The sequence below is a fragment of the Calypte anna genome, chromosome 5A, assembly GCF_003957555.1.
Source record: "Calypte anna isolate BGI_N300 chromosome 5A, bCalAnn1_v1.p, whole genome shotgun sequence".
NCBI classification, from domain to species: domain Eukaryota; kingdom Metazoa; phylum Chordata; class Aves; order Apodiformes; family Trochilidae; genus Calypte; species Calypte anna.
This window is the reverse complement of record NC_044251.1, coordinates 28,141,986-28,286,164: the sequence shown is the minus strand read 5'-3', so window position 1 is coordinate 28,286,164 and position 144,179 is coordinate 28,141,986. Positions and strand designations below refer to the sequence as shown.

At 38.4% G+C, this 144,179-nt stretch overlaps 4 protein-coding genes across 16 annotated transcripts; 3 read left to right on the top strand and 1 right to left on the bottom strand.

Moving 5' to 3' along the window:
- The first annotated feature begins 15,005 nt into the window (after window positions 1–15,005).
- On the top strand, window positions 15,006–23,425 carry LOC103527366 (alpha-1-antiproteinase F). Of its 9 annotated transcripts, none has more exons than XM_030451697.1 (7): window positions 15,006–15,048; window positions 15,134–15,256; window positions 16,293–16,334; window positions 19,162–19,827; window positions 20,791–21,061; window positions 22,556–22,703; window positions 23,177–23,425. In XM_030451697.1, exons 4-7 carry the CDS (start codon window positions 19,176–19,178, stop codon window positions 23,369–23,371), a joined length of 1,266 nt encoding a protein of 421 aa, XP_030307557.1. In that variant the 5' UTR covers window positions 15,006–15,048; window positions 15,134–15,256; window positions 16,293–16,334; window positions 19,162–19,175; the 3' UTR covers window positions 23,372–23,425. The 9 variants fall into 9 exon arrangements, with proteins under 9 accessions (XP_030307557.1, XP_030307554.1, XP_030307553.1 ...); XM_030451694.1 differs by having other exon boundaries at window positions 16,293–16,362; XM_030451693.1 differs by having other exon boundaries at window positions 15,134–15,310.
- A 15,845-nt stretch (window positions 23,426–39,270) lies between these two features.
- Window positions 39,271–48,658, top strand: SERPINA10 (serpin family A member 10). The gene is made up of 5 exons (XM_008492983.2): window positions 39,271–39,372; window positions 43,919–44,659; window positions 46,193–46,466; window positions 47,206–47,353; window positions 48,441–48,658. Exons 2-5 carry the CDS (start codon window positions 43,951–43,953, stop codon window positions 48,630–48,632), a joined length of 1,323 nt encoding a protein of 440 aa, XP_008491205.2. The 5' UTR covers window positions 39,271–39,372; window positions 43,919–43,950; the 3' UTR covers window positions 48,633–48,658.
- Window positions 48,659–52,012: 3,354 nt separating this feature from the next.
- PPP4R4 (protein phosphatase 4 regulatory subunit 4) lies at window positions 52,013–109,539 on the bottom strand. Its single transcript, XM_030452003.1, has 25 exons — window positions 109,401–109,539; window positions 108,844–108,917; window positions 88,182–88,284; window positions 81,780–81,927; window positions 81,053–81,126; window positions 79,391–79,497; window positions 77,117–77,224; window positions 73,182–73,303; window positions 71,811–71,933; window positions 69,168–69,337; window positions 68,150–68,269; window positions 67,705–67,782; window positions 66,759–66,842; window positions 65,665–65,847; window positions 64,797–64,902; window positions 63,891–64,038; window positions 61,313–61,457; window positions 60,360–60,401; window positions 60,194–60,268; window positions 57,995–58,070; window positions 57,413–57,490; window positions 56,960–57,053; window positions 56,440–56,510; window positions 55,580–55,718; window positions 52,013–52,200 (listed from the first exon to the last, which is right to left on the bottom strand). Exons 1-25 carry the CDS (start codon window positions 109,515–109,517, stop codon window positions 52,176–52,178), a joined length of 2,610 nt encoding a protein of 869 aa, XP_030307863.1. The 5' UTR covers window positions 109,518–109,539; the 3' UTR covers window positions 52,013–52,175.
- A 159-nt stretch (window positions 109,540–109,698) lies between these two features.
- On the top strand, window positions 109,699–131,229 carry DDX24 (DEAD-box helicase 24). 5 transcript variants are annotated; one of them, XM_030452396.1, is made up of 11 exons: window positions 109,699–109,816; window positions 110,455–110,595; window positions 116,150–116,682; window positions 117,038–117,746; window positions 120,399–120,776; window positions 122,476–122,629; window positions 123,026–123,541; window positions 125,615–125,690; window positions 126,267–126,455; window positions 128,363–128,492; window positions 130,185–131,229. In XM_030452396.1, the coding sequence occupies exons 4-11, from the start codon at window positions 117,044–117,046 to the stop codon at window positions 130,427–130,429; spliced, it is 2,391 nt and encodes a 796-aa protein (XP_030308256.1). In that variant the 5' UTR covers window positions 109,699–109,816; window positions 110,455–110,595; window positions 116,150–116,682; window positions 117,038–117,043; the 3' UTR covers window positions 130,430–131,229. The 5 variants fall into 5 exon arrangements, with proteins under 5 accessions (XP_030308256.1, XP_030308254.1, XP_030308255.1 ...); XM_030452394.1 differs by having other exon boundaries at window positions 117,026–117,746; XM_030452395.1 differs by lacking the exon at window positions 110,455–110,595 and having other exon boundaries at window positions 117,026–117,746.
- The last annotated feature ends 12,950 nt before the right edge of the window (window positions 131,230–144,179 follow it).

The window sequence follows — 144,179 nt, the reverse complement described above, 5'->3', positions numbered from 1 at the left end:
TTTAATTTCATTCATATTCTGAATACTTGTTACTAATAATTTCAGATAATAATTGCTTCAAAGGCAATGAAAGACATCCCTGTCCAGTGTCAATAATTTTCCAGTCTGGAATAAAGCTCACTTAAAGCACCATCTTTCAATTCTGAAATCCTTATGGCCCACCACCCTTGATTTCAAGAGACAAAAACCAAAACAAAACAACCCCACCATGCTCTGCTCATTCTTCCTCTCCATTGTGTTACTAAAATTGCATTTGCTCATTTCCTTTCCATGGAAAAGATCCACCAGCTACTGCCTATCACTCCCCCTCATCTTCCTCCCTGCTGACAGGTGCAGCAGCATGGGGAACAGGAGGGCACAGCATCCACTGCAGGTATCCATCCACTGAAGTGCTCTACACAATGTCTGTAACTCAGTCCCCGCCCTTCAGGATTTGCTTTACACATAGGCAGAAACATAAAACAATACTGGATGGGTAAATAGCATCACTGATAGACATCCATGTTGTTAGTTGTACTGATAAATGCCTGGTAAGTTTTCATTTTTGTTTGTCTATTGTGTTGCCAGGTAAGAAGGCATCAGAGGTCCAATATGCTTTTACTCCAAGAGTAAGGCAGCACTACAGTCCTGCTCATCCTTCTTTCACTCTCTTGCCCACAACTCACCAACTGCAGAAACATTACCAGCTGCTCATTGCCAGGCAGGATTTGGGACCTTTACCACTCCATTACATTTCAGGTCTAAGGACAAAAGAGGCTATAAACTGTGCTTTAGACACCTACAGATGACACATTGCAGGTCATTATCTCTTGGGCTATTTGTGGTTTCTTTTTGGTTTTCTTCCACATCTAATTTACTAGAAATTTCCCTTCTCAATCCTGACCTTTTTCCTTCACTGTTTTTGCAAATGTGAATGGAATTTATTGAGAAAATAACATCACTTATCACCTTGCTAGATCACCTTCATCTGCTTATACCACCTGAGTCCAAAAGAAGCAGGGCCTCCTAGGACTGACTAAGGTGATAGATTTCCATCTCAGACTTGGGACCAGCTGCTATTCAGTCACCAGAAGCAGAACCCATCTGCTGCTGAAGTCAGTGTGGTTGGAACTGGAGCCTTTCCTCTTGAGAGCAGGTTGGTGCCTGCCCACAGTCCTCCACACCCTTTCATAATCCTCACCGATCTCATCCCTGGCTCTGCCCCTGAGTGAACAGAACACCATGCCAGGGTGGTGCTAGCAGTTTCAAATTTGCCCTTTGAACAAAAACCATCATCAGAAAGCCACTTTCTTGTTTCTCAGGAAACAAGGTGAAAGGTTCTCCAGGTCAACAGCATGTTTTTTCTGACCCCAGATGAAAACTGTGCATTAATGAACTGGGAAAGAATCAAACAAAATTTGAAGGAAGCTTTTTAAAACACTTGTCCAGTTCAGAAACTGTCAAAACTAAGTGCTTTTAATTTTTCATCTAGAATGTATTTGAGGAGAAACTACTCAGTAGACTCAGCAAAAGCTTCAGGAGCTGCTCTGGGCAGTTCAACATATGTTTGGCTGAAGACAAATTTTCACAGGAAGATTTCATCTTGTTAGAGGCTTCTGCCTCTTTATCATGAAGCTGACCTCCCTCTACATAAAAACTCCCTTGGCTTTTGTGAAAAAAGAAACACAGGCAATATCTACATTATTTGCTGTTCCTCGAGAATGGTTGTCTTTGGTCTGGTTAATGTTTGCAATATAATCTGAGTTTATATCAGTATTCAACAGCTGAAGGAATATGAAGAACAGGACAGACCCAAAGATCTCTGATGCACTGACCTTGTCACTCTGCATTGGAAATAATTGACTAGAGCAGGAATAAATGTCTCCAACAAATAACCAGATTTAGAAACAGCTACTGAGCAGCAGATCTTCCACAAACTGAAACATTCAGGGGCACAAAGGACCACTGCTAATGATGCCCAGCTGTTTCTTTTAGCTTGCCATCTCTGGTAACCTGTGTGACCACCATCTCCCAACATCTGGGTGAGTTTCTGAGGTGTCATTAAGGGTAGACAGCATAAATTCAGGAGGCCAAATAAAACCACATAACTCATCTCAGTATAAGCAAAACAAGTTTAAAAATGCAAGTAGACATGAAAATGCATTTTTACAGAATAAGAGGTGTTTCCCTCTTCAAAAGATATGGGATCTTCTAATATCAGTGCACTTGGGACACTCTTTGGCTAGATTGTGCTGGATCTCTCTCTACATGCCCAGGTTACTCATGATGATAGTAGACACCAGCTGGGCCTGTTTGCTACATGTCCATGATCACCACCTTGTAAATAGTAGCAAACAAAATGCAATCAATGCCAGTTAAAACCAGAGCTAAATCAATGCAGAATTTGCACAACTGTCTGTTTAGGTATTAGGAAATACAGAAGTTAATGTGACACTGACAAACCTATCTCAAGACCCCCTCTGCAGCTATCTTTACACTTATTTTTGGGAAGACACCTTGTTTTTACCTTCAAAAAATCCTGCATGTTGCTTATTTCATGTCTATGAATATCTGGGTATGGAAGTTAAACTGAATTCTCAGAGTGGAGTATTTTCCAGCTTGTATCCATACAACTTTAAGTCAAAACTTTAGAGTAATCCTGGAAAGATGAAAGTCATGGGTTTTACAGGCAGCTGATAGTGGCAGAGGAATACATAGATGGAGGGATGAGCTGAACAGAAATGTAGGGAGGTTTTTTTCCCACGGTGTAGGAAGGCAGATAGCCAAAAGCAGAAATTACATGGGTTAATTCCTTTTATCCCACAATAGGACCAGAAGAAATATGGGAAATCCCCAGTTTCAATATAACTGGGGGATGAAGTGATTTAGAGAACTTCTGCGAAGAATGACTTGGGACTAATGGTGGATGAAAAGCTGGACATGAGCCAGCAATGTGCACTCACAGCTCAGAAGACCAACTGCATCCTGGGCTGCACCAAAAGAAAGGCAACTACTGCTTGATGAAGGAGATTCTGCATTTCTGATCCTCTCTGGTGAGGATCCCACCTATAGTAATGCATCCAGTCCTGGTGTCCTCTGCAGAGGAAAGACATGAATCTGTTGGAGTAGGTCCAGAGGAGGGCCATAAAAATAATCAGAGGCCTGGAGCACCTATCCTATGGGGAAAGGCTGAGAGTTGGGGTTGTTCATACTGGAGAAGAAAAGGCTCTGGGGCTCTGGATCTTAGAGCAGCCTTTCAGTACTTAAATGAGGTTGACACGAAAGAAGGAAATGTTTAGTAGGGCCTGTCAGGTAAAGATTTTAAACTAAGAGAGGGGAGATTCAGACTAGATATATGAAGGCTGTTACAATAAGGGTAGTGAAATACTGGAACAGGTTGCCCAGAGGTTGCTCCATACCTGGAAACATTCAAGGTCAGGTTGGACAGAGCTCTGAGCAACCTGATCTAGTTGAAAATGTCCTTGCTCATGGCAAGGGAGTTTGGAGTAGATGACCTTTAAAGGTCCATTCCAAGCCAAACTATTCGATGATTCTATGAATCTATGAAAGCAACATTATGTTGGTAGCAAAACTACTTGCTGTCCCAGCCTGCCTGACCCACAGAAAAGTGCAAGTTCAAGAATTCTGGAGTTTGTAATGCTCTTTGGTTTCTTGGATCCTTCACTGCTACTGTCCCTCCTGCTCAGTATCTTGGGTGGGGATGATCATCACTAAGATACAGACCAGCCTGACAATGCACACTGTGCAAGTCAAACAACCATATTTTCTGAAACATTTTTTTTCTCTGCATCAGCACTTTCATTGCTTTTGCAGTGTTAGTGTTGGGTAAGAGATCTGCCAAGCTGAGTTGAACACCTAAAGGTTTTTTCTTTAATTTGCCAGACAGATGAGGAAAAAGAGATAGGCAAAAGTTTGTGTCAACCCATTGAGATGCTAAATTATTCATAAAACATTCTCATAAAATTAAACATGGGAAATGTCATGTTCACAGGCTGCTACAGATGTGAAAAATGTTTATGAAACAGATGCTTTCTCTAGTGACCTGCAACACTCCACAAAAACTGAGCAGCAGATCAGTAACTACAGAAAAGCAGACAGCATGTGAAGAAATCATTGATGAAGCCGAGAGTTTTGATCCCATAGATAAAACAGTAATTTCTGTCAACGTTTTTCACAATTGCAGGAATCACAGTGCAAGAATAGCAGGTGCAGTCCTGCCAGGTCTCACTCACTGATGTCACCAGTTCTCCCAGGCTTGTGCCCAACAACCTCCATGGTGCCAGGGAGGTCCTGGGAGCCCTGTTTGCCCACTCATCAGCATGTTCTGTGAGCAAGGACTCCAGATCAAGGACATCTGGGAGAAAAGCACTGTCTTTTGAGAACTTGTGGCCCCTTCTGACCCTGTACTAGGAGTCTGTTATGTAGAGCCAATAAAATGCCAGAGCTCTATAAACCATGAAGTGTGGTGTCACAGGAACTCCAGAGACATCAGCCTGCTGCTTTTCAGAGAGATGAAGCATACAGGTTTTAGCTGCAACGTGGTGAATACTGACAAGCATTTAGGAACACAAGTGCAGTTACTCTTTCTGTAAGAAGTGTGGATCTACAGCCCATTTCTAAGGAAGCATATAAAAATTAGATATCTTGGCCAATTTTGTTCTATCATTTTCACCAGCAATACTGTTAGGGATACTTCTAAAAGACTTTAATTTGCAAACATACACGTACAAATATGATGGGTATACAGCTCTGAGCTCTCTGGATGCTTGAAGTACCACTAATCCAACTAAAAGTTGGGGAATGGACTAGATGATCTCCAGAAGTTGTTTCCAACCCTAACATTCTGTGATTCTCTACAAGCTTTGGAAAAGCCTTAAGAGTGTCAATTTTTTACCACTAACTTTAGTCTCGACTCCAAAAGTTTTCACATTTGCCTAAAGACACTTGAAGCTGGAAAGTTTTTCCTAGAGAAAAGCATCTGGAGTTCTAGTGGCTGATCACCTATTTCAAAGCAATTTGGTGCAAACAATGCTGCAAGCAACTTGTAAAGACATAAGTATACTACTTTAAAATTGTGGAGAAATTCACTGAAGAGCTATCAAATAGTACATGGTTATTTCATTGCTAGATACTTGCACAACAAGAGCCATCAGTGCATTATCACCAGGGTCTTCCCAAAAGAATTCATAGTTCATGGTCACCATGGATACTTTAGACCTGCATTTTATACATCTGATAGAATTAGAATTATATTGTTATATACTATATCTGTTGTTGTATGCATTATTTAACATGTACTACAAATACCTCCAAATATTCCAGTTGTACTTCATGTCAAAACAAATACAAATGGCAAAATATTATTAAAATAACCAAAAAAGATCACTACAAACTGTAGCTGCTACATCTTTTTTAGAATGCCCCAGTATTTCTGATTCTTCAGAAAATAAGCTACAGTGGAGAAGTCCCAATAGGAAAACAGCATTCAAGCTTGTGTAATCCTCCCAAGTACAATAGTGCAATCTCCAAATATAGTCCAGATGCCAATAAAAATAGCAAGGGAAAAGTGAAAAAGATTTAAGGTGAGGCCATCTTTTGAGCAAAACAAATATAATGACACCAAAATTTTTAATGGCTCTGGCTATAAGATGGAAGAGATTTCACTCAAGAAAATTGAAACCAAATGTTTTCTCTGTTATCAGCTGGCAGCATGTTTCTGCATCCATTTTACCAAGTGCAGTGCATCCCGTGAGCTGTGGTGCTCAGGATGAGCTCTTGCACCCTTTGGAGTCTGCTGCCAGGGCAAAGCATCTTCCCTTGGCCCTTCCTGAGGACAGGTTATCACTGATCATCAGGATGCAAAGCAGACAAACTGAAATATGGATGGGGAGTAAAGGCTCCCCAGGGAGCCATGAACATCTCACACTGAAATGACAACTTTCTTGGTCTTTGCAAAGCAAAACTCAATTTCCTATTCTGGGAAAGACTAAATGGCTTTTTTTCAGTCCACACTGGTGATAAAAAATATTCATTTCCTGACTCTTCTTTTGGTTTTCATTCTAGAGAGAAAGTGTGAAAAGATGATATTCTGTTCTCTTTAGAGATTAAGACAAACATCTAAACACTGAAAACATAAACTTTCCTATTTCCTGGCACATTCTCTGCAATTATCTTCCTTGGGAAATGTCAGAAGGTTTTTCACCCACTTGATAAAGCACAAATGAAGACAGGACACAGAGGATAAACTGCCAGAAGAAATTCTTAGCCATGGGGAAAAGCAATTTCACAAGCAATCCTTCAGCTGCCCCTTTTTTTTGTGGATATTTTAGATGGGATTAAAGCAGAGCATTATGCTCCACAGCTTAGTTTTCCCTTGAGTGGATGACTTAGCAATTAACAAAACACTCCCAGTCAGAAACATGGGATGCCTTTAGGGCAGGACTAACAGGCTCTGTGGACAGAGCCCTGGAGCTAGATAGGGGCATGCCTTCCTGAAATTTGCAGCTTGTCTGCTTAGAGAGACATCTGGTCCAAAAAGAAACTCCCTAACACAAGTCTAGTGGACATGGTGGGTCCTCAGCATCGACAGGTTTGCTGCCCAGCTGTGAAAGAGTTCTATGTCCGTGCCATCCTTACTAAAGAGAATTGGTCAAATAAGACTAAATTGTCTGGCAAAAACAGTTTTGAAAATATGTGTTTCCTCTTGCTGAATTCTATAGATCATTCAGTCCATGTCCTTCCCTGAGAGATTTCTTATTTACTGCTTCTGTACTGAGAAAAATCTTATACATCACAGGGAAATGGAATAGATACTAATATTCAGCCATCAATCATTGTTGATAGAGCAGTCATGTTGGCTGATGCAAAAAAGTTCCTTTTCAATCTGTCACAAGTGAGGCCCCCAGGGTTTGGTATTGGGTTCAAAGATGCTTAATATCTTTGTAATTGATTAAATGATGGATGCCTTGATAAATTTTGGGAGTGGTGTCAAACTGAGTGGGGAGGAGAATACTCAAATGCTTTAATCTGTATTGCAGGTTTCTTTTTTGAGCAGTGACAAATGTTTGGGTAGCCAAGAATGTCCAGCTGTCATGGATAAAGGGACCTGCTCAGGAAAATTAATGGAACCAAGTGAGGAAATCAAGTACTGTTCCCCGGGGCTCATTATTTAGACTCAATCTCTTTCATATCTTTATCAATTATTTGGGTGAGGGGATTAAGGGCATCCTGTTGGGTGGGAGTGTTGATTTACTTGAGGGCAGAAAGGCTCTGTGAGGGATCTGGACAGGGTAGATCAATAGGCTGAAGTCAGTTCTGTGAGGTTCAATAAGGCCAAGTGCCAGGTCCTGCACTTGGGTCACAGCAACCCCTTGCAATCCTTCAGGCCTAGGGAAGAGTGGCTTGAAATCTGCCCAGCAAAAAGAACCTGGGGGTGTTGGTTTACAGCCAGCTGAATATGAGCCAGCAGTGTGCCCAGGTGGCCCAGATGGTCAACAGTACTCTGTCTGGTGGCCAGCAGAACTAGGGAAGTAATTGTCCCCCATGTTCAGTTTTGAGCCCATCACTACAGGAAGGACATTGAGGGGTAGGACTATGTCCAGAGAAGGGCAACAAAGCTGGTGAAGGGTCTGGATAACAAGGGGAAACCTTATCACTCTCTACAACTGCCTGAGACTGGTGGCAAGGTGGGTGTTGATTTCTTTTCCCAAGTAATAAGTGACAGAATGAGATTAAATGGCCTCAAATTGTGTCAGGAGAGGTGTAGATTGCCTATTAGGAAAAATTCTATACTGAAAGGGTTGTCAGGCACTGATCAGGCTGCCCAGGGATTAAGTGGAGTCCCTGGGCAGCCATGACGGTGTTTAAAAAACACATAGATGTGGCTTTTAGGGACATGGGTTAGGGATAGACTTGGCAGTGCTAGGTTAATGGTTGGAACTGATGTCCTTAAAGGTTCTTTTCCAACCAAAACAATTGTATGATACTAATCATTAAAGCATCTCATTGGTAACAGTGAAACTGTGCTATTCCATGCAGTTAAGCAATGCCTGGACATACCTCTTTGTACATCCCAGACACACTTTGGGAAAGGTCTGCCTTCATACAAGATTTCATCAGCCCAGTCCCAGGCACCTCCTTCTTATTTTGATGAAAAATCAGTTAATAATGCATGATTCCTAGCAAAGAACCTTCATACACTCAAGAGTTGACTATGATTTCTCTCTCTGTGCCTGCTTGGTGTAAGCAAAACACCAGCTCCCCGTCCAGCCCTAAATTCAATCTCAAAAAGACAGTTCCTGCTCTCCTCTGCCCAGGTGTTAACACTACCAGAATTGACCATAATGTGTTCTACAAAACAGATATGGATTTTTCTTGATGCCTGCGAGTGATTCCTACTCAAGCAGAGGTTTGGGAAAGCACAGAGAAAAAGTGTGTATGTGGGGGTCACCCACACATTTCACCCTCTATTTGTGGCTTCCCCCACCTCCTCACCCCAGTTACAGACATTCTGTAGCCCCTCTGAGGTTTCCAGATCCCTCCAAGCCCCTACAAAGGGGGAGATAAGACTGTGTTCTTCTAAGGGAAAACAAGACAACCTTAAAAAATTTTTAAAAAGCAATAAATTTTCAGAGAACTGGAAAAGGTTGAAGAGTATTTTTCTTAAAAAAAAAAAAAAAAAAAAAAAAAAAGTGAAGATAAGAGTTAGAAAATTATAAGCTGCTCAGTCCAACTACAGTTCTTGGAAAAGTATTTTAAATATTAGTAAAGCACGTAGAAAGGAACAAGATGATAAATAGAAAGAAAAGAGCAGGATGACAAAATGGATGACAAAATGAAAATGATTTTGTCAAAACCAAACCACATCAGAACAATATAATCTCCTCCAATAGCAGAGTAACAAGCCTTGCCCTTAGGAAATAGTTGAGCTAAAGTACAGCTTAGCTAAGCAGTTCGGGTTTAGTAAGGCATTATTGTCTTCCATGACATATTTTATATAAGGTACAGAAATAGGCACTACAAGATGGGTGCAAGATTGGAAACCATTCACAAAGGTTGCAGTGATCCAGCATTAAGAAGAAACTGGGATTTTTCAAGATGTGTTCTAGGTGTGGATTGATTCAATGTTTTCCTTATCACTGGTATAAAGAGAGCAGGTTTGACAGAATAGGGAGGCAGAGGTAGAGCAGGATGTGGCAGCTGGGTACAGGAACAGGGGGCTCCAGTTTTGCCTCTGCAGAAATCAATGTCAAATCTGTGTCAGCAGAGCAGGACTCCAGTAGCCCTATCTCTGACCTGAGAGCACAGAACAGCCACTTCAGCCCTGGCATTTCCTACTGCAGGAATTTGCAGTTAATGTGTCCTGTCAAGGTTCCTGGATGTGGGAGCCCGTACGATAACCAAAAATTTTATAGCCTGTAGTATCCCATACTACCTGTTTCTGAGGTGTCTAAGTACATAATGATCACTACAGGTGGGGGATGGGACAAACAAAAATTATATTTTGGGTTATATTCTGGGAGAAGAAAAGAAAATGCAAATGCTGGAGCAATCAGCCTAACACACAGGTAACAGTAGACTTAAGAGGTTTAAAATCAAGCTAAATAAAAAGCTGATTTTCAGTCTTCTGGGTATTTCTGTAAGTGGCCAGTCTCCAATTTCCTAGCCATTTTCGGAGACATCTAAAGGCATCTTGTCTGAGGTTATATGTTTTTTAAGAAAGGATTTGAAAGATTAAACTCTTCCCACAGCACATGTGCAGAAGTTGTCACCCCCTGGGCAGCTTCCAAGGTTTAAATCTCTTATGGATCATCTGTCTCACAGCACAGGGCAAGAGATGTGCAGGCATTTTAAAACTGCAACAACCTGAGCTATTCTTTGGTGAAGGAACCAACTATTATAAAAATAGAGATCTAACACTGAGTATGTTCAGACCATGTAATTTTAAAGCATAGAGGCAACAGCTTCACTGAATCTTCCTCTTCCCTACAGTTCTCCAGAGGGAACAATTGCAGAATCACAGAAAATAAAATTCACCCAGATAAAAGGTAGAGAATTGTCAATATTTGTTCTCAGACACACTCACATATAGTGTTTATTCACAGCACAAGAAAGCAGATAAGTCTACTCAAATAATAAAAAAATATAAATGTACAAAACAAATTAGCAAGCATTTGAGTATTTTCCAAAATCTGCTTTCCTGTGCTAAAGGATTTTGTCAGTAATCAGAGACAGTTCCTCCACTGCAATCATGTAAGTTACAGTCACAGAATGTTAGGGGTTGGATGGGACCTCTGGAGATCATCTAGTCCAACGCCCCTAACAGAGCAAGTCCACCTAGAGCAGGTTGCATAGCATTGTATCCAGGAGGATTTTGAATGTCTCCAGAGATGGAGACTTCACTCTGGGCAGCCTACTCCAGTGCTCTGCTGTCCCTCAAAGTAAAGAAGTTCTTGCCCATGTTTAGATGGAAATTCCTATGTTCAATTTTGTGTTCATTACCTTTTTTCTGTCATTGGGCAGTACAGAAAAAAGACTGATCCTGTCCCAGAGGCACATAGACTGAAAAGAGAATATGCTATTGCATTTCAAGAGATTGAGCAAGCACCAGATCTTTGGAGATGCTTGATCATGTCCTGAGGCTAGACAGCAAGGAATCAGACCTGTTGAGACACCTGCACTCACACTTCTTGAATCTCTAAGGAAGCAAATGGAGTTAAATCTGCTTGAACTGCTTGAATACCCACTAAGGACACATCTGAAAACTTATCACCTTAACACATATATTTAAAGGAAAATGACAGCATCAAGTGTTGCTTTTGCAGCAACTCCTGATTTTGAAATAGCCCAGTCAAGTTTGCCAGTTCCAACGTTTTTCTTCTCCACTCCCACACAAGCTTTTAAAAACCTATCTTTAGCAGCTCTTAATTACAGGCAAGCCTGGAGAAATCAAGACAGCTACATGGATCCCCACTGAGATGACAAGCAATGCTGGAAACTTTCAAAGTCTCTGAGGAGAAAAGCACAATCCTGTGCCTTGCTACAGACGTGAGCCCAGACAGCATCCTGGAGGGCTGCAAGCTGCTTGCACGGCTGTGGCTGCTGGGAGCACTGCAGATGGTCCTCCAGATTTGTTTGTTCCCAGTCTGCATATTGTGTGGTTGCCCTCTGGCAGAGCCTGTGTCTGGGCATCTGGAAGGGTTGCTGTCTGCTCACCTTGTGCTGGCACTGCTGGGGCATGACAGAAGGCAAGGGAGATTACATCTTTCTGGGGGGCTGAATGTTTCAGGGAAAAGCCTCTAGAGTCATGAAGTGAGAAGCAGGGGGAGGTTTCTTTGCTGGGTGAGGTAAAAACTTTCAGGGAGAGTGGAGACAGGTACTCACTCCCGAGAGCATAGTTTAATGGTGATTTTTAGGAGAAATGTAGAATAATTTAGGTTGGAAGGAAGCTCTGGAGGTCATTCAATCCCACCACCTGTTCACAGCAGTACTAGGCTGGAATCTCGCTCAGGTTGCTCAGGGCCATTTCTAACCAGGTTTTGGACAGCAATTTCACAGACTTACGAGGTTGTCTGCCCTTGTGCTCCACTTTCCTGTGACCATTACTTCCCTTATATCTCATGTGCATCTACCTTGCTGCAGCTTTTATCCCCAGCCTTGCCCATTACCTCCATTTACTCTCTAATGTAACCCATTATGTAGGTGTGGACAGCAGGTATGGCCTTCACCTTCACTTCTCCAGTCCAAAAAGACTCAGGTCTCCCAGTATCTCTCCACTTGTCCTGGGCTACAACCCCTCTGACCATCCTGGAGAGATGGAAGGGAAAAATGCAGGAAGTTGAGACACCTCTAGTGGTGGCATCCTGCACTTAATTCAGGTTAAAGCAGTGAAACCACAGACAAAGAGGAAAAAATGGACTCAGAGCCAAATGTTGGAAATGATGGAGTCTCCTTGGAACCCAGAAGTTCTTTACTGCATTGCAGAAAGAAACTGATGGTAGCATGAAAGCAAGCATAGGGATTCACTGTAGTGGCTTGTGGGACATCATTATGTGTGCATTCCCTTATCAGGACTGGAATGAACATCTGAATGAGACACTCCCCCTTGGAGTATTTCCAGACTTACTGTGTGGGGCTGACTAGAGACAAGACCCATGTAGAACATGAAATCAAGAAAGAAGCAACTGACATGTGAAGGTATAGCACATCTTCACTTGGAAGGACTGGAGCAGACATTTGACAAAATTGTACCTGACCCATATTGGTGTTGTGGGTGACTTGTTCCAGCAGGTCATTGCTGAACTGTTTATGTAACCACGAGTGCATTTCCCCTTGAAACACAGCAAGAATCAGAGCTCCAGAAATTAAACATGGCCTGGCAGCAGAGCAAAAGATAAGACTTTCACCAGCTCCATTCTGACATTTAATCTCAGCACTATCATAAGGGGAAATCGCGTGATCTCTGTATCTCAGAGGGCAACAATCAGAGCAACATCCCATCATGTTTTAAAATAGCTTTTAGGGTAATTAGTTAAATACTTAAAAAAGAAGAAAGTGTTTATCTGCAAGAGAAGCAAGCATACAGTTCTTCTAATTTAAATAACTAATTATTTTTGGACTATAGCCAGATTATTTCCAAGGAAATTAATGCTGGATGACTCTTGTTAATGTTGGCAGTGTACTGAAAATGAAATAGTATTGCTACGATTGCAATAATAATAACAACAATTTTTGAACACCCAAAGTAACTTGGGTTCAAAGTAGTAAGAAACCTAATGTTCCAGATCAAGAGGAGCAAATCAAAGGATTCCTAACAGCATTTTTGCTAACAAGCCATCTTTTAAAATATCATAGAAGTGCTTACTAAGCCTGAGGACTCCACACAAAAAAAGAGAGCTGCAGCTTCAGATGCAACATTTTCTGCTGTCAAATATTGAAACAGACTCTGCAAATTTCAGGATAACTTCCATGATTGGATGAGGGAAAAGAAAAAGCTGCATTCCTATAGAATTACCAGCAGTTAAGGGACAATTTCAGTTGCAAGATAAAATTGCTCTCAAATGAAGTCATGTTAGTCAATTATTTTTTCCTTCCCTTTTCTCAGTAACTATACTCATAGTTGCACTTTTCTTCTTTAATAGTGCATATATGGTGCATATATGATTCATCTTCAGTCTGTAGGGATTCTAGTTAAAGCTCTGTAACTTCAGAGGCTTTCGTTTGTTATTTGAAAGAGAACCAGGATGCACGTGCCCAGATGCTGTTTTACCAGCTGGTAAACAATTCAAACACATGTTCTAACAGCCTGGATCAAAACTCAATCAGAACCTCTGGAGGAAAAAGAAGGGACAAGTGAGAAAAGAAAGGATTTGCAACAGCTCTGACAGCCCTGTGTGCAGGCAAACTTCCATGTTGCACCTGCAGATAGTTTCACATGTGCAAGGAGATATGACGAAAAGAGGAAAATTAATTCTTCTATTTGTCCTAACCACTGAAGAATGGCCCAGAGAAAAAGACCACCAAAACAGTTACCCCATTATTTTATACCTTCTTCTTTTTGAAAGATTCTCCCCTTAAAATACACTGCAAGAAAAGACATTTCACTGCAAGAAAGATGTTGAGGTGCTGGAGTGTGTCCAAAGAAAAGCAATTAGTTTGGTGAAGGGTCTAGAGCACAAGTCTTATGAGGAGGAGCTGAAGGAACTGGGGTTGTTCAGTCTGAAGGAAAGGAGACTCTACAACTACATGGAAAAATGGTTGTAAGGAGGTGAGAGTTGCTCTCTTTTCCCAAGTAAAAAGTGGTAGGACGAGAAGAAACAGCCTCAAGCTGTGCCAGGGGTGGTTAAAGAAAACTTTCTTAAAAGAAAGGATTATCAACCACTAGAACAGGCTGCCCAGGAATGTGGCTTAGTCACCATCCCTGAAGGAAATTAAGGACATGGCTTAGTGGTGGACTTGGCAGTTTTAGGTTAATGCTTGGACTCAATGAGCTAGAAGATCTTGTCCAACCTAAATGATTCTATGGAGTATAGCACCTCCTCTCCTGCAAACCCCTGCCTTCCAAGGGGATGCTCTTCCTAGATAGAAAGCATTCATTTGATCTATGAGATTTTTCCAGTCCCTCAGATACAGCCATGCACAGCCTGCAGTTGCCCCTCCATGGATGTTGCAGGAGCACAGCCTTCTGCAGCACTTCATCTTTAAGGAGGGATGATGAAACCACAGGTGGCCTGACCACATGTGTTCACCTCTGTGTGTCCCAGCCTGCTTTCCTTGCCTGCATTTTGGCAGTGCCTGCACCTTCTGCCAGGTCATGGAACACAGAACTGTCCTTCAATCCATTGCTATTTTAGAAATCAGGTGACACCAATCTGGTAGGGGTGTGCTGGGCAACATGAGTGCCCATCTCTGCCATCGTGTCACCATCCCAATAGGAACTGTCAGCCACTAAAAACAATAATACTGCTTTGATTTTCAGTTTACTAGTGATGCTCTAAGAAACTAGTCCTTATTAAGGGCAATGTAGATAATTGGAAATAGTGGATGATTTAAAAGAAATATGCAAAATAAAAGCTATTAAAAGCCTTGTTTAGAGAAAGAAAAGTATCTCAGTGCAAAATACTAAAATGAGATCTGGCTGCAGCAGATCTGGCTCCTGTCTAATGTTACGTATATGTTTAATTTTACTCATTTCAGTACTTCTACTGTGTGGATTAATCCAGTTTGCTGAAGTTATTGACTCTCACGAAGTATTTGCTAGAGTGAGGGGCTGGATACTCAGCAAGAGGATCTGCAGAAATGCATGAGGACTCTGATGACTGTTGTAAGCAAAGGCAGGGTTTGCCCATGCATATACAGCAAAAATCAAGCGTCCCCTCCAAAAAATTGTCTGCACTGTTTACTCTGCACCCTTCCTAAAGTAATAACACTTGTCTGCCCTGGTTAATGTTTTCTAGAGGACATCTTGCTTTCATAATGCTATTTAACAGTATAAATAAGAGAGGGAGCTGCAGGGTAGTTCTAGTGAAGAGAGCATAATCCTTGGAAGCTGTAAGTTGTGACTTTTTTCATTTCCTACAGAGAATTCAAAAGCATATCCTCTTGTTGCATGCAATTGATTTTAAGTCTTTCCTAGGGTTGTATCTTATATCGAAATGTGATGCTTCATTCCTGAGTATGTGCAGTAACTCAGGTTCAACAGCAAAATGCTGGTGGTTGCCTGGTAGATGAGTGAGAGCTCACGTTCACCTCTTTCCAGGTAAAAGGAGGCCTAGAAGTGGGTGATGCCACTCTTGGAGGGTGTGCTTCCCAGGTGAGCTTTCCAATGCTAAGCTGTCTTACAGATGAAGAGGACACTGGGAACAGCTCTGTGAACAGTGAGCTATGTTTCTAAAGGATAGTGTGAACTTGGATTCCATGTTTCTGCAGGAAAATTAATTCCTTTTAATTAAATAGTCACAGTGGTTGGATTCTCTGCAGAATCCAGGCCCTTGGCTTGTGCTTGCAACCTTCTCAGGGGCCTCAAGCACAAAGGCATCTAAACTCTGAACCACAAGAGAAGTAAATGTAAGTAGATCTGTCTGGAAAAGCCCCTGAGCATGCCCAGGCACATCCAATGAGGTACACAGAATGCTTTCTGGCCAGCCAGGAAAATATATGGGACTTTGTGGTGCTCCTGTGAGTAAGCAGTTCTGAATAATAGGTTTCTGAGGTCATTTTCTCCCACAGAGATATGACCAGTCAAGTCTTTCTTTTCTGAGTTTTTTGTGTGCTTGGATGATTTTTTTTTTAATGTGGCTCTGAGTAGCTTAGTTGAGCAGACAGTACTGGTGGGGGTGGGGCCATGTCTTGGTGATGTGACTGGTGCCCTCACAGACAATCTTTCAGGGAACAGGTTTTTCAGATTTCCTCATTTAGAAGCAATCAGGAGAGAAGCAGCACCATCTGCTGAGCAAACAGCTTTTCTACTTCATGCCTGCATATCTCTTGAGCAGTGCAAAATTTCATGTTGTCTGAAATGAGATTATCAGTGAGAACCCTTTATGGGAGTAGCATAAGATGAATATTCATCTCCTGGGCTATTACATGGGACACAAAAGCAGACAAGTGTCTTCAGAATTGTCCCTCTAAATCACAGGGATAAAAATCAACCCTAAGTGGAAAAATTATCTATATCCACAAAGAAGCAAGATGTTCCAGTCAAAAAACTTAGTCCAGATCACTTTGAGGTCTCCTGATGGATTTCATTCTACGGTAACTCCAGCTAATACTAGTTTTCTCTGTTTTCTTTCTAGGATATATGATCCTAAATAACTACTGTCATTCTGGGTTGCATGGTAAGGAAGATTGTGTGATAGGAAAGAGTTAATACATACAACAGGTGTTATCCCCAAGTCTATTACAAGTAAATTGCTTAAAGGAAGATTGTCTTCTAGGTGTTGGCACCTTCCTCTGCTATTGTCCGATTGAAACTCTTTGTGATATAAACCTTCCCTTGAAACCCACCAGTATATTGTCATTGCATAACAGACAACAGAAGAAAAGAGGTAATGGGGTAGATTGGTTTTCTTCCAGGACTCAAAAAGTCAGTGTGGACTTGGAATTTAAGACCTTTTTTATTTCACTCCCATGTTTATGGAAATACTTTTTCTGGAGATTATACTAAAAAAGGGAAAGTTCTTAAAAAAATAAACCCCCTAAGATAGGGAAGTCCCTAAGGGCTTTTTAGAGTAAGTTATCAATTCTTTGCTTTTTAATATATTGTTAGCAAGTATGCTTCCTTGGGAAAATCCCTCATTCATAAAGAACAGATGAGAATCTCTATCTTCTGCTTCATACCAAAAGGGTCTCTTTTGTCAATTTATCACTGGTTAATCATTTGCTGACTTACAAGCCACAAAAATATCAAATGGAATAGTAAAGATCAAGTATAAAGTAACAGTCCCCAGTCATATTCTACAGGCTTACAGCATGCAAATACTATATGAGTACCTTGAGGTTTCAAAGAAGGGCCCAATAGAAGGGATCACTTGTATTTTCAAGGCTTATGAAACAACAACAAAACAACGTTACAAACCGCAGCTGAGGAGTCTTTTATAATCTTATGATTTTAAAATCAGCTATTATCAAGATTTTTGTGAGGGCTGACTCATGAATCTTGACTATTTGTTATGGAACTGTACTGAGTAACAGATGGATGATTCAGATTCGGATTGTATTTAATTATCTGTTAACTCAGAGCTGTAATAAAATGAAATTAGTATCATGATAGTACATAAATTAACCACAGATTGCAAGTATGCCATAACTACATAGAGCAAAATATCAAGACAGGAAAAAAAAAACTTCAGAAAACTGTAACCAATATCTTAAAGAACCCTTAGAGCATAACCATGCTATATGCATTAGCCATAATTTTGATGCCAGGTCATTTAAATTCCCTGTCTAGCTTGCATTCCAAATAAATAAAAATCAGCAGTTTAATGTGCATATAGAAAAATTCATCTATCTTCTGTGCTCTGTTATAAATATTAAATATGATGAGATAGGGAACAGGTGGTGATTTATGTTTAAAATGAAATGTTTCATTCTCTTGTATTCATGTTATTCTTAATAACTTATGGCTGCAGCTGAGTAAATAGTTCACTGTGAATAATTTATCCAGAGGCAGCTTTTGAATTGGCTTGCTGGATATGTGGAAATAGATTAGGTTTAGCTCTGATGCTTTTGTTGGGGAGCTGATTTCTTTTCAAAGTCTGAATAATACATTGGCTCACTGATAGCAGTTTAAAATATTGAGAACTGGAACTCTTATGTTTAGTTACAACTGGCTAGATGTACTGAGAAGCATCATCTCAATGTCAAAATCAGAGGCCAAACTATAATTTAAAACTACTGTGCACAGCAATTGAAAATATAGTTCCCAAAACTTTTATGGTTCTCCCAGTTGTCAGTAACGTGGTAGGTATTATTACAAAGAGGACTGTTTGGGGTTTTTTTAAAATATATCAAACATGTAAATGTTTGAATATTTGGTTGTAGCTCATAAGTATTTTGTTGTTATGTAGAGCTAACTGTAGCTGGATATTTAACCACAAATACAAATTGCTCCCTCTGGTGTTATAGAGAAAGCAGGGGTGTGAGCATAGCACTTACTGACAACAGTTTTTCAAGTTGAATCATGCCAAAGCAGAAAGGTGCAATTGGTTTAATATGCCTGTCCTTGCACAAGTTTTAGCAAATCTGGCTCATTATCTCCCCAAATCCTTTGCAACTCTCTCACTGTTTCTTTGGCCTAGATTCCTCCTCAGAAATGAGGCCCACTGGGATGTTTATATACACATTTCCAAGGTCCCTTCGTAAAAGCTCATACAGTGCAGGGTGTCAGCTCTGCAAAGGAATGTAGCTACCGCAGCCAAGTCTGAGAGATTGATAAATGTATTGCCCTTTGACCAGTAAAGCATCTGATAAAAATAAGGCCTTGGTTTTGTTAATGATGTTGACTCCTGCTGTGCTGTAAGTGAACCCACTCCAGTGGTTTGGTTTGTCTATTGAGAGACAACACATCACTTCTGGTTCTTATTTAGAGTGTTACATCATTTTTATTCTGAAAGAAAGAATCTATTTCTTAGAGACATAGGGCCCTATATTCAGTTTGCTGCTGGAAAACAGCCACCACCCCTTGTCCTCTCTTGAAATAAGGTCCCTTATCAAACTGACCAAAAGTTTAAAGATCTGTAGCTCCAGATTGTTGCCCACTTGCACAAATCTCATCTATCTCCCTTCATTCACTCTAGACTTATTTTATTAAGTGTTTTCCAAGAATTATCTTAGACCATTAGTGTCAAAAGCACAATGGTATCACGGCCCTCCAGTGATTAGCTATGGTGTGTTTTCTGCTGGAATATGCTCTATTCTCTGGCCTGCCGAGGGTGCTATGTATTCAGCTTATCCACACTGAATTTCTTCCTTGCAGGAATTTAGGGTGAAGGTGGCAGAAAGAGTTGGAGGTGGGAGAATTCAAAAGAATCTGGCAGGAGCTGGAGAAGATAGAAACTGAGGACAGAAGAAAGAGATAAGATTTCTTATTCAGTGAGAAAGACAGAATAATTTCTTCTACTTAATTTACATACCTTAATAATAGCTTTTCCTTTTTTTCCATAGGATTTTAATGCAAGATGATGAAGATCACGTTTTACATAAGTTTGCTACTGGCTAGACTTCATGCTGTTGCTCATGGTCAGCTCCCAGACAGCCACCACAATGGATATGATCCAAATGAACCTAAACATCATATGTATCATGCAGGTGAAGCAATTGCTTGCCTCAAACTAGTGCCAAACAATGCTGACTTTGCATTTCAATTTTTTAAAGAGGTTGCACTGGAGGCACCTAATAAGAACATTTTCTTCTCTCCTGTAAGCATCTCCACTGCATTTGCAATGCTGGCCCTGGGGGCTAGATCAACCACCAAGATTCAGATCCTGGAAGGACTCACCTTCAACCTTACAGAGATTCAGGAGAAAGAAATACATGAAGGTTTCCACAACCTCATCCACATGCTGAACCATCCTGAGGGTGGGGTCCAGCTCAACCTGGGAAATGCCATCTTTCTAACAGAGAACTTGAAACTTCTAAAAAAATTTTTAGATGATGCCAAAGATCTCTATCAGCTGGAGACTTTTACCACTGACTTTAACAATCCCACAGAGGCTAAGAAGAATATCAATGCTTATATAGAGAGGAAAACATATGGGAAAATTTCTAATTTGGTCAAGGACATAGATCCACAGGCTGTAATGCTTCTGGCTAGCTTTGTTTTCTTCAAAGGTAAGTTCTCTGGGATTCACATTCATGTTATTCATTCTTATCAACAGATCTAATGTCAACTACCTCATTTGAAAATTGCTCTGGGGAAAATTTCAAAGTCCAGAGGAAGCCCTAATGGCATACTGGAAGTGGTAGAAAGGTGGCAGGACCCCATGTGGCATGAGGAGGCAGCCAGGGCCCATGCAAATTTTGTTCTCTTTGTGGAAGCCACAGGAGCTCTGCTTCAAGCTTCAGCCTCCCTTGCAGCCCGAGCTCAGTTTTGTGTGTTTAGCTGTAACTCTGATTGTTCTTATTTTCAGTGAAGGTACTGAGGCACATGCATAACCTAATGCTTCTAATGCCTCTCTTCAAACATGCATGATTCAATGGCCTAGTTTACTGCATAGTCCTCTTCTTTTCATATCACTGTTTTTTATGGATATAGATAAACATATCTATCAATGGAAGAAGCTAATGACTAAAAGGGGAGGACATTTTATGGAAGAAAGGGGATACACGGGACATTTCTGATGTGGAATAAATAATGTGCTTTTGAGCCTGACATAACAGCATTGAGATGTGAGATCCTACTTTATCTATAAATTTGGGCTTGTGATTAAATAAAAAATGGAAATGAAATGCATAAAGTATATGAGTACAAAGGTGTTGTTAGGTAAGCCCTTAAATGACAACTTACAGGAAGGCCACTTGGGTCACCTGGGCAGAAAAGTAGTTGTAGGCACAATGAAAAAGCCTGATTAGTTCATTACTAACGTCTAAAATATGAAGTTAAATTGCAACATAATGTGCTATAGGTAAAAGATTCTTGCTTTGATGTGTTACACATTTGAAAATGCTATGTTTGAAAATTCTGAATTTAACAAATGGAACAATAGGTTAAATATTATTACTAGTTATACAAAATTTATGATGGGATGGGACACGACATGGGATATTCAGTTGCATTTTCCTTCTCTGTGTCAGGTGACTGGGAAAGACCTTTTAATCCAGAGTATACCAAATCAAGGGAGTTCTTTGTGGATGCTGAAACTACTGTGGAAGTCCCTATGATGCACCAAATGGGCAGATTCGACTTCTATTTTGATGAGGAGAGGTCATGCACTGTGGTACGGCTTCATTATAACGGGAGTGCTACTGCATTTCTGGTTCTGCCTACAGAAGGGAAAATGAATCAGTTAGAGCAGACTCTGGTCAAGGAAACCGTCCAGGAATGGTCAGAACATCTATTTCAGAGGTAAACTTCTGCCAGTAAGCTGCAGCAGCACATAGATTTATAGTCTTTTTTTTTTCTTTTTTGGAAATGCAAACACTATGAACTTGCTGATTCTGGGAACTGAGTGGGTTATTTTTGGCTTGTGTGCCCTAGCTGTAAAAATCTTGCAGCTGGTTGGTATTAAACTACTCTCTTTTTGATGCCCGAGTTACTTGCTTCTCCCCTCACCAGAGAAGAGACTACCCTCCTCCTCCGAGTCCCAAACAGCCTAGACTGACATTTCTAAAACAGTCCATTGGCTGAGTGGGAAGGTGACAATTCTAAGGCAAATTTCCTATACTGATATTTCAGCTAATGTGTTTTGCCTCTCATATGTCACTGACATACTGTGACTCAGGCATATGTCTCAACCTTAAGTAAACCCTAAGCTGAAGAGTTTGTAGTAACGCATACAAACATAATATGTCCTACACAAATATCTTCTTTACCACTGCAGCACATACTGGTTGCTAGGACAGTCTAGTGATTAATTGTGGGTGTCCTGATTCTCTGGCATTTTGGTTTTGAAACTATAAAAATCTAATGAGGTTCTGCTAACTCTTACCATTGACGCCAACATCATCCAACACATTTTACAACTGTGTTTGTCTGGGAGGGAAGAGATCTTAGCACCAGTAGATGAGTAATATCAAGTTAATATGTGCCCAACTTACCATGCTCTGCCCTGATTCACAGCTAATAAGGCTGTGTAGTTCACACCCATGATTCCTAGTGCATCATTATAGAAATGCCAGCACAGTTAATTAAAACATAATGGGTAGCATACTGGATATGAGCTAATAACATAATATCTCAAATGTGAAAACCAAAAATGTATGATTCTAAGTTGCAAAATCAGGAAAATCCTTATCTAAATGAATTCTTGGTGCAAGTTCCTTCAAGTTCAACATTGGAATAAGTTACTCACAGGAGAAGCTGAGATCCAAATGGCAATTTCATTTCTACTATTATGTTGATGCAGTGTTAATAAACTTGGCCCCATCATCTTGTAGTGCATTGGGCAGCATCACATTAAGGCTGCAGCAGTGGGGTTTGGATCCCAACTGTTCTGCTATTCAACCAAAGCTGTCTCTGAGCAAGAATGCAAAAGACATGAGTTACCTAAAGGTAGCTACAGTGGCTGACTTGGAGGCTCCAAGGATCCCCAGACAGTGCATAAAGATCTTCTCATCTTCTTGAGCTACAAAGAGGTGTTCTCATTACTGTCCTCCTTTGAAGAGTGCTCTCAGATTTGCTGAAGCAAAACACCGGGTAGATGTTACTATTCTTGTTTGTATTATTTTTTAATTATAGTGCCTGTAGCACCGTGAGAAGAACCAGCAATTGAATTAGTGCTCTCAGGGTCCAGCTGTCTTGGATTTGACATTCATGGGAATTAAATAGCTTTTTTACTATCATTTATGTCAGTGAAAAGTCCTTCTCACCACCTTCTGTGTTTTTTTTTCTACTTAACAGCATGCTGTCCCTCTACTTTCCCAAATTTTCTATTTCTGGGAGCTATGAAATAAAGAACACCCTTAGAAAGATGGGAATTGTGGACGTGTTCACTGACCAGGCAGATCTCTCTGGCATCAGCAACAGTCAAGAGCTGAAGGTTTCTAAAGTAAGTCTATGGATTTTGGCCCTCTCTTTCACAAATATGCAGGAGAACTCCTCTAAAGGAGCATCCAGAAACCCCAGTAAAATAGAAGCTCTCAGCTTCCCAGCTTGCCTGCAGCTGGGCTCACCCTGGACTCAGCATGCAAGTTTACAATTTAAGTTTGGCCGTGGATGACAGTGGAGATCAGATTAGTTTGCTATATATCTGTTTATTTCAAGGCTGGTATGGGCCAAGATTTCTAGGGCAGTATCTGGAATATGAGAGGAACATCAAGCCTTATCTCTTCTTTTTTTTTTTTTTTCTTTTGTCCTCATTTGAGGCAGCCATGACTACAACACAGCTCACATCTCCCTCCACTCCTTCTACTCACTTCTCAGTGGATTCCCCATACCATGGCTGCTTTCAAAAAGGGTCTGATTAACCTCTCAGGTGGCTGTTGTCTGCCCAAAATTAATATCTGTTTTCTTTTCTCCTAGGTTGTTCATAAGGCTGCTCTGGATATTGATGAGAGAGGTACTGAAGCAGCAGCAGCAACTGCTGCTGAAATAATACCAATGTCTCTTCCTCCAACCATTGAATTCAACCGTCCCTTCCTCGTGCTGATTTTTGATAGAGATACAAACAGCACGCTCTTCATAGGAAAAATAGTTAACCCAACTATCACTAGCTAAAGTGGCATATGAATTCTGTTTGCTATTACTGATTAAACAAGATGTGAAACTGAATGATGTTATTTATTTCCATTTGTACTAGCTTAGTGTAGAGTTCTTTTTTAGCAAAAGTTTTCATTCTATGCTGTTATCAAAAACTATCAGTATTGACCATGACCCTTGCTTAAGAGGAGGCAAGGAAAATGTTTTAAATTCAGCTAGCAAAGAATGCTTTTCTTAATTTAATGAAAACCAAGGAAAGACTTAAGAGCTGCCAGGACTGAGAGAGACATTTGTATTACAGTGCAAGATTCTTGCTTAATATGTGGTTGTCAGTCAGAATAGCAGATAAAATTATTAACACTCTTGCAAACAAAGCTTAAGTGGTTGCAATTTACCATAATCATAGAATCATAGAAGGCTAAATAAGTAAAGAAGAGATGGGAAGAGTTGGATCAACAATACAGGGTCATGGAAAACTGAAGCTTCTAATGGAAACAGCACTGGGAACATGAAAAGCTGTTTTCAAAAGAGAAAGAAATCTGCTTTCTCCACCAAAGCCTTTTCTTACTTTTCATATAAATCTAGCAGCAAATCTGTATGAGTTTCTTGCAGCTAAATCAGAAAACAGGGATCAAATCTGCTCTTGAACCTGAAAACTTTCAATGACATGTTGGCAATTCCACAAACTTAGCCCATGCAAATATTTGATTTCTCACACATGTATCCATCAGTGGTCAGATGAAGGACATAGCCAGCTGGCCAGGTGTTATTTAGATGGCAATTACACAAGCATACTCTCAACCAAGATTTGTGAAAAATCTATAATGAGGGAGTAGTAGATTGTGGATATTTCAAGTGCTGTCCTTTTACAGCCAAGAAAGTAGGTAGGGAGCACCCAGGAAGCAGATTGTCTGACCCAAAAGGTGGTTACAGGCACCCAGTTAGGACATAGGGAAGCTTGAGAGCTGGCTGCTAACTGCCCCTTGGCAAAGGTACCAGAAAGAGCACAGTTACCACTTTCCTCCCTACAGCTGTGGGTTTTGGAAGGAGATGAAATGGTGTCACAGCATTAAGAATCACAAGAGGAGCAGTCAAATGGCTCAGGAAACTAACACACCCTCAGTAAGATCTTATATGCCCTCTGTGAAACTAAGAACAAATGAGATTTCATCAGTCTGGTGCAAAGCACTGCCTGCCCCTTCACAGTCAAAAGGAAAGCCCCCTTTTTGCTCTGTGTTCCTAATAAAAAACTACTGACTCTCATACCTGGTGCTTGATGGTGTTTTGGACGCAGTCTTTCCATAGACAACTGTATGAACAACTCACAAGCACTGATGGCAGGACTCCCAGTGAAAGAGATGCATGTGCACTACTCCATCTTTTTGGCTTCTTCCTGCACCATCTCCAGCTGCTTGGGTGGCTTTGTGTCCCAACATCCACACTGCAATACCTCGTGAAGGCACACTTATCTGACTCTAGAGGTTTCTTAATCCATAATTTGGGAAGGAGACTCCTTTCTTTCCTCCTCTTGGTATCTTGGTGCTTTCAGACATACATCCCACTTGGAAGCAGGATGTGGGAATTTTGTTTTCCTCCCATATTCCAGGGAAATGAGCCCACAGGGCCATAGGAGGAAAGTGCAGTGGCAAGCACGCTGCCAGAAAGAACTGGTGCTCTGAAGCTTGTACTCTACATCTCACTGCCTCTCTTATATGATCTTTCTGTGTTTGTAAAAAGCACTGTGGAAGGTTGCAGGAACAGCAAGCGAGGTAGTACCCACGTGCCAGCCATGGGAAGACAGAATGGCAGTGACAAGAGGTGTCTGCCATTCCCACGGGGGATTTCCTGCCAATGCCAAGATGGGTGTCTGGGAGCCGTCTGCCAGACTTGCTACATCAGGCTATAGCTCCTGGTGTACTGACATCATGCTGTGATTTTCCATGGCAGGATTTGCCAGAGACAGTGTTGAAGAAGCACCAGGCACCACACTTAGCACAAAAGAGCAGCAGACAGCTTGCTCCCTGCCTGTGCCATTCGTCATGTGGCCTGTTCTTGTCTCTCACCCCATTCACCGAGTCCTACTCTTCTAATCCTGCTGTCATTGCCCCAAGAAACACCAAACAGATTTTCCCTGATACACTCCCTCTTCGTGTTTCCTCTCGGCACCAGATCTTTTTCACAGCCTCCCACTCCTTCTCCTGCAGAGAGACATTTTTTGCCTCCCACCAGCCAGTGCCATGTGTTCATGCAGGAGGTGTATGCTGCTGGTTCCTCTGCAGCCCCTGCAGCACCAGCAGGTTTTGCACTCCTCCTTCCCAAGAAATGGATCTTTGCCTCCTGTAGACCAACCCAAGGGCACCCCTGGCAGAGCAGAGTGTGCTGGCAAGAAAGGCAGCAGGACTTGGGGCCACTGAGCTATTCCAATTCAGGCTGAGGGGCAGTGAGTGGATAGAAATGAGCCTGAGGTATTTCTGGGAAGCAATTAACAACCAGGATCACAAGTCACTTACACAGCTGACACAGCTCATCTAATGAGCACGGGGATTGGACTCACAGCTGCACTTGTGATGAGCAGGTTTGGTCCCTTGGCCAGGCAGAAAGCCTCATTCCATTGACTGCACCAGGGCCATGCCATCAGCTTTTGTGACAGCTCCTAGTACCATATCTTCAAGACTGCAACACCCTCCCCAGCACACACATCATTTCTGGAGGAGGCATTTGGGGGATGTTTTGCTCTTTTCTCACTGTTTTCCAAGGCTGTACATGGGGAAAGGGAACCAAAATTCCCCTCACTTCCTTCAACCTCCTTACAGTAGGTAGTTAAGGGAGAAACTTCCCATTTCTTCCATCTGTTTCAGATAGGTGTAATCTGATAGCTCTTGTTCAGCATGAAGGCAGACATGGGTCAGCATAGCCTTTAGCCTTGCAAACACAGCAGTGTTTGTAACCCAGCTACCTGCATTAAGTTAAATTAACAGCACAGGACTTAGGTCTCTGCATTTCTCAGGCTTTGCTTGGACTCAACCTGCCTACGTGGGATTTTTATTTCTTTTTTTGTAACCACAATTATCCAGCAATCAGATGCTATTAACTAATGTGTTTAATTTTTTCCTTAGTTTTACAGGATTGGTACATCATACAAATACACATACAGCTTTATATGTATGGTACAACACTTACCTATTGTTCCAAATATAGGTATTTCTATAACTAAGAAATATTAAGACCAAGTTGTTTTTCTGCATAGCATGAGATGTCTATAGCCCTAGAATAAAAAATAAAGGAGCAGAGACATATCAGGATATTAGCAGGGCACTTGAGAGTTACAAGCACAGGATGATACTAGAGACTTCAGGGCTATAAACAGTCCTCAGTTACTGGTCATCAAAGGACTGCATCCTTGAGAGGTGGGTAAAACCAGATTTGGGGATAACTAGAACAGAGATTGACTACCCAGTGTGTGTAAAACACAGCACTGATAGTAAGCTCACTCTAAGGTGCAAACCAATGAAGCAAACCAATTGCTCACACCAATGTGTGTGTGAGCAAATATAACAAAATGATGTCAGGCAGGCCCCAGATGTTGCACCCTCCAACCTCTCACTTCTCTGGGCAGAGATGCAGGATGCTGCCATCCTGCTGTCCCCTTCCCTTAGGGCTCAAAGCCATCGAAGATGCTGAGGAACCAGTGAATGGGTAAGCGTAACATCAGAGAATGGGGAAGATACTAAAAAGTTTGTGCATATTAAAATTATATATAATCTGAACTGTAAGTCTCAGCATTCTTACCAAACCAGTAATTTTGGGGTGAGACTTATAATTTTAAATATACTACTGATAAATTCTCACCTTTGCATACAAGACATGGGTTTTTGTCACTGTAATGGGATTTTGAGTCCACAAAAATTGAAAGGAATTCAGATCCCCCATTCTACTACTCAGACACAAAAAAATTGGTAAAATTGGCAGTAGGTGAGTAACCTGCACACCTGAACAGAGTCAAAGGACAGAACAGCCCAGCCCTCTTGCTTTCTTATTTCCTATATGCAATATAAAAATCCCCATACAGTGCAAGGTAATCTCTGAAATTAGTGGATCCAAAGGAGGATTATGATCAGGGGCTTGTCTTTCAAAAAGAGACAGTGCTGTAAGAAAACAGCTCTCCCCTGACAATGCTTAAGGCGGGGACTGTTGCAGGCCACAGATGTGAAGAAGCATAAGAAATATCTCACTTACCACACATAGTAATTACTGAAGGATATCCAAGATACCAAGAAAGACCCCAGGTCTGGGGAAAATGAGAGCTTTCAAGGTAGAATCACGAGCACTACCCCACAACTGTCCACATCTTCTCTTCCCTCTGCCAAGTGACACCTGAAGGGCTGACATACCACGTGCCATGATGTATCAGTGACCACAAACCTGTCCAACTTGTCTCTTTGGCAAAAGGAGAAGGCAGCAGTTGAGCAGCCTCAGGGCACGCTGAGGCTGCAGCACCAAAATCCTATTTAAGCAATAAGTTGGAGGACACCAGAACACATGGGGAAGCAGAGAATATGACACACACAGAACTCCAGACACGGGAGTGTCATCCTGGAGGTTACCAAGAAGGCAAGCGAGGGGGACAGAAGCCCATGAAATATGTAAGAGACTCACATGTGGTTGATCCAGAAATAGAATGGATGTCCTCAATGTCAGCGTTTGTAGTAGTTGGAGTGGGAGAAGGAGTATGTCATGAATTTACCCAAAAAGTGGTGTTTCAGCACAAGATAGTCTTCAGAAGTCCTTTCTCCCAGTGCGTAGGTGATGGCGTATGAAGAACTGATGTTTTGGAAGGAAAAGATACCCCCAGAAAACATCCCTTTGCAGTCAGTCAGTGAGCTCTGCCAGCTGCCAAGCACTTAAAATCTTGTGGACCAATATGGGACAAAAGGCAAGAGTTGGTGCAAGATGAGGAAGGGGCAAGAAGACAGATCTGAGTGGCAGCCAGGTCCCCATCCTGCTCCAAGGACATTTGCCTGGCCTGTCCTCCCATTGAGCCCCCTGCCAGTTGTTGGACCACAGGACTTCCAGCTCTTCCCACAGCTGGATAGCAAGACCATAAAGGAAGGTTGCCACTGGGCCAGTCATATCATGAACAGAAGAGATCTGGGTAGCCATAGAGGGCAGATGCTGACTGTCCCTACTCCCTCTGAGTACAAGGGGACAACCTCAGAAAGGAGGCTGTGACCTGCAGCCAAGGACTTTCTGGATGACCACTTTGGGTCTTCCCTCTGCTGTGCTGAAGTGGTCAGAGGAGACCTGCGGATACTGTTTCAAACTGCTTCATTAGTTTGGAAAAAGAGGAAGACAGTACAACAAGCATCTGTAAAACTTTTTTCTTTGCCTCTTTATCTTATCTGATACACTTATACTCTATTACTCAGTCACTAGGTATTTAGCAACTTGACCAAAAATGCTTTTTTTTTTTTTTTCCTATCTAGCTGTAAGATTTCGACATTATTTATCTTGCCTTATCTACAGTTAGCTATGGATGAGTAGAAGGCATCAGCATGCCTATACTCACTGACAGGTGGCAGGAGCTCACCAAGAAGAGGTGAAGTCCCAGCTAAAAAATTAGGTTTCTTTCTTCACAGCTACATGAAATAGCTATTTCAAAATTAATTTTCCCAGCAGTAAATGGCAGTGATTGTTTTTCTCTGACAGCTACACTGAAACTGCTGTGGCAAAACTCCTGTGTGCTTACTCACACATGTCAAAATTATTTCCACAGTGGCCAGCCTATAACCAGAAACACACAGCCTAGTTGCTGTTGGGACACTGATGACAACCAGCATTTTTAGGACAGCTTGTTGCAGACACGTATGAACATGGTTGTGCATATTATTAGTTCAGCAAGACCAGCTCAATAATCGGGTTGTGTCTGTGATCACTCTACAGGCAATGTGAAGATATGAATTTGAAGTGTTTGTGTTACAGCTTGATTGAGTTCTCCCCATTATTCTTGATCCCTTGGTTTGCTATGGGTTTTTTACACAGAGAAGATATTTGCCTGCTAAATGATGCAGGTGCAATATTATCAGCCTAGTTAGTGTGTTGAAATAGCTGGCTTTAAACTGAAGGAGATAACTGCTTAACTAACGTAACATGTTTGGCTACAGGTAAAAGTCTAGCATGGCTTAATATTTGTTTAATATGCAAAAGCTTTAGCAATATATACTAGAGGAATTTTTTTTTCTCATATATTCTCAAAATACATCCTGAGTTCATTAGAGAGAAAAGATCCACTTCATGAGTGGTTTGCAGTTGAAACGAGCTCAGCCTGTCATGCTGGGCAGTGAGGGTGATGCTGTCCCTTGTAGCCCACTGGCATCACTCAGGAAATTCCCAAACTGGCATATCTCATATGAATTTTTCCTCATGAAGTAGGTTTCCTCTGGCCACAGAAGAAAAAAAATCTATTTAATCCAGATTTTAGTGAAATAGAAATGCAAGCTTTGGGAAACAAAGGGCATGTTGAATCTGGCAGCTGCAGAAGAGCTCAGCCTGCCTGGTTATCACAGGAGTTGAGCTCTGCTTCTGCCCACACTAAGCCTGACTACAGGCAAGGACATTTGGGTTGGGAAATTGGGGGTATGCCTACAGTCAGTGTTGAGAACAACCCAGAGCTCAGGTGGAAGGAGCCACAGTGTTGCAGCTCCCAGCCAAGCCAGGAGTCACAGAGCAGGATGCCAGAGCCCCAGTGGCTGCCGGCTGAGAGCTCTGCCTGGCCATGCCCCTGCCCTTCCTCGGGTAGTGCAGGCAGGAACAGCAGGGGAAGGGAGAGACTTCCATGGAGCTGGAAGTCTGAAGTCAGGAGTATAAGAGTTTGCTGACACATTCAGAGGCACAATGCCCCCTGCAGAAGAAATACCAACTTCCAAAATGTCCCCTTTAAGCTGTTAAAAGCAAAGCCAGGTTTTTAGGATTTGATAAATGGAATCACAGTGTTACTGAAGAGTGAAAAATATACTCAACAGTCACCACATCTTGTTTCAGCTTAGTTCTGCCTACATCATGGTGTACTCAGTGCAAGCTACATTTACTAACACAGTGCATACCTCAATGGCACATTAGGGGTTCAAGAAGAGGTGAATACCATACCCCATTTGGATGGGGAAACGACCAAGACCATACAACAAGGTAGCACAAAATCTGGAAAATTTTGAGGCTACTGGGAGTCTGTTATGTAACCCTTTGTAACAGAGGCTTCTCCCTGGCTCAAATTCATCACTAATGAGATAACAGACTTTGCTTGCTCCTGCCTATGTCCCCACACCACTGAGCAGTGTTGGTGCTACCTGACTTGCCAGCAAGGCCTCTCTGGATGAAGAGTGCACCACTGGCACATGCTTCATTTTCAGCTCATTTTCCTAGATCTGCTCTTAGGTAACTACAATTTTCTCCTACTCATGAGCAAATCCTGGCTAAAGGACAAAGCCATGACCAATGTAATTGTATTTCTTTCTTACAGATGTATTCACACACAAATACACATGTATCCTTTTTCATTTGTTGTCTGGCAAAGAGTTTAAAATCAACTATTATGCTGGAATGAAGCACCGCACAAGGATTATGGGTAATAACATTTTCCCATCACAGTTCACAGAATCCCAGAACTGTCAGAGTTGGAAGGGACCTCTAGAGGTCACCTACTGTAACTCTCCCACTGAAGCATGATCACCCAAATCACATCACACAGGACTGCATCCAGAAGGGTTTTGAATATCTCCAGAGAAGGGGACTGTGGTTCCACCACATTATTCCCTCATGTGTAATAGCCTTCTGTCAGTTAAATTCTACTGATATGAAGATAAAATACATCCACACTAAAATTTTCCAATCTACTATTGTAATGATCTGTGGTTTATTTCTTTAGATGAAAAACATCAGTTCTCTATTTTTCATGTTCTCTTTAGTGCTTCTGATATGTCTGCTAGCAGATGTCCATCTTCTGTAGCCCATCATGTTATGCATTGCCTAGAAAGAACAATTTGATCTAGTACACAATAACAGGATTCCGAGCATCTGAGCACATTGTCACATATGGTCTGCATTACTCATATACAAGTCTAAGGAGTTGAGACTATAGGAGTTGGAGCATGTTAAAAGCAAAGACATTTGCCTATAGAGTCCAACCTGTATGGAGTACAAAGTGCATTAAAGTAGGCCCAATACTATATTCTTGCTATAGAAAGGGACTTCAAACATCTGTGTCCAAACTTAGATCTTCCAATGTGTATTATGGATACAATAAGCTATAAGCTAACTATGGTCAAGCTGAAGATATGAGTCTGGGAGTCAAGTGTGTGAACTATGATACTAAAGACTAAAGACTGTTCTTGAGCACTGTCTTGATACAGAGCCCTTAATGCCATGCTATTAGAGCAGTGTGGCTCACAAGAGCACTTGCTTTCCTATTGGTCAGAAAGAGCAAATTCTTGTTAAATATAGCCACTCGCTCAATCAAATGTAGTGGAAATACCATACTCACCCTATGTTTATCTTCTACTAAATAGAATTGTTGGCTGACAAGAAGTCTGACCACAGGACTGGCTGTATTTCAGAAGGACAATGACTGGAACTTGAAGACACCACTGCTCACCGAAGAATTGTAATTTAAACCTCCTGTCAATGTAAATGCTTCCATGCTCATTACAATGCCAAAAATAAAAATGAATAACCCCATCAAAGGCAAATTATATGATGCAGAAATCTCACATTCATTTTGTAATCAGCAGCTGACCAAGGTTACTATCATTCCCTGTGGGGTGACTTGAGTGGGATCCAAAAATTGTTTCATTATACAGGGAGGAAAATAGGTGCTTTCAATCAAACATGACTAAGAAGGAACAGTTGAAGATGCTTGATGAGGTCTTCTGGGAGGTAAGAAAGACATCTTCAATGTGTTCTGTGACTTATTCTGGCCACAGACCCTGGAAGTGGCTGAAGACTTCTCTCAAGCTGGAGACACCACTCTCTTTAAAAGAATGTATAATACAGTGTATTAAAGGCTTTTAAATGCTTCAGCTTGGCACTAAATCCTGACAGTAGGAGACTGGGAATCTTTCCAAGAAAACGCACATAAAGCAGTGCTGATAATGTAGTTCTGGCTGTAGCACAGAAAAGTAAGACTAACTACAGCTGAATCTTCACAGAGGCACTGATGCTGAAGGTGCTTTAAACTGACATCATGGTCTGTGTCCTGTGGGAAGAAAACTTCCTTTTCCCAGTGTCAGTGTCCAAAGAAACTGCATCACCAGTGCCAACCACATGGCAAATGCTGTCACTTCCCAAGTGACAGACCTTGAATGGCCACATGATTCACAGATTGATGAAATCTTGGGCCACATTTTGAGAGACTCCAAGGATGGTTACTATCTCCTTCCAGCTGTCCTATCACCCTCTAGGGGTAGGTACTTAAAAACTGCTCAACACGAACATATCACACTACTCTTTGTTATCCAGCAGTGAATATTAAGGTTTCATTTTCCTCCAACACACTGATGGGCCCAGCCTACCAAAGGAAAAATAAATATCCAAAAGCAAATCTATGCACTTTTTTTTATATATACAAAGAGTTATCTGGCCTACAGATCCAGTGAAGCCTGGCTTCTATAGCTCTTCTGGTGTGGATTCTCTGATGTCTACCACAGACAGGCTCATCAGCTGCTGCAGGCTATAAAAGTGTCTGTGTCCTAGATCAGGTCATTCACCTTCATTAAATTTGTATGAATTTTGTATTTTTCAGACTCTTAATGTTTTGTCAGGTTGGATGCAAAAAGAGAACACTTTCAAAATATATAAAATGGAATGAATAGAATGCAAGAGAGAGAGAATGAGATTGAAAAAGTATAAACTGAATTTCCTTCGAAAAAAAAAAAAAAAAAAGCTGAAAATTCACTGAGTCACAGTAGCAAAATTGGACGGCACTTTAGCCAGAAGCTATCAGGAACTAGAATAAGCAACCAAATGCTATAGTGATCTAAAGGAAACCTCTCAAAAGAACTGAAAACTTTTCATCTCATTCCTAGCAGGAGCGAGATTCATGCATTTGCTCCATTTTCCAAACCATTTTTTCTAATATAAATTTTATTCTCACTAGCAATGAATGCTCGTCCTTAAAAAGTTCCATTTCAAAGATGAGTAAGGTTGCTAAGTGACATTAGCACTTAAACCAAGGAAATGAATAATTAACACCTTACATCAGGCACTGCCCACATAATAAATGCAATATTCTTATGAAACATAAAGCAAACCATATTTGAATCCCCATACAGTTTGCAGACAGGCATTTCTGTCTATGTAAAAGGGGCTGCTGTCCATTTAAGTATTTCACTGTCTAAATGTTCTTCCTTATGGGAAAAAAACAAAGGAAATATTAGTTCCAAATTTTCAAACAATAGTGAATTTTTAGTATAATATGCCTGTTCCTTGACAGTTAGCATTATATGTATGAGCAGGTAATAGACACAAATATCCATTGCCTCTGGCCTTAAATTAGTGACTGATTAAGGATGTCTCTCTTAAGTAGCAGAGAGTAATGTATTATCTTTTTAACTCAAACTCACAAGCATCACTTTTTTGCCTTCCGACAGCCTCATGTGGTATCTGAACAAAATGTTTATGTCTTCTTCAGGACTTGTTTCTCTGCCCTTGCTTCTTCATTTTAGTTTTACTGTTTCCAGGTAGAGTCAGGTGGTGTCTTCAAAAACCTCAAGAAGGGGCTGGTCCCAAGATGAGCATGCAGAAAGGAATGAATGGAAGCACAGGGATACCGTCTTGTCTCACTGAAGAGCAGGCAGAGTAACGTGTACAAGCAGTCTGAACAGAGACACCAAGTCCTGTATGAAAGCTAAAGCTCTGCTTAAGCACTTTCTGAAAGCAAAGCCAGATAGATACTTACTTAGAAAGGAGAGTTGCTTTTGAATACTCACCACATACAGCCTACAGAAAGCCCACACCTGAAGCCATAAAAACGAGTACCAGACCTGTAGCAGGTCATTTTACTGATACACATGTTTAAAAGGAAATAACAAGTAAATAAAGCTTTATAACAAATAAAGAAAGGAGTCTGCTCTCCTCAATGCAGAGCTCTTTGCCAGCCACTCTGGGCAATGTGGATAACACTAACTAACAAACCTCAGCAAATTTCACAGATGCAAGAAGGCAACTTTTGCTAGTCTTTTGCAGAGGTCAAAGTGCAGAAATTTCTTCATTGCATCAAGTAATCTCTTCAGGCCAGACAGTCAAAGAGTGCAAGTCACAGGAACTCAATTATTGCAGGACTAAAGAGATTTGTGTGCAGACTGTGTAAACATAAGCAATAGTGGAAAAATACATTACATTCCAAGTTTAGGTTATCAGAACTTACTGATATATTTTCTGTCACTTTGAAGATGCAGTGACAAGATTTTTTCCCCTTAGACATAAGAATCCCTTAGATACTTTTTAGTTCCTACTTTTAAAGTTGATTTTTTCCAGGAATTTAAAATAGAATACCCTTGCATTTCACATCTACTGTAGAAACTTCAAGATACCCTCCCAGGAGAACAGAAATATCATCCAGTGCCGATTATTGCAGGTTATATCTCCTGCCTGCTTAAGTCCTTCCTCACAATACAAACTTAGTAAGGCACAGAGAAGGGCAGTTGTCCAAATACACAAAATTATCCTTCCCATCAGAGAAATAAAGGTTCTGATGACACCTGCTGGCTCCATGGGGACCAGGCAGACACCAGTCAGCCCCTTATGCAGCTCATTAAATCTTGTATGTATAAACACAAGCCAAATAAATTTAGTATGAAAATGTTCCTTTGCTGTGAGTCAGAGCATCACAGGAAACATGGCTGAAAATTACTTTAGGTGGTCATTTAGTCCATACCCTGGAATAAAGCAGGATTCATGCTACTTGCATCATACCTCCTGGATGAGGAGGTAACCTCCTGTTACTGAAAACAGATAGTACATCTCTGGACACACTATTACTTCAATTCATCACTTTTTAATTCCCTATACAGATTCTATAGTAAGATGTCTTATTAACAGTTAAAATTTTATATATTCAAGGACAATTGGACAGCACTTGACTGTGAACCTGAAAATATAAAGGAGGTACTTCAGGCCTGTGTTATGAAACACTACGGCTTTACTGCTTTGTACAGCTTGTACAGCAATGCACCCCTCTCATCCAAGGTGAAATGCAGGAATACATTCCTTTTGAAGATGCTTTCACTACAGGAATCCTCCCATATGAACCACTGCACAGGCCTAGTTCTCTATGAAAAGTGTTAGGCTTTTAAACAGTGTCAGCATGGAGCCATCATTGTGTTTGCATCCAGCTGATTTCAATTATAATGTGTACTTTCTGAGTGGGAGAAGCAGTTACCACCTTGATGAATCATCTTGTTGACAAACTAAGTATGTTCAGGAGATTGTGCAAAGAGCTGTTTTATTACTGTTAAGAGCATGTTAGTTTATATGTTACGAGCATTTTCACAGTGAGAATTCAGAAGAAATACAGATCCTTGCAAATAATTTTTGTGTACCTTCTGCACTACTCTTGGTACACTGGTATTTTGTTTATCTAAGAAATGTGGAAGTGGCCACATTCAGCCCACATGTTTTCCTAAATTAACACTTCTTACCTTAATTCTTCTCATCAAACTTCATCCTAGACAGTAATTATGACTGATCTCAACTAGCTCCATCAAGACAGGGGTAAATATCCTTCATCTACCCTTGAGAAACCAAATGGGCAGGCCCTAGCTGGTGACAGAAAGTTGCAGGGTCTTGAGTAAAATGTTATTTGGTTACTACCTTGGTCGAGCTAGGCAAGAAACCCAGTTCCACAAAAACTCTTACTGGGAACCTGGTGCAGATACACTTAATTAAATCACCAGTTTCCTTCCCAGAACCTGGTCTCCTGGTACTACAATCATGCCCATCACACATTATAATCTATCTCAAAGCTCAGATGTGATCAAGTTACAAACATAGCTAAAATGGGTCACAGAATGTAAAAAGGAGACATTACTTACCAAGCACTATTACTGTACCAATTTATAACTAGAAGGAACCATAGTTAGCACAGGGAACTTAAGTCCAAAGCAAACAAAATATTAAGCTGACTGATTGCTCTATGGTCACTAGAGGTTTCCTAAACCAGATGGGTGAAAGTAAGTAAAAGCAAAAACAGACAATGAAGCAGAGGTGTTGCCAGCCCTACAAGAAGAACTACAAAAGAATGGAAGGGGTTTATAACAGAAATCCTCAGAATGCTTAGAACAAGCAACTGAGCCTACCTCTGCAGTATCTGCCCCCAGGTACCCAAGAGTCACAGGGCATTTTACAAACAGCTTGATGAGCTACATAATTCCTGCCAAGTTTTGCATAGCTCCGTATGCATTAAAAAACAAAACAAATCAAAAAAACAAAAAGAAAACAACCCTCCCCCCAAAAAAAACCTGAAAGCAACCAACATTTGCCTATTAGAGAATAGCTGGATTATAGCTCAACTACTGCATACCAGTTGCCTATTGCCCAGGTTCAGCTCTGTGCTGACACAAACTCTGAGCAAGGACACCACTGGGCAGCAAGACACATGTATTGCCCTTACTTATTTTGGTCTTAGGGGTCATTTTAAGTGGGGAAAAAAAGCAATTTTGCCAGTGTGACCAAGTAAATCACTGCAAATATTTATAGTTAGGCAGAGGGTTACCCATATGCTGTTTGGTGTTTTACTCTTTACAAAGCTGTTGAATCCAAGGGGCAATTTACAGTATAAATAGCAGTTGGTAGGAGGAATATGTTACTCCCAATAGTGTGTGGAGAACACTTTCAGCAAGGTGTTACCCAGAATGATAAACTGCTATGGGTTTCATGAGAAACTAGAGAGGAAAACAGTTCCCCCAGATATCTGTACACAGCCAATGCATCTCATAGCACCCACCTTTTTCTTTTAGATAAAATAGGATTGATGTGGGTTTTGTGGCTCAGAAAAATATTTATCTGAGTGATTAAAAAAGACTTTTATCAAACCCTTCTTTTCACTACCATCTGTATGCAATACTTCAGGGTTTTGATAATAAGTATCAATATTGTTGCATCTTAACTCCATTGGGGCTACTGGTGGCAACCACAGCTGTCAGGGTCCTGGAGTGGAGGGTTGGCTGTGATTATTATTGCTGATAACAATGCTATTTTTGCTGAGCACAAAAGCTGGGTTATGGTTCTGTATGTATCAGATTTTTCTTATGTTGTCCACAACCACAGTACCACAGTCTCCAGCAGATGCTTAGATTCAGAAGCATGTTGCAGCAACACAGCTTTTTTCAGCTGTATCAGATGCAAATTTCTTCGAGAAAAAAAATTTGAAATCCAACTGAATTAACCAGAAATAAATATAGACTAGGAAGTAAGAAAAAAGTATCCAGTCATCTGGACAGAGAACTGCAGTTCTGGAGTCAAATTCACAGCAGATCTTTTTATACTTAGGGAGTAGGATACATAATTATTAATACAGCTTTAATTCAGTAATTCCATCTCATGTTCCTGTGTTCTTAAATACAACGCCTACACCTGGGGCCTTTTATGACAGGGATTAGGAAGAATATTTTAAAATAATTTAAACCAAGGAAGAATTTAGGTACGTAGAACCTGCAGTCCTTCATGTCTCTGTGGAACATCTTCAGTGCATAACTCCCACAAGTGCCCTCCAGTAACACATTTTTCCAATGTGGATACAAGCTTGGTCAGACCACGGTGGGCTACACTCAGACCTTAAGCAGTTCCTAAGCAAATCTTGTACTTTGTAAGGAAGCACTGTTGTCTTTCCTCTAGAAACAATACTCATCAGCAACAAATAAAAGCATTTTAGCATTGATTCCTGGATGTGCAAGTCCTTTAAAGGCTTTCTAAAATTCCACTTGGGCTGCAAATACTAATTTTTTTTCACTTCATTTGAAAAATAGAGAGTGGTCACCTTATCTCAATTTTTAAGGACAATTTTTTTTTCTTTTATAATCCAAATCATAATTAAATGTTCTGTTTCATGTTGTAATATTTTTAAAAGTAATCCAGGAGCATGAGGGAAAGATAAGAAGTTTCATTGTTTGGTTTTGGGTTTTTTTTTTTGGAATTAGGACAGAGATAAAAATAGTGAAGGGTTTAGATCATGCCCATACTACAGAAACTCCTAAGTAAATTATCTGTCTTAAAGAATGTGCCTCTCCCAACTAATAATTCTCAAGACCCAAAACTAACCTGTCATAACCCTCCAAAGAAGACCAACTGGAAGTTTAAAAACTTTATTCTTATTTCTCATAGTTCTGCTCAACACTTGAAAGAATATCAGCTTCCCTCATTTTGTCTTTTATATAAGAAACAGCACTCAGTGCTTACCTGTTGCTCACTTTATGCACAATGTGACTGAACAGCTGGCAGGGAAACAGGGAGTGGAGCACTGAACTCCCCTTTAAAAAGGAATGGCCAAATTGCAGGGCAAGGGAGCTGGCAACACCCTACAAATGTTCTGTACCTGCTCCCTCCCTGCTTACCTCTCTCCCTTGTGCTCCCCCTGCCATGGTGACAGGTGACCTATTTATTCTTTTAGGAAAGGAGGTATTATAGATACTGTTTCCACCACTGACTAGTTTGGAGCCTGCCTGTAAAATAATTGTCATGAGCAAGTGGATATGCAGGGCCAAATCCTGTCAGGGTGCTGAGGGATGTGAAGAGTTTACTGTTCTTGTTTCTTATCAATGATATAACATATTTACTGGAATAAAATCCACCCTCATTGTTTATGGGAAACATAACATGCAGTGTTTATAAAGCAGTTAATTTGTAACAGACAAAACCAGATTATCACTCTTTGGAAGAGCAAATATTTGTTGGAAAACTTCTATATGGGACAGACACCTTCATCTCATTTTTAAACACAGTTGATTGAGCAAAGTAACAGAGGAGCTACCTAATAGGTAAGAAAAGATTTATATGAAGCATTCAGAACATAAAGGGAAGAATTATTATATTTTTTATATGTATATGCATAATTATATTTATCAACTGTTTTCCAAATGTGCTGTTTAAAGTGAGTTTAGATCTTAACCAGCATTCTAATACATTTAATTTTTCTCTTGCTCCAATACTTTCACAAGAAAAATGCATTTGAGCAAGAAGATTCTTTAATATCTCAGAGTACTGGAAACAAGTATTTCTTAAAATGGAAAGAATGTTAACTTTGTTTTAAAACTTGTATGTTAATTAATGAACTGTCCAGTTTATGCATTAAATTCTCTAAAATTAGAAATAAGCTTCAGCCAGGTCTAAAAATAAAAGCTTGTGCTGTGCAAAAATATGACTTTTCTGTTTTTCCTAGTCCTAGAGGGCATGCTATAATTCTGTTACTCAAAGTGAATGATAAAGCAGTTGTAATGTTAACTTTAGCTTTTGCAATCTCAAATTTCCAATGTTAAGGAGTTTGTCAGGTTCTCATTTCTGTGATGTTCCTAACACCCAAATCCCTGGCATTTATGTATGCCTGAGAACTTGGGACTCAAGTGCTGTATGTTCTAGGATGTGATTGTAAACAAAGGCTTCTGCATTTGCCCTGCCCTTCAGTCTGAAACCTATTTGTGTAAGGAAGGCAGAACCCTCTCAAGACAGTTTGAAGCTTTACCCATTCAGTCCCCAACATCTGCCAGGGGGGATCTGGTGGCCCCACCTGAACCAGGTACTGTTCCAGACCTCTCAGAGGAAGATGCCATAATGCATGCCATCTGCCAAGTGCAACACTGTCAGATACTGCACAGGAATTGCACTGTCCCCAGAATAGATAGGAAGAGCTTGTGCTAGTGAGCCATGTCTAGTGAGCAATAGGCCTGATGCTCTTTTAGACAGACTGCTGCTATTGCAGAAAGCCCTTTCTCTGTGACTGGACATGATCAAAAGTACAATTTTCCAATCCCTGTCTCTATGCTAAAGCTGACTCTGTAGTGTCCAAGGAGATCTCTTTGAAGCAGGGATATCTCCCAAAGGAAAGGACCTCTTTCCTTGCCATCTGAGTAGGCACAGCACTGTGGCAGGAACATTACCTGAGTGCCTGTATCACTTCCCACAGAACTGGGCCACTATGTAAGGGACAGAATTCCTTGCAGTTACTATAGTAGCTCTGAAGAGCACAGCTTGCAGTCCCTTAGAGCAAAAGAGCAAGCACCCCAAGCCTGCAGAAGTGGCTGGTGCACTGGTTGGCCACCAAGACAGCAGCTCAAGTCAAGCCATCCCCTTCCCTGTTCAGTCTTGGAAAATCCAGACACTGGGAATCTCACTGAAAATAAAACAAGACTGAATGGGAATGAAAAATAAAGAAAAAGCTATGCACACAGTAAGCTGTGTATTTCACTCTGTTCCCTGGCTGCTGTATACTCAAGAGGAGCTGTAACATTCAGGGATTTCACTGCCTCCCTGGTAAGTCACTACAGCCCATCTGTGTTGCACCAAGTATAGAACGTGACCTATTATCTCAAAAGAAAATAGCACACCACCTGACTGCCAAAAGCACCCTGTGACTTGGCACCCAAATATCTCAGTATTCACATCAACACACCTTTACAGGACTAACTCCCACAGCCTGAATCAGGCAACTGTGAAATTCAACAAACTCTGAATAAATGGCAATCAAATAAAACCAGCTTCCCCATATGCCAAATCACAAATTATACAATGACTGTAATTTGCTCTTACAGGTCCTTAACATACAAGGAGCAGTTAACAATTGCCATGTGTTTTCTAGATTGTTGAGTCACTTACTATTTTAATGATGGGCCACATAATCCATCTTTTAACCTGATTTATCCATCTGCATGACACTGCGACACATAAGGATTCTGTGCGGGCTTGGTGGTCTTGAAAATCCTGTTTAATTTACAATAGGAAACTGTGTCTCTGAAGATTGTGCCTATTCAAGATGCATTTCAAACACTGACGTATGGCAGAGAAGTTAAGAGATTGTTCTGAGGGAAAGATGAATGATAAGCACAGCTGACTTTGCATGTGCAAATATCACTATTCTCGCTGTCTAAAGTTTGCCTGAGACCTTCTGTAAGATGTGTCTGGTTCTGTCCAAACATTTTGTGGAACAGATGAGAGACCCTGTATTAACTTTGCTCAGAAATCACAGTTTAATTATAATACTGTATTTTTAAGCACAGAACTATTGTTTCATCCTTGTGATATTTGAGATCAAATCATGCTATTTTCAGGGAGGAAATGGCACTGACAAACCTGCTTCAGTATTTAATGGGCAGTGAAATATAAAAGAACAGGAATCCGATGGCATGAGATCAGGAGAATGATCTGAATGCAGTGAAAAGCTACCTATAGCAGAAGGGTGAAAAGTAAAATGAAATTAGGAAAAGCAAGCATTCCTCGCAAGCACATTGTGGTTTCAGTCTTGGGCTCCAAAATCTTTTCAGGGTTGGTAGGTATGGGCAGTAACAGAAATTTCACATTAATTTACTAGAAAATAAGCTCTCAACAGAAGTACATTAGGAGCTGCAATATATTGGTCTGTACAGACACTGAGGTCAGAACTTCAGTCTTGTTCTCCTGCTGAGCTAGAGGCTGCTCTTCTTGATGCAGCCATGTATTAGGGTGTTAACTCTAGGGATTCAGACACAGTAGACCTAATGTCTCCTTTACCACTGCTGTGTATGCTGGATACAAGAACTGGTGTGTCTTAATTATTTATCTCAGTTTTCACAGAGCTTTGACATCCTTTTTGAGGTTGCTTTTGGCAGTGGAGTGTTGATCAGGTTCACTGGCAAAAATTTCCTGCGCCTAAATCATTCCTGTTCCTCCAGGGTCCCAGTACACTCGTTGCATTTGTAGAAATACTTCATTTATTGCTTCTAAATTTCCAGATGTTTTATAGACAGTAAAAATGAATGAGATAGAAGGGGTTTTTATGCTTGTGATTTGTGTATCTGAAGCCTAGCTCTTCAACAGTGAACATACCAAGGAAAGAGTTGACTGGGCAAGAGTCATGAGATAGATTACAGATAATATTAAAAACTGCAATGTGTCTCATTTTTTTCCCAAATGAACTTTTCTGTAAGTAAGTAAGCGAACCAAAGAGCAAGATGAAGTATAAACTCTGGGTTTTCATTTTGTACATGTCTTTCAATAATGGTTAATATCCCTGAAACAATATTTTCTTGACAAAGCACTACTGGTACCACATTCCCATTAGGATCTTTGTTTTCCTTCACATATGTGAAAATAGCTCACCTTGACCAGGTACCATTACTGGTGTAGCTCCCTATTATGCTATGGCTACTCATTTCAAGACTATGGTTTTTACTAGGTTCAATAAAAGAATGGCTGAAAGTCCCACAGGCACAGATTCTGCCTTGCCTTGGACCAATCTAGGGCAATACATATGCCAGTGGAGTTTATCCTGATTTATTCTGATAAGTTTGTCTTAAGGCAGTGTCTGCAGACTGGTTAATTCTGATTTTAATTTTCTTCTTAATCAGATAAATATATCCTTCTATAAAAATTCACCAAGGAATAAGTTACATGGAACACCTGTTTTTCAACAGTTGTAAAAGTAATTTGCAGCACAGAAATCTAGTGTTCTCTGAGTTAAATCTGAAACACTTAAAAAATATTCACATAAATAAGTTATTTTTCTTCATGGTTCATAGAAGTTAACATTTCTGGAACAAAACCTAGTGTTTGTAGTTTGATTTCTGTGTAGAATGTACAGGTATTTAAGTGTCTGTTTTAAAAAGAAAAGTTTTAATATAATGTTCTCTAACTTTCAAAGCTAGGTTGCTTTCTGGGTTGGCATTTAACATAAAGTCAGACTTTTGTGCTTCTCAGAGGGCTTTTTTTCCCCAAGGGAAATGCCACTGATACAAAAAATGTAAGATAACAAATATTAAGATTTCAACAGAAGGGCTGGTAAGACACTGTTAGGCCACTACCACTATCCAGATGGATCCCATAAGAATGGCAACCATGACTGAGATGCATGCCATGGAGAACACAATCCACCTCCTGTGCCAATGAAGCACTGAAAGGGAGCTGTAGGTCTCAGCTCTCAATAGGTCCCCATTCAAATTTCCAAGCATTAATCTATGTCAAGGTGCTCCAGGGAAAACATCATTACCACCACATGCTGGCCAGAGTTCTTGTGCTTATAGATGACATACACTTCATGGGATCAAAAGCTGCCACACAGGTCCAACAAGTCAATTTTTTGACTTCTGACATGAACCACTAACCACAAGATCATGACATTTCTTCTGGATTCACTTAATGATGCTAGAAAGTTCTCTTTCACTGATCTAAATTAGACCTTTCAGGTAAGAACCAGATCTTAGATTTAGAGTGTATATACTGAAGATGCAGAAAGACCACTTTGCTACATGTATGATCTTTTGGATTGTGAATAGAAGAACAAACTAAAAAGTTATTGTGTTGCCTATTTTTTTTTTCTTTCTCCATTTTCTTTACTAGAAAATTACAAGAGCTCATTACTGGATGACAACATGAAAACAGGAATTTACCTGCTTCTCTTAGGTGGAATATGTCTTGAAATCAGCCAGGCTGGCATCAATTCTAAAATTCCCAAAACAAAAAAAGAGAATAATTTACTGGAAAGAGAAAAAAATGTTAGTATTTCTGAAGAGTGGCACCAGCATAAAAATATCTCCAAGCTTTTTGAAGAACAAGGTCTTGAAGAGTTCACTCTTTACAACTTCACAGAAAAGACTGCAAACTTTGGATTTAACCTTTACAGAAAAATTTCAATGACACATGATAACAATGTAATCATCTCTCCCCTTTCTGTATCAGCTCTCATGACTGCTTATACGATGGCAACCAAAGGAGAAACACGCAGACAAATAGTAAAAGGTCTAAACCTCCATGCTTTGAAGGACAGAGTGGATCACCATCATTTACCAGCTTTATTTAAACAACTAAAAGATAACATTACAATGAATGATGAACTTCTCCTTGTGCAAGGTTCTCTTTCTTTTATTGAAAAGGACTTCAGATTGAAGGAGTCTTTCCTCAATTTATCTAAGCAGTACTTTGACATGGAATTCCTCCGAGTGGATTTCCAAAACTTCACACAGGCAAAATTTGTCATAAATCAAAATATTAACAAAAAAACAAAAGGAAAAATCCCTGAGCTTGTTGAAGAGCTTGACCGCCATAATAAACTGCTACTTGTGGACTACATTGTCTTTAAAGGTAACTGATGTTTTCCTATTTCAAACTGATTATTTGTTAGAAGAGACTCTGACTTCATCTACCTTAGAGTAAATTTACATTAACTCAGATGTTCTGTCTTCTCTAAATCTCTTTCTAGATTTACTTCCTTCTATCAGCTTTATTTAATAGGCAATTATTTTTCATTATAGGGAAACAGAATTCTTCTATGCTTTCTTCCATACAACAGATTCTCAAAGAGAACAAAAAGCCCTCCATCAAGCTATTTCAATCCATCTCTAGGCAATCCCTTTATGACTTAAAAAGATGCTTAATTTTTGCTCACAAGTTAAAATGAAAAAGCCTTAGTAACACTAGTTTTTTCAATGCTAAATTCTGGGTATAAAAGCATTGCATAATTTTATGTACAGTACACAAAAAATGAAAACACAAATAACTGCTCTATTTCAGTCAAGAATTTTCTTTTCCCCAGAGAAACAGAAGTGACAAAGTACCCCACTATATTACTTTATGGGGTGACAGAAAGAAATAGTGACTAAGAGACTGTGGCACAGACTACTCTGTGGGGAGGTCTTCTACTGCCAAATAGCCTACTCTCCTTTTCCTGCTGTTGTGGCCTTCCTGACTGCTGGCCTAGAAGACAGATAAGGGACTCCAAAAGGAGGTCCTGCCAATGACAAGGAGCCATAGGCCATCCTTTACTCTGGAACAGCCATATAGATGTCAGAGACACCTTGTTAGGTAAAAAGAAAAAGCAAAGACCTAGGCCAGCAAAGGAGGTGAAAGAAATGCTGTGCAGAAAACTCAGAGTCACAACCACTACTCCAGCCCAGGGCACTCAGCAAATGCCATCCATGGCAAGCCCCCTAAATTGAATGCAAAATGAAAACAAATAAAATTACCCCTCAGCCACACAGTCTCCCCATGGACTAAGTGTTCTCTTTCAAATGTACATAAGTCCAGTTTGTCCAACGCCAAAGGTACTTTCCCTGGCAGAAAAACAGAAAAAATAGAAGGCCATGGCTACATTTGAAAGCAAAAGTAGAGATCAGAATCATTAGTATAAAAGATGTCACATTCCAGCGCACCCTACAAATCAGTGCACTGCTGAGTCCCCATCCAAAGGATTGTATAATTAATTTAAAACCAAGATATTTCACAGCTGGTAGAGAATATCATCAATGGTGACATGTTAATAGAAGAGGAATACTCATATAGAATTTCTTGAAAAAAAGGATTTCAGTTCTGAACTTGCATCTAATCTAGATGCATCTCTAATTAGATGCATCTCTAATGCATCTAAGCAACCTCAGAAAAAGACTTCCCTTCTTTCCCTGCAAAAGAAGGGGTTAATTTGCTGGATCACTTCCATTTCCTGGCTGTAAAGAATTTGAAGTATATACACTAAATATACTGCAATTGTCATGCATTTAACTGCAGACACAACAGACATCCATGTCAAGTAGATACAGAAAGAATTTTTCTAACGTTTTCTTAACATTTTTCTGAACAACTCTGAATACACACAATTATTTAATGTCTTTCTTTCCTCAGGCAAGTGGGTACATCCATTTAATTCCAAATTCACAAAAACAGAGACTTTCCACATAAACAAATACAGAAGCGTGCAAGTACCCATGATGTTCAAGTCAGATAAAATTAATTCAACTTTTGATGAGAACTTAAGATGCACTGTGATAAAGCTACCCTACAAAGGGAAAGCCCACATGCTGATAGCCATCCCAGAAAAGGAGGGAGATTACATTTCACTTGAAGACCATTTGACTACAGAGCTTGTGGAATCCTGGCTTGGAAACATGAAGACCAGGTATTGTTTTAACATTGGTTGGCCTTAATGTCTCATATCTTGCAGCAAAGCAAGGAAGCACAACAATTTCCTCTTCCTCCTCACCCTTTTAACAGGCTGGTATCTCGGTGGTGTTAGGTATCTACAGAGCAGAAGCCTTTAAATAGGCTTCCCACAGCCTGAGCAGCATGTGAAAGCTTGCAGGGAGGTGACAAGTCAGTGGCTCACCTTGGTTAGAAACATTGGTCTCTCTGAGGGCATAGTCAAGCTTATCTTTCCAAATTTTTCCTTAGGCTTTCTTTCCCCATTAATTTATCACTTCCAGGCAAAAAGCAAAATACATATAGATATGCACTATATTTATGAATATTTATGAAACCTTTGCTGCCACAGAAACCCAGAGTAATAGATAAACTTGACTATGAAAACGTAAGTCAAAATTATTCCTGTGAAATTTTATTTCTGCAGTGACAATTCTTTTCACTGGCACACTGACACAAATTAGTGTCACCCTCAGAGCACTGTAAATGCTGGTGGGAGTATTTTATACAGAGAAGGAAATTATTTCTTGCATTTTTGGCAATGAAAAGGCCAGAGAGAATATTCTGCCAACCTGAATTCCAGCAGAGACTCTTTAGCTTTTGCCCCTGTAAAGCTTTTTCTCTGTAAAGTTTAATTACTGCATAACATGCCTTTCAGCTGTCAAGTGACCTACTATACAGTCTAAGTTTGCATTGAACTTTTTTTTTTTTTCAAATAGAAAAGTGGACATTATACTGCCAAAATTCAAACTCGAGCAAAAATATAAAATGAAGAAATTGCTTCATGCTCTTGGAATTAAAAAACTCTTTACACGTACAGCAGATCTTAGTCATCTCACAGATCAAGAATATGTAGCAGTTTCACAGGTAAGTCTTCTAAAATTATTTGCTGTTTTCATTCTTATAGTATACAAATGCCCCAGACAAAAGATTATGTCATATACACTTAGAGGAACAGGAAAGAGCTTCATCTACGAAGCATATGGAATATTCACACCTCAGTCAGTTTGGATCCCACTTCAAGTATGAGGTGTGTTGAAGTGAGAGGCAGTTACATTTCATATGTGCTCAAGACCTTCCAAAGCCAGAGCATCACACGAGGAAAGCTCTGCCTCAAGATCTATATGGTTGGTGGGGGAGGAGTACGATTAACCAAGAACTGTGACCAAGAAAATCATTGCAAATGACAGTCAAATGGCAAAAGCCCAAGCAAGAAAGGAAACCCACAAAAGAAAACCCTCATGCACAGTCCAGGAACAGTTATTCTTATAAACAAAGAACTTTAGAAAGCTCAAGTAATAAAATCTGAAACAGGTAGCAGTGAGAAAGAGAAGCTGAAACTGCATTGCCTTTCCTTTTGCATATCTTGGCAGAGAACAAAACAATGTCACAGCAAATTATTTGTACAATACAGCTGTATTTTTACAGCAATTTCAGTGGGAACAGAAGGTCTGTAGGCCAATCAAGTCTCTTCTACTGAATGTGCATATTAAAAAAAGCCATGGGAAAAGCCAGGGCTGGTGCATTTGTATAAGCTCTCAGAAAATCAGCTCTGAATGATTCCAGTGTTTGTCTCTAATGAAAACACACTTCCCATTTTTGAAAAAGATCCTGTTACAGAGTTAGGTAAAGTGGAGAAGCATATAGATGCAATGGTTGCTTCATGATACCAGCTACAAGAAAACATCTCTATTAAGGTCTATGCTCAGACACCTGGGAAAGCACAGTAACACCTGAGCTGGTATCCACACTGTAAGAACTGGGGTCCTGGTGGCTGTACTGCTGCTGACTGATGCTGAAGCAGACAGAATATGGGTCTACCACACAGTTAGACGGTACAGACCTACTCATTGGAACCCTTCATAGAAGCCTGCTTCATCTGAATGCCTTGCACTGGGAAAAAACATTATACATATTAATATTTATTTCTGTTACATTTTACTTCTCATTTCAGGTTGTCCAAAAGACAGTAATTGAAGTGGATGAGGAAGGAACTGAGGCCACAGCAGCCAGTGGGTCAGAAATCACTGCATTCACAGTACCTCCTGTCATCAAAGTGGACCGACCATTCCTTTTTATGATTTTTGAAGAAACTTTTAAAACACTGCTGTTCATTGGCAGGGTAGTTGACCCAACAGAAATGTGAATAAAGGTAACAGTTTTTAATCTGGACTATGTAAGAGGCTTTTATTTTATTAATTTACTCTACAATAAAGTGAAATATGAAAATGTGAAAAGCTGTTTTATCTCACCAGCTAGAAGTATAGCACCTTATTAATACTTTAAAAATGATCAAATAGCAAGATAAATTCACTAAGGCACAGTGACAAAAAAACCTAGCTTGTAAACTGAAAGTTCAGTTCTGTGAGGTTTTTTTAAACTTCAACATGTTAGTGGTAAATCTGAATGAAAGCCAGAGATCCATATGACAAAATATTCAGGAAGCTCCTTCCCAAACACTGCAGCTTGATATTCTTCAAAACTATCTTCTCTTGCAATGAGACTTAAGAGCCCACTGACCCTAATGTTAGCAGAATTTTGCTACTTATAAAACTAGAAGCAGGATCACACCCTAAAAATTAATTCACAGCCTCAGACTAGGGATCTGAAGAAATTGGGCTGATTCTATTATAACATCTTCATTGTCTGGGAGTGTGACTTCTCTCAAAGTGTTTATTCAGAGTATCAAATTATCTTATTTCCTCAGAGTACATAATGTGCCTGGTTTTAAAGTATTCTTTCTATTATTAAAGACAAAATAATTTAAAAAATCTAATTTAGATATTCTGAGCCTGGAAGATCTAAATCTGTACTACTTCATGCTATCTAGATGAGCCTCCCCTAAAGAAAGAATTTTTGCCTGTTTTATCATCTAGGTTTCAGGGTGAATGATGCAGCAGGATTCTACACATGAACTAAGATAAACATTGTCAGGAAAAAACACACTTCCCTAAAAGTGAAATAAATCTATTCAGAGAGCTCATACTAAATTGTTGCCAAAATGTTTCAGAAAAATATTTCCAAATATATACCCAAATATATATTTAGACCTAAATATAATTCACTTTATTGTAGTAGTACAGTGATTTCAAAAGACTAGCAAGATCTTTACCATTTAGTAAATTCTGATTAGCAGCAGATTTCTACATATTAAGTACAAAACAACACAAAAAGCTTCTTTCAGCTTTATAAGAGACGTAAGCATTACTCTGCTCATAGTGTTCGTAAAATAGCTGCCCTAAAGGGGGCAGAAGAGTTTTCAAAATTATTTGACATAGAAGCTTCAGAAGTGTCTATCAGCAAACACATATAGACTGGTGTATCTACAGGAGAAGATAAAAAAGGATACAGTACAGGGTAAAGCTGGGAAAGACCTTTGAAAATCCCCAGTTACCATTAGATGTCTGCCCACAGCAGCCCAGACCCTGGCTTAAGCCATTCAGAGAAGGACTTAGCAGGCAGCCTCTGGAACATAACTAGACTACAGAGTTTCTTCTAACCAAAATCTGCATTGCAGTGTGAATGTATCCAGAAAGAAATTCATTCCTTCTTGCCCAGAAATGATTAATTGGTGGAATGCTGCTACAGACAACCACCCAGGTGTGCCTGTATAGTTGACCTCTAGATACTTTGAGTTGCAGGTAAAAGCAATGCTACGAAATGTTCAGAAGTATTGCTGCTGACCACCAAAAGTAACCCAGAAGCTAGCAGCCCCACAAAAGACTGCTGACATGGAGATGTGTAGTGTGAAGGACTAATTAAAGTATACAGGAGATACCAGGAGTATTGTACAAGGAAGATGTGTAGAATTAAAAAAATGCCTAAATAGAGAATTTAAAAATTACATAGCAGGAATTTAATATATAGCAGAGATGTTGAGTGGAGCAAGTGTTATTAGCATAATAAAGTAATCAGTTAAAAAAGACATACAAATGACAGCCAATAAGGAACAGAAGACAGACTATACACAACTCATTACATGCTTATTAAGGAGAGAAATAGCTTGGCTTCAAGATTCTGAACTTACTGGCTGGTTGTTCTGCATTGCTGTAGTGAAGGCATCTGAGGGCTGAACACAGTTTTGAGTCCTGTTCTGCAGCTGGGCCCTGCTGATCAGAGTTTGGGCTCCGGAAGAAGTCAGACTGAGCACAGCTTGAGCAGTCTCCTGTGGCCCATGAGTGATCAGTGGCTGCAGCTGGCACACTGAGTTTGCTGTCCCTGGGGAACCATTCTCATTAAAGAGACGAAGCCAGAATTTAGGAGGAACCAGTACAGGTAATCTGTGTATCTGTACCAATATTGCATATTAAACATCATAATACTTGAAGAAGCTTTTTTCAAAATCTGCCATTTACAAGATCCTATGCCAGGCTGCAGAACAAACTGAAAACTCGAGTTCTTCCAGAGAAGCCAAACAATGTCTGTAACTAAAGACAGAGGACAAACCTAAAGCCAAGTGTAGTGTAAGAAGCTTAAGAATTCAGACAGTAGAACACTGCTATATCCAAGGACATGTTTTATATTTCACACAAGACAGCATACATCTAGCATTATTACTATTTAAAATAAATACCTTCTATAGATAAATGCTTTTATTTATTTTAATTACAAAAGATGCCCTGAGAAATTTCTTTTCAAGATGCATGTACAGCATTGTCCTAGGTTTTATTTTGAGTAAATCATCCTTTATATTTTTACATTATAAAAATTAACCACACACGCATATGCATTCACAAATTAGGTCACCTTTATCATACACCAACAGAGTTTAAAAACCACGCGTTTCTGATATCAATATATTTATGCTGCTTCCATTTTGAAACAGAGAAGCTGACAATAGCTTCATAGGCTCACTCTCAAGTATTGGCATAAATAAAACTTTTTAAAATAGAATTGCATGTTTTTCCACAGACAGATTCTGATAGAAACATTAGCATTAATACAAACAAATGCAGATGACATCACTGAAGCATGACAGCTTGCAATAGCAGCAGATTAAAAACTAGATTCATCATTATAAATTGTTCAAGTGAAAATACAATCTGAAATACTAAAAATTAAAACAAGTATTTATACCTATGAAATAAAACTTTTTTTTTTTAAATGCATCTGGAGACATATGCTTTTAGATTGCTTTGAAATATACACAGGATTTTTATGAACTTTTCTTAGTACTTGTAAAAAGCACAATGTCATTAATGTTTATGGTTTTTTATAGACTGATCAATGGTCTTAAATTAGGTTTAAAGTTTCTTTAAAATTTGGGCTTACCTTTCCATATTCATAAAAATTCCTTCTATTTCTTACATAAAACGTGTGCTAGCAATTGCTAAAATTGTAAATAATCCAATTAAGTAATAGATATCTGCATTCTAAATCCAATAACTTGAACTGCAAAGGCATAGGTGAAGAAAACAACATCTTTCCTGTAGCTGGAGCAGTTATGAGTCTGTAGCTGAGGTTCTATTTCATAACATTTCACTATGACATCAGAACTCTGCAATCATTACAATACTTACTGAAACATATTTTACAACTTGGGATTTTATTGAAAAGATAAAAGGTTTCAACATAGCAAGATGCATTTTATTCATTCCAGGCATTAGAGTCCTATCTGCTGCTCCCATCTTAATGCACCAAAAAGTTGCTTCCATCAGCCTCTGGATCCCTTCTTTTTCTGTCAGAAGATCTAAGAATTTGATTTTCTGTTTTTTCTTCATACAAAAGAAGAAACACACATAACAGATTGTTATTATTAATTGCTATATTTTTAAGTAATATAACAGAATAAACCCCTATTCCATGCAACATTTATTATAATGCTTAGTCACTGTACTTTAAAAAGTGACTACCTGCACCCACTAAAAAAGCTAAATGGATGCATTCTGAGGACATTCTTCACAAGATTCTCCATTGAGTTTTCTACAGAAGGTCAGATAGTTTCCTCTAAGATACTTGAGGTCATACAAGCAGTCTCCTAATGGTTACAAATACTGATATGATAAAATCTAGAGAAAGAGGAGACAGGGAAGATAGAAAAGACCTGCAGTTCTTTACAGTATTGCATCTAGGTCTTCTGTTTACCACAATTTCATTTGAACAATTTCTGCATTTTAAATAGTCAAATTTTTGTATCCTTAAATATACTGTTTTCAGCTTCACAGATTTATAGCCATGTCAATTAACAACTGTTTGTAATGGCCAGAAGTATTTCAAAGAGCAGAACTCTGTGGAAATACTAATTTGCATCAATATTTCATGATACAATTTGCAAGCAACACAAGCTATTTTTCTCTTTCACGACTTTAAAATTGCTGATGGAATATATCATGAAAAACTTATCAGTGTCAGGATACCAACTAAATGGGAACAAAATAATGTGCCAGTCCCACTGGACCTCAGAACTCTTGCAGTCTTAAACAGCAAGATGAAAACATGAATAGAAGCCATAAGTCAACAACCCAAACTGTAGCAGGTCAGTGGCGCAACTACTTTTTATCATGCTCAGCTTCCTAAGCAATTACATGACTGGATGAAAACCACAAATACACACGAATTTCATTGCTACAACATAGCAAAGTGCAAGTCTTAAAGGTCATTTATGGACATCCTATAAAATACTGGTATCAATTTATTATGAAGAAATTGATTTCTTTACAACAATAAGTTTACTGACACTTTTTATAAGATGAAAACCTGTATTCCTCTATTCTTGAAATAAGTTTTCATTGAAAGTGTAATAAAATGATATCAGGTGCTACGTATATGTCTACTGGCAAGATGCAGAATTCTTAAATACTGTTTGTAGCATTGAATATTTTTATTGATGAATCTATAAAAATCTGAAAAATAGTTCTACCCAATTGCATATTGAAGTGAGTTATATTGCAGCAATGCAAATGCAAGCCAAACAACCATTCCTGCCCTAAAAGAAAATATCTTAATCTCATAAAAAATGAAAACATTTAAAAGAAGGTAATAAAGTGACATTGCAAAATACTACTTGATGGAACAGAGTGTTTAATAATTGTATCAGTTTCTGCATAAGGATGATTCATGTTCTAACTGGCCATTCTTTAATAGAAAGTCAGAAAAGCATATTTTCCATGCAAATTGACTTCAGTAAGTTCTCTTATGGGATGAAATACTCAACCAATGCTCTTTGTGATTTTTTTTCTGTTACATGAGGTGATTGTAATAAGGAACTCATCTTTTTTGTCCTTCCACCATTAAGTTATACAGGTACAGAATAATTCTTGCATATTCTATAAGGTGAGTATAACCCAAGGTATAGCAGATTACACCAAAAATAATGGTCATTTTCCTGACACCACCAACAGTTCCTGTATCTGTAACTCTTATTATATCCTTATAGAGCTGCTCCATTTTTAAAATTAAAACAATTTAGGTATTGGGCTACATTTCAACAGAGAAATTGAATCTACAGTGCAGCAGATATTATACCAACTTGAGAGATGTGTTTTCCCATAAGAATACAGAACATTAAAACTCTTATTCAGGTCTAAATGTAGGTCATTCCAGGTCTGCTCTTCTTTCCCCAAAAATATTTTTCCTCCCTTAGTATATCCTCTTTGCTCCTGGCACTATGCAGTTTAGGGACTTTCTGAAGCTGAAAGAGCATCCAGATCATTGTGTTTGATCAGATACCTACTTTCAAATCAGTTACCTAGTTCAAATAGCCTGCTGTGGAGGTATTCACTTGGGAATGGTACATGGAGACTTGAAGCTGAGTCTGTTACAGGCTACATTCCTGCCTGAAGACAAAGGTACAAACTGCTCCGTGTGAGTGTTTTTGTCTCCTTGTATTCAAACAAAAGATACAGTTTCATTTTAAGTGCCATAGAAAAACTTATGACATTTGAAAAACTATTATGTGATGATGATAAATGATGATTATCATGTGATGTAAAAATATATGTCTAACTCATCTTTGCATCTAAATGCTTTATATAATATTAATCCATTTATTTTCCCCCAAATGCTTGTGAGACAGATGGGTAACTGGCATTTCTATAATGGTTGCTAAAAAGGAATTTACAATGTTTGAACTACTTTCTGAGTTTTAAATAGTGAGAACAGAGCTATGCAGGATGAAAGTACATAAGGTTTTGAGAACACCTAATTTTTGAAAGTATGTAGCCCTGTATGTCATTTTATCTCCTCAAGATACATGTCCTATTTACTGTATAGAGCTTTGAAGATGTCAGAATGTCTACTAATCTAAGTGTTGAGTTTGAAATCCTGCACTTCAAAATAGCTGACTATCTAGTGAACATCTATAAAAAGTCTAAATTATTATGGGCAGTATTTAAGAGAAGTCATTAGACTCTGGCAAAGACATGGCTAGAGGGCAGTTTGAAACCACTGACTCAACACGAACAGTCCACCTTCATTCACTACGTATCTTCCAATCCAAACTACTAAGAAAATGCATTTTTAAATGCAAGAAGTCACTATGCAAACTTGATTTCTTTCTGTAACAATTTATCTTGTACAGTAAAGATTATTAAATTCCAGTAGAAAAAATCCTATGTGATCACACAGCAAGACATTGTAATGTAATATAATGTATATTGAATGCAAGCTGTTCAGAGAATTTATTTTTACATTAGTGAAACACTCAAGTGTTTTATTTTACAGTTTAGGAATTTCATAATCTTACATCTCAGAGTAAAGTTGGGAGGGTTCTTTTGGTTTGTTTTCAAAGGAACCTTAAAATACTGAAGTGGAAAAACATGAGTTCATGCAGATATTTCACCAGGAAGGATCATTCAAGAGATAGCCAATGTTTACTTTGTCCCATTCCACACTCTCCTCTCCCCTCAACCATGCACCAGCTGAATGGAAACTTGCAGGAAAAACAAATGGAAGACTGATTATAAGGGACCAAATTCTTAAAACCACTTGTAAATGCACACATCACATTCCTAACTGGCTATTCTAGTATTTCAACATCTGGGTGCACAAGTATTATAAGTATAGGCTTAATTTTAAATGGCTCTTCAGAGTTCCCTTTGAAAGTCAGAGCTTACCCAAAATCAGACTCAATTTAAGCTCTTGTCAACTACTTACATGCTCATCTTTCGGGACTGGCTCTCCTTATTTCCACTGTTCTTTTGATCAGCTGAATTAAATAGATTGCGAGAAGAAGAACTGGAAGGGAAGGCAGCATTCCCACTGTTACCAGTAGCATGGGTCCGGAATGAATCATCTGAAAAAAAGAGTTGCAGTTTAGACAAAGTCTGTCTGAAAATAACACACAATGAGTAAACAGAATGAGATAATTTTCCTGTGGCAATAGCAACACTTTTCTGTACAGGAATGGTTTCAACTTTTCTGCAAGTACTTTTAAAAAAAAGCCAAACAATTAGAAGACCCATATTGGAGGACAAGGTTAACACATTTAATACATGAAAATAGTGGATTTTAATTGGCTAATCTTTAGCTGCTTTAATTTATGTACTTTATTCAAACTGACAGTCCAGAGTCTATTGCTAGTGAATGGAAAAAGACAGGAAGAAACTCCTCTTATCTTTCTTAAATCCTACAAACCCTTCCACATCAGATGGAGAGAAGGGCATTTTCAGATGGCCGTTTCCTTTCCCTAATTCAGCAGAAGTTATACATAAGATCCCTCTCCTCACGTGAAATTGGTGGAGACAAATTGCAGATCCCACTTTTTAATGACATCCAAAATGCCAATCAAGAAATGCTAAACTAATTTTACTTTTAACTCTTTAAAATATAAACAAATTTCTTAGAAAAAAAGAAAATTAAAAAGAGACTGACTAGTACTTAAATGTACAAACAAGTGGATATCAGCTATTCTACATCCTTTAGGAGTGCACCTTTAGGGTACACTTATTTAATGGCATCCACATATTAAGTACACACACAAAAACCCATAATGCAAAATATAATAACCTACTTACCACTAAAGGATAACATAGAACTCTTTCCCATTACTGATACTGAAGATGTATACCCTGTGGCAGAGTTTTTACTCAAAAAGACAAACAAAAGCAAATCACATTACTTATTACAGAAATATGTTCTTCTCAGTTGTATCATCCAGTTGTTTAATAAACATTAGATGTTATTTCAGAGCTTATACGAAAAAAATTAAATGAGAAAGTTATGCTGAAATTCCTTTAAGATGTATAAATTTAGATATAGCACTTCATATTGAAAAAATAGTTTCAATATATGATAAAACATGAAAAATACCAATGTAAAAGGAATTAATAACAATTTGAAGGCCTTTAAATGGTATTTCTTCCCTCAGTTCAAAACTGAATAACTTAATGAATTAAACAGAAAGCTGAATATTTAGGTCACAATTCAGAGAGCCCATTGCTACTTTTGAAAATTCATATGCATATGAATTTCATAATATTTGACTACTAGGAAAACAATTGCCATTGAAGTAAGCAATGAAGAGAATAAAGATACTTAGGACACTTGTCTATGTTGCTGTATTTTGGATGCAGTATTTGAGTATTGAAAGACTGGCTTCGAACCAATTTGGATTTCTTGTCTTCTTTGCCTAAAATTATAAGTAACAAAAACTTTTAACATGGATATAATTTTCATTTCCTCAGTAATTCTGAACACTTTTTACTATCATTTCCTGTCAACCTATGCTAGCTGAAGGAACTAATATAAATACTTCAGTAACAAGAATAAGGCTGATGTCACCTATTTATACACTAAATAAAAAAAACCAAAAAAACAAACCACCAAAACTAGAAACCATAGAGATCACATACATTTCTAGGACTGTAATGTTCTCCTTTTTGCAGGAGATGAAACTCTGGCCTCTGAAGGCCAACAGCTTTCCTGGTTTTTAACCTGCTGATGTGAGATCAAAACATTCTGTAAGATTTTTTTTAAAAGAATTCTTACCTGCTGATGTACCTGAAGAGCTGCCAGGAACAGAAAGAGTGATACTTTTTGACAACAGTGATGATTTACTGTCTCTACCTAAAAAAAAAAAATAAAACAAAAAACCCACCACTGTAACACTCAGATATATTTAACTGCTTTCAATTGCTCCTCATTTATTTGGGACTTCGACATGGCACAATTCATTGTGTACATTTCCAGTCCCTCAAAAGCATGCTTCTCACAGACAGTGATTAATGAGGACATAACACACCACAGTCCTCTGGGAAACAGTAATAACACCTAATGCAGTGCTACTAACACTTCAGAAAAAACACAGTCAAGTACTTACATTACATCCCAAAATGAAAAATACCAGATAACTAAACTGCCCTGTATTTTAATAATGAAGCCAAAAGTCTTCCTTCTACTAATATAATGAAGTCAGCTTTGATAGATATCTTTAGAAATCACAGAACTTTTATTGCCATTTTTCAAAACTCTGCTGTTTACTGTATGAAATTCCTCTTTTCTGCTCCTTTCAGTTCTGTTTCTGTAGAAAAGTAATTCATGCACAAACAATATGTACACAAAGAAACTTACGCTTCTTCTCAAAAATTTTATCATTAATATTTGTAGATCTTCCTTCACTTTGCTGCTTCTCTTTCTCTAATTGTTCCTAAAAAAAAAATCATTTTCTTAAGTAGTACTCAGGAAAAAAAAAAAAAAAAAGAATTATGGATTGCTTCCAAATCACCAAAACAACATTTAATTTCTACTCTCTCCTACTATTGGCACATCCCCTAGCGAAGTAAATCAGCTTATCTATCCTGTATAAAAGTCATACCAAAAAATGTTGACTTTAATTATGAAGGAACCTCAGAGTTGAAGTTCACATTTATAACTTCTTAGTAAAATTATGCCTGGCCTTTTTTTTCTTTTTTCTTTTAATTAGAAAGATACAGAAATCAGCAGATGACAACGTAAAATTTTTCTGCTACACAGATAGTCCAGTAATAGAACAGGTAATATTTTTAATTCAAACAAAATAAATGAAAATGTATTTCTTCAATGGTAGGGTGTGCCAGATATGATCAAACTTTTTAAAGGTCTAAAATTAACCTCTGCAGTTGATAAGTCTTTATGCAAAACAAACCAAGCTTCAAAATTCTTCAATTTAAGGAATTTATTTACCTTTCTGTAACATAAGTTAGCCATAGGATACCTTGTGAGAGAATATCCATAGACAGATGACAGTCTAATATATCCATATCAATAATTTCAAAACCCAATACTTGCTTCAGTGTTCTTGGTGAACAGGTATCACTCCAACTTCAAAAAGCTATATAATACCAGTTTATGTTCTGTACTATGTTCAGACTAAAAAGTATGAAGAATTGTAACTGCTCTACACTATTTTTTCATTTCACTCACATTACTGCCCAAGTTAAAAAAAAAAAAAAAAAAAGAGGCAAATAATTAAGGTCAAGGTGGCTGAAATACACTTTTTAGTAAGTAAAATAATAAAATTAAAGAAATTTATTAACATATGCAGTATTAAAATTTGTAGCAATCAGATATATTTAACTGCTTTCACTGGCTTCTCATCGATTTGGGACTGCAACATCACAATTCACTGTGTAAATCCCCAGTCCCTCAAAAGCACTGCAGACAATGCTTAATGAGACATCTGTGATACAGAAGATCTGCCTAAAAACTGCTACAGCTAACTTTAATCTTTGAATATGTGTGTGCAGGTCTTGAGGACAAAGCCTGAACCTTTGCCTGGAGCTAGTAGGAGACTGGTGGCAGGAAATGTATGAGACTGGAATCATGAACTGAGAAAATCAGCTGCTCAAGAGAAGCCCTGCAGCATGCATTGACATCAAAGTGGGACAGAAATGTAGGCTCTGTAGCAATAGAGAAAAAAGTGACATTTTTTGACAGTCCTGAATCTGTTCTCATTCACTACAGAGCAGCTCGATTACTTCAAGACAGAAGAACCATGCTAATGAAATCTCGTATCCTCTAAATACTACCAGCCTCTGAGGCTGAAAAGGAGGTAGCAGAATGGAGGCCAGTAGTAATGTAATATAATCTAAACTTTGTAAAGATGTAGTAGGCTATGTGGTGAAGTGCCTGCTGCAGCTTTTGTTTACAGGCATTACTAAAGAGAAATAATTTTATAGTTTGAAGAAGCATTCTGCAGATGGTTCTCCCAAATGCTAACTAACTCATAGCTCCTTTTGCTTCTAAACAACCTGCAGTGAGTCTCCCTTTTTGCCAGGCTGCAGATACCAATGGCCTGCCTTTCTTTCTTTCTTATTTCTGGCTAACTAGAAAGCTTGTAACACACAGAGGCTCCTTCAACTTCCTTGCCAAAGGAAGTTCTGACATTCATTTCTTTGCCTATGGAACCTGTATGTGAATTCTGAGGTGTTTCATTATTATATTTATCATGTTATATAAACCTGACACGTTGCTAAGCTCCCTGAAAAAGATTTCACAAAAGTCTGCTGAAGGGGTTGGGATTTTAGAACTATGGAGTCATGACATGAGCATTGTTCAAGAAATTCCAGTTTGCCTTTCTGCTTCATACAGCAAAATTTAGGTTGTAAAGAAAATTAATCTGTTACTTTGAAGCACCTAAACCTACTGTAAAGTGTAAGATGAAACCACACACAGATCATGAATCTATTAGGTCTCTCCATCATATGCACTTCCCTAACCTTAAAATTATAGCCTCATTAATATTTAGCTAAAACTATTTAAAAAAGGACAGACTGTACTGATAAAATATACCATTTCCAAAAGGAGATGTTCTTGTCTCTCTTTTTCTTGATCCAATAAATCATTTTCATAAAATCTTTTCTGAAACTTCAAAATAAAATCAATAAAAATAAAAAATCACTACATGAAAATAGGAATTAGAAGTACTTAATAAGTACTAAAGTTAGTCAGTACTTACAGCATCTACAGAGATCTCCATTCTGTCCAGTTCTAACACTGTCTGTAAGGAAAATCAAAACATTATTTATCTTTACTCAACAGCATGCCATACTTTTAACTAAAAAAACCACAACTGTCTGGATAAGAAACCTAGAATAGTGCTATTCGAAATTAAACATGCATTTAGTTCCCAAACATATGAAGCCCATGCTTGTGTTTTTGTGCTACAAATGTAGTTAAAAACTACCAGAGAGTATTCTCAGAGCCATGCTGAGACTCACTATGAAGGACTAATAGATTGTCCATATGAAACTCAAAATACATCCAAGGAAAGCACAGAAGCTTGAATGGCTGGAGCATGGACCTAGGAATCAGGACTGAAAAAATAACTCAAGAATCTGTGAATAAGCCACAATGCTCCAGGCAGGTGTTTATCCAAGCTCTCCTGAAGACTGTCCCAATAAGGCAGCCACCTACTTTAGATACTTCATTGCATGGCATCCCTTAAAGACTAACTTTTTAGTGAATATTCACATTATAAAGAAATTTGTAACATTGTTAAATTCTCTACATCCTTTATCTGTATATTCTAAAATAAACAGATTATCAAAATGTCTCTACCTCAAGGTCTTTGCTTATTAGTGTTTTTAATAGGGTCAACCTTTAATTCTGTTTTTTGTCATTTGCAATTTTTTCACAATTGGTCACCAAACTGAAATCCTGAATCCCAGTCACTAGAAAATAACTGCAATATAAGTAACCAAGGAAACACGAACTCTCTTAAAATGAACAGAATATGCTGTACTACATTTTCTTTAAATGTTAAAATTCCATAATAGACAATAGAATTTTTTAGTCTCTTGTTCTTACATGAGGAGAATGTAATGAGATACTGAGAACAGAAAGCTGAGATTTGGCAACTTTTAATATTAACCCCAAGACAAAATGTTGCTGGAAAAGAAAAATGCTTACTTTTTTTACAATAGTTAAGACATCTTTGTCTTTCTCTTGGCATAGAAGTTTCCTTATACATAATTCCAACTGCTGAAGTAAATGCTTATCAGTGGGAATCTTCAGAGTAGATTTAACTTTTGGCAACAAGTAGCACAGCTTCATTCTGAAAAAAAAAGGAAAAAAGGTAAATATTCACCTTTTAAAACATATTTTTAATAAACACTATTAATTTTTGTACTGCATGCTAGCATTTGAGATAAAATAATTAAGTTATTAGGTCTTATTTTTCAGAAAATTTTGATGCTTATTTGTTCTTTCCAGATGTGTTGTAATATTTTCCAGAACTTCTCCATAGATCAAGACTACAGTCCTGTATCTGAAAGTCAATCCAGATTTCTTTGGTTTGGGGGCTTTTGTTAATCTAGACAGAAAGGTAAGCAGACCTCCAGGTCTTCAAAATTATCTATGCACCTAACTAATTAGGTAACAGGTACCTAATACCCTTGAAATCTGGTCCAGCAGTGTAAAGGAGCCTCAGTATCACCAAAAATCATGTGTCTGCAGTTCTATACAACTGCAAGGATGAAGCTGCATCAGATCAGAGCACGAGTCCTAAAAGGAGCCAGGGAACAGGGGTTGTTTAACCCCAGTTAAAGGAGGATGAGGGGAGATCTTATGATTCTCTACAACTACCTGAAAGGAGGTTGTAGTGAAGTGCGACTTGGTCTCTTTTGCCAAGTAACAGAACAAGAGGAAATGGCTTGAAGCTTTGCCAGGAGAGGTTTAGGTTGGGTATTAGGAAAAATTTCTTCACTGAAAGAGTTGTCAGGCACTGGAACAGGCTGCTCAGGAACAGGGATCAACTCTCCATCCCTGGAGGAATTCAACAGATGTAAACGTAGTGCTAAGGGACATGGGTTAGTGGTGGGCTTGGTGCTGTTAACAGTTGGACTCAATGACATTAGGAGTCTTTTCCAACCTCTATGATTCTATAATAACTGATTTGCTTTGATTCCTAGATATTGTTTCTAAGTTGGTTATGTAAAATAAAGGTGCTCACTGCTTTTTAAATCCTTACCAACAAAATACTCTGCAGATTAAATAATAATATTTCAAACATCTACAAAAATAAAAAAATACTGCATTTGATCAGTCTGTAATGCTACATAACAGTGAATGGTTTTAATCTGTGGGATAGATTAAAAAAATCTCAAGGACAATACATTGTGACATTCTCTAGAGTTTTCATATTCCAATGGCTTGAGATAAGGGATAATCCTGCACCAGAGATGGTAACTTTGTGATTACTAACATTCAAACAAATTTTCTTACATGAATTAATCATACTGTTTTTACACCTTCAAGTTGTTTTAACCTTCACAAATTCCCATTACAAAGAGTTACACCATCCTGTAGAAAGCTAGAATCTCTGTAAGTAGGTTTTAAAATCATGAGTTAACAGCTATGTCTGACTTCTAAACTTCAGATCACTACAGACAATGCATTCCTTTTGTAACAAGTGTTAGGGAAAAATCCAGAGAATAATTATGAAAAAATAATTTTAATGTCATATAAAGGACTACAAGTTGTTTCAAGTTTCCATTAAATTTTAATATTGTATCAATAGACCACTTAATGAAAATGTTTATTAAGAACATTAAGCTACTTCAGATTATATACAAATTTAGTTTATTGTTTTAATATAATCCTTTTAAATAAAAGACATGAGACAGGAATGTTAACCAGCATGCAAAAAATGGCTAACTTTTTAGGTCTGGGATCCTGCTGAACTGAGATGTTGGAGTTTATACTAAATACAAGGTCTATTTAAACAGTTTAACTTGGTAATAAACTGCTTAGTGGAGCTCACCAAGTGCACACATGTATGTGCAAATTCTACATATGCAAATCTCTATGCAGCATCAGACATGTTAATGATGACAACACGAATTACACACAGTAGAAATAAGATTAAAAGCAAAAAAATCACATAAAATTACAAAAAAGGAAAAAGTATGATTGCCAGGTCCCTCCCTGTTCAAAGTGAAGAAAAAAACTGATTTAAAAAATAACAGAAAAAACACTGTATAAAAACTAGTAACATATCCATTCCTCTTATATTTCTCTCTTCTTTTTTAATTTACTTTAATGATGAAGCAGAAAACTTTTAAGTAAAATCTATGCTAACTGTTAAGCTCAGAGCACTGAAAGAATAATTTGTGTGTTTTACTTTACATGTGGTGACACTGAAGTGGATAGAAATGAGTGAAGACTGTGAAGCTACATTTCTCTCTCTACACCCATGAATCAGCACATTACTATCTTCTCATCTACTGCTGGGTCCTCAGTCACACTCTTCCTTTCACTCTCAAAACCCAACACTTATGATCAGTGCCACAAACACTCAGACTGAGCTGCTTCTGTATTTTTCTACCAGTATTCTCATTTTCCCTTACACCTTTAGTATTGTTTACTCGGAAGGTTCTGGATCCTTTTACTCACATCCCATGATTTAAACAAGACATAAACATTATTTCTTCATATATTATTTAAAGCTTTTTTTCCTGTACAGTGCTATATGCTCTTTATACAGTACCTCACATTTGCCACTGGATCATGTGTAAGTTCAAGCACAGGTAGAAAGAAGTATTTACAGAAGAATGATTTTGAAAACAGTTCCATAATGAATTCACAAGTATCTAAAAAACGAAGTCTGTTCCAATAACTTTTTCCTTGGCCCAGTTCTGAAAAATAAAAGTCCACAGATGTTATCAACTATGTTTTCAATGGCAGCTAGAACACATTTCAAACATTAACCTGTGACTCAAAAGATCATAGTCGCAGTCATCAAAAAGCACACCCTTTCAGCCTATCTGAATTATTTTCTCCAGTATTCAATGACAATTTCTGTTAGTATTTTTTTTTTCAGAAATACAACCTTTCCCTTTAACCATCTGATAAAGCTAAAATATAAAGTGAACTACCTGCTTGTAGCAGAAAGCCCAGAGTGCCTCTCAAATCATGTGACAGGTTTATCAAAATTACTGTGTAAACATTAAGGATTGCTAATGGGAATTACTGAATTTTCTAATGTATTCTCAAAACACATAGCACAGACCAGAATGCCCACTTGGGTGACTAACTCGTTCATAAACTGATTTCTGAGATTTATTCAGCACTTCTTATGCTGAAGCCTCTACAGAATTTTACTTCTACAGAAGAACTCTGCTCTGCGCCTATGGCTAAGCAATCCTGGGTTCAAGAAGAAGAGTTTTGACATATTATCAATTTCCCACATCTATTTCCCAGTTCCTTTGTGTAAGCTACAGACACATTCCTCATACATGCACAACAGGTTTTCCCTGGTGACAATATGAGCAACCGAATGTCTTCTAGGCATAATGCCTTCAATGATGACAGGCAGTTACATGGAATAAATACAACCACAAGCAGATCTTCAGTCAAAACCAACTTGCACCTCTAAGTAATCAAAGTTTCTTACGTTCAATCAGTTTCTGGATAACCTCCTGCCTCTGTTCTTGTTTGCGATTATAGCGTAAATAAACGCAGAGAGTTCGAGCAGCTGCTTTTTGGACTGGCAGCACGTTCTTGAAAGAAAGAAAGAAAGAAATGGAACATAATTAAACATACCTGAAGGAATATGAATGAAAACATTTAAAAGTTCTAGATGTAGGAAAAATAACTAAAAATAACTAGCTTTATAAATTTTGAAATAATCAGTATCCTGTAAGGAAGAATAAGGAAGTCTGGCCAATTCAAGAGACACCTACTTCTTTATCCTTTCTATCTCATTTACTCAGCTATTTTATAAATGCCCTAAATTGTTTCATGTTGGGAAGACAGCTTCTATAATGTGGGTGTTGGAAAATATAACAACAGTTTCTCCTACAACTGCTTTACTCTTGAATTAGTTCAATAAAATTTCAGACTAATGGCTCTAAATTATAGTTCATTTTCAGAATAAAGTGTTCTTTTATAAAGAATGGAACACAATGCGAAGTAATGTATGGAGTCAGGAAAGAGAAGGCATATCTCATAGTAAAAGGGTCTGATATACCTAGAAACAAACTGATAATGAGCACAAGGAAAGGAAAGAAGTCTTAGGTGGGAGGAAACATATGACAATCTGTCAATCCAAATTCTGCTCATGAAATATGGGGGTAAATTTGCACAGCAGTTTCCCAGTCTTATATAAAAAGCCTCACTACCTGAGGTACCATATGCATTGAGAAATAGTGCTTTAAAATCAGTATCACATATATATAAAATACTACACATAGCAAACATCTGGGGTCATTGTTTTAAATAGTGTAAACGAAGAAGAAAAGGAAAGAGATGGATGGGCTCACATTTGTCAAAATGATTGTCAACATTCTGTGAAGAAAACGGTAATAAATCTGATCACTTGATATGATATGAGGAAGACATGCATATTTCTGTAGTAACTTCTCGTGAGTTCTCCATTTTAAAGAAGTTGCTGCTCTCTGTTCTGCTGTTGTTAATGCAGGAATCAAGTCAGGAATAGACAGTAACTATAGAAAGAAATAAAAATATAAATATAAAAAAATTGTACATCTGTGTGTCATGTTACTATGATTTAAAAGCAAATCACAATAGTGTAAGAAGGGAAGAGATTTTAAGGGATCAATTAATTCCTCTCCTCAGACAGGATCAGATACACTATAAGCATTTCCAATAGATATTAGTCTAACTGGTTCTTATAATAAATTTAATCTTCGCTAAATAGTAAATTCCACTTAATTAGTCAAAATATATTTCCAACCCCCCTTCCTGAAAAAAAAATAAATAATCACCATTCTCTTTGTAAGACTCTTTTACAGACAGGAATATCATTGCAACAATCCCCCTTAGTCTTCACTTTCCAAAGCAAATAAATCCCATTTTCTCTATATACCTTCTTAATCTATGTAGTTATTCTTCTCATCTCCCCAGTTCATTTTAGGAATTTCACACTTCTTTTCAGGAGGAGGTGAAAGCTTTACAATAGTCAAACTAAATTCTCTTCTACAGTTAGCGAAAAGAAACAGACTGCTACATCACATTGCACTTGTTCTATGTTATCTATATATTCATGGAAAGCTGCCACAAGAGTATGAGAATATAATAACGTAGGCATTAGCTATTATTCCCTTAGCAGGACCAGGATTTGTTTTAACTTTAAGATTGTATTTCAAAACTGATCTATCTTAGCTAATCTTTGGTAATTAGAAAAAGAACACAGGGTAGGCTGTCCTTTTTTATGTTATGTCTAATCTTTGAAAAGATATTATTTTAATTTTCAAGTTTATAAAGTCGACAATCAACAAAACATAAAAACTTTCTATGGCTCAAAAGTAGAAACTAATAATGAAATCCAAAGTCTGAACTACTTGGCTGCTGCCTTCACTCAGAAAGGAAATTTCAAAACCATGAGAAAACTCACCTTGCTTTCTGATCCATTGTTTTCTCCTCCAGTAGTCATTAGTTCCAAGATTTCAGGAAGGTGACCTACCAGGGCATCTAATACCTATTTAAAGACATGTTTAATGAATGAGGTCTGAATATTAACCTTACTTAATTTTTATCTGCCAGTAAAATATTCCTGCTTACATCCTTTATGTTACTGTTCTCTCACATCCATGTTAAAAAAAAAAAAAAAAGAATGAGATGCAATGTATTTGCACTGAGGACGACTGGGATGTAAAATAGATGTTTTAATATGGTAGGCTATATAAGTATTGTAGATTTCAGTTTAAGAAAACTAACTAAAGTTTTGATTTTTGCAAATACTACAACCAATACTTTCTAAACTATTCACGGCAGCATACAGTATTTTAAAATTAACATTGATTCTTCAGAAACACATGTATTTCATAAACAGTTAGCAGCCTTAAAAAAAAACAAAGAAGTGTGCTTTTTCTATTCATCAGCTGAAACCTAAAAGGAGTTTCCTGATTTAAGAAAAACTGAACTTGATATATTAAAATTAAATATCTAGCCTTTATTAATAAAATAGCTCTACTTTCAAATGTAATACTTGAAACTAGACTTGAGAAGTACATAATTAATTATTTATGGCACCAATTCTGCCTGAGGTGAGATGAAACATGAAGCATAAAATGTGTTTTATTATGTAGCTAATTGAATCAGAATCAAACCAAGGAATTTTTCAAAATCACCAGGTTTACCAAATTCAAACACCTCCCTATTTCCCTCCTTTTTGTTCACAGAACACTGGCTTATTTGTGAAGTGTCTGTGAAACAGAAGTCCATTGTTCTGGCACTGTTGACCCTTTCATATTGTACTGTCTTACTGCAGAGTTATTAAACATCAATGTAATCTGCTGCAATGTAAGAACTAAAAGAAAGTTGCAATAAAAGCATATTACCTCCAGTGACTCATCTTGCAATAGTGTAACCAGTTCTTTATGGATTGAATATACACCGGAATTCAAAAGTTTAGCAACCTAAAAAATGACAGTACGATAGTGAGGTGAAACACTTTTCTGTTCCATGGCACTACAACTACTGTACTACATGTGCTTACTTTACACCAAGCATGAAGGATGGTTGTAGAACAATTGTTTAATACCAGCCTTCTAAAGTTTTGTATAATAGTCTTATATAAAGAACACATGTTAAGTAACAGGCCTATTAACCCAACCATCAAACATGTTTTAAGAATTAACCCTTTTCCCAATTAAAAAAAAAAAAAAAAAAAAAAAAGACTGGAAATCTTGTTTTACTCCATGATCCTTAGGATACCTAACACTCTGCTACATGCTTTAAAAAAGATAAAATATAAAAATTAACAATGAACCATTATAGACTTACTTCATAGAAGCTTGTGGCCATAGTATATCTGACAGAAACTTCAGGGTCATGACAAAGGCAGAAGAATATAGAATATAGTTCTAAATGGAAGTTCTTTGGATCCACAAACACAATCATAGCCTGCAGAAAGATAATGTCTTTAATTAACTGTGTAGCTAAAGGACCACACTATCAGGAATTATCTGATGAAAACATTTAGTTACAACAAGCAAGGCACTTGGGAGAAGACAGACTGTAATTCTAAAGAATTGTTGCACTTTTCAGTGTTATATCAAAACATAGGTACCAGACAAGTTGGAGCTGAACACTCAACTGGATTTATGCATCTTCCAGACAAAAATCACAAGACATAAAACCTTAGTTTTACAAATATTGTTAATGTTTCCATAGTGGAAGATGCAACTGGAGACTTCAAAAACAAAGAATATTTCAGCGAGCAGCAAAGCAAGCATCTGAATGTTAATATAATTGTATGTGCATATACCTGAGCTGTGCTCAAATAAATTAACAGATGTCTACCTACATACAGGGTGTTTGTCTTCAAAAGGCAGAATAGAAATAATTGTCTACTGGCTCTTGGTACAAACATTCTTTCCTTCACTAAAAATGCAGAAAGTCAAAATATAAAGTAGATTTACAGAAACATGAGTGGTGAGTTTAAAGACCTCACATAAATTTGAAAATGCTTTCTGTGTTCAGGCAGGAACATGATTAAAACATGTATTAAACCATTTGGATTCAATGTTTGACTCCCAGGAATGCCATGACATACAGCACATGCAAAATTCTATCTTGGAAACTGGGGACTCCGTTTCTGAGCCATATTTTCAAAGACTTTGTGCTAAGGGTTTGAAGAAATGTATGGAAAAGAATAAGATCAGTGACCTCTTAGAGCAGGACCCTCTCAGTCAAAACCTGCCAGTAATTTTCTGAGGTTCTGCAACAGGAATCTTTCCTGGTAACTCTCTTGGATATATTCATGACACAAAGTATTTAACCTTAAATTAATATTACTTACTGGAAAATTGTAAGCACAGTTCTTCCTCACTAAAATATACTTCTTTTCCTGTTCCAGAGTTTGAAGTTGTAGTTGATTATCATTGTGTCCATTTTCCTGCTGTAAACCCAGAGTGGAAAGCTTCTTATAAAATTCCAAAAACCGTAAGTGCTGTTCAGGAGTAAAAATGCCTTAAAAAAAAAAATGCAAAAACTTTATTTTCCTCATTACAAATGCTACTAATAATTTCCAGGAAAAAAATTATTTACAAATTTATCAACTATGCCAATTTTTATCCTTCCTTCCCCCTCCTTGCCTTGAGTCTAGCACAGTATCAACAGTACACATTATACAGAAAAAATGATAAAGAAATATGACAGGCAGCTAGACCAGAGTGAACCTAAATTTCTGTTTAGAAATTTCTTGAAATGCTCAGGACTTAAACTGCAGGGCATTGGATTTTTTTGCTTGTTCCTTAACACCACAATACTGGTTTCTTCTTGCTCAAACTTTTAGATGTTTAGGGAACCTGAATAATGCAGATCTGCAGAATAAAGCATGTATGCCTGCAGAAAGTTGAAAAATTAGATCATGCTGCTGTGGATATTAAGGGTGCATAAGAATAAAAATAGGAAACTTGAAATGGGTTGCAACTACAATGCAACTTCAAAATTTACAAGTCATTTTGTAAGTCCATCACTAAGAAGAGAACTATTAAGGAAAGGTTCAGTTTCCTTCTCGAGAGGGAGGAAAGCTATCAGTGATTGCTACCAAGAAGGTTGAAATGCTTAATGCTTTTATTTTCTTACTCAAATGCTACCAATAACAACAGGCCCCTGGTAAAATTAATAACAGTAACAAGGACTCAAGCTTTAAACTGAGAAGAAACAAGTCAGTGAATACTTAATTATGAGATATTTTCAAAATATGCAGGGTCAGATGTGCTTCATCCCCATATCCAAAAGTATTTAAAGTACTAGCTGCTGAAATCTGAAATCAGTGCAATGTCAAAATAGAAAAGAGATGAAATGGTATTGATATGTCATAGTTTGAGAGGGGAAGAACAAGCCATATAATTAATTGCAGGTCAGTCAGATTACTTTCACGGAGTTGAAAGAAAAAACCCAAAAAATCTACTTGTTAATACCAAAAAGAACACAAGAAAATTAGTTACAGCCAACATAAGCAGAGCAAAGCCTGTCAAACTGATTCAGTTTCATTCTAGTACTGAATAACAGAGCCTGTGAATACAGAAGATGCAGTAAAGTCCTATTTTCAACCAGAAAAATAAAGTATCAGGAGAAACAGATGAAAAACCATAAAGGTGTTGCAAAACTGATGAGAAGAGGAGTTTGGAGAGTTACCTGGGGCTCATTGACATTACTCAGGTACTGGTACTACTTAGTATTTTCATTGGCTTTTCGGATGATGGTTTAGAGATTTTGATTATTAAATGTTCTAATATCATCAACCTAGGAGGGAGAGTATCTGTTCTTCTGATAAGAGTTTAAAATGATCTTCACAAACTGGACACACAGTTTTAAAACTTCAGGGTTTTTTTCTATTAGGACAGAAATAAGTCAACATGCTTAGCCAGATCCACATCATAGGCTGCCCCTGTGCAACTAATGTCAAATTTATATGTTGTTTAAAAAGGCAGTTTTTAAAACTGAAAAAAGTGAGGAGAAACATAGCCTGGAAGACACACTTTGTTCAGCTCTCCTAAGGTGTAACACTTAAGAAAAATCTGAATTTGCCTGGCAGAGTTCAGAGATGAAGAGAGATCAGCAATTAGTCATTCAACCTAGAGAAAAGAATAGTGGAAAGATATGATAAACACAGGATTGACTGTTCGAGCTCCAGGTTTCTGTAAACAACAGTTGGACACTGTGGAACAGGACTTATTCACAGGACTCATAGGGTCTCTTCAATAGTCTCTACCATGATAATAAAGGATCATTTATTTATTATCTATAAGAAAAAATCAAAGGGTTTAAGAGTCTAGGGGGTAATTCTCTATAATGTAAACCCATCATTCTGTGCTGTCTCTCCCCAAGTAAAAACTGTATAGAGGGTGTATGGTGGGCAGAATGATGAAGGAAAGATCTATTGTACACAAGTGAAATTCACAGAAATAACAAGTACAGATTTGGCCACAGCTGCATATGGGAATCCACATGCTTAGGTTGTGGTTTCCTTTCTACCCTTAAGTTCTTTATGGACCACACTCTATACTGTGCCTCAAAAAGAATATCAAGCACAGAACTGAACATCCACAGCTAACATTACAGTCTGTTTTCAAAGTTTTATAGTTTCAAAAGTTCAGTCATAGGATTCAGCCTAGAATAAGCAAGAAGAAATCAAAATAAATCATTTAAGCCAATCAACACAAATCACCAGGTTTCCCTATCTGATCCTGTCTAAACGTAATAAACCCAATAAGCAGCCAGACACCCAAAGAGGAAAAGCATGAAATCCAATATTTATGCAATAGTCTATTTCAGACTTTATGCAATAGATTGTTGTGTAGTTTTACTTCTATATTTCCTTTTCTAACTATAATCCCATTTGATATATTCAAATCTAGATATTTGCCTAAAGTCTCCAATTTTCTACTCTTCCCGTTCTTTTAAGATTTTTTTTTTAAAGAACATTAAGTCATACCATATAATCCATTACACAGTTTCCCTAAATGGAAAGATAAAGAAAGCAGAATAGATTCATCTGATTTGAAGGATTTTTCACAGAAAGATTTCACTAAGGGGAGCACGGTTTGACTCCTATCATCTGAAAAACAAAAGAAATTTTAAAGTTAGCCATTTTTCAACATCAAAAAAAAGAGCACAGAGACTGGAATTCCATAATAAGTTATGAAAAATATAATTTAACATGCTCAGGAGTATTGTTGGCAGACATTCACTAGAGGTAGAAAACAAGAGTTATAGAGAATGACACACATAGTACCATAATCTAAGTGGTAAATTTAAACACCTTACATGCTTTGTTTGTTTGTTTGTTTGTTTGTTTTAGGGAAAAGGCATCCCTCAGTATTCAGAGAATATAAGAACAGTCACTACCCTTGTTCACCAAAAATACAGGCAAAGAATACTGCAGTACTCCTACAATATAGAGAGATCAAGACCAAACGACTACAACAGCAAAAAAAAAAAAAAAAACCTGGAGACAGTGGAAGTGAATTTTTTTCAACCTAGGTAAAAGATGTTGAAAATGTTTTGGTAAACAACAGGTGCACAGAGAAACAAAATAATGAAGGGCAGAGGAAAGACATTAAATAATTTAGAAATTACAGAAAAATCCAAGCAATCTCTTTTGACTCGTTTTAAATAAAAGTATTGTATTTTAAGATATTTAAGTTTTAAAGGGATTAGCATTTTTTTTAATTGTAGATCAAACCAAAATTCATTAAGTAATTACATTTGAACAAAATTTTTAGATTGTCCTGAGAAAACATTTTGATATTGTGAGAAAGAAAAACTAGGACATAATTTTGGGTCATCTGCCTTCAAAACATACAGTTGCCAGTTCAGCCACAAAACCAAAAATTACACAAAGCAAATTTATTTTAAAACATTCCTTATAATTTTCTTAATAATCTCTGATTGCTTCCTCTATGGATTTTTTTTTTGGTTAGCTAAAAGCAGTAGTGAAGACCAGGTGTTGCAAAGAAGGCAAGCTCCAGTTGGTAGCTAAGAATAGCTTTATTTCAATTAAAAGGCAAAAACAAGGTAACAGCAAGAAAAGCACAAGCAATGGCATCTCTTGGGATAAATTTTTGTATTCTGTGTGTTGACAGCACTAAGTAAATACTAACAAACCTATATTCCTCTCATTTATACAGTCACTTTGTTCATTCCATTTAACCATATTATTAACTTGGAATAAGATAACAGATTTTGTGGACAACTGGTTGGCTTTTCCTAAATATATATATATATATATAAACCTGTGCAAGACATGGAAAAAGAAAGCACGAAAGAACAAGACTGGTATAGAAAGCCTAAATTAAATTCTTACCTGCATCAATCATATCAAGCAAATTCACTAAGGTCTCAAAAGCTGCAAGGCGGACGCTGCTGCCCTCATCTCTTGCCAGTTCAACTAACTCAGGAAGCACCACAGTTTTGGTTAGTTCTGTCCTGCAAAGTGAGGCAAACAGTCAAGAGAAAACATGTAATGAAACAATATTGGCATAACAAAAGAACTTCCTTGCAAAATTCATTTAGATATTTTTCAGCTAGTCATCAATAAAAAACCGACCAGTTGTAATGAAATCAAAATCTTAAAAAAATTCTCCAGTCAACGTCAAGATTTTTTTCTTTGTCAGCCAAAAAAACATACAACCTTAAAATGCAAAACTTCATCAATACAAAAATCATTCAACCTTTGAGTAAATCTGATAAAATGCCATCTGAAATAAAACTCAAAAGTGATCAGCTATTTCCCTGTGTCCCTAAGAAAACTCTTCTGACCAAACAGGCAGAAACTGCTCATTGCAATGGCACAAAGCCAAAAATTATTAAATATGAGTCATGTTGGATTGAATTGTCTGGTAATCTTATGCTTCAAAGATGAGCCTTCCTTACAGAGGGTGAGCAACTACCACTCAGAGAAAACATTAGTCAAATTATTATTCCAAATACTAGCTTTTAGGCTTATTTGCAAGTAGTAAAGAAAGGCTTTTGCTTGCCTCTTTTTGCCTTGGTAATTACTAGCCCTGTCTTCATGTGTGCTGGTCCTGACAACTTGTTTCTATACACTGGCAGCAGTCTTCTGTGTTAGGCACTGACTAATATTAGGCACCTCAGAGGTAACTAATGAGGAGTTGAATACTCTTGACTCAGTAACATTTGTGAAGTAAGGTACCTGACATAAGAAAGATACAGAGATTTATGCCTTGGAATAAAAAGTACAGTTTCTGTAGAAGCTACCAACCAACATAATTTCCCCTGTCTCAGTGATTCATGGTAGCTGTGGGATAGTAGATAAGATCTTTTCTGCAGCCCTATTAACCACAAGAACTGGGAAGACATTTTCACCTTTTTTCCCTGTCATGTTAATTTTTTTATTTATAGCACTCAAGATTTCTAGTGCTTGAATTTGTCTAAAATTGATTTAAGAAGTCCATTTTGTCCTGTTCTCAGGTATGAGCTCTTGGTCTGCTCATCAGTTAGTGAAAGCTCTGGTAAGTACCACATCTCAAGAACAGCATCTCAGCAGTTCACAATAACCCTGGCCCTCAAAGTTTATTCTGCCCAAAAAGCAAAACCTCAGGGAAAAGCTGATAAAATTACACTACGTGAGCATTGAAAAAAAAAAATCAAAATTATGTTTGACACTTGGAGCAATGGGGTAAAAAGAGTTTAGACTATGCCATTTTAGCCAAGGTTTTGAATACATAATTGATCATAACCTCCAGAATGACAGATTTTTACTGAAATAAAAATGCCCACAATTATCCCTTCCAAACAGACCAAACAACTAGCAGCTGTCCTTTTGTAAGTCAATTGGAACAATAGCTCTTTTAAATGTTTTTAACCAGCATCAAAATTATTTCAACCTTACAGTTAATATTGTTACCAGCAAATCAAGATGCATTTTAGGAGTATTCTTTCAAACATAATTAATAATTCATATAAAATTATGAGAAAAATTACATTATATTATTTAGTGTTAACATCACTGGATATTAAAAATAAGCAATGAGATGGTTGTCATATTAACCCTTTAACATCCACCGAAAAATGTGCTTATTTCCTCTTATTAATTTGTCATTATTTTCCTACTACACATTCACCCTCAACAAGAAATAGCACAGTAGTTTACATACCAAAAATATTGACAGCTCACCGTTTGTTATGAGATAAAGGAGTAAAGCATCTAAATCACTGAGAAGGGACTAGACAAAAACCTGAGAGAGAGCAATGCTAAAACTAAACCTTAGGGATGAAAGAAAGAAAAATATACAGAACAGATCACTAATTGGTAAGTGTGGATTTGGCCAGATTAAAGCCGTATTCTAAGGCTGACTAAACTGCCAGTAATACTGTCATTTGCTGCTGTGTAACACCTATCTCATTTTAAGACATTTAGCTCCCAGGTATAATAATGCATTCAGTTTAGTTAACAAAACAGCTGAAAGCAGATTCACATAAACTGCTCCTAAATGCTGCCACTACAACTATGTTTTGGTTCCCAACAGGCTGATCCACAGAACAAGGCAATCTGCAGCTGTACATTTTTAAACATAAAAAAAAGTTTCCATTTCTATCTGAAAGGAATACTCTTTAACTATACATGTATCCCAGGTGAGAGTTATTTTATTCAGATAACATACTGAGATAATTTTAAAAAGATTTTGCTGCATTATGTGTCACAATTAATTTTCAAAGCCAAATTCACAATTGTTTCTCAGCTCTTGACTACAGGAGAGTTAACTGAGGTTAGAGGAGTGACAGAAATGCAGACTGTATAAAATCCCAGTAATCAGGATGGGAAAAAAAAATAAAAAAAATAAAATAAAAAAGAGAGAGAGAGAGAGAGAGAGAGAGAGAGAACTGCTTTGGAAACATATTTCTGTGGATTTCCATTTGGCAGAATCATAAAAAAACTTCAAACTACTGTGACAGAACTGTAGAACTGTCCCTCCTTTCAAAGGTCAGTAGATATGCATTTAAAAAAATACCCAGTTACTCTCTGATGATAAAGACCTCTCTGTTTCATTCCTCTTTGATCTCCATTAAGCAGATTTAAATTATGTAAAGATACATGTGCACAGTAAAAACAAACACAAGCTCAAATTTTCAGTAATTCAGTTCAGTAAAATTCATGTTAAATTTTTAGTTTTACATACACAAACTATTCAGTTCTTTTGTAATCACAAAGTTCTTTTAAATGCTAAGACATTCAATATGGAAAGCATTTAAATGATTTATTGTGCTAACTACATTTTGTTATACAAGAAAGTACAACAGATAATTACACTAAGTGAGTGTTTTCATATTATTCAGACCCTCTGAGCTTCTGCAGGACAAGGACCTCACAGAACAGTTGCATAAAGCACATCTATAAAATTATTTTGAACATATATTTTTCCAGTATTCCATGTCTGAGAGGACAAACGCATTGCATCAGGAATTTCTGGTTTGATTTTTTTCTTTTAACTCAAAATCTAAACCACAACATAATTTCCCCCCCAAAAAAGATTAAAAAACCTACAGCCACCTGAAAGCATCTTTTCTGCCAAAAACCAAACAAACTGAAGTGCATACCTTTGAAATTACATTTCAGATTCAGTTTTGCCCTTGAATTTGCTCATAAATTCACCATTTTAAAGACCAGAGGAACTGTTTTAACAACTCATGTATCCCTGCTGCCTAACACAGGACAGGGAACCTTACTTGATACTTTCTTCAAATGTCTAATAGAAGTTACCAGGTTGTTGGGTTTTTTTCTTCCTGCTACAGTAACAGGTGGACAGACCTGGGATCTTAAAAACTTGTTCACTCAAAGACCAGTCCTGTGTGGGTAGGTAACATGTTCTATTTATTAAAACATAATTTCCAGACTTTTCTGCTCCTAGATGTGCAATACTGACAGTTTGCAGGCTTAGAGGAAAAGTTAATACTGAAATGAAATTTGCTTACAAAACACATTTAGCATCCTTTTGCAAAAATCTCCATAGTAATTCTTAGAACTGCTAATATTTGCAATAATCCTCTTCCATTTTTAAATAACCCCTATGTATGGGTCAGCAATTCCACTATCACAGAGAAACAAAAATATGAAAAAGAGACAAATGCCAGCAGTCTAAGAATGCATCTGTATACCCCACATATATTATTGTATACACATGAATTAAGCTAGAAAACTTTAAAGGGGTTTTTATATTAATATTAAATATTTTAGAGAAAGATTTTACTTTTAGAAGCACTTATGCAAATTGTACTCACCCTATTCCTTGAGCTACGTGTTCCAGTTGCCGACACATGCAAGCCCTTACTTCATATTCCACATCATGGCAAAGTGATTTTACCAGTGGAAGAATCTCTCTTTTAATACTAAAAAGGTGAATATTTTAATTAATATACAGAACAGGAATATATAAAATCCACCCTCTAGTACTCAAATTTTACCTATATATTGCTTCTAATGGCATTTTAAAAAATAATTTATCACACATGGCAAACGATTTTTCTGAAAATTTGCAATTATAAAAGAATATTCTACATGAGACACAAATATGTGCTATAATAAAAGAGAAAAAAGATTATTCCCAGTCATAATAATATGCTCAGATAAAATCCATTATTTTTTAACTTCAAAAATAGTCGGTAGGCTGAGATGCTGTCCTTATTTAATAACCATCTTCAGCATAATTTTTGAACAGCCACTTTAAGAATATGAAGAATTATATAAATGAAAGTGGAAATTCCAATTAATCATCCCTAATAGCTCATCTTTGGTATGCATGCTGCACCAAAGAGATATTTGGGAGGAAAGTAGAAAAAGAATTTTATATTAAAAGCTTTAGTACTGCAATGCCTTTAAGCAAGTAGACACAAGTATTCATGTTAAATCAATGGCAGATGCAAAAAACCTATTTTGAATTCTATTTAAGTAAAAATACATACTGCAACTTGGCAGAATCAGCCATTGTGGTTCCTTTCACTGCTCAAGATGCTGTCATGAGCATTCATAAAATATCCAAATCCTTATGGTGTTCAAAAATAAAGAGAAATAATTTAAAGGCACAGACAAGCAATTTTTCCAGTCAGTTTGCACAGCCTCCACACAAACTAGTGAAAATGAGTTTATTTTATAGCAAAATTTGGCCAAAACTTTCAAAACCTGTACAAAGTCTTTGGAGCTTGGTATTTTTGGACACTCTGAAGTAGGGACTACTTCCAAAAGAGACTTTTAACTGGAAGTTGGAACAGAGGACAGAAAAAATAATGTAATGTATCTCAGCCTGCAGTATTCTAAATCTGTCGATCCAGGTCTCTTTTCAGACCTGCTTTGCACTCACACCAGTATGTCCCAGAAAATTTTCTGTTTCTGAAGATCAAGGAATCATATTAAAGACCCTACCAAAAGCAGGTATGATTACCTGAATTACTATTGCTAACACTATTGTAATTTCTGATAAGTTTCCAAGTGATCTGGAAATTCACTTTCCTTTTTTGAGCATGTAGTATCAGATAAATAAATGCAATTGTTATTTTGCAACAATTCTACAGATTCTGAAGATCAAGATGTGAAGCTTTGATAACATTCTCAAAAAATACTACTTTATGATGGTCATTAACTTCTGTGTGTCCAACTAGTGTAGCCTACATAGCCAGTGAAGGTGTAGATAGATTCCCTTTGGTTGTTTCTAATTCTTTTTTTATTGTAGAAAAGCAAGAAAAAAAGAAAAAAAAATCCTGTCATTCTTGCACTTTGGGGAAGATCAAAATCATTAGCCCATGTCCTCAGCCAGACATGATTTCTATGCACTTAGTAGCCCTCAATGGATTTCTTTTGTAATGCAAAATCACATGTGGCCAATTGCCTGGATAGGAAAAGTATCTGGTGAAATGGTGTCACTATAATAAGACTGGATTAGCTGTCAAAAGAATATACTGTACCAACTGCTTTGGGCAGATAAATTCCTCAGATTTACTCTCCTCTTTTGCACCACTGTCCAAATGCACAGACATTGAATCTTAGGTCTGGATACCATCAGACAACAACAGTGGCTCCTGATACATCTCCATACAATTGGAGACAAAAAAACAAAACCAAAGCCCCATCACACCTACATGTTAACTTTGGTTAGACAAATGAAAAGGTAGGAACAGGATTCTTCTCTTTATCACAACAAAATCTAAGGTGATGAAGCTGTGTTTTGTCTCAGTAAAATTCAGAGAAATGCAACATTTGGCTGATTTCCTAGAAAAACAATTTGGAAGAATGGCATGAAAATGGTACCCATTCAAATCTTTGGAAGAATATACAAACTAAAGTTATAAACAGATTAACATCAGCAACTCTAAATATGTTAGTTAGATAATGACCATTTTTTATATTATAAATATCCAGATAAAGGGATATGGATCAAAACAAAACAAAACAACATATAATTTTTGCAATGAAGTTTACTTTTCTTGTAGTAATTTTTTTCCCACTAACAAAGAAATATTGATATATGCTGTGGAATTGAAACATATGTACAGACTACTTACATATGAGCTTCAAATTTGGTTGCTAATTTTCCCAGGATTTTACAACTAACTAAGCGGGACTGAAGTGTTTGAGAAAGCTGTGCTTTGGAAACAAGTGGATTCAGGATCTATATGAAAGAAAAAAGAATAAATGTGAACAGAAGAAATGTGAGCAGTAAATAATATATTCCCCTTCTTTAAAAAAAAAAAATCTATGAAAACATATCCCAAATGTCATCTTTCCCTTTCATGGAAGTAATCAGTACTAATGATAATGATTATGATGTACACATATTCTACTGGAAACCTGTCTTTAATATTCTTTGCTAATTATAGCACATTAAACCCATATCTTGGCCCAAACAGCAGCATATGATTCACATCACTGCCACAGTTTTACAGCTGTCTACTTGTGTCTTTGAGGCTAGGTTGTGTCAGTATTTGCAGCCATTAGCTGGTAACAAAAAGTTGTTAAATACATTCCTGATGAAAAAAAAATAAATATGCAGAGAAAAGAAAAGGAAGCCTCTGAGATTGTTTCTCAAGCATTTTCCCAGGAACCACTATTTTTGATGTAAGGTTTTGAGGCAACAAACCCCCTCAGTTATGCATAATTTGAGTATCCAAAGGGAAGAGTTTTCATTTCCATACAGGTGCAGAAAACCTGCATCAGTTTGGAGCTCTGCTGTCATTTGCTGGCTGGTGCCAAAAACAAACTTAGGAAGGCCTGCAGAACACAATTATTTTGATATATTGTTTTTGCCCAGAAATAATCACAGAAACCCAGGTGCCAGGCCAAGAAGAACATTATAGAGAGGTTTCTGTACAGCTGCTTCATCAGTTGTCATCTCTCCAAAGAAAATTTTTCTGACAATTTGCAAATGTTCTCCTAGAGGCATCTTGTTTAGATGGCATCTCTAAAATTGCATCACAATTAAATTTTGGGGGTGACCAGAATAATTTTTTTTTCCAACCTATCTTTTCACCCTTTAAAATCTTATTTCTTAAACAGTGCTGGATTTCAATCACCCACTAACTTTAATGAGTATTCTTATACTTCACAAATAATATATTAAATCTCCATACGGTTTTAAATTATAAAACCAAAATATGCCTGTTGCAAAGCTTTTAAAATTAAAGATGAAATATGAATACTCAAAATAAAACCTAATATATAAGCTAAGTAAAAGGAGTAACATTACGACTTAATAACAAATTTTCTTGAGCTACACAATAAAAAATTAAGTGTTTGCAGAGCTGTAGGTTTTTGGTACACCAAGAACACTGTACTACATATTGAAACGGACCTCTAGCATTCAGTTCCACTTAGCAAAAATCAGTATTTTAGTCAAGCAGAAAAAAAATTATTGTTTCTTCATGAAGACACATAATGAGATACTTCATGTAAACTTCAATGGGATACATGAAAACAAGTCACTGAGAATACTGAGAGCAGCAGAAGCACTAAAGTAAACAGTCTATTTGCTGAAGAACACTGCAATTTTTTAAGGTGACCTTCCTGTCTTGCCTTTTACCATATTCCTCTTTTACAGTATGGTCCACAAGAATTACAGTTTTCACAGGCCTAGAACTTCCACAAATCTCACGAATGTGTATGAGACTTACAGGGAAATAAAATCTTACAAAATAGTTTCGATAGCATAAGTGGAAGAATATTATTACCTCATGTCTGACAGTCTCTTTTGGTAAAGCTTCTATTACAGCAAGAAGAGTTTCTAGCCATGCATTGCTGACACCTGCTAGTGAGAAATGGGTTCTATGTTATGTTGTATATATAATGAGTATAGCAAAATACACATCAGTGTTACAAAATTAGTCCTCACTTTTTACACACACCTCTTCAAGTAGCTTTGTACCTAAAGGCCACTAAGTTAGCATTCAAGACTTGCAACTAAGAAGTAGGATGGGCAAAAAGCAAATTCTGCCTCCATTTCTTTTAACTTCTCAATTCCTGTACAAAAATAATAATGAATATACTCGTTCCCTCATTTAGAACAATATTTTTTTCTTATGCCCACTGAAACTTCTCAGTTTTACAAGCACCCTTTTTTTTCCCCTTTGTATCCTAGAAATGGTGTCACAGAAGAAAAACTAATCACAGAAGAAACATCAACCAACCTCCCTCTGTTTTCTAAACCAAAAAATTCCAGTACTTCAGTAGAAGCCCTGATTCAGTAACAAGGTAAGGATTTAGCCCTTGAGACAGTGGTTTTCTTTGCTTTGATCAGAATTACATTTAAGTATCAGTACATTAACATGCCAAAGTCTTTTCATTCATGCAGATGAAGATACAAAGTCACTCTGACTGCACTCACACAGTGTTGTACAGTCACTAAGGAAACACACATAGGGAAGTATAAGTCATCAGCACGGAGCTGACAGCCCTGACCTGCATCTCTGTGTTCCAGGTTCTGGAGAATGATGTGTAGGAAGGAGTGGGAATACGTATGAATGGATACTGACTCCTCTTGCAGAACAGTCAAGAATGAAACAGCAGCTGTCAACTGCATTTCTACTCCTGCAACATGCAGCACCTCCTGTAGAATTACAAATTACAACAATTTAGAACATGAGGTAGAAATGTACTGAAAGATCATTCACATTTTTATATTTGCTTTTAAGAGAGAATGGGAAGCAACCTGGAGTAAACTACAGAATCAGCTGTAAACTTACATTCTCTTAAGAGCACTTATTTGGAGATACAGACTTATAGCAGGAACCTTTCAAGCAAAATAAAATTCATTACAATATTTTCATGACTTTCACTTTCATCAACACATGGGAGTGGACTTTTCTACTTTAAAAAATAAAAGGTAAAAATAGATGAGACAACAAGTGCGATTCTGTTGTTTATGCACATAAATTAAGAAGTATTTAAGTATTTCATTTATCCAGAGGGATACTAAAAGAACAGAAGGCAATTTAAACTTCACCCTTTGGTGACATGAGACACAGGTGTAAATTTTATATATGTATGGTATACATATAATCTTTAGAACGAAGCAAGATGTACTGGAATATTTAGGTAACTCAGCATTTGCAAGTACTTAGCTTTAACATACAAGAATACAATTAATCAGTCCATCTTTAGAAGCGCCAATTCAAAAGTTAAACAAAGAAAATACAGGAATGAAGTATTACTAAGTTTTTTGACTGAAACAAAAGGGAAATTTAAACTACAGATTAACGCACACACCAAAGAGCTTCCAGGATGCAATACATAGCATTCATTGGATGCATGTGGGTATCTATCAGCTAGATAAACATTTCATTCCCTTGCTTCTCTGAATGTAGCTCTCAATGTCATGAGAAAATAAAGTGCATTATTCCACTACTAAAGCATTCCACTCATTTTACAAGTGACTCGAAATAGGAGTTAAAAGCCCATACTGCTTCTGTATCAGGTTTTGCTCTTCTTTTTTAAAGTGCTTGTGATTTTCTCAGCTCACATATTAAAAAATTGATAATAAGTTTATATTTCAATTTTTTTTAAAAATCAGCCTAGACCTCAAAAATATCCATTATGCACCTCAGCACTATACAACACAGGAATTGTGCTGAGAAAACACAGTTTGCAGAGAACATCTGAGAAATTATTTACTAGCCTTTACTTCAAAGTAAAACCACAAAACATTTTCATTACACAAATGTCAACCAGTTTGTGTGTGCAAATGTATAATTTTTAGTTTATCTGATTTCAAAGATAACCATCATTTATCTATCAAGAGTTGTCATTGTTTACAGCCATGTGTATTTGTAAAAGCATTCTCTTTGCCCTTGCTCCTCCAAATGAAAAAAAGAAAGACTATTGAGCAGTTTACCAACTCAAGAGTGATAGAATATTTGCATTCAGTATCCTTTAAACCCACTCTTGTTATCTTCACAGCCTACCTCTGTCCTTGTGTCTCCATTGTTATTACACCAGGCAGACAAGAATAAGACACCTGCCAGTTTTGTAATTTGAGTATTTCTGGGGTCAGAATACCTGAGCTGAATTCAATTTTAATGTACATAGTCACTTGAATGCAATGCAAACAGGGTTACTTACCATTAAATAAAGTTTCCAAGTACTCTTCTCCACACATCCACACATCTCTGGCTAATGATATTTGAAAACACATTCTCTGGGTATGTGTCCTCATAGACCTCAGGAGAAACTGAAATGTAAGGTTCTAGCCAGCTGACACAACTGCCTGCATTGATGCATGTACTCAGAACTGTAGAGTTCCATGTATGAAAATATCTGTCTCTTCCAATTCCAATTTGGCTGATCTAAAGCTGAGTGACTTGAATTTACTTATAATGAAATGTATTTATCTAAAAAGTGATGTATTTTTCTATACATGGATCCTCCGCAGATTCACACTCTGGAGGAAAAACACCTTTTCCCCTCTTATTCTGACAAATATATTTAATTGAAGAGTACAAGCATGTTCTTTAACTGTGCTAATGTCTACAAGTTCAACTCAGGCATCAAAACTCACAAAATTTAGAAACTCTGGCTTATTACTTTAATTGGAAAATGGAAAATTCACCTCTAGTTTAATGCACTTTATGCCCTGCAGTAACAGATTCTCTTCAAAGAATTCTGCAAGCAGAAGCATTGTCAAGTGTTTTAGTAACTGCACTGATATGATAGAAATCTTAATTTAGGACTAGAAAGACACAGAAATAATGGTGATTATAAAAGCTCAAGGATAAAATGAGGATGGACCTTAAAATCAATGGTAGTTATAAGATAGGGTGAAAAACATTCCACCTCTCCTTAAACTATAAAATCTAATACGAAAAATGAAAAGCTTTCAAGAGGAGACTAATAAATAAGGAACCCAAGTAACTGGGAAAATGAGTTTGGAACTAATTGGACACCAGCAAATAAGACTTGATAAATACACATCAAAAAGAGCAGCTCTACTTTCCTGCAATTACAGCAGCATTTGAAAAAATCTTTTTATTAGTCAGACACCTGCACTCCTCCTTCCACTGCATCCAGTGGCAGTGCCTAAAATACTACTAACATAACTTGAAAGAAGACATTTGGTGTACACTGCTGAGAAGAATGTCTAAGCTTTCCCCAGATTGGCATTCCAACCACTCCCAAGGTTCATGAGGAGGTGTATGCAGAAATCCAGAGTGGAGATCTTTATGCAAAAGAACCCATACAAGGATACCACTTCATTTTAACTGTAGAATTTAAAAAGAAATATTACCTAATCTAATTCCTACATTAACATCTGACCTATATATAGGTATTTGTTTTATTAGCATCACCAAACTATTGACACCCAATTTAATCATTACTTTGACTTGTTATATATGTTGACATATTGAATGTTTGACTTTGCTCATTTCAGACATGAATACATTAAATGTATATAAGGTCTTTGGTGTAATTTTAATTTAATTAGGTTTTAAGGAATTGTAAGCAATTTGAATATATCCATTCCTATATTATAAAAGTAACTAGGGTTATCAATTGCTCGTAAGTGAAATAAAAATCATTAATACATCCATGCAGAATATTCCCTGCATTTATTTCTTCCTGTATCTATTCTATATTCAGCTCTAATCAAAACAGTATTTAATTTTGCTTTTGGATTTCTGCAAGTATGGTAAATAAGGACATTGGTTTACCTTCCCAGCTATATAGTGACAATATTTTTGCATAAATAGCACCCTGAAACTACTTTACTAATCAATTTTTATGTGCAAATTTGAATTTGGAAATTCTTTTTTCCCAATCTACAGAAATGGAACTAAGTGTAGTGATTTAGGTCAGCTTATTTCCCTGGAATGCCAGCTAAGATCTGCAAGACTCCAAGGGAAGCTGAGTTTGATTATGTCTATATATGCTGTGACCATGTTCATTGAAATGGTCAGGACTGGTCCTCCAGTAGAAACAAGAAAAAAAGGGTTAATGATGCCAAATATGGCCCTGCAGTTTAAAGTCCAGTGAAAAGGATACAACATAACTGCTCTTCTCTTACAGGTTAAATACAAATTATACAAAAGAACAACATTTAAGAACCTGATTTTGGAAGTATAGCCACAGAAAGAAATTTAAATCACATATATTCCAGAAAGTTTTAATTTATAAAGCTGTTCCTGAAAGGAACAATTAGATTTAATCTGACCTCACTATATTTCACTCTTCTGCCTCAGGTTTGAGCCTATTAAATTAAGTTTCATTTAATTTGTCAACTAGGAAGGCATTCAGTTTGGATTTAAATGACACTTAAAGATGGAAAACACGTGACTTTTCTCAGTTATTTGCTCAAAGATTGATTTGATTTGTTATTAACATTGTCTACTCCATTTCTACTGTTTCTGTCTTCAATTCCTAACTCTTCTTTCTTCGTATACTTTTTTTTCAGTTGAATCTCCTTCCATATTATGCAGGAAGACACCTTTAAAAGCAATTAAGTACTGTCCGATATGAACACACTGAGCTCCAGATTCCACTGCCCCAGGCTCTAATCATGCTAATGAAAAGATTTTTTTTTTCTCCATCTCTATACAAAACCTAAGACTAGAATAAAAACTTCCTTCCCACATTACACTTTTGAATAAAGACAGAGAGGCAAAGACTACCATTTCTAAACACCCTGACATATATATGGGTGAAAAATCACAGTATTTATTAGTCCTTTGCTTCAGGAAGAATTCTGCACTCAAAGCAGATACACCAGAGACAAAAAATGGATTCATAATGTTGAAGTTAAACAACAAAATAGATGAAAAAAAACTTCCCTTGAGGCAAGCATGTTGGTTAAGGAAAGAATGCATTATGAATGTCAGAATAACGTGGTAGTAACTGCAGAGACTCAGTGTAAGTAAAAGGGTTTTCAACTACTTTGAAACATCAAGACATTATTTTTCTCAAAGCATTATTTTTAAACACATACATGTGTGTAAGCAAAATTCCCATTGACTTGCATCTTGTAGCACAGAACATAACTAGAAGTACTTCAATATTTTCTAAACAATGAGTCAGTCCATACTAGTTCTCAGTTCTGAGGACAGCTATTTCTTGGCCATTTGTGGAATTTAAATAATCAGACAAAAGCTGGAACTGCTACCCTTAAAAAAAAGTAGTAGTCTCCTGGAATCTCCTGAAACAGAAGTTTCAGGACACAATACACAGTTAAAGGTTATAACTGATATTCACAGAATCACAAAAGGTTCTCTATCTGGAGGTCACTCAAACAGGCCCACCTAGAGCCAGAACATGTCCAGACAATTTTCAAATAACTGTAAGGAGGGAGCCCACAAGCTCTCTGGGCAACTTTGTGCCAGTGCTTGGTTAACTGCATAGTGAAAAAGTGTTTCCTGATGTTCAGAAGAAACCTCCTGTGTTTCAGTTTGTACCCACTGCATCTTGCCATGTCACTGGGAATCACTCAAAACAGGTTTTCTATACATTGTTAAGATCTCCTCCAAGCTTCTCTTCTACAGGATGAACAGCTTAAGAACTCTCAGCCTTCCCTCTTAAAAAAGATGCTCCAGTCCCTTAATCCTCTTCATTGTAGTCTCTTCAGTATGTCCCTGTCTCTCTGGTACTGGGGAGCCCACAACTGGACACTGAGCTCCAGGTCCAGCTGGAGCTGGAGGTGGAGTAGAGGGCAGAGCAGAGGGAAGGGATCACTCACCCTCCCCAAACTGCTGGAAATGTTTTGTCTGATGTAGCCACAATGCTTTGTGGCAAGGGCACACTGCAGGTTCATATTTAACCTAGTATCCATCAGGACCCCTATTCCTTACATAGAGATATTTCAGGTATTTATGGGTGTCATGCTTTGCATTTTTATTTGTGATACAGTTTGTTCTTATTTGGCTGAAGCTGCTTCTTAAATGAGCTTTTTTATTTCTTCCAGGCAAAGGGTCATACCTGAGACAGAGTGAAAATAAAAGAGATTTTTATCTTCCTTAAAATCATAGAATACTTTGAGTTGGAAGGGACATTTAAAGGTCATCTAGTAATGATGCAATAAGCAAGGACATCTTCAACTAGATCAGGTTGCTCAGAGCACTGCCCAACCTGACCATGAATGTTTCCAGGGATGGGGCAATTACCACCTCTTTGGGCAACCTGCACCAGTGTTCCACAACCCCTATTGTAAGAAATCTCTACCTTTTATCTAGTTTGAATGTAAGCTCTTTTAGCTCAAAACCATTAACCTTTTTCCTACCACAACAGACCCTGCTAAAATGTCTGTCCCCATCTTTCTTATAAGCCCCCTTTAAATACTGAAAACTGAAAGGCTGCAATAAGGTATTCCCAGAGCCTCCTCCAGGTTAAACAACCCAATGACCCTTCAAGTAAACATACCTATGTATTTAAAATCACTATATCCTTACATGGCAAGGATGTATCTACCACAGCTAGCAGTGACTTACTAAAAATGTGGAGGGCAGCACGTGAGACATGAGACTGCTATAAGCAAAGTAAACTTTTCTGGGTAGCAGCAGGAAAACCTTAATGCTAGCATGGAAGGACATCGAGAATATTGAAATGAAGCATAAAGACTAGCTGGTTCCCTAAAAGCTGTCAAAACAATGGTAAATCTTCAGAATAGGTAAATAGTATTAATTCTGCTTTCTTTTCTCATTGTAACATTTTTCAAAAAATGTAGTAACTACAATACTTCATACATTCAGTAAGTAAATGTAGAAGATCTTGTAGCCATATGTCTCCTAGAGAGTTTGTAATTAAGTGGAATTTCTATTGCATTTTTTAAACACTTACACAAGCATAAAGAGATACATTCAAACCTTTTTATATACAACTTACTCTGATTTTTGGTACAACCCGACGAAGTGTTTCTGCAGGATTCTGTCGCATCAGGACTGGAAGATTTGCCACCACACTTGTTCCTTGGATATCCTGGCCAGAACTTACAAAAATACACACAAACAAACACATTACTCTCTATGATGGTTACAAGCTTGAAGCTTTTATTTATTTAAAAAAAAAAAAAAAAACAAAAAAAAAAAAGGCAAACACAAACTAGTATATAGTGGAAAACAATATTAAAACAATATCAACCATTAAACCTGTTTTATTTATAACATAGAATGTTGCAATTTTTACTGTAGCTTTGAAAAAATATAAAATGTTTGAGAGATCTTTTCAAACTGGATGACCAAGGCAGTCTTTGTGGAAGCTTTTATATTATAACAATATAACTGATAAAGCACAGGAAGGGGACAAGCTGACGAGATAAATGAAAATACCCACAACATACAACATTTTAAAAGAAATCTTCCATTTTTTGTTTTTCCAGGGAAAAGAGTCAGAAATATATTGACAAACATGAATAAAGAAAAATGCAAGAACTTGGCTAGATTACAGATATTGTGCATTTCTCCTCATTCTGTCACTCTCAATGGTCTCTTGCAATTTTAAAAGGAAAAAAATATAAAAACAGATGGGAAGGAAAGGGTAGGCAGCAATGAAGAAAAGGCATGAGATGAAAACAAAAATAACACAAGTGGATAAGCATCCAGAATTGAACTAGAAAGAGAAAGGGCCTGGATGCCAAAAAAAAAAAAAAAAAAAAAAAAGCAAAACAAAGAAAAAAATCCCATACCACCAAAAAAAAAAAACCAAACCAAAAAACCCTGAACAACAACACGTGCTTTTTCCTCTTTAAATACAAAAAATCCATTTTGCTGAACAAATGCAGATTTGTTTCAACAACTAAACTGCTCATTTTTAAATAAACATCCAAAGTTCAACTGTACGCATGCAGGCACCTTTTTTAAGTGTGACATTACAATTACATGTATAATTATGATTATACACATAATTTTCAGATAAATCCATAATAAAACTGCTTTTGAACACTTCCATATTCCATTTCCCATCCCATCACCATTTCAAGTTTTCTTAGTGAAACAAATGAGTAGAGGAAGGGAAGCAGGTTCATAAATCAGTCACAGGGCAGTGGATTGGCACAACCACCTCCCAGTTTCAGTCTGCCTCTGAACTATATTAAGGAATTCAGAGCTAAGATGCAAAGCCTTCATGAAGCTTTTAGAGCTGAAAAGATCTTTACACATTCCATTGATGGTCTACATCATCCTCAACATTCCTGTCTTTCAGAAGGTTAAGTGAAATTATAGGTACAGTCAAGCAGGACAATTTAGATCTCTTTTGTTAAAAGCTTACAAATGTGCTTTTAAAAATGGGGATATGTTTGTATAATAAGAAAGAAGCAAAAGTAAAAGCTTTGGTTAAAATTAACAGAGACTAAAATACCCCCCCCAAAAAAGATTGTAATATTCTACTGTAAAGATTTTTTTTTTCCTTGCACTCTTAAAATTTCCCAGTGAAAATATTCAAACAACAAGGTACCCTCAACAGTAACTTAATCATATCCAGTAAACTGCAATTTCAAGTCTATTTTTGAAAGAAAGTATTCTTTGCTATCTTAGCAAAGATAATTTTCAATTTTAGAAGGCACTATTTCTGGATGATTAAATACAGGTAGGCAGGAATTCAGGAATTTAAATCCAAGGTAGGCAGTCACACATGCTCCAGTTCACTTCTGTGCTAGGTTTTCATTTTGCTGAGGTGTATAAATACCTAAGTCACCAGCTACCAATTATGAATCTATATAAGGGTCCTAATGTGGGAAAACCTCAGCCCCCAAAAACCTTTCCCTTCCTTCTTCTGCCTTACTTCTTTCTGAGTAAGGCAGATCAGCCTCACTTTTTGTACAGAATAACACAAATGCCCTCAAACTGAAATCATGTCTAAAGCATACACGATGGAATTAACCTAATGTTAGAGTGCAAGTGTCTGCCTCCAAGATCACTTCCCTTAAAAATTAATGGAGTGAAACAGAACTTAATACAGAGAAATTTATCTCAGCCTAAAAAGATGGGATGCAGAGTGCCACTGCAGTGCCTGTTTCCCTTTCCCACCTCTAAAAGCAGACACAGGATGGTTCTCCTGCATGCACCTCTACTGGAATCAAATGATGGCTCCTGCCCACAGAAACTCATTGCAAGCCATAGTCCTACAAGTATTCACGTTTATGATTAACTTTACCATTGCAAATAGGCCCAGTGACTTCTCACTTAGTAACACACTAGCATCTTTAGAAATGCTTGTCTGATTGTAGCACCTAACTAATACAACTGATTTGGGACAAAATTAAAAGTTCCTACTTCCCCGAGTTCCAGAGCAATCAAGAAGGATCCATCACAAACTCAGTCATGCCAAATAACTGTTCTAAATCAGTGCCACACACCATGAATATCAGGAACCAGTGTTTTAGTCTTTTTTTAATGGACCATATACATACTAAACATTACAAAGTTTACAAACAAATAGAGAAGTTACCACAAATTCTAAGGGAGAGTGTAACAAGTGAGAAGAAAGCAATAAGCACTGTACTAAAGTTATCACACATTGCTGCCACCAGGGCTGCATCATCCTGACCAACTGAGCAAAAATTGGGAATCTTTCCTACAGCAGAGACTTCATCTTCATTGCACCTAGATACATGCAATAATAGAGAGAAAAAATATCACAGCTGGGCATAGAGGTCAACACAGAGGGGGAAAAAAAAAAAAAAAAAAAAAAGAAAATAGATTGAAATTTGCAGTATTGGATTAGAAAGCCAAAAATATTTATAAGCAAAATTTAACTAGCTGAAAACGGGACAAACTTAAGATACACCATTTTAAGGTCAAGAAGAAAATGTTTGACAGAGCATAAAAGCAGTCACCATTTCCCATATTGTTTTAATATATGGGTTATCTTTTTTCTGTTGGTATCTCCCTTACTTTAGGAATACAAGAGATTACTAACCCAATACTGCATTTATTTATTTATTTTTTTAATATTGCAAATTTTTAAATTCTGGGCATTCCAACTGAAAAAATTCATGACTATTTTTGTAGTTTTTTAGTCATCTGCTAAGACTAGTACTCATGTAAAATTAAACTAACATGATTTTCTTAGAAAGTATTAGGAAGCAATTAGCTGGCTACTTACCAGATACACCACTCTAATTTTAAATGTTGTCTGTAAACACAAGAACGTTGACAGGTTTTGACAGGGCAAAGCTACATCAAAGCCCTTTATAAAAGACTGGATGAAAGTAGATTTTTTCAGCCTGATTTAAACATTGGCATCCCCACACTCTTATTTGGTAAACATATATGAGCTCTCTCAACAAATGCATGTCTCCAAGTAACACTCAGACTCAATGAAAGTAGTATTCTGTCAACTACTGAAAATGGACTAAATTAATGATTAATATCTGATCTATTTACAGCATGCAATATGTTTGAATTATTGAAATCCATTTCATTATCTGATTTAAAGCCATTAATATTAAAGCCTTCCATGTTTATGGCAGATTTCTCTGAGTATCACATACTAATTCCAACACAGCTTTAAAACAGAACTGAGAAAACCAGTTTCCAGGGGAGACAAGGGTCAGGGGGTGGATGAGGCCCACAGCCTCTCAATACAGCTTGCAAAGAAAAGATGTGTACCTTTGTATTACCTAGGAATAATAAAAAAGTCAAGGTAATTTCATAAACTAGCAAATTGAGAAATTTATTAATGTTGTATCGAGATGGAAGAAATCCTAACTGCTAAAAAACATAACCAAAATGGAACATTTATCCATCAGAAATTTAAAGAAAAGGGGAGTATTTCCCTTTAAACCAGAAATGCTTAGTATCTGGCTTGCTGCCAATTAAGAATGTGAAGCAGGAGGCATTTCAACACCTACACAGCCTGTAATTTTCCAACTGCAAATTTTTCTTCCATTTCTACCAAAAAAGCTGCACCATAGATTTTCTTTAAATTTCAAAAGACTCTAAGATTACAGTGAATTACTGCTAAATGCTCAGATTTAGATATATTTGAACAAATAAATACACTAAAATAAGTGATAAATCTTTTCTTCAGTGTCACAGTAAGCTCCATGTGGGTGCCATCCCTTTATTAACAGTACTAACTATAGCAGAGCTCAACAGAGCCCTATACTTAGAAGCAATTTAGCTCAACATCTTTTGTGCTAGGGATATCCACCCTGATAATATCATTTAAAGTTAAAACTTCAGGACTCATCTTCTGAGTGCATCCAACAGGAAATCCCAGTGACTTTATAATGTTGGGGGCAAAACCCTTCGTGCCTGAACACTCCTGTCCTAATACTCACTGCCCCTGCCACACCAGCAGCTCACTGCCAGATGGCTTTCCAGACCTGGTCTAGCTACCAGACTCATTGAAGGGTTGGTATTTTCAAGTGCAAGTGTAGCACTAAGCCTCTCCTTTTAGCCCCCGTGTTTGTTTTCATCTGTTTTTCCTACCCACATAAAATGAAGTCTACATTACATATGTGACTGCCTTGAGACTGGAGCAAACCCCCCTAAAAACCATTTACAAAGAAATGGAGGCCAAAATAATGACTGGGAGCAGTCAGCCTGGATATGTGAAGGGGAAATCATGCCTGACCAAGCAACTTGACAGCCTTCTACAATGAGATGACTGGCTTGGATAGAGGAAGTCATTTATCTTATTTTAGCAAGGCTTTTGCCATCATTTCCCATAATATCATCAGAGATAAACCAGAAAGCATAAGCTAGATAAAAATACAGTGGTGCAGACTGAAAACTGGATGAACTATCAAAGGGTTTTGATCAATGGCAATGCAACCAGCCACCAGTGGTTTGCCTCAGGGGTTTACATGGGAGCCAACACAGTTTAATGTCTTCATTAATGGCCTGGATGATGGGAGAGAGTACACCCTCAGTTGTTATGCAGATGACACAAAACTGGGAGAAGAGGTGGACAGACTGGATGGTTGTGTTGCCACAATAAGCTGGAAGAACAAACCAACAAGGATCTTAGGAAGTTGACCAGCAAGAAATCTCAAGTCTTGCAGCTGTGGAGGAAAAGACTTGTACATCTGTCTGGCTGAGGGCCTGGAAAATAAAAAAACTGGAAAATAGGTTACAGGAAAGGACCTTGAAGTTCCAATGGACATAAAACTGAGCAGGAACCAGCAATGTGTCCTTGTGGCAAAGGTGGCTGGCAGCACCCTGGGCTTCATTAGGAAGAGCATCAACAGCAGTCTGAGGGAGGAGATTATTACTCTCTATTCAGCACAAGAAACGCATTGACAAGATGTGATTGAGTCCATCAAAGGGCCACTATAATTATTAAGGGGCTACAGCAACTAATATTTGAGCTGAAGCTTAGAAAACACGAACCTTTACTTGCAACAAGGTAAGATTTGAGGTCCTTATTTAATACATTTAAAATTTTATTTGAGGCAGTAAAGATGGAGGCAGATTCTTCCCAGTGGTGCCCAGTGACAGGACAAAAGGAAATGGGTACAAATCAAACACACAGGAAATTCCACTTAGAGAAATGTTCTGCAATTTCAGAGTGCTCAGACACTGGGTTTAATTGCCCAGACAGGTGGTAGAGGCTCCATCCTTAGGATTCAGAATTCTGAGTTGAGGACAAGACCCTGAACATATTGTTCTAACTGACTCTGCTATGAGCAGGAAGGTAAACTGGATGGATCTCCAAACATCCCTTCCTACAACTATACTATGATTCTCATATTCAGGCAAGGTGTGCCAGGTTTGCAAACTTTCAGTATGTTCAGGGCAGACAAAAGATTTCCTTGTATTTTAAAAAATTGACTACTTAAAGTAGGTGCTTAAAAATCCAATTTGAGTTTAATTTTAAAAGCATTTTTAAAAACATATTCTTCATAATAAGAATAAAAAAGCTTAATAAGTCTCTGGGTACTCAACAAGGAAAATCTGTATCTGGACAGGGAATGAAGAACTACAGCTCCTTCTAGAGCATGAAGAAACATTAGTCAGTGAATGTTCCCCAAGAGAATACTATCACAAAAGAGTCTGAAAAGATAGATTTAAATCTCTCTCTCTCCTTCACTTGCACTAGCCTGGAGAACATGATGACAGGAGTAGAATGCAGCATTGTAAAGAAGAGTGAGGCACAATGTTTACCCAAGCTCTTACCAAGGCACTGTGTTTATGAACTGATTTTTCTTTGACGCTGTAGCTCATTAATCAGTTCAGCAAAAATTATCTGCTAAACAGTCCTTGTTGAATCAACCACTTAAGTCTGTGCTTTGCGTAACTGAGTTTTACAGTCCTAGAAGTTGTGGTGGATGGCTGCAGGGTTTACAGTGTTACCTTGACACACAAAAAAAGACATTATTTTCAGAATGAGATCCAAAAGGTTCTGTGTTGGTCTAAATCTATGTTTGTTGAAAAGAGAAATAAAAATTTACCACCTTCAATGAGTGAGGGATTAAATAACATAATTTAAAAAATTAATAAAGTATTCAATATCTAATTAGGTACTAGGAAAAAAAAAATCACAAGGAACCTTGTCAAACATTGAAACAGGATTCTTGGAGGTTGGGGGATCCTTGGAGACACTCAAAACTCATCTGGACAATGTTCAGCCTCATCTTCCACCAAATCACATTAGACTTGGCAGCTGGCCCTGTGTTGAGAGGCTGTGATTTGTAAATCCTAAACTTAACATTCTATTTGTATAAAAACTGTGTATCTGACAGGATTTAGCCTATACAGACTGTGCCAACAGCAATTCTTCCAGAATTTCTGTTCTGCTGTACAATATACTGGCTGGCAAGATAGAAATCCGGATAAATATTTCTGTCAATAACATAAAGTACTTGGCCCATAAGATTTCCTTAGAGAATCTTCTTTATTTTCATTTTGATTTTTACATAGCAATCTTTCCTATGCAGACTTAAAAATTAGTAAGAGTAGTATGTGGAAAGCAGTTTAATAAGTAAAAACATACTTTCACAAGTTATATTTTTTACTTTTCTTTTTGAACGCATAATTTCAGGGGTTTGGTAACAAAAGGGGAAAAATTCTAGAAAGCAGAAAAATATCTTGAAATCATAAATATTGACCAGTGATTTTAAAATAAATTTTAATTTTATTTCAAGGTGAATACTTCCTTGAAAAAATACATGCTGGTGTTTTCTGTAAAGGTACAATACTTCTTAGCACCTATGTCAACCCCAGATTTAGATGCACAGTAGTTTTGTATTCATATTTATAGCAACCTTGTTTACCAGGATCAGTTTGGTCAGCTGAAGTTTCTTACTTCTGTTTGCTTGCTGAACAACCGTTAAAGAGAGAAAGGATTTCTAATTCATATGAATACTTCTTCCTGTTCCTGAGCCAAAACAAATGTACTATAATAACACAATAACTTAATTCTTCCTAATATCATCACTTTCTGCAAGCCTAGACAACAAATACTATGAAGAAACTTTAAGCTTTTCTCCCTTGAATTTAAAAAAAAAGTTTCAAGAATATAAATTTGTCTCAAACAGACATGGTTTTCTTCTCAAATATTAACCTAGTTTCAACATTACTATCTCCTAGAAGAAAAGTCTTTCCTTTTCCTTAGATGACTCATAACACATAGTGCATCTGGCATGGTCTCTGCCTCAAATTCCTCTTGCTGTTTTTCATTATGAGTCTGGATTTGGAAAGTAAAACCAGTCTTCTCACTCCAAGATCAAGATAATGCAACTTCCAATTGCTAAGTGATATAAAATGAGCTGTTTTCTCTGCCCAGTTCTCATTCACTGAAAGTGGAAATAATAAATTCTGAGGCAACAAGATAGATCATTTTACAGCATGCATTATATGATATAATAAGTCTTCTGAAAAAAAAAACCAAACAAGGCCTTTAAGTTTTCTACACAGAAAGCAAGGGGGAAAAAAAAGGAATACCCCCAAATGCCAACCAAATTCTACAAATGTTAATTACTTCTGCTGATATACACTTATCTTACAGTCTAATTTAGACACAGGATCTCTTTTCATTCTTCAGTCTTATTTCTTGTAACAGTGTATTTCAGAATTTGCTATTTGTTGCATGGAAGAGACAAACAGTTCAAATGACCCAACAAGTACTAAAATCTAGGTCCAGTCTTCAACTTGTGAGTCTTGCGTGTGCTGGGCATTATAAACAACAGATCCAAAAGCTCCCACTTCTTTACTTATGTGTGTGTCATTCTGTAATGCATTCTCATAATTTCTGATAATTTTTTTTTTTTTTTTTTTTTTTTTTTTTCTTCTACAGCAACTCTAACAGCTGTGGAAGTTGATGAGAGTCTTCTCAGAAACATTTAAAGGTTCTTGATCCAGAAAGCTGTATCTGTACATTTCAACCTCTCCTTTAGCTCATGGGCTTGTGGGTCTGAAAAAATTGTCTATTTCTATTTTACTGCTCTAACAGAGGATCTCATGCCCACTCAACCCTTGCTGTGAGCCTCTTCAGTCATTTAAAACTGAGCTATGCTACACAAATTACATCAGGAATGCTTCTGTATACCATTAGGAGAAGGATATCAAAAGTTAGGAATGCAACTGTTATTGGTTTGTCTATATTTGCACTGCTCTTTAAAATGCCTTTTCTATATAAGCAACCGTTCGGTTTATATTGAAAATCTCAGTAAAAAAATGAAATAATCATAAACTTTTATGACTTTTGAGTCATCTTTCAAAAAAATTCAAACTTTTTAGTATAAGCATGTAAGATACAGAACCAAATTATCTACATTGCTGCATCAACCAAAATAGACTAGTGCCACATAAAACATATTTTGGATATGAGTTGACCATCCACTTTCAAAATCAAAGACTGCATCAAAAGAAAATGCAAATGTAAAAGACCAGTTGACGTTGTAAAGAACACTGTGTACAGAATGAATGAAAGTGTAATGTAATAACACAGTGAATAAATGAAAAGCCACAAAGAAAAGAAAAATAAAAATATAAAGAGATTGAACGCAAGGGTTTGAAGTTATTGCTCACAGCATTTTCCTCCATATAAAAGATATATTTATATGTTCTATGTAGATATATCTATATAACTAGATACTGTAATCAGTTATATATAAACTAAGCTTTATATCAATTTGAAAAATACAGGAGTAGAAATGTGAGTACTGAAAAATATATCTGAAATTTCAGAAACTGTTTTGAAGCTTTAGCTGTAGAAGCAGTTCCTTTTCCCAACTAAGGAAATCTGGCTGTGAGATCAGAATAACTTCAGTTAACAGTTAAATTTCTACCAAATTGTTTCTGTTGTATTCAAAGGGTCTGGTGACTAAACAGAAAAAAACCCAACTTGAAAACAACCACAAAGCTGTGAACTTAGTCCTTATATAAGGCAGCTTTTAGACAGCCCAAAAGTAGAAATTTAGCCTTTTTGTTTGCCTTCTGTTCATTATTCAAATATTTTCTAGCAGCATCAGACATTTACTTCAAACTGATGCATCTACATACATCAGTAACACGATGCTGAGCAGCTAATTCCAGTGTTGCTTTCTCATCCATCAGAAGTAAGATAGATCAAAGGCAGGTTTCTGAGGTAAACATGCAAATAACTAAAAATTACTTCATTGCCAAGCTGTTGCTGACTCACGTTCTGTCAAATAGAAAAGTGCTTTACTTGATTCATGTTCATTTGGGGAAGTAGGATGAAATTCAGCTATTTAATTAAAATGAAGGAAGAGTTAAGAGTCATACCTTAGAAATAAGTGAGATTTGTTCCACTGACAGCATATATATTGCAGTGGACAGATTATCAAACCAGAAAATACAGTTAACATACTAAATAAATGGAAAGTGATGACACAAGTCTTGCAAATTTCCAGCTTTCTGGCACAATGATTTCAAACAGTGAATGAGAATTAACATTAATATTATATATACAAATCATTCATCTGCATTTACATTCCTGTTAAAACCATTAAAAGCACAGCATCAGATACATCCTGCCTGCCCAGCTAGGCTTAGATAATTATAAACCAAACTCCTCACCTCCAAAATCACTACAGCAAAATAGTCTTTTGTTAGATCATTTTTAACTCACATGCTCATATTTCAACTTATTTGTAATGGTATAATTACCCCCAAAAGAGTCTGACATTCTCAAATGGAAAGAATAAATAAAGCATTTACCAGTAATTCCACCCACATTTACTAAAATTAGTTCAAAATCATCTCTGGAAAAAAAAAGAGTATCTCTTTCCTTTGAATACATGTAAATAAATTCAACTGCATAAACTCTTCACAGCATACCAGTGGTAACCACTGGAAGACTTGGCTTATCTATTTACTATATCAGTTTCAACATCCTACTACATAAGGAAAAGTAATACAGAAAAATAACAATGAGAGTAAAAAGCAAGAATCAACACTTCAGTTTGTTTGTTATTAAAAATTAACAGAACTAACTATCATGAGAAGGTGAGGGACACAGAATTTTTATTTGAAACTCATCATGGCATATTAACATGTTGTATAATTTTCATTAATAATACTTTTATTAGGTATCTGATATGACACACATGCAAATTGGTACTATGGGTAGAATTTACATTAAAAACAGCACACAGGGCTTAGCATATCAATTAATCCAGTGCATCCAGAACTCCAAAGTTCCATACAAGTATCACAGGGATCACACAGCCTTTACAGGTGTCACAAAACCATCTCTGCTGGTACTCTGTTTAGTCTCCTGAAAACCAGCTTAAGGCAAACCCTCAGTCATAGGGATGGCAGCAAAGACAAGGAAAGTAAGATATATGCACTTGCAAGGGAAGGAATCACATCTAGAAAAAATATAAAATCAGTCTTCTCAATGTTGGACTCAAAAACTGGATCAACAGAATAAAAAAAAAATACCTAGTAGTTGCATCCTTCACCAAAAAGCATGTAAAGTGAGTCACAAAAACCTCAAATGAAGAAGTACTAAAATCTACTTAGAATCTTCTTCAGCCTATGGGTGTAGTAGGTGTGGAGATTTATACATAATAGATCCAAAAGCTGCCACATTCCTATTGTTCCTTTAAAAAAAAAAAAAAAAAAAATCACCTTGTTTATTTAATCTGTAAAACGAGGCACTGGAAAAATAAGTACTTAAACCTTTGGAATTGGCAACAAGTAAGACACATAGACCTGGATATTAATTATATTGATCTGTCTACTCTTTAACACACAGTTTTCAAATAGGTGGGACAGTTTACGTGATTGAAGTTCAAGCATATTTACCTGCCCATAAAAGTTGGCTTTTCCACCTAATTATTTCTTACAAACTCATGGTGTAAATATCTTGTTCATACGTATTAAAACGGGCACACAACATTCAAAGCTGTTCCCAGTAGCACTTAAAATGCACCTACAGTTGGCCTTACATGATGAAAAAATAAGAGGAATTAGACATATCCTTTGGGTTAAGATCTGTCTCAAAGAAGCAGATTAATTTTAGGTAGTCATCGTGCTTTTCTCCATTGATTTAGTGGTTAGCACTTGAAGCAGTTGTAAAAAGCAAAAATAAAAGTAAAACACGCCCTGAAGTCTATTCCCTATATAACTTCTAGCTCTCAAGACGGCAGAAAAATAGGTATCCTAGCTTTTACATAAAATTACATAATGGAGATTAACTGTTTATAACAGAAGAATTTTGGTGCAAGCAGCAACGAGGCAGTGACTCATGTTTTGCTGTTTAATATGGACATAAATCCTCCTCCTCAAAAAGCTCGGTTACAATTTCAGCAGTTTTGAAAAAGGCATCTTTTCTGTTTCTCCCTTTAACGGCAGCATCTTTATCTCCAGACCTGCACAGAAATCTAATATTTCCATGTATATACATATACTAAAGCAGATGCCCCTCAGATTCCTCATTTATGTTTGTTCTGTCACAGACAATACAATCCATTCATATTTACAACAAAAACATAGTTAGCATTTTAAAGCACTTGCTTACTGTTCCTAGTCCAGCTATTTCAACACAGAGAATTGTGTGCAACAGAATTTACCAAGAAATTTCACTAGGAAAAAAAAAAAAAAATATATATATATATATTACTTTGGACAGTCAGACCACAAACTGGTCATCTGCACTTCTGTAGCGCAGGCAAGCAGTATATCATCCCATTTTGCAGACACAACCCCTTGCAAGGAAAATGTAATGGTATTGCTGAATGCAACAGCATTTCTCCTACTGTGCAGCTCTGTTTATATCAGTTGAGTTATCAGTGCTTCAGCCCAGCTTGAATCCAACTTTCCTGCTTTTCTCCAACTGGTAAAGAGAAATGTGTTGGAGTTGACCATGCTGCTCTGAACAATTCTATTTCATCTTAGCATAAACTGATGGCTCCAAGTGCTTGAAGTTGTTCTTTTGCTGTCCAACAATTGCCATTGAGGGAGAAAGCTAACTGATAGCTATCCAGATTAATTAGCTTTTAATTTAATTTAATTTTACCTCAAGAAATGTGGACTCAAAGCTTTTACTATGGGTATTAATTGATAACTTGTATGTAAAGCTATTCTCATAAGCAGAAAAACAGGGACTCAGACTTTCTGTTTATGCCCTTCCTCATGCTCCTGGACTGACACAAGAAAATATTTTGGCAGCTTTTGTGGTTTTATTCAAAGTTAGACTGCATTGCCATTTAAAAACAAAAAAACAAACAAACAACCATATAATTCTGATTTAAGATATACACTGAGGAAAGAAAAAGAAATTTCTGGGTTTTTTTCACAATGAAGTGGAAGATTGAACTTTTTAAAACTATGAGAAAATTGCCATAGGAAAAAATGCATTGTTCTATTTGCAAACGCCAGATCTATTTGCAAATTTTCTCATTAGGAGGAATATAAGACTATGCTCTTTGAGGTGTCAGTCACTCTTCACCATTATACACTATTTTGACTCAGTGGTGCTGGTCCTTTTTATTTATGTAAACTTACAGAAAAAAAAATGTCTGAAGTCTGATAAATGCCTTCCTAGCTACTCTACATACCACAGAATTATAGAACACCAGGTGGGAAGGGACCTCAGGATCATCTGGTCCAACCTTCCTTGGCTAAAGCAGGGTGAACACTAGAAGGCCCAGCACCCTGTCCAGCTGGATCTTGAAAGCATCCACTGTTGGGGGAAATAAAGCAAGCCCCCTTCTGACCAAGACCCCTTCTTACCATACTCAGCTTGGATTCATAGATACTTTAACTGATGCAATTCCATTCACGTCATTTCACACAGCCTGAAGGTGAATTTTTTTGCTAAACATCAAATTCAAAAACAGTTGAATAACAGGAAAGTAGGAATAACAGAGAAATACTGGAACTAAAATCACACTGTAGCATGTTTCTGTAATGAAAGAGTGTGTAATTTTGGAATTCTGCAACGACTGAGAAGTATTCATCCATAGATTGTTAGGAAAGGGGCAGGTGCCTAAAATTCATTAGTATGTAAGGGGTGGATGGGAAAGCCATTTCCAACAGTAGTTAGGAAGCTCAAGAAAGAATAGCAGTTCCACTTGGTCCTGATAGGGCTGACAAGGAATGACTCAGCTAATTGGCACAAGAGAGTTGTACACACTCTCAGAACCCACAGCCATGCAATATATAAAAAAGAAACCTGTTCCTGAAACAACCGCTACCAGGATACGGAGGAATATATCCAGAGCCTGATATTTTTATTCCTTAACATTAACCCTCTTGAGGTAATGTTTTGAAAAATGAAACATGCAGAAACACTTATTTGAATGAAAATGAGGCTAAAAGGTAAAATTTAAATAAGAATACCTGCATCATCAAGAGTTTGCTCAAATAATAAAATGGATATGAAGAAATTTCCAAGCAGTTGTCTCTTTTCTCATTCTGTTTGATTATGTCTCAAAAGCAAAAAGATATTTTTCTTCCATATACAGTGGTGTTAATCTGATAGACTATAGGGAATTAGCATTCAACAGGAAAGACTCCATTTTGTTAAAAAATATCTCCATGAGACGAGCAAGGTTACTCATGGCAAGGGGAGCAAATTCAAGAACTGCAGTCAATAGGATAGCCACAAAAAATAGTTTTAATAGACTGAGGCATCCAAGTTACTGAACCACTATTTTCAAAACCTGCAAAGGATACTTTTCAGACTGGAAAAGTAAACAACCTGATCTAGGAAGGTAATATACATGGGAGGGTGGTGGTGGATGAGGTCAAGAAGGCTGAGACACACAAGGTGGGGAGGAGGCAGAGAGAGAAAGCAGGAATCAGTATGTGAGAATGTAACAGGTTAATTCTCAAAGTGTGAGCTTTGAGAACAGCTCATGCAGTGTGCCCATCACTATCATGTTCATATGAAAAGATTTTTGCTACATTTGCATCACTAGCCTATCTCTGAAAGTTTTTCCCTGAGGACATAACTCCGCCTTTAGTTAGCGATGCCACTTGCAGCATCAGTTTTGGAATCTGAGGCAACTTTCTTTTTCAGGCACAGAGTCCTATAAATGTCTATAATTAAAACAGTTTAATTGTAATACAGGATTTGTCTGACTATTTTAGTAGAAATATTCACTATAGGAATCACTTTCAATTTCCTTTTCAGTGTGACTTCAAGACCTGAAGAGAACTTTTCTTACACAAACTGCTTTGCCTAAAAGGTTAAATAAGACACCCCTAACAAAGTAGGAGAATTCTCAATGAATAATGGAGACCTCTTTGAGTTGCTTAGTCTCAAGAACGGTCTGCATTCACATTATGTTTTCCCTGTGTAAAAAATTCTCTTTAAGTGATAAAATGATCCTGCTTGCTTTCCTGTGACATTGGGCTTTGGAGTCTAAGGCTTGACAAAGATCGAGTGTAACTTGACCTCACTGTTGGCATTTAAACTACCAGCTGGTGTAACAAGGACAAAAATGTTAATATTACCAAAGTTAACTCTAAAAATAGCTAAATAAAACATTTCTACAGGTATACACCAGAGAACAGGATTAATTTTAAATCTCAGTGAAGCTATTTCTTTTCCCACTCCAAATTATTCCTGGCATAGCTCATCTGCTGAGGCACAGACAAGCCCAAGCCTGTAGTCCTAGTTCCTGAAGTCCTAGTTCCTGAAGCCCTAGTTCCTAAAGTCCTTAACTTATAATCAGAATTTCACCTCAGTAAAACAACTTACCTTCAAACAAAATGCAGCAATATGAACCAACACATTATAAAGTGTTATGTCCCTTGCTTTGTAAAAGATTCAGAGGATTATCTAAAACAGCTATGAAAACAAAACTACATGGTGTGGAATCACTAGGAATCATTATTCTGGAGAGTCTGAGATTATTCAGATTTTTGGGACAGGTAACAGTGTGTGCTACTGTACCGATACTCACACACAGAACTACCTACTACTGCTTTTGCTTAGTTTAACCACCACTTACTGCTCCTCCTTCTTTCTGCCAGCACCAAATGAAATATAGTCAGAGTGAAGAACCATGGAAACATCACACTTGGAAGCATGTGAAGGGCTCCATATGCCTACAAAGAAGTGCAACAAATCTGCCAGATACTTGTTTCAGTCATTAGCACATAACAATCATAGTACAGGGCACCATCATGTGAAAATGGTCTCAGACTAGCCATAAACAGGCAGTTTGAAGAGTCTGTAAATTTGGTATGTTCTGATACAAAAAATTACCTTTTCTCATTTACACCCTTGTGCAGTTTCCATTGGATGCATCTCCAGGTCCTGACATAAACTATTATCTCTCACCAAACTGGGCAAACGATACAAACATAAATTAATAATATTGAGCAAGCATGAGGATAAATGTTCCCTGCAACTAGAAAATGTTTACTTTAAACACTTGGAGCTTTCTAAGGAAGGTGATATAAAGAATTACTATACTTACACATTAATTATGTGCCATCTCAAAATGAACTGTGCAGCTGCTGAAGTTATTTAATAAATGCCAGTGCTCATCTAAACAAAAACAAAACAAACCCAGTCTCCTGCTGAGTGATATTCAGTTCTTGTATGGGATTTATGTAGAAAGAAAGACACATTGTAAATATTTATCTGGGTATTCCGAAGCAGATCAGAGCATGGTAAGGTTTTCCCAGTGTGATAGAGCAGTTTTTAGAAGTTAAAACCCACAGTTCCTGTGTTTGCTATTAAAAAAGGCATCTACACAGCTACCTAGTTTCTCCTTATTATGTCATTCACTAAGAAGCTCTGGAACATAGATATAATAGACAGCTCCAGAGGAGCATTTGACAATGCATAAGGAACAGCTACCTCTGTACTAAATCTCAAAGCCATTTCACCCACTCCTGAGCACTGTTCCCACGCTACTACCCAGTTCCTTTGTGCTGCTCCAGGTCTTAAGGTCCCCAAGGTTCTGGATCACACAGCTGATCTGTTTTAAAACTAACCATTACTTTCATGGTTTGACTCACATAAAGTCTCCAACATGCTGTGCAGGCACAAGGGCATACATAATATGTAGCCCAAATGCTAGAAGGGGGAGATGACTGGCACTGCCATATTCCTGCATCAACTGTGGCCCAAGAAAGAAACAGAAATTAAACTTTTTCTCTTTCCTCCATGTATATTTACAGGTGCAGCCTGAGCTGGAGTTTCAACTCAACACGTATGATCAACAGAACTATTTGCACAAATTTAGATTTTAATTCAACTACATAACAGCATCATTTCAGAAGACTACAGATACACCTTTGACTTTAAGGTGAAAGAATCAATTTCATATACATTACTTTATTTGCATAGTAGAGTTAAAGTCAAGCAACTAATTTATTCCACCAACTAAGTGAATTAGAAATTAAAGCTTAAAAAAAAAATATATTCGTAATTTTCAAAATATAAGGCAGGAAAAAACAAAGACTGGCGAGATACTTTTATGTTAATATTTATAGTTTGCCTGTTTATTTGGGAGAATGATTTTTCCAATGTGCTTAGCATGATAGTTGTATCTTTCTATATACTATGTATGCATCAGGACCATAAATTCAGAAGTTGTATAATCAGAACAGTGGCATGATTGACATAATATTTATATTAGAAAATGAGTTCATAAAGTTACATTTAAATGAAAACTTTCATTTAAATTCAAAGATAAGTTGCCTATATTTACAGAGAAAAGAAACTAGCATGATGAAGACTAAAATCTAGAAGTAAAATAAAATAATCTTTCTAATAGCAGTAGTTCTGACACAATTAGCAATATACTGCATTAAAAGATGCTGAGAATTTGAGAATGAACTAGCTAATCCAAGATGGCTAAAATGAAGTTCAACTTTTTTTTTTTTAAAGACATGCTAATTTTATACACATTGAATTCCATCCAATCTAGATAAAGTATCTATTGTGCCTTCAAAAACTGTGTTAAATATTTTGGGGAGGGATTGTGTTGTTTTCTAAACTGATAGGATCACTCCAAAAGCAAAGTACAGTATGTTCCCAAAAGGGTGAATAATTCAATCTTCCACCTTGATAACTCATTATTACCCTGTTATTTTGAGTACAACAGAAATGTCAAGGCCTGGAAGCTTTACCACTAAGCAGGCACAAATGAACAAAAAGTAGCTGAATACAAAATAATGCAGTACACATAACAATGTAAAACCCCGAGGGAAAAGTCCTCAGAATACAAACCATGCCAGTAAGCATCCCTGTATCCAGAACAGATTCACATCAGGAAAAGAATACATATTTTGCTATTGGCTGTATGCCATAAAAGGGTGAGCTACAGTAAGGCAAATAAAGATACGTAATAAGATCTGTCAGACATCAGCAAACATGGAAACTGTGACTACAGGCAGAAGTTCACAGCAGGAAAAAAATGCTGTTCCTGAGCTACTTTTTGCCACTTTCCTGGTAGAGGTCAAGATGCTCTGAAGTGGAATGCAAACAATTCAGCTGCTTCAGTGCAGTCTGGCAGTTTGTCCTAACCTGCTGATGGTTTTATGATGTGCCATCAATTTTGAAATTGGCATGGTTGAGATGCACATAGATATTTTGCTCTCCTTGTTCTGTTGGGCCAGTAACATACTAAATATTGTGAGAATACTGCTCTTCAGTGATACCAGTTAGACCCTCCAGAAACCACCAAGATGAAGATCTAAAACAAATCCAAGATACTCAAATGCCTCTCTAGGTACCTAAATCCATTTGATTTCAATGGGAAGTTCATAAATGTCCCTGACAGCCTCGTCTAAGGAAGCTCAGTTCCTCAACCAGTGCCAAAATTAATTGAGATTACAACAAATGACAGTCCAATTTGCTACCATCTTCTTATTAAATTAGAGCTCTATTAGTGTAACTGGATAATGTTACCTACTTAAAAATGAGTACTCTTAGCAACAATGATCTCAGCAATAATAATTCCTCCTCCAACTGGCTACCAGTCAGAAATGGAGTCCCCCAGGGACTGATACTGGGCCTGTTGCTGTTTAACATCTCCATAAGTGACCTGGATATTAGGATCAAGAGCACTCCAATGAAGTTTGCCGATGACACCAAGATGAGTGGAGAGGCTGACACCCCATAAGGAAGAGCCACCCTCCAGGATGAATTAGATAGACTGCTAGCAGGAGTGGGCTAGCAGGAACTTTATGAAGTTCAATGTGGAAAAGTGTTAAGGTCTTGCACCTGGGAACACATAACCCAGGAGTGCAGTTCAGACTGGGATCCACTAGACCAGAGAGCAGCCTCGTGGAAAGGGACCTGGGGCTCTTGGTACATAACAGGCTCACTATGAGTGAACAGTGTGCTGTAACAGCAAAGAAAGCCAACAGGATGCTGGGTTACATCAACAAGGGCATCACCAGCAGAGAGAAAGAAGTCATCATCCTGCTCTACTTGGCCCTTTTCAGGCCACACATGGAGTATTGTGTCCAGTTTTGGTCCCTGATGTACAAACAAATAGTGCATCTGTGCAAGAAAGTGAGGCATGTAAGACCAGTCTGATATTACTGTCAAACCGGCACAGGCAGGGGTATTGTCCTATAACAGATTAAAAAACACCAGACATGCCAAAAATACATACCTTTGTATATTATATAAAGGATAATACCTATGTAACAGGCAGCTGTTCATCTCTGATTGCATATACTCCATTCAGTACAGGGAAGGCAAGGGAAGGCAAAATACTATTGAACAGCAAAAGCTTCCATTGGATTATTGTATTAACATGCCTGGACAATCACAGCAAGTGATTGCCTCACAAAAAGATTATCAAGCAGAGATGGAGCTACCTTTCAGCAATGAGAAAGAAATGAGGAAAATGCAGGGGCAAACACTAAATCTTCATCACAATGAAATTAATATTATGTCCCCAGAACAGCCACTCAAGTAGAGAGAAAGCAGATGAAGATGTCAGAAGTTCAAGGCCAGGTTGAAAAGCAATTAGTAAGATCAAAGATATGAAGTTGAACCTTTTACCCTCTAACACTGCAACGATCCAGTTAAAACATACTGCTGGAAATATGATCTCTGAGAAAAGAGCAAATAACTTTGCTGCAACACAGGGAAGGAAGAAAGAAACAGTCAACTATACTGAATGGTGTGAGGTAAAGAAAATCTATATTGCATCCTTTCCAATGATACATCCCACATTCAAACTGCTTCCTCTGACTCTCCCTAGAATAAACAGACTGCTTTGATTATAGAAACTATCGGCAAAGCAAGTTTTAAAATCCAGTATTTAGTAAAGCTCAGCAACAAAAAAGCATAAAAGAAACTTAGTATCAAAAGTAGTATCAGTGGACAAAAATGCTTACCTAAAAATAATGTTACATGCCACAAAAAGAGAAAATAAAGGCACTGAGAATATCTGCTCTACACACTGAGGACAAGCACAGACTAGAAGAACAGCAGAATAAGCAAACTGAAAGGGAGCTGCAGCTGGTTGTCCAATTACTCGGTATTGTTTAAAAATGCATATTCAAATCCAAATCTCTCAGAACATTTGTGCTCTCAAAGATGACTTACCCAGTAGCCGAAAGATCTGTATTTTAAACTATCAACATTTAATTTATTCAAGTAACTACAAATATATACTTTAGAGTACAAGAAGAAGGATGTAAACTGAGAAAAACAGAACACTGGCACGTATTAATACAGCATCTCCTACAGTATTTCCTAAATACTTCAGTAATTTCTCAAGTTTTCTCTTGTGAAAGCCCAGATTTATACAGTATGCTCTAACAGTTCTCTTATCAGACTGTGGTAACTGCTCATGCCTTAAGAGTGAGTATGAAGTCACAGAACAATTGGTAGTACCACTGTTAAGACTCGGGAAATTTTGCAAAATCAATTGCAGGGAAAAAAAAGATAAAGTACAACTCGGTGTTGGTGAGGATCATATTAGAAATTCAGGAAAAAAATGTTTATACATGTATGCAAGTATCATAGTCTATGCATCTCTTTAAAAAATTACAGTATCTATTTATATCTCCCCTATCTGTTTAGCATAGCAGAAAGCAAAAGCACTACTATTGAAAGAAAATAAAAGGCGTGGAGTAAAGCACTAAAAAAGATGTATGTAAGCAGGATGGTCAGCAACGTTTCACAGTAATATTTTAGGAAATACCTGAGTAGATAAACAGCCCTTTCAATATCACTGAGTTCTTCATCAACTGTCAATCTTTCTATTTCTTCTGGTGTCTGTCAAGCGTGAAATAGAGAATATGAGTTTACAACGTCTTAATATTTCATAATTTTAATCTCCTTAAAACAGCCTCTTTCTCCTGACGTGTCCCAGTATATTTTCATGAACAATTAGAATTTAATTACTGAAATCTCCAGCCCAAATTTTCAAATTCAGTCAAATAAATCTTTCACCAGGAAAAGATGGAATGCAATGGAAGTTCCATGTAGGACACTGTATAATTAATCACTTAGAGTATAAACAAGTCACAAATAAATTAAAGACCTAAGTTAGGTTTTTTTTTCAGCTTAATATTCTTATGCTGAAAAGACTAAGTCCCTGCCACACAGAATTAGAGACTGTTTATTCCAAAATTACTGAAAACAATTTTTAGTATCCCGGTGCCATAAAAAAGCTGTCTGTTCAGTTAGCTGTGCATAAATAAAAGAGTCACAATTTCAAATGGATTTTAAAGCATTGTTCCATTTTGAAGCATGTACCTTCAGGCTCCTGCGTACTGGCCTCTCTATAATAGTTAGTTCTTGCAGGTCTTCTATGTATCCAAATAAATTGCTCTGACTAAAATCCATTTTGGAGAAGAAGATTATCGGATGCATGAGACAACTAAAGCCTTGGGCACCCGCCGCTCTCTCCCCGAGCCTCACATCGCACTGACGGAGGCAGGACCGACACGGCGCACACCCCCCCGGCCGCGCCAGCCGCCCGCCTCCCGCCGCCGCCAGCGGCCTCGCCAGCGCACACACTGCGGCAGCGCCCGCCCGCCGCCTCCCGCCCCCGCCCAGCCCCTGTCGGGAGGGAAACTTTCTCCGCTTGGCCCGGGCGGGCGGCGAGCGGGGCTGGTGACTGCAGCGCACGGTGCCCGCAGCCCGCTGCAGCCGCCGGTCCCTCGGCGGGGGTGAGTTTTCGGCCAAGTTTCGCCTCTTGGCGGGCCGGCCCTGTCCGCAGTAGGGGGACGAGGGGGCCAGGATGGCTCCGGGTGATGGGGGGAGGAGGGAGAATGACGGAGCCTCTTCGCACAGTGTCCGGGGCAGGGTGCGGAGCGGGGCAGCCGCCCGGGGCTGCACGAGTGCTGCCTCCGCCCGCCCCGCCAAGGGAGGAGGGACAGTCGCTGTGGTGCAGTGACGCTCCCCGCCCCCGTCCCACTCCCGCGGTGAAGCCTTCTCCCGGCGCCCGCCCCAATGCGGGGCCGAACGCTACCGCACCTGAGTTGGGGCAGCCCCGCAGCCCGACCGGCCCCCGCGATGGGGCCGCCACGGCACCCCCGAGCTTGTCGCCGCAGCAACGCGGCGCCGCGGCGGCCTCCGCGGGGCAGAGAACCGCCCGAGCGCAGCCATACCCCACTGCGCGGGGGCAACCCCCGATCCCTTGAGGCCGGTGACCCCTTAGGACGCCGCGACAAAGAGGCGTTCCCCGGGGCGCTGCCTAACCCTAACCATAACCCTAGCCCTGACCCTAACCCTAACGCCCCACCCCACGGCCTGCTGTGGGATCCTCTGCCGCAGCTGTGGCCTTCGTGGGCTTCCCTTCCCGCAGCTACAGCCGCCCTGAAGCTCCTCTGCTGCTGCATCCTTCCCCACGGGCTCTTAGTCCACTGCCACCATCCCCTCAGCTCGGGTAGCGACCCTGTCCACCAGTCCTAGGACAGCCTACCCTTGTCCCACCGTGCTGTAACAGGTATTTTGAAGAATTTCACAGAAGAAACCTGTAAAAACATCCTGATTTGTAAGACGTGTAGATGGGGTGCTAAGGGACACGGTTTAGTGGTGGATTTGGCAGTGCTGGGTTAAAGGTTGGACTTGATGATCTTAAAGGTCTTTGCCAACCAAAACAGTTCCAAGATTCTAATGAAATGTCCATAGCAGGTTCCTCCCACAGTTACGGCTTTTATATTAATCTGTAAAAAATAAAAAACAAACAAGCAAATCCCAACAAAGAAAACCACAATAACAACCCTGAAACAAAACAAAACTTTGACTTCACTGACAGTCAGTTGTGAATCTGCATGGAAGCTATCACTTCCACCCTTCATAACTCTTGACTCTGCTTACATCCTTCTCCCTGACTTGGCTTACCACTCACTTTTAGAGCAAGGCAGATTTCAATATGGTTATTCTTCCTGATAATGCAAGGAGGACTTGGATGCTGTAAGATTTATCATTCTAGCTTAGAGACAAGGAATACAGTGGAGGTACAAAGCAGATGATTTATTTCAGAATAAAGGTATGCCATTTTAACTGGTGGTCAAATAAGCATGGACATGCTGTCTTGTTGCAAGACAAACCTCTCTTGGGCCACAGCGCTCCAAGGTCCAAACAGGTGTTCCAGCAGAAACTCACAAATAGTGCTCTGAGTCTATTGCCCTCAGGACTGGTCAGCCTGGCTCAGTGCTACTGCTCTGTAAACAGCTAACCTCTCTGCTGGCTTGCTCAGGAATGAGACATGATTGTGCTCCAGGCCTCACCTTTTATTGGCCCCCTAATCCTGCTCATGCGCAGCTGGGGCCCACCCTAATTAGGCACAGGTGGGCTTAACACAAGCTCATGCCCACTACCTGGCAATTAGTGGCACCTGGTTGCCTCATTTCACTACACTGTCTGGTTTTAAGATGAAGTAAGACAGCTTCTTTTGGAAGGCAAAATGCATCTAGGACAAGAATAAACATGCACACAGTGATACTAAGCATTTACTAAGTTAAGTAGTTGTCTAGCTCTCAAGACAAGTGGCCTTTGCAATAATTATATAGAGCACAACTAAACAATCACACACCAGGAGTTAAAAACCCCTTGTCAATATTGTACAAAGGCTGATTCCAGTGGGTGCCACTATGAAATGCCTGCATGACCCAGTAAATTTTGTTCATAAAGTATAAAAATAATTTGTAAGGATCAGATAATACAGTAGTATATTGCCCAGAATTTGGTCAAATTTTTGTAATTGGTAAGTACCTCATCTTTTATTTATCAAAAATTTATGATGGTCCTTTGTATGTTACTTCCCTGCATACCAGTGAGGCCCAGTTCTGTGTTCAGTTAAACCAATAAAACAATGACATTAAAGCATCCTCATTGTTTTTCAAGCATACAACAGAAATACTAGCATAAAAATATAATCCAAAATACATATGAAACTGTTATGTAATAGAAAATAAAAAATATTTTGAGTTTTCAAGGCATTAATTAATATGAAAACTATATTGAGCATCTCTTTCATATTATTCTTTTAACCAGGGAATGTAATCAGACCACAGATGCATTACCTACAACTGAACCTAAGTCTTCTCAGAGTAGTTAACTGACTAGCTCCACAAGGAGAAAAAAGTTCAAATAACTGTTCTCAAATTCAGAATCGTGAGATGATGCGGCTTTCTGAAAATTATAAGTATTAAGAAAACATAACAAAAATCCCAATCTCAGTTAGTTAGAAAAGTCTTTTTGCAAGTTCATCCTGCAAATAGTTTTGATATTTTTTTTTTAATTTTCATGTTTGGAAAAGACCTCTAAAATTTTTTTTAAAAATCACTATCCCACTAGAGCATGTCCTGAAGTATTCTTGTGAATCTTAAAGAATCTCTGAGACTTAAGACATTTCCTTTTGTGTGTGTTGAATTAAGAACTCATTGCAGTTTTCAGATCAGGTATATTATGATTTTTCTATTATATTTTACATGAATTTTGTAAGCCACCAAAGAAGAGGGGGTTTTATCAACAGTGTGTCTTTAGTGCCTTTAAAAATCTGTCCTTATAACTCATCCAGGAAACACTGTACAGGCATTACAGTGTCCCATTAATTTTAAAATCAGTTAAAGAGATGTTAAAGAGATGTAGAAATATCCTGGAAATGTGAAAATCAGAATAAAAATATTTTTGTTTCTGAAAATTGAAAACTGGACCAGAATAAAGACCACAGAAGGAATTAGCTTGCTCAGATTCAATTTGAATATAGCTCCTTTTGATCCACACATTTGCCAGCTAGAAAAATAAACAAAACCTTGTGTAGTTTTTTTACAAAACCACATATATAAAATTTAACTCCCTCATAGCAAACCTGCAGGCATATTTGCCCCAGTGTTCTGTCCTGCTCATCACACATGACTTCCACTGCTGCTGCTTTCAACTCCTCCTTTTCCCACTACTGTCTTCTCCCAAATAAAGCTGTACTTCCTGCTTCATTCTAATCTTGCCATCGCTGTTGTAATGGAATGAAAAGCTATTTCATACTGCTTTTCTGTAATACAGAGTGAGAAGATAAAAATTTAGGAAGTCTCAGCATGTACTGCAAAGCCTGAATCAGCTGGAATATGAAGGAACTGGTTTGGCAGATACAGAAGAAATGCAAAGAAATGCTTTCAGGCAAAATGTTGTGCACTGCAGACGAAAAGCCAAACCAAAACAAGAGAGAAAATAGAGCAAAATATATTTGAATTAGGTGGGGGAGAGGGGGCACTATGGGCTAACTTGAAAGCTGCTTTCTTTCCAGGGTGGGGGCTTTGTTTTTAAATTTGGACTTCTGGACAGCTTTGGTAAAGATCAAAACACTTAATTCTTCATTTCCCCTTTTTCTCTTAATTTACTATTTCACAAAAAATAAATACCCTTTCATAATGTATACTATGTAGCTTATGCAGTGTTTAATCACAGTTTGGCTCAGGACTCAGCCCCTAAAGAATGCAGAAGTTGTTCAGTCTGCTCACCACCAAGAGGTGGCCAGAGCTGGATCAGCTCTCTCCGATTCCAAATGAGCAACCTCTAAATTTTCATGCAGCATTAATGTTCCATATAATGCCTCAACCTTACAAAACAAGATTCTTGATTCCAGTTATACTCGAAGTAAGAATGTCTCCATGAATGGCAGTTAGTGAGTCTTCAGAAAATCTCCATGTCGAGGTAAATCTGTAAGAATATTTATCTAAAATAACCATGCACAAAAATCTGGGTGTAGTTCGGAACTGTGCTTGGAATGTAGCATTCACAAACCTCAGCAGGAAAAAAATATTATTTAGGATATTTTCCAATTTGTTGCTAAGAAACTATTGCTTAATTTTCTTATTGTTATTTGCAGAAAATCTCTGATTGTTCTTTTACCACTTCAGTCATCTCCTTCTAACAGCTACATAAATAAAAGGGGTACAAAGGAAAAAAAACACTGGAACGTGTTTATCATCTGCAAACTGGTCTCCCATATTTTTTCTTGTAACCTTTTACTCTCCAGTAAGATCTAAAAATCAAAAGAGATTATTTTACAATGACACAGAAAAGATACTTAAATTACTTTTTGTAACTATTTTGTTTTGTTACTATTTATGTAATATATAAAAATGTTAAGATTGCAGTCGCTGAATTCTTCATGTGTTTCTGTAAGAAACTGTGTAATATGCTACCCTCTCTCCAAAAGTGAGCAGGAAAGGGAAACCACTTCTGGATCCAGCAGCACATTAGATAGTACTTGGCATGGTGCAGGGTCTAGAGCTCAGCCTTCCACACAGCGACAAGGCTGGTGCACTCCCCAAAGTTCTATGGTTCAGGATAGGCATCAGCACCAGTAGGCAGTAAAAATGTATGCACCCGAATTCCAGAGGTGAAGGGACTTTACTGGTATGGAGATGGTCGAGCTCCACCTGCCTGCCTTGGAGCCAAAGACTGGCACTGCTGTTATTTGTAACACCAAGACAGCCAATGAGTCCAGTTCCTTGCTATGACAACCATGGACACTATCTCTCATGCACATGTCAAATTTAATATTAAAACTAACAACTTTTTGCCTTTGAATGTTTTTTACTTATTGGTTACCATAGAAACATAAGATTTCCTACCTAAAATTACTGTTGGACAGACCAAATTTCTTCTTGTGCCAGGGTTGTCCTTGAATTATTCTTTCTTTTCTGGTATTTAAAGACTGCAGTCACATGGGCTCTAATCCTGAGTTAAATAACCTAAGATCAGCAGTTAGTCTTCACTCCTAAAATGGTTCTTCATCCCCCTGATCACCCCAGTAGTCCTCTTGGCATCCTGCTGCAGTTCAACTTCTTAAAGAACATAAGCATCAAATGCTGTTTAGCCTTGTTCACATGAAGGTTATGAATTCAAAGCATCTCCTCATGCTCACAGGCAGATCAGTGTCCATGATGATTGCCTGGAAGTGAAACTGTCCTCAAAAAAAAAAAAAAAAATAGTATTTGATATGCTTATTTCTGACATTGGCATTAGGACATAAAAAACCCAAACAAACCCAAAACTAAGCCTCCATTTTCCCATCGTATCATTGAAGAAGCACCTGCAAATACCAGAGAAAAGAAATAATTGTAATTGTTGCTGTCACTGGACCTTAATTTACCATCCTAATCTCTCTTCTAGAAACCTCACCCTTCTCCTCCCCATGTCTCATAGTAAAACAAGCTGTTGAGAGCATCTGCCAATCTTTTAGCAAAAATTATCAGAGTATATAATTTATGATGCTCTTTCTACATCAAGATCAAGCTGCAAAGAGCACTTGGTCACACAGAAGATAAGAAAACATTGTCACCTCAGCGGTATGCATGCTTCTATAGCCATTTGTAATTCTCCTCCAAACTGCATTAATTTATCTACAATATTCTCAACAGGGATAACTAAGAAACACATTAACACATAAGCAAGCATGAGTAACAGATTTTTTATTGAATGAGCAATGCTAACAACATGAAACCTTAGCTGCTGTTTTTAGAGCTGAAATTTAGGAGGCTTTTTCTGCATTCTTTCTTGAATTAGATGTAATACACACTCAGTAATACACAAATGATCTATAGAGGTGCTGATTATATTCTGAAAGAAAATCTTTGGTTTCAGGAAGGTAAACAAATTTTCCTATTCCTTGTCGGGCTTGCTGTAGTATGTCTAAATCAACACTTAAGTACTATTCATGCAAGCAGTACCTAATGTAGCTGTGCTACATAGCTACTAATGTACTTGTGAACGATAAAGGCATTGCCTTATTAGAAAAAAGGTGTGTGTGCTCTGCCAGGCTGGGGAAGCAGCTCTCCTCCTCAACACTCAGTCCAAGGGCACTGCCAGCTACAGCTACCCCGCTGTTTGCTTTGTTTATGACGTTAAAAATTCTAATGCTAGCAAGCAGTTACCACTCTCCGGTAAAAAACAAAACAGAACAGAACAAAACTACCCAAGAACTGGAATGAGAATCCTCATTCACGCTATTTGCTTACACGTTACTTTGTCTCCTTAACCTCATCACACAGCCAAACGCAGAGGGAGTCTGAAGCCCTCTGGAGAAGCCGTGGCAGAGCACCCAAGCCAAGACCTTGCTGAGAACAACCCTGAAGCAGCCCGGAGGCTTCCACAAGCAGCGGCTGCACAGCGCCCTTCGGCACGGCCCCGACAGCAACACCCCCGCTCCGCTCCGGAGCCCACGGGGAGCCCCGTCTCTCCACTCCCTTCACAGCCGGGACGCGCCTAATGGGCAACCCGGAAACCCGCGGGCTCCTGTCCTAGAACCCTTCGCTGCCCAGCCAAGAAGGGACAGCCCAGAGCCCTCGGGCGGTACCCCCGGGCGGGTCTCTCCCCCACGCCGCACCCCCGAGGACCCCTCCGGCTGCTGAGGCCGCTGCCCCGCGCTCCAGCCAGGTGCATGCGCGCTCCTCCTCCCACCCGGCCCCGCCCCCTGGGTGCGCGCCCGCCGGCGCCTCGGAGTGACGTTGCGCTGTGATGGAGGCGCCCGCAAGCGCACGCGGTGATCGGGGGCTGTAGCGCGGCCCTGGGGCTACAGCGCAGGGTGAGAGCGGAGGGGAGTGAGGAGAAGGGAAACGGGGGGAGCGGAGAGGGGGGGAGCCTCGGGCCGCAGCCCGGTGGGGCCTCTCGGGCGCGGGCGGTCTCCGGGGTACGCAAAGACGGGAGCTTCGCGGCCTGCGGGGCTTTATTCTGGAGATTTTAGTTTTATCCCCGGAGCTATTCCAGGCACGAGAGTGTAGTTCTGGCCTGTTGTGGTTAAATTTAAGGCTGCTCATATCTTTTCCCCCAAAATAATGTAATTATTTCTTGCGGTCCTGTGTGGTTGAATATAATCAATGTAGCCCTCATTCTTACCACGTGATCCCCTGCTTTTTTTTACCCCCCAGTGTCTTTTTTAGGTAAAAATGGAGGCAAAAAAAGGAAGGAGATTCAAATCGTCATTTAAATTGAAGCAAAAAGGCATTCAAATAATAGGGGAATGGAAAACTGTGCAAATCGACCCCAATCTATTTGCTGATGAGGAGTTTAAAGATATAGTATGCCTGGAAGAACTTACAGACTACAGACTAGTAAGTTCTTCCAAAGTGGGCAAAGTAAAAGAGAAGAAGAGAAAAGCTGAGAGTGCTTCAGAAGTCAGTGAGGAGGAGGAGGAAGAACCTGTTATCCCTCCCAAAAAGAAAAAGAAAGGTTTGAGAAGCAAAACAGATGAAAGTGCTGATCCTAATGCAACAGAAATTGATGTGCCAATTGGTGTGGAGGCAAAAAGTAAAGCAATTGAAGTGGCAGCTTGCAAGGACCATGGAGATGTGACTGAGAGCACTTCAAGCTCAAAAGATGTTCCAAAGAAAAAGAAAAAAAATAAGGGTTCTCAAGAAGGTCTTCCATCAGTAACTAGTTCTAAGAAAGTTAAAAACTGGACAACGGAAGTTTTATCTGCTTCAACTGACCACAAAGCTGATGTGTCTGCATGGAAAGACCTATTTGTACCTGAACCAGTGCTGCGGGCCTTGAGCTACCTGGGGTTTAGTGCTCCAACTCCTATTCAAGCCTTAGCCTTACCTTCTGCCATCCGGGATAACATGGATGTTCTTGGGGCTGCAGAAACAGGTATGAATCTGTTGAATGAGCTTTCCATCTCCCCTCTTTAAATGCAACTTATTGCCTCAATTTTTTATATGCAGCAAAAGGAACTTTTATATGTTTCAGAAGAGCTTGTATCTTTTGCATAGCCAGCATACTGTCAATGGTTTGTTGTGAAGTGTTAAAACTTAAAGTTTCAAAAACTGGGCATTCTGTCTTTGCCAGGTACAGTGTACAAAGCTCAGATGTCTCAGTCAGTTCTTATGCTTTTCCTGTTTTGGGAACTGTAAGGTGATACACTGCAAAGGGCAGAGTTATTGAAAGAGAGGATCATGTTCCAACAGCCTAACTGTTGGCAAAGCAGAAAACTCAGTTCCTCTGAAAATGATTCAGTATTGGCTTGGAGTAGTAGATACATGTTAGGCACAGTGTTAGGCATTATGAATGTGGCTGAATATGCCCAGGCCTTTGTTGTAGCAGAGCAGGTTCACTTTGTGTCTCTGGGCTTGGACTGTTCTCACTGCTTATGCTGAAAGTTTTACATTGATCTGTTAACTGGAGGGGCACCCTCTCTTCTCCAGCTTGTGATCAGGTCATGCTTTTTTCTCTGCTCGTTTTTAGCCTTTGTGAAATTTGTTACAGCTCCTTTTTTAACTTAAACAATGCAGTGAAGTCTCAGAACATTATTTTCCCTCTTAAATTTTTTTTTGCTGCTCACACCTTTGAGGTTTCTTCTGCTTTAGCAGTGCAACATTTGTTCCCCGATAAAAACTAAAACCAGGAAGCACAATTGGAAGTTGTTCTGGTTTAGAGGCTTCTTTCGTGCTGTTTTCATCTGTTCCAGTAGCCTTATCTCTCTTTTTGTCTTGGAAAGCCATTTACTGCTCTCAAGCATGAAAGTATTGTAACTAATAAGATAGGTAGTCGTTTGCATTTCAATTTAATTAGAAGCAAGGTTAGTGCTGTTAGGTTTAATGATACTAGAAAGCCCTGCAGGGAGTGTTTTTGAAAATGGAACTGAAAATTTAAATCGTGCTTTTATGCTGTAAAGAAAGCTCTTTTGGCAGTGCTGGGAAGCAGTTCCTTTCTAGATGCAGAATGGAAAGCATGGTTGGGGGCTGCTGTCTCATTTTGCATAACCCTTCGGTAGTAAGACTCTGGTTTGTTTTCTGTTCTTTCATGGAAGAAAGCCAGGTTCTGACCAGAGAGCCCAGTGGATTCTCTGGGTTTGGGCCTCAGGGAGGAAGGTGACAGGTGAAACAGTTACTCATCTTCCCCTTTTTGATAGCACCATAGAGGGGAATGGCAAGATTTTAATACAGCAGTAAATCCCTGTGGAAATGGGATACAGGGAATTCCAAAGTTTGATTTTGCAGTGGATCTAACCAGTTCTGTTTAAATTAGTGAGGCTTTTGGCTAAGGAACCAAATTTTACCTCTGTAAAATCTTACAATCCAAAACTGCTTAAAAGAGCATGAGTTAGCTTAAGCTGTAGTATCTGTATAGTATCTGTATACCAAGATACATTTCTGGTTTTGCAGGCATGACAATAGTATGTGATCTGTTTATTGTGAAAATCAAGGTGCCCTGTGAGGAGAATATTGCTTTAATTCGTGGGTGAATCTTGTGCCTGCAGAACAGTCCCAACTCTCACAGCCATGATCCACCAAGCTGGGTGCAGTACTGACAAAGGAGACTTTGCAGCAGTATTGGTATCTATTGGTATAATGATACTTGGCTTAGTTGTTTAGTAACCAGTATTAAGATTCTCCTCTAAATAGGCAAAGTTATGTTGCTGAATTTGGCACACCATTACAGGTTTGTGATATGGAAAAATGGTGCTCAAGGAATTGAGGTGACATTTCCAGAGGACTGTTTCCCAGCAATGGCCTTGTACAGAAGTGGTGTCATAGTGTCTTTTGCTCTGAATTCTGCTGTTGTGATCAGTGAACTGGTATTTATGAGAACCTTAACTGGGGTGGATGTGGTACCAGGCTTCTAACATCTTTGTTAGCTAGTTCAAGAGGGGATATATGGCAGGGATGTGACTGGAATTTTGATACAGTGAAACCCTGAGAGTGATGTCAGGAGAGCATTTTGTATATGACAATCCTCTTCTCTCTGAAGGGCATTATCAGTTTTATGTGTTTTGATTATAAAAATGTGAGCTGGTGATAGATTAGGAAATTACACAGGGGGAGTATTTAAAAATACAGAAAGTCATAGACACAGTACTGTAAACTTAAGATGGAAATGAATCCTTCAGGTACATTCTAGTTTGTCCTTGGCCTCATTTGCTATTCCTTTATTTGGAGAACATTGATCAGAATTGTCAATTGGGGCACGGAATTCTCCTTACGGGCATAGAGATCTTTAAAAATATCTTGGCTGTAACTGCAGCTTTTAAAAACCACTTTCAGAACAAATCTGCCTGACCTGCTAGATATTGGAAAAATACCTGTTCCTGAGGAAGTGTGCTATTTGTGACCTCAAGGAGATGTATGAATGGAATAGGAGAAAAGATGCCACTACTCTATCTTCTGGTCTTCTAAAGATCAAGAGCTGGTGTTTGTTACAACTGTGTGATTTAAGAGCAGTGTGGGATCAGCTGTTGCTCTTCTTTTCTTTCCAAATAAACGACTTGTCAGTCTGTATTATTATTCTTTTTTTGTTTTCTAGGAAGTGGCAAAACACTTGCATTTGCAATTCCAATGATTCACTCTGTGCTGCAGTGGCAAAAATCAAATAGCCCAACAATGAAAAATGACAGTGTTTCTGAAGAGGTCCATCAGGACCATGATGGAACAAGATGGGAAAATGAAGACCAAGCAAAAAAACTAACCCATCAGCAGGCTGAAGATAGTGGAGATGAAGATGATGCAACTTTCACAACAGGCTGTGTGAAGGTGCTGGAAAATTCTGAATTTGAATCTGGCAGCATGACGCATACTGTTGGCTCCCATAAAAAGAAACCTCTTTTAGGACTGGTCCTTACCCCCACAAGAGAATTAGCTGTACAAGTAAAACACCACATTGATGCAGTTGCAAAGTTCACAGGTATGTTAACGCTACAGGCCATGTCCCATGTTACACTGGGTTTGGATCTTGGCATTGGTGTTGAGCCAGAATGAATGTGTGGCACAGTTTCTACTGCATCATAAAACTGGAGGGACTTCTGAAGGGTCAGGGTTCATAGTTACTAATATTTGAAAAGTGCATTAAGGTTCTTCAGCGATATGCATGTGGAAGTAAACAGTTAGTGTGGAGTATTTTGCTTTAAAATATTTCTACCTTCAAATGGCTATTGACACATCCTTTAGCAACACTGAATTGGTACTAGATACAGCTAAATAAGTGACTGTGCCACCAGACACAGTTAGCTGTGGCCTCGTTTTGCATGTTGTAGGTTATAAAAAGTAATTTAATTACAGATTATATTAGATACACATTTCATAATTTTCTTTTTTTTTTTTTTAAATGTATGTGTATATATATAGATTTTTCTCTATATAAAAGGAATTACAGCCATGATTTTTAAGGGTAGAAGACATTGCTGCATTGGCTGAATTAACTCTTACAACAGTCAGGCCACATGATGTTTTGGGTCACATGTTTGATGACAACAACCCTATCCTATTCCTTTCACTTCTAAACCAGAGGTCAGCATATCTCTTAAGTGAATGAGTGAGAATAGAAGACTGCTCAAGATGGGGAGAACTGGGAAACAACTGCCCACTCACCCAGGAGTAGTAGTTGTTTATTTATTGGAGAGGGTATGTAGAGCAGTGAACTGTTTTTACGCACATCTGCCTCTGGTGTCCATACATCCTGATGTGCTCATTAGTTTAGAACTGATTGCAATGCTAATTTTATCTCATAAACTGAAATAATCAATTTATGTCAGTACAGTTCTGATAGGAGCAGTGCTATTGGTGTGTAAAGAAAATCTGCTGCCCAAGTGATGTATAGTGCTGCAGCAGGAAAGAGAATGTTTTGGTGTAGGCTTGCTTCATTGTCTCAAATTCAGTGTGAAAACAATCCCCACCTGGAAGCATCAGGTTCCAGAAGTAGCAGAGAAGAGAGATCAGTGAAGAAACAGAGAAGAGAAATCGGTGGTAGCTTGGATACTGGAGGAATCTTGTACAGTAGCATTGAGTTTGTCAGGGGCTGGTGTATTCTTTGAAGAAATTGGATGAAATAAGCCATGTGTAGAGACTGCTTTCAAATCTAAGCCCCTTCTAGCACCTGAGCAAATAGCTTAAAGCTAACCTGGGGTCTTCTGTGCTACTGTGTAGTCCAAACAGTCATTAATTGGGCAGGAGCATTCTTGTTAGGATTATTCCATAGCAAATGAGCAGTTAGCAAGACAAACGTTTCTCAGTCTTATTCTTGGAGGGGTCTGGTGGCTGTTCATAATGGAACATGCTTGTTCAATGCAAATAAAATTTATGAAACATGAGACTGATGTATGGGTAATCAAAAGTAACAACTATGAAGGATACATGATTCTTCCTGCTATTGGAAGACAGGTGCACTAAAAGAAAGATTATTTTTAGTGTCAAACACATGAGGATCTCTGTAAAACTGAGGGCATTTCTGTGTGTTCATTGTTACATAAAACCCCCTGAAGTTTCTTATCCAGAAAGCTTGCTAAATCCTGTGTTACAGACATTTTGAACTCCTTCTTTGAGTGGATGTTTGTAAAGACATTCACTGATAAATTAGGGAAATGAAAACTAATATTTATATGTTCTAGGCATTAAGACTGCAATTCTGGTTGGAGGGATGGCTCCACAGAAGCAAGAACGTGTACTCAATCGGAAGCCAGAAATTGTAATTGCAACCCCAGGCCGTCTGTGGGAGTTGGTTAAAGAGAGACACCCACATCTTTCAAATCTTCGGCAGCTCAGGTAAATATGACTTTTGGACTAACTGCTGGATACTGAACTGAACATCACTGCACACTGATAGTGTTTACTAACTGATTAAATAATTTAGATTGCATAAGATCACTTATTTCTTTGCCAGAGTGTTATATTGAAATTGCACAGTGGTTAATTGATGGAAGGAAATGTCAGTTAAAGCCAGTTAAAAAAAAAAAAAGCGCCTCATAAAAGCCTCATTTTTCCTTTAGAAACTTGATTTTTCCAAAGAAATGTGGAGCTACCTCAGAGTACCTGGTGTTACTTTGGGGTTTAGACACAGAAATTCCTTTGTCTGTTTAGCAGGAAATGTGCTTTTGAAGTGTACCAGATTTGTATTTATCTGTAGAAGTGCATTTTTACTATGTGTTTTCTATTTGACAGGTGCCTTGTAATTGATGAAGCAGACCGAATGGTTGAGAAAGGTCACTTCTTAGAGCTGTCTCAGCTGCTGGAAATCTTAAATGATTCACAATATAATCCTCACCGACAAACATTTGTTTTTTCTGCCACTTTGACTTTAGTCCATCAGACTCCCTCAAGAGTTTTACAGAAAAAGAATGCTAAAAAGATGGACAAGAAGACCAAACTAGAACTCTTAATGGAAAAAGTAGGAATAAAGGCCAAACCCAAAGTAATAGACTTAACAAGGAAAGAAGCTACTGTTGAGACTCTCACAGAAACCAGAATCCACTGTAATACCAACGAGAAGGACTATTACCTCTATTACTTCCTTCTCCAGTATCCAGGAAGAACCATGGTCTTTGCAAACAGCATAGACTGTATCAAACGTCTCACTTCTCTTCTCACAATCTTAAATTGTGATCCTCTTCCTTTGCATGCCAACATGCACCAAAAGCAAAGGCTGAAAAACCTGGAAAGGTTTGCTGAGAGAGAGAGGTGAGTTGGTTTTCCACTTTCTAGTAGAGATAAAAAGAAATCATCTTAAATGTAGTGGGGAGAAGAAACAGCTCTGATAGAGTAGGAGCAGTTGGGGGAGTTTTCTTTAGATGCAAGTTCCTCATTCATGAGCCCAAGCTATTGAGGATTAAGGATGAGGTTTCAAAGGATGATTGAGGTGATGAGTTGGAGTGAGTTCTGTGGAAGGCCACCAGGATGGTCAAAAAGCACTGGCTCTGCAAGGGGAGAGTTTGAGGGTCCTGGGTTTATATCACCTGGGAAAAAGACTTTGTTGGGACTTAATGACAACCCTGCAGTATCTTAAAAGAAGGTTACCAAGAAGATGGAGCCAGGCTTTTCAAATTGGTATGTGGTAGGAGGCTGAGGGATAAGGGGTACAAGTTGAAATGGTTCAGACTGGGACATAAGAAAGAGCTTATCCTCTGTGAGGACTTTCTGGCATTGAAACAGACAGCTCATACTTGGAGGTTTTCAGGGCTCAGCTGGATAAAGCCCTGAGCAACCTGGTCCAGCCTTATAGCTCATGCTGCTTTTAAGGCCTTGTTTTCAGCTGTTATGCTTTTATAACAGTCCTGCACACCTCTCTGCTCCTGGCTCTGCAGCTCATTTGATCCCTCTGTAAGTTGTTTTGCTAACCCAACAGAAAACCACTTTTTGCTGGGTTAGGGTTTTGTGAATTTAGTTAGATGAATTAGCTTCCTGAGGGTGAAGGTGTCCTAGAGCAATGCAGAAGAAGGGGCAGTGGTGCCTTTCATCAGCAGTGGGCAAGCAGGTTTACCCAAGCAGGCCTGTCCTGCCATTTTAAGAATTACTGTTTCCTGCTGGCTTTGGGATGGCTTTTGGAAGAAGGTTGATGGTCTCAGTACTTCCATAATCCAACAGCCTCGCTGTTTAGTGCTGCTGTGAAGTTCCACATGCTATATGACTTCATGGGAATTTGTACCTTGGCTGTAAACTCAGCAGGGAGAATAGAGGCTGAGTTGTCATGATAGCTCTGCAGTAACCCTTGCCAAAATGTAATACCAATGGCATCAGCCAAGGCCAAACAGGGTATTTTCAGACACTGCAGATTTTCATGGCAAGAAGAAATCTGTGAGACCATCCATCACAGTCTCCTGCAGATTGCAAGCTGTAGAATTTTCTCATTTTATTTCTGCTTTGAATCTTGTAGAAATAGAGCATGCAGTCAGGTGCCATAAAACCTTAGCAAATTCCCATTATCTACAAGTTACTCATTGTACTTGCTAGATTTCTTTAAAAATTGTCTGTAGCCTAGGGAAACTTTAATCTCTGTAGTAGACTTTATATAAAAGAATTAACTTTTTGAGTAATTCTCCATTTCTAAGAGTAAGCAGAAATACTAGTTGTCAGAACAAAATTCTCCCCCTCCTTGTACTTCTTGCTTTTAATTTACTGAGAGTACTTTGAGTGGAAGTTCATAGAAGATACTTCAGTGCCAAAAAGCTGTTAATTAAATCTGTAATAATGTTCTTTTTTTTTTTTTTTTTTTCTCAACTGGTAAAACTTCAAAACCTGTTTCTCCTGCCAGAAACATAAACTGTGTTGTTAATAGTATGGTCATGTCAAGCTAGAGATATTTTTAAACCCAGCATGGGCTTAGCACTGAAAAATATAATGAAAAGGGAGTACTCCACCTTCCAAGTGGTTGGAGTAGGTCATTGAATAGTGATTTGATCTAGTGTTCCTCAGAACTGTGAGAGAATAAAAACATAGGAAAACAGAATTCAGACAGGTGGTGAATTTCTTTCTTGGAAACAGACCTGCTGAAGGTAATAGTTCGCATTGTTTTTTTTTAAAAACTTTTTTAAAAGTTTAAATTTTTTTTTAAATTACTGTTTGAAGACTTCCTGTGATGTAATACTGCGTACTCTTTTCTGTAAGGGCAAGCAAATAGCATATTTTCAGCAGATGAGGTAGAACAAATCTGTTCCCTAAATTGCTGTGATAGAATTCCAGGTTGCTGTGCTTTCTGTTCTGGGCAGATTGTTTACTCTTCAATTTTATGTTAATTAAATGTTATCACTTTCTCAGCTGTGTCCTCCTGACAACAGATGTTGCAGCTCGTGGTCTTGATATTCCCAACGTGCAGCATGTCATCCACTACCAGGTTAAAAATTCTTTATGTTTTTGCTTACTGTTTTGGTTTTGAAATAACTTTTTCTGATCCAAACCCTGAACATTGTAAAGCTGTGTTTCTCTGTCCTGTGTGTAGTAGAGTCTTGAGTATAGAGATTTAATCATTATTAATTTATCTGTTCTTAGTGCTTTGTACTTAAGTGCCTCATTGCTGCTGAGACTGACTGTGGTAGGTAGCATCTGATGAATGTGCAATTACATATGAGAAATGACAGAACAGATATAATTCTCTTTGCTTTTTGCTTAACTTTGCTGCTCGAGGGTGTCAAAAGACCCAGCTCTGTAAATCTTTTTTCCTGCTTTGCAAATGAAATGACAGAGGGTCAGCAGTTAGGAGAGACTCATATAAGATTATGCAGGAAAGAATACTGGACCAGAGAACAAAGTATCTCCAGACATCATCTTTCACTTTACCTTCAGCCATGCTACATGCAATGTACCATGTGTATATAGAATTCTGGATCCTCTAGCAACCTCTTGGCAAGTGCATGACAAGCTGCAACAAGCTTTCCATGGCCACCTTCATGGTCTTTGTGAATATTTGCAGGTCCCTCGTACTTCAGAGCTGTATGTGCACAGAAGTGGCAGAACAGCCCGAGCTGCCAATGAAGGCCTTAGCCTCTTGCTGATTGGTCCTGATGACTTGATCAATTTTAGGAAAATTTATAAAACGCTGGAGAAGACTGAAGAATTGCCATTTTTCCCAGTTGAAACCAAGTGCATGGCTTCTATCAAGGTAAAAAGCCAGCAGTCTGTGTAGTTGCTTGCTTACTGTATTACTGCATTGTCCATCATGTTTTTTCCAGGTTTCAGATGAAATTTACTTTTCAGGACCTGAATTTGAAAAAGAATCACACTCTTTTTTTTAAGTGGTATTTCTGATTTCTCCTCAATAACTGGTCCAAGAAAAGTATTCAGACATAAATATCACTTAGATTTTTCCTGCATGTTGTTATGTAGAGCTTGTCCTGACTAGATTCCCAAAAACAGTAGAGGGAAGTGGGTGTGTTTTGTGACTGGGGAGCTGGAATGGCTCCATTAAGAATGTTCTTTAGAGCTTCTTGTGTTATAAATCAGACTAGAGAACAGCAGCAGCAGATCCTGAGATACGCAGTGGTCTGTCTGCCTCTTCTCAGTTCAAGTAGTGAGTTGTCTGCCTTTCTGAAAGTTCCTGCACTGTGAGGCTACAGCTGCTACTGAACCCTATCAAACCACGTATGTCTGCTTCCATAGACTCATTTTTCTCCTCTTGGAGAGGAGAATTTGATTTTTTTTTAAATTTTTTTTCCATCTTTCCCCCTCCACCTGCCAAGTGGTTTTGGTTCCTGAAAGAAATCTGTTGCTTGTAGAGCATTTCTTCAGAGGTTCCTTCTGTGTTTCTAGATGAGTAGTTTTGGCTCTTACCACGCTCTGTCAATTAATGGCCAAATAAATATTGTTACCACACTTAAATTTTCCTGTCATCATTTTATGGTCTTGACTCCTATCCATAACAGTGCTCCTTTCTGCAGAAAAGATGTCTTTGTAATTGTAATTACAGAACTGCAGCCTCCTGCCCTTCACATGGTCAGTTCTCATTTACTTTTCCCTGGACTTAACCACAAAACCATTGTAGCTGAGACTAAGCACTGCTGGTTCTTTATGCCTTTCCCTTTGGTGTGCCCCTTCCCTTTTTCTGCATGCCTTCATACTAGTTCAGTAAAGTCTGAAGGTGTTTCTAACTTGAGAAGAATAGAATTGGTGAACCAGGGCCCAGAGCAGAATGAAAGAGGACTCGAGTTTTACAAAGATGAAAAAATAATATTTAAATTTTTTTGTAACGATCTAGGGAGAATTGACTGCTTTATTATCAGCTGCAAGTTTAATTTCCACTCTCTGGATTTTAATGAACCTGGCAGTTCTGGCTGTTTCTGTCACTGTATAGCACCAGAGTATTCCATTGGGGTGGTCCGGATGTCCTGCACAGTGTTTGTTTTGTGCCACCCTAGGCATATTCCGCACAGTAGAACTTGCTGCTGGGTTGATTATTATTTACTGTCAGTGCAGATTTTCTTTCCATAATGAATCAGTTACTTAATACAGCTTGTCCCAGCTGGAGGCAGCAGGTCAGCTTAGCATTGCTGAACATCTTGTGCCACCTGTGCACAGCTGGGAAAAAGGACAGGACATATTATCCTGCACCTAAGCAAAGATGAGGTACATTTCTGAAAACACAGAAGTAGGTCCTCCCATATGGCCTTCAAGAGCTTACTTCTTCAGAGTGGGATGAAGCTAGTGGCTGAGACTAGTAACTTTTGAGATCCATCTGTACTATATAAATATGTAACTTGGATATGATTGGTATCTGAATCATGATTTGTCCTTGATGTCTCTGAAGTGTTTGCAATGATTCATTTAAAGAATGAGTTAACATTCAGGCATGTTTAGTAGTTGAGATGTTTGAGAAGTCAGATTCTGTCACGGAGCTGGAGAAGGAAAACACTTCAGCAAATGGCGACTTCAGTATGGGGACTACCTGGTGGGACAGCCAAAGGTGTATCTGCACTTCATCTGCATTTTAATGCATGCTGTCAAATAGTGATTCTGCTGAAGTGCCCCCCATTCAAACCGGATTGTAATTGTTCCAATGTACTTTTTTTGCAGGAGCGGATGAATTTGGCTCGGCAGATTGAGAAGGCAGAATTTTTCAACAGTCGGGCAAAGCAACACAACTCCTGGCTCCAGCAGGCTGCAGAGGCTCTTGAGATTGATCTTGATGATGACATGTTTATGGGTAAGTAGAAATGCTTGTTTGTGGGTATGCTTAGTTGGTCCCATATCACTGGTGTCCAGAAGAAACCCTGCCATGGCAGAGGAACTTTTAAAACCTGCAGGGCAGAAGGGGAAGGAAAAGAGTGTCACTACTTACTGCATGGTGTTGCTCTTGTTTTCTTGAGTGGTTGTGCATAGTGCTGCAGATAGTGAGGTGTGACAGTTCTGGCCTGTTAGAGAGAAGTCTGCATGTCATAGGACAGCTGTTTAGCTTCTGGCAAACATAGCATAATCTAACAGCCTGGTATGTCCTGCTTGAATAGTATCCCCTCTGTCAAAGAAAAAGCTGTTTCTCCACTTCAACTTACCTTTCCTGCTTCCCTGTACTTGGGCAGCAGGAGCCTCACAGTTCTGTGTGGGAACACCCAGAAAACACTAGCAAACCAAAAAATATATGATTCTTATGTAGGTTGAATTGTGTGAGCTAAATGGCCAATACTTTATATTCAAGTTGCTGAGATTTTGGTGGTGTCTTAGAAGTACATAATTTCTTATATTTTTTAAATAGAAGATTGTACAGGCTATGCCTCAAAGAATATGTAGGGCTGTGCAAGTACAGGGGCCTATTAGTTAAATGTCATGAAGCTTTGCGTTCCTTAGGTGCACTGTAAAATGCTACATTGTGTTCTGATTTTAGGAGCTGATTTCCCACTAGTTCTCTGAAGGCACACTGAATAGGGGCACTGCCTGGGTCACTTAAGCTCTCTCTAACCTGTTAGCTGCTAAATATGCAGAAACCTTCATTTTGAAGCATGTTCAGATTAATTTTTTTCTTTTACTCATGGCTGGACGAGCTTGTTGTCAGTCACTTTGCAAGCAAACACTAATTGTCTCTGTCCAAACTGTTCAGAAGTGCTCTCAGATAATTAGCAGTTAGCTGTCTTGTTTTGACATAATCTTAGTATGCTGTGCTTAGAAATTAGTTTCAGCACATCCATTCCAACTAAGTTGTGGCTCTCAAGTGAAGCACTTTGTAATTGCCACCTAGAATCTTGCCAGATTCATGCTTTAAAATGTATTCAGTCTCTGAGTCTTCCATAGTATGTTGAAGACCAATTAAAATCTGTCATTCCTTGCATTAATGAAATGCCTCTTATACTGTTACAAAAGATTTAGTAATGTCCTTTAAATTTACAGTACAGCAACCTTGATTTCATTTATTCTCTCCAGATTTCTGACCCTATTAACTATCTCCAATCTCTTCTATGTTTTTCTTTCTCCTTTGTAATTAAATTTCACCACCTCATTGTTTTTTATGCATAAGGAGGAAGGGGCTTTCTGATTTACAGCTTCTGAAATAAGATATGGATAAAGTAATTAAATACTTAGAAGAAGCTTCTGTCTGAGCTAGAAAACCTGGGTAACTTTATCCTCTGGGCCCCCTTTTGTTTCCAAGTCTTTTTTGGGTTAAGAGCCAACTGAATGATACCTACAGTTACTCAGTAGTCAGGATTCTTCTTGACCTCATCTCTTGGACAGGCTGGGTGATACGAAAGAGCCATAGATCACTGGAAGACTGTATGGGAGCTGAGTGATCTTGTCAGAGAGAGAAAGATGAGATTAGCATCTGCCTCTAGCACTGGCAAAGGTGAAAGAGGCCAGTGCAAGTTCTTCTCTTGTTGTAACATTCTGTATGTTTGATTTCTACCACCAGGAAGGAAACCTAGCGAACAAGAAGAAAGCCAGAAGCAAAAGATGCTGAAAGGCATGAAAAAACAGCTAAAACATATGTTGTCCCAGCCACTGTTTAAAGTCCTTATGAAAACCAAGTACCCAACACAGTCTGGAAAACTACTCCTGCCTCCGACATCAGTGGGCACTTCAGAATCTGCTCTACGTACTGTGTCCAAACAACAAGCAAAGAGGAAAAAAATCAATAAAATGAAATTAGACAACTGAGCAAGATCACTCGATGTAACAGAAGCAAGATCAGTCCTTGTCAAGGCTGTCACTGCTTGTGGAAGAATTCAACTAGAAGACATGCAGATCAGAGGATGTTGCCTGTGTGTTGTTTGTTGGTTTGAGAACAAAGCAAAATGTTGATTTAAAGGGCTCTCTTAACATGCAGATAGTTTCTGTTGAATTTTATCTTGGATCTTGTTTTCTTAACATTCTTATTTTTTCTTACTGTCTGTATTAATAGAAGTTAGTTTCAAAATAGTTCTGTTTATTACTATTTTGTGAGATGGGTAAAACTTGCTGGTTAAAATTCATGGTGGGCATGCTCAAATGATGAAACTTGATTTGAATGTTAATATCCTTAAAGGACAGGAGAAGGTAGACTGTATACAGTCTGAGCTGGTAGTCTTGGGAGGTTTGGATTTTATGGCAGCCAGTTCAGTGAGAAAAATGGCAAATATAGGTAGTGTTAACAGCACAGTTCTACTTATGGAAATCTCTCTCAATTTTGTTTTTTCTTCGATAACATTTCTCTGTTCTGTTCTTTACTGGGTTAAATTCCCGTAGTCCTGTGTTTAATGTTTTAGGATGTGCAAAGTCAAGGTGGCAGTGGGCCAGAACTGTCCTAGAAGATGTGTTTTATTAATTCATATTTAGAGTTAAGTCTGTATTTGAAAACACATTAGAATTGTGACCTTTGCTTTAATGGAAGAGATGATGATACAGTGAAATGTCTCTTCTGAAGAGTGCTTCCTGATAATTATGCTTTTAAATAATTTTAACCTGACCTCGGCAAATAATTTTTAAAACTGTTTCTTAAATATGTCAGAAAAATATACTTTGAATTTTTGTTAAATTGGATCTGCTATAGAACCCAAAGCCTGTGTCTGTTTTTAAACATGTCAGATTTCTAAATTGGTCATAGCCCTTTGCACTGAGCAGGCAAGGAGAGGGGTAAAACATCCAAAAGGTAAGACACAGCAATGGGATGTGCATTGGTGGGAGCACAGGGAAACTTTACCTGCCAGTTCTAGACTGGGCTGAGGTTTTGTGTCTCATACAGTACAGAACCCGTGTCACTGCAGTCATAGGAGGCACCAATTTACTCAGCTGGTCAAAAAGAAATTTATTATTGAGTTGAGTGCCCTCTCCAACCATTTGCCAGCTTTGTGAGAATAGAAGCTCTTTACTCTTTCATCTGTGTAAATAATTGAAGACACACCCTCTGCAATCCCCCATCTCTGGGAGGGCTTTTCTCTTGCTTCCTTGTGTTACTGAAGAAGAGCTGTGACAATTTAATCATAAGCATACAGGGCTTATCAATTATGTATGAAGCTTTCCTTGCAATGCACTGTCTCATGCCCTTCAGAGGAGACAGAGGAAGTTTTGGGAAGGAGAAGATGATAACGTTTCCTCACCCATGTGAGAAGACAACACATCTTTGGAGTTAATGTGATATCTAAAGAAAAACCACAAGAATTTGAAATTCATTGTTAGGGAAATCTGGAAAAAAAAAAGGAACTGAGCAAAGACAAACATGTCCTCATTCCTTTTCTGTGCCACTTTAATCACATTTTTACATTATGGAAAGGAAATTTGCAGTGGATTGGGATCCCTGAAGGGACTGAAGACCTAGTGGGCCTTTTCTGAATCTTGTGATATATTTTAGCTTACAATTCATCAGCAAAATCAAGGCTGGATCCTGACAAAACAGCTCGGCACCTCTTCCTTTGGTTGAAATTCTGCATGAGATAAAACAGTTTTAGCATTTTCTAGTTCCATGTGATAATGAGGAGAACTGAGCTGGGGGACCATGAGATGATTTTATTCCCATAATTTCTGTGAGGATTTTCAGCTGCTTCTGTTTCTCCATGTTTAACAACCTGATTCTTACACTGCCACCCTTCATCTGGCCCTTAGCCAACTATCTTGCTCTATGTCCCCAAGATGGAGCATGACACTTCTGCCTTCCTCTCCTTCATGCTCACCCGCAGCATGCTCTGCTGCTGGTCTTCTCCTGCAAGCCTCTGCACAGGATGAGTTCTCAATGGATAATCTACTGATGCTGCACCCTAACAGGAGCTCAAGCAGAGCTTAGACCCTACAAATATCTGTCTTTTAAGACACAGAATACTTGTCTAGTGCTCTCAAAGCTCTCCTGTGTCTGCCTGCTTTGCATTGTCCTTATCTTACCAGGATACGCTGAGTCTTCTGTCTAGAGGAAAAACTTTATACTTAGCTTAGCTATTTTAAACAAATTATTAAACAGTAACTGGGAAGTATTACCACTTAGCTGCCACCCCCTCCACTATGAACTAGATTACTTCAGAAAGAGGAAGGCAAAGGAGAATGTTTTCTCCAGCTCTTATCATTTGCATGTGTTCACAGGTGTAAATTAGACATGAAGAGTTCTACATCAAGAACATATGGGCAACAATTTTAGTATTTAATGAAATATTTGGTATTGAATGGCTTCTGTAGTGCTTAACTGGCACAGAAGTTCTGCTGAGGCAGATAATCTTGTGTTTGTGGCAGCTTAGGTTTGTTAAAATAATCATTAATTAAAGGGCTAATTTAGTCTATTTAGGTCACCAGAACTTCTGAATGATTAAGAAGGCATAAGTTCAGCAGTGTTAATAGGGGCCAAGCTGATACAGGGCAACCAGTACTACATTACTGAAGACTTGAAACCCTAATAGCTTCTGAGCTTTCATCTTTATTCTGTGAATACGTGTGGCCAGCTGACCTCATCCTTGCCACAGAGTTCCTGGTCTGTCATACACCTATGAAGAGAAGGAAGAGTCCCTGTAGTTTAAGACATCTGCTGAGGAGATAGTTTGGACAGGATCTCACATATTGGACAGCAAAGTTTCCTGACATCCTCCTAGCTTATTCTTTCTCTCCTCCCCTGTATGTGAATCAAATAGAGAGTTAGCAAAGCAGGAGCTGGAGTGCTGCCTTGCCATATGCCATAGCCCAGGCACACGGCTGGCCATGTGGCATCGGGGAGATAATTTGCACCTCACTGGGAAATGGCCAGGTACTGCATGCTTACCGCAGTCAGGTCTGTGTATCCAGGCCCCTAAGGAGCAGGAGGATAGGAAAAGGACATTTTCGGATGATCTCACCTTAAACTGCCTGACACCAGGATGAAAATCTGGTAAGAAACACTAATTTTGGGGCTGTTAAAATACCCACTGCTTTGTCATGTGCTAGCAGGGTGCTTTTTGGGTGCCTGTGTTATTCAGGATTGGTTTATAAATGGCTTCATGAAGGAAGCAGCTCAGAAAATCATGAGCTGAGAGACTCATAACAGTGCTAATACAGAAAGCAACAATTTCTAAGTAATATCCAATAGCCCTAGCAGAGTGGCAGGATGTTGTCAGAGGTCATAGGACTGGGGAGAAGGGAGGTACCAGGCAGAAGAGCTCTCCTAGGAACTGGTCCTGATTCTGTAACCCACTATAGATCCCTTCCTCCTCTCCTGATATTCAAGCAGATGTTGTTTTTCTGGTCCATGTGAGATTTTCTATTCCAATTTCCTTTTGTGGAAGGGTTTCAGTGTTTTCTTAAGTCAATCAAAAGCTCCTCAGGGGTCTGGCCTGACAGAGTGGATAAAGAAAGAGGAAAATAATCTGTGATTCCCAAAGCAAGTTCATTGGCCTGCAGAAACAAGTGAACAGAGCTGCTATGATTCTGTGTCTTGGAGTTCAGCAACTCTTGCTGTGAAGCTGGAAGAAATCATAGCCTGTTACCAGAGCAACCAACTTTAGATGGTACAATTTGCCAAATTTCTGTAGGTGAGGGCTACAGTTACATAACACAGATCCAAATCCTGGTTTCGAAAAGAAAAGGAACTGCAAAGCTATGGGGCTTTGGTACCCCGTAGCTATTTAGAGGTCTGATTTTTTTATTATTATTATTGATAGAAATATATCCATCTAATCAGCAGTATGGATGCTTTTATAGGAGTAGAGTTTATTTTCTTTTGCTCATGGTAATGTAATACCTGCACCAGTATAAGCAATTTTAATACTGATGAGCATTATGGATTTTTTCGCCATGGCCTCTGTATTGAGGTCCAATCCTAGGATCCCACTGATTAATGTAAAGTTCAAGTGAAGGTTTCCAATTCCACTTTTATCAGTTCTCAGGTTACAACTTGAGCTGGGTGCCTACAGACATGGACCCCCACCCAACAACACACCCCTCAATTATACCCATACCACCCAGCAACTGATCCCAAATCCAGTCCCTTAATCCTGGTCAGTGGTCTCTTGATTTCTTACTGGTTTACATTGTTGCTGGGCTGGAAGCCCTCTGAAGCTCCCTCATGTGTTGCATCAATGTGGTGGGGGTTTGGTAGCAGGGGAGGGGCCACAGGGGCAGCTCCTGTGAGAAGCTGACGGAAGCTGCCCCAGCTCCAAAGCTGCCTCTGCCTCTGGCCAAGGCTGAATCTCTTAGAATCATAGAATCATAGAATTGGCTGGGTTGGAAGCGACCTCGGAGATCATCAAGTCCAATCCTTGAACCACCGTTGCGGCTGCTAGATTATGGCACTGAGTGCCACATCCAGTCTTTTTAAATATCTCCAGGGATGGAGAATCCACTAATTCCCTGGGCAGCCCATTCCAATGCCTGATCACCCTCTCCGTAAAGAAATTCTTTCTAATATCTAACCTAAACTTCCCCTGGCACAACTTAAGACTGTGCCCTCTTGTCTTGTTGAAAGTCGTCTGGGAAAAGAGACCAACCCCCACCTGGCTACACCCTCCTTTCAGGGAGTTGTAGAGAGCAATGAGGTCTCCCCTGAGCCTCCTCTTCTCCAGGCTGAACAGCCCCAGCTCCCTCAGCCTCTCCTCATAGGGTCTGTGCTCGAGTCCCTTCACCAGCCTGGTTGCCCTCCTTTGGACCTGCTTCAGGACCTCGATATCCTTCCTAAACTGGGGGGCCCAGAACTGGACACAGTACTCGAGGTGTGGCCTCACCAGGGCTGAGTACAGGGGCAGAATCACTTCCTTGGACCTGCTGGTGACGCTGTTCCTGATACAGGCCAGGATGCCATTGGCCTTCTTGGCCACCTGGGCACACTGCTGGCTCATGTTCAGCTTCCTGTCAACCCAGACTCCCAGGTCCCTTTCTGCCTGGCTGCTCTCCAACCACTCTGTCCCCAGCCTGTAGCGCTGCATGGGGTTGTTGTGGCCAAAGTGCAGGACCCAGCACTTGGCCTTGTTGAACCTCATCCCACTGGAATCAGCCCAACTCTCCAGTCTGTCCAGGTCCCTCTGCAGAGCCCTCCTGCCTTCCAGCTGATCGACACTTCCTCCCAGCTTAGTGTCATCTGCAAATTTGCTGATGATGGACTCAATCCCCTCATCTAAATCATCAATAAAGATATTGAACAGAACTGGGCCCAACACTGATCCCTGGGGGACACCACCAGTGACCAGCCGCCAACTGGATGCAGCCCCGTTCAGCACCACTCTCTGGGCCCGACCCTCCAGCCAGTTCTTAACCCAGCACAGGGTGCTCCTGTCCAAGCTGTGGGCTGACAGCTTTTTCAAGAGAATGCTGTGGAAGACGGTGTCAAAGGCTTTGCTGAAGTCCAGGTAGACCACATCCACAGCCTTCCCCTCATCCACTGGGCAGGTCACCTGATCATAAAAGGAGATCAAGTTGGTCAGGCACGACCTGCCCTTTCTAAACCCGTGCTGGCTGGGTTTAGCCTTGGCGTGTAACATCCAGAAGAAGGGGAAAACAAAACTGCTATGAGACCTGTGGGGCAGGGAAGAGGGGAAGGTGAGTGATGCCGAATCAGATACCAAGGTCAGAGAAGAAGGAAGTGCCTGGACAGAGGTTCCCCTGCAGCCTATGGTGAGATGGCAGCTGTCACCCTGCAGCTTGTGGAGGAGCATGGTGGAACAGATACAGACCTGCAGCCTGTGGAGGACCCCGCACCAGGTAGGTGACTGCCTGAAGAAAGCAGTGACCCTGTGAGAAGCCCACACTGGAGCAGCCTGCTCCTGAGGGACTCTTCCTCATGGGGAGACTCATGTTGGAGGGGTTGATGCATGGAAGTAGCCCCACGTTGGAGCAGGGAAAGACTGGGTCTTCCCTCTTTAGGAGGAAGGAATGGCAGAAAACAAGGTGTGACAAGGAGACCACATACCCCATTCCCCATCCCCCTGCATCACTGAATTAGAGAAAAGGGAGTGAAGTAATTTGGGGCCAGGAAGAAGGGAGGAGGTGAGGTAATATATTTAAGATCTGGTTTTGTTTTCTCTTTGTCCTGCTCTAATTTGCTTGTTGATACATTAAATTGATTTTTTTCCCCAAGCTGAGTCCGTTTTGCCCATGACCATGATTGCTGAGTGAGCCTTCCCTGTCCTTGTTTCCACCCACAGGCTTTTAGCTGGATTTTCTCCTCCCCGTCCCGCAGTGGTAGGAGGGCTCAAGTAACTGACATGTGGTTCCTTGTTGCTGGTTGGCCCTAGATCATGACCCCTCATCCTCTTAGAATTGTTTCCTTGGCCTAATCTTCTTCATTCTGCTCTCATCTACTGGACTCAACTGGTTCTGTGTTAGCATTAGCTTTATCAAAAAGTTTACTCTCAGTCAGATCTTGCTGCCAAAACCTTCCAGTACTTGAGATACTAGTGCTAAGTTACTAATGCTAGACAAGACTGTTTGGAGAGAAGAATAAAGTTAATAATTTTTTTTCTACAACACTTCTCCCTTTGTTTTTTTTCAGGCAGCCCTGCCCATTTGTAGTTAGTCTTGTGTGAGGACTCTGATACCTCATACAGATTTCATAAGCATGTTTTGTAAACCATTTCAGATAGAAGTAAAAACAGAGCATGCTATCAGAAGCATAATAAATACAAGTAAAAGGCTCATTAGCAATGAGCTAAATAAACTACTAAACCATGGTGATAATCTCCATCTAGAGAACAAGTTTTGTAACCAGTCTCTTTCAGGATTATTTTAGGCAGTTTTTGCTCCTTTGCAGGCATGTGTTTCTGCCTCAACCACCTTTCAATATATTTCATGGGAACTGTCATTAATATTGATAGAACACTGAGGTACAGTTAAAGCGACTTAATGCCTCCTTGAGATTCCAAGAGATAATCTAAGGCTAACCTATTTTGAAAGGAAAATATTCCTACTTGCTCTGTCTCCTTGATGAAGTATGTCTAGGGCTGTTCATAGATGATTGATAGAGTCATCAATTTCTAAAGAAAAATTATCTAAGATCACTGGTAGTCTGATGCTATATTGGCATGCACAAGCAATGACATGGATGGATCATTAATGGGATTATTTCTCAGATGGAACATCTTATTATTTTCCCTCTGTTAGTGGATTTCTCCATGTGCTATTCAGTGTGTTTTTGTCTTTGAAGAGCTTGTTCATGAGTTTCAATGAAGAAAGTTTCTCTGATATTCTTAATTGTTCCATCAGATAATTGAGAAGTAGTGTGTAAATATGGCACCCACCAGGCTTTATAACAACTGCCTGACCAGTTGGCCAGTAGTATTTAGAAATTTTTAGACCACAGGCAAAATAATGACTTTGTAGGACCCAAAGTGGGAAGTAATGTCTGGTTTTTAGTACACTGGTATCTTCCTAACAAAAGATCAACCTCACCATCCAAGATCACCATCATCCTCAGATACCGAAGTTCCATTTGAACTATGTTGTCATTTACCTTTCCACTGCTTGTACATTGTTTTAGTGTCATACATTGAGATGTTTCTGCAATTATTCCTCTGAGACCTGAAGCTTACAGTTTCAAAAAATGGGGTTTGAATTTTACAGAAAGTGTGGATGTTTGTAAGCCAGTAACCACCACTCCAGTGGGTTATGAGACATGACCTGTTCCCTGCTGTGTAGAAATACTGGTCAGGTTGGTTGCAAGTAGAACAAAGTTCTTTCTGTTAGAATATTGGTTGTACATTCCCAATCTGATATTAGTCTTGAGTTACAAGAGTCTTGTTCCAGATAGACTAATTGGAAGGGTTATTATCAGTACAGCTTTCTGTTTCTTCCAGTTCAACTAAAGTCAAAGGAATTATGGTAAGAGGTATACCTGTTCTGGGAATTAATTGGGTATGGGTGCATACCAAACAATCTAGTTAGTTAGGTTGGCCACATAATGGGCCAGTGACACAAAGGAATCATGCTCCTTTTAATTATGAGTAGGGAGTATTAGTAAAAACAATAAAGAAAATTATTCTAATAACACAATTTTGAGAATAATTTTCACAGAATTGGGCTGTTGATGCATGGTGAACCCATTTTGGCAATGGTTTGCTGATTGATACAAATGTAAAAAAGAAAAAGAACCAAACATTGGTACATAAAAGAAGGTATAGAATATAGTCTTGATGCAATAATGAAACATTGAATCTTGTGGCTAACTTCTTCACTGGGCAGTTAGTGCTACCTGCATACACAGCACCAGTTTATCTGTCCAGCTTCACCTTTTTTTATTTCCCCAGCTGCAACCTTGATGATGGTTTCCCCAAAGGCCTGTATAACAGTTAATAGTATGCCACCCAGGATGACATGGGCCAAAATTATTGCAAACCAAAACTAACTGACCATCTCAGACCCTTCCCTCCTGGAACTGAGCCTGGAATGATTGACATTTTATAAGGATGGTGGATACACCAAACAGGACACTGTCCTTGATTTATGGTCTCTAAAGGTCTCCTTGGTCAAGCAGCAGGTCACTCCCTGTTCCAGGTTTCTTTAGAAGGCAAACAAAAATGACATGCTTCTAAGATACCCTTTGTAAGCTCAAACTGTCCTAGTTTCAATCTCCAGTTTAGGACTGATGGAGTCCTGTGGGGTTGACAATGGTCCATCTAACTGATATTCTTTGGGCAGTTGTTAACATGAGAATGGTGAATCCAGTTATGCTTTTCTGCAACCTTTACAGCAAAGTAAGAAGTTAATGACACAGTCTACTGACCTTCCAATTTAGAGTCCAACTTTGTTTTGCTAGAGTGGACTTTTACCATAGTGCATCTTGAGACTGGACATCATGTACTTGCATTCCAGCTGGTACTGGTTGAAACCATCTGTCTTGTGCCCTATTTTCTTGTAGATGTTTTTGCATTTCCATTAGAAATCGGGTAACTTGTTCATCTCCATCCAAGCACTAGTGCTTGCAGGGACAAAAGTCCCAGGTTCAGCTAAGTGCTTGCCAAATACTGTTTCTTCTGGTGACAACCTAGAAGTTGGCAAGGGGTACTTCTAATATCCTGTAGTACTCTTGCTAAAACTTTAGGCCATTTCAAACCTACCTGACTACAACTTACAGCAATTTTATTTTCAGAGTCCTGTTCATTCTTTCTGCCTGTCATGAGGACTGCATATGATACGGAACATGTAGTTGTCATTGTATTCCTAAACTGTTATATTTTCTGGTATTCCTGCTTAAAAATTAGAACTCTGGTTGGATTCTATGATTTCAGATATTCTGTATCTGGGAATGATTTCCCACAAGAGCTCTCTGGACTTTCCCTCAGTATCTGCTTTCCTGTTGGAAAGGGTTGCTACCCATCTGGATGACTGATCCATGATTTCCAGCTGCTTAAATCTGCTCACAGGAGGCACGTCAGAATAACCAATTTGCAGTCTTTAGAATGGAAAATGTGCTCATGGTTGTCCTCTGGGTTTTGCATCAGAAAACTTCCAACACATGGGACAAGAACTCACAAATACTGCCATATGTATTACGGGGGCTGCCCACATTTTTTTCAATCTGGTTAACAATTGCTGCCATCCCTCCATGTGTTTTATCATGAAACCATCTAGCCTGAGTAATTTAATATTTTCTTGATAAAATAGATTTTCCCTCAGTAGTCCAAATCCCAGTTTCTTCTTTCACATCCTTCCCATCAGTCCTGTTCCTCCTGAATAACCTCTGCATATATTTGGCTGGATTACTGATCCCACAAATCATCATTGGGAAGTTGTGATGCACTCATCTATAGGTTGGTAGGCAGCAGCTTTAACTGCTTGATCTACCAGTTCATTAATTCTTCCAGTTTTGCTGGAACCTTTGGTATAAACATTCTCACAGCATTCTTCTTTAGAAACTTATGGCACTTGGCTTGGATAAATATACCTTGCATTGGATAAAAAACTGGTTGGATGGTCAGGCTGAAAGAGTAGTGAATAGAACTCAAAGGTTGGACTGGATGATCTTGGAGGTCTCTTCCAACCTAAACATTCTATGGTTCTGTGGACAGTGTACTACAACAGTTTTCCTTGGAAGCTTAATAGCTTCCAACAGCATTCAGATTTCAGTTCCCTTAGAAATAATTCTTCCCCACAGAGGGAAGGAACCCTAATCCCTAATTCTTTCCACAGCATGCTCTTTGTATGACATGCTCCAGAGGCATATTCAGAATCAGCATAGAGTTACCTTCTGATTATGTCAGCACCCGGCTGCTCTTGCTGATGCAGTTAATTGAGACCCTTGGGTACTCACTGATTGTGGTAGAGGTTCTGCTTCAAATACCTCTAATTTTTTCACCACTGCGTAGCCTATGTGTCATTTTCCATTCAGGCAGTATGAAGATCCATTGGTGAAAAGGATTAGATTCAAGTTTTTTAGTGGTTCATCCTGCAGATCTTTCTGTAGGCAGCAGGAGTGGAACACTTTCTTAGCATAATCATGTTGTAGCTCACCATAGGAAAGAACAGGCAGTAAAGTTTCTGTATTCAAAACATTTCACCTTTTAAAAGTAATGTTATCTACATTTAAATTGTTAATTCATAGCAATGTGCTTTTTGTGGCGACAAGGCTTGTGCCTTGTCTTGCTTAAGAATCAGTTCACCTTCATGTAGGATATTGACAATGTGTCCTAGTGAGACAGGAGGAGTGGTCTGGGTTTTTTTCTGTGATAGTTGCTGTCACACAGGAATTAGCTATTCCCTGCTGCTATGGAATCCAGTTGAGTAATAAGCCACGGGGTGGCAGTGTGAACCCAGATCCTAAGTAAGGACTCCGGCTAGTCTCGTGTTCTCATGCACAAATAATTCCAAGGGTTGGAGTAATCCAGCAATCCCAGCACTGGAGCAGAACATAAAGCTCCAGTTGTATCATGTAAAGCCTTCTCTTGCTGGATCCCAGCATACAGGCTCCACTTCCTCTTCCTTGGCTTCTTCTGTCAACAACTTAGTAACCCTGAGTATCCAGGGTCTGCAGTGTTCCACTGCACCTAAAAATCCTCACAGTTGTTTCTTTGTTGTTGTTGAGGTATTTCTACAGCAGTCCGGACTCATTCTGTCTCACTTAGTCTTTGCCCTTCCTTTAATATAAATCCTAAATATTTACTTCCTAATGATCCAGTTGGAGTTTAGAAAGAGCTACAAGGTGATCTTTTTCTGCTGAAGCAGTATGTAAAGAAATATCTTTCAAGCAACTTTCATATGCCTTAGTAGCAAATAACAGATTATCTAGATACTTTACAAGTATAGAACCTCCTGGTAATGTAATATCTTTTAAGCTGTCTTTAAGCAAATGGAAGAATATCATAGGAGACCCAGTGAACCCTTGGGGCAAGTAGGTCCTTCTTGGTTGTTGGCCTTTTCACATAACTGCAAAAAGATGCTGACAGTCTTCTGCAATGGGAAGAGTAAAAAAATATAGCTGTCCCTCATACAACAGTGAAGTATCTTGTCCAAATTGGCATTTGTAATAATACGGTTGATGGGTCTGGAACTACCAGGTGAGGTACAATCAGATGTTGATTTACTGCTCTGAGATTCTGTACAAACAGATATTCTGGATCTTCTTTGTCTAACCTATGTTTTTCTTATACATGGAACTGCACCACCATAAAACACCATTTTTCAGACATAAGTCAATCTGGTTTTGAACACTTTTTTCTGCTCCAAACATTCTGACTTGCTTAAATAATCTAGGGAGAAAAGCTGAGGGTGTTCCTCAAGCTTCAGTTGTCACTTTGTTATTTTCAACCAGTTTGCAGTTACTTCTAAGCTGACTCAATTAAGGTAATTTTCATTTTCTCAGTTGTGAGATGACCTCACAGTGGGGGTTTCCGAGCAAGTTAAAAAAATTGTGAGAGTTAAATTTACTGAAATCTCTTTCACAAGTTTTTAGGTTTGCAAGATCTCCTAAGTTCCAGCTGGAAAAAAAGTCTATTCTTGCATATATATATATATATATATATATAAACATGATTGTAAAGTAAGTCCCTGTCATCCTAGAAGTTTAGAAATGCCTGTTTTCTAGTGTATCATTTAATTATATATGTGTATGCATACAATGTGACCTAGCTTTTAGCTAATACAACTATATGTATTTATATCAGAATAAATTATTACTTTCATTAGCTCCTCCCCAGGACTTGTTTTTCTCCTTCATTAATAAAATGTATTTTCGTATACATTTACCAAATGAATAACAAATGAGGGCAGGAAAAAATACTGGCATAACACATTTCAAAAAATAAGAAAATCTCAATGTTTGATCTCAACTAAACCTTGGCCAAAAAATGTACCTTCCAGTAAACCTTGAGACAGGATTCCTGATACTGACTTATCTGTCTTCCTATTTCTGACCCAAAGCCAACAAAAATTGCATTAGTCCATTGTCAAAAAAAAAAAAAAAAAAAAAAAAAGAATCAATACTTGATATTTAGAGCTTAAAAAACAGGGCATCTCTATCAAGGTGAAATTCCATGTTGTTTTCGCCTATTTAAAATATGATCAATGACAGCACAAAAATAAACATTGAGTAACATTTATTCGGAACTTTCGTATTAGAAAAAGGTACCCCCATTTCTCCCAGCATTTTTTTGTACTCAGAAGTCTGGGTGTTACCAACAGCCACAGGCAGCTTTCTGCTTGCAGTGGGAAAAATGTTTGCATTTTCCATTACACTTCATTATCCTTGCAGCGCCTTCTTATTAAAAAAAATAACCAAGCAACAAACCAAAAACCTTGACTGAGAAAGCTGCCTCATGCAAGGCACTGCTCTGACTCAGAAAGACTTAACTGCTGTGTGTCAATGGAAGCTGTCTTTGTTATTCCTGCATTTTAATTAAATTGTTCCTCATATAGAGGATTAAACCAGAATTCAGTTCATGATGAATTACAGCCTCCCAGAGCTGGGTTATGGCACAAGAACAAACAGCCGTGAGACACTGGGTCCACTGCTGGGCAAACAATGCCACAAATACACATTCCTGCTCTTTGGTGTACTTATATTTATGACCATTTTATTTGCTCTGAAAAGCAAGCCAGGCTCCTGAATATATGGTGCAATTTCCCCAGCAGAGGACTAAAGCACAGGTACACACAGGAATGGTGAAGTTGCTTTGCTCTACCAAATGAGCAGAGCAGACATTCAGGGAGGAGGGAGTTCAGGAAAAATACATTTCTGTGACCTTGCAATTGCTAGAACTGCATGTTCTGCTTCTCTGCTTTGTTTTTAAGCTAGCAGCAGAACTTTTCAGATGAGTTGATGTGAAAAGTAAACACTCACTTTGAAAAATTTATTAAATACCTTAAAATGTTGGAGGGGAAGGGGGCGGGCAGGCACTGGCTCCAGCAACAGCTTTACAAGCAGCGCTTGCCAGTTCCTGACAGCTCTCATTAGTTACTGATCCAGTGCTATTAATATAGCCAGAAATGCCAGGTGCAGACTGGGCCTCTGTGTGCTAACAAGCATCATGCAAAAGATTGTCCAAGTCCTATAAGCCTGAGC

Excerpts from the sequence above, each read along its gene's own strand:
- LOC103527366 (XM_030451698.1), top strand. The coding sequence starts at position 19,176 with ATGATGAAGATCACGTTTTACATAAGTTTGCTACTGGCTAGACTTCAT. Across the intron at positions 19,828-20,790 it reads TAGCTTTGTTTTCTTCAAAG|GTGACTGGGAAAGACCTTTT; the intron begins GTAAGTTCTCTG and ends TCTCTGTGTCAG. Across the intron at positions 21,062-22,555 it reads TCAGAACATCTATTTCAGAG|CATGCTGTCCCTCTACTTTC; the intron begins GTAAACTTCTGC and ends TCTACTTAACAG.
- SERPINA10 (XM_008492983.2), top strand. The coding sequence starts at position 43,951 with ATGAAAACAGGAATTTACCTGCTTCTCTTAGGTGGAATATGTCTTGAA. Across the intron at positions 46,467-47,205 it reads CTTGGAAACATGAAGACCAG|AAAAGTGGACATTATACTGC; the intron begins GTATTGTTTTAA and ends TTTTTCAAATAG. Across the intron at positions 47,354-48,440 it reads AATATGTAGCAGTTTCACAG|GTTGTCCAAAAGACAGTAAT; the intron begins GTAAGTCTTCTA and ends TTCTCATTTCAG.
- PPP4R4 (XM_030452003.1), bottom strand. The coding sequence starts at position 109,517 with ATGCATCCGATAATCTTCTTCTCCAAAATGGATTTTAGTCAGAGCAAT. Across the intron at positions 67,783-68,149 it reads TGGCCACAAGCTTCTATGAA|GTTGCTAAACTTTTGAATTC; the intron begins GTAAGTCTATAA and ends GTCATTTTTTAG. Across the intron at positions 60,269-60,359 it reads TGGAGATCTCTGTAGATGCT|TTTCAGAAAAGATTTTATGA; the intron begins GTAAGTACTGAC and ends TTTATTTTGAAG.
- DDX24 (XM_030452395.1), top strand. The coding sequence starts at position 117,044 with ATGGAGGCAAAAAAAGGAAGGAGATTCAAATCGTCATTTAAATTGAAG. Across the intron at positions 123,542-125,614 it reads AGGTTTGCTGAGAGAGAGAG|CTGTGTCCTCCTGACAACAG; the intron begins GTGAGTTGGTTT and ends TCACTTTCTCAG. Across the intron at positions 126,456-128,362 it reads AGTGCATGGCTTCTATCAAG|GAGCGGATGAATTTGGCTCG; the intron begins GTAAAAAGCCAG and ends CTTTTTTTGCAG.